The sequence below is a fragment of the Pipistrellus kuhlii genome, unplaced genomic scaffold (assembly GCF_014108245.1).
Source record: "Pipistrellus kuhlii isolate mPipKuh1 unplaced genomic scaffold, mPipKuh1.p scaffold_m20_p_23, whole genome shotgun sequence".
Taxonomy (NCBI): Eukaryota; Metazoa; Chordata; class Mammalia; order Chiroptera; family Vespertilionidae; genus Pipistrellus; species Pipistrellus kuhlii.
Genome location: NW_023425522.1, coordinates 6,351,585 through 6,492,853, shown reverse-complemented (window position 1 = coordinate 6,492,853; position 141,269 = coordinate 6,351,585). Strand labels below are relative to the sequence as shown.

The following is a 141,269-nucleotide window of genomic DNA, read 5'->3' as shown; positions in this document are numbered from 1 at the left end:
GACTGGCTGCAACCACCGTGGAGGATTAGCCATGCAAGAGCCTAGTCTATGGAGCAACACTCACTTCAGCAGGGCTCTGGTGCCCACTGAATTTGATTCTTGAGTGTGACACTGGTGAAGGTAGTTGGGTAGTGTTTCAGCATGGTCTGAAACTGTCTACCTGGTGCACTGGCTCTGGGGTCTCCCAGTATGTGCAGCCCAAGGTCAGCTACTACCTGTGTTCTATCTGACATGAGATACAAAGTGATTTCCAGATGGCTGTTACTTGTGCTGGGCTTAGAAGTGCCTAGGAGAGGCTAAATTGTGAACTAAGGCTAGCTGCTGCAAGCGCCAGGCCTAGAACCATTTAGTGAGAGCTACATGGCACACCAAGGCCAGATGCTGCTTGCTTGAGAGATTTTAGGAAAGCTGAAGCATGAGCCAAGACATGCCATTCGTACTGGAAACAGTTTACGTGGTCCTATAAGTTGAATGGGACAGGATCTCAGAGAATCACTAGATGATGGAGGTTCAGATATTGTGCCTGCCTGCAGGTGCTGTGCGGGGAGGGTTCAGAAAAGGAACAATGGCCTCTGCCAGCACTTCTGTAGGCTTATTGGCCTTCTCTGGATTTTTCCAGTTATTACATAGTGTGTGGTATGGGGTAGAAATGTTGAAGGAAATACACATAAATACTATCCTCGTTTTTTTCTTTTTGCTGTTCTAATTGGGTGTTTTCTTTATCTTTCAAATCTATTATTTGATTTTCAGCTTCACCTACTATTGATTCCCTATAATGTATTCTTCATTTCAGTTAATGTAGTCTTCATTTCTGACTGGCTTTTTTGTGTTTTCTATCTCTATATTGAATTTCTCACTAAGTTCATCTACTCTTCCCCTAAGTTACTAGTAACTGAGTATCCTTATAGCCAGTGTTTTGAACTCTTCATCTAGGAGATTGCTTGTCTCCATTTTATTTAGTCATTTTTCTGAAGTTTTGTTGAAGAAATGTTGAGTGAAAGAATTATACACTGAAGTTCATGGCATGGTTTTATCAGGATATCTGGGATTTATCGAGAGCTCAAAAGTTAGTATCCAAACTCACAAAAAGCTGATTTTTTTTAAAGCTGAATTTTAGTTTATTTGTTTCTAAAAGAAACTATTCAGGATCCGAGAAATGGACCCAGTCTTTGCCCTGGTGCAATGTCTTTTTTGGTGAATGGGATCAGCAAAATCCTTGGTAAGCACAGAACAAAAGCTGAATGTCCTTATGTGCTATTTCTCTTAGGGCCTGCTGCTCCAATGGCCTGGTGTCCAACTCTTTGAGTCTATCTTTACCTCAAGGGCCAGGATCAATCATCCAGCAGAAAATTGGGGGATTCTCACTCTCCAACTTTCTCCTTCAAGTACTGTGCAGATCACCAGTGGGCCGCTTACACTTGTTACCACAACACATCGTTCCCTAACTGTGGGTTCTTTTGTGTTGAGTTAGGCTACTTACTAATGACATATGGGGACAGTGACCTCAGTGAGGTCACTCCAAGTCACTGTGCAAAATGGGTGACTTCTGGAGAGCTGTCCTGTCACAGCTGATCTCGTCTTTCTTACATGCTGACTGACAAACATGGCATCTGCTGACCCTGTGCTTTGGGAGCCACTGTATTTTGAGGGCTTTTTGTCCACCATCTACAGTTACTATGACTAAAAATACCTTGGAGGATAAAGAATCTTCCAGGGGGCTTTGCAACCTGGACTGTATTTCTCGCATTTTGGTATCATATTTCAAGGTAATAGACTTGTTACTGTGTTAAGCTGCATATTATCCGCTTGGCCAATATTTCATGTTATCATTGATTAGAAGCCAATTTTTGTGCTGAAACTCATGATTGCATCATCTTTTCCCTGCCAATGTACCAAATAACTATGTTGCCTGGGATTTTCCTGAGAACAGGTTTTGCATTTTTTTCAGCCTCAATATACAGAACTAGCCACCTCCCCTGGGAAGATGCCAATGCTTCATTTTACTCTTGCAAATGAAGCTTCCATCCCTGTGTCTCAGCCACAGTCCTAAGTGCCACCTCCATCTCCCACCCCTGGTAGCATAATTAGTGAGCCTGCACAGAAGCCCAAGGCCGGACAACAGAGATGGATCTGTGTTGTACAGATGCTGGTGTTTTTCTAGAAAAAAGAAAAAAAAAGAATGGAATGTGCTGCTGCAGGTTCAAACTGAGCTGTGGGCATGTTACTAAGTCTTTGTAGCCACTGATTTGATGAGCTAAGTGAGCATCACTGAGAGTCATTCACATGCCAATCAGTGGGCAGTTCCCTATTTTAGGCAGGAATGTGTGAGGCCCCACCATCGGCTGCCTCCTTTATTTTAGTGAGTGTGCTTAAATAAGAAGTTACTCTAATGTTAGAGTAACTCCAAGGACTTGCTCTCACATTAAGGAAGCTCTTCCTTAATATTAATTTATGTTTTTTCTCCTACACTTTTAGTCTATTTCAGCAATGTTCAAACTTTTTCATCTCATGGCACACATAAACTACTAAAATTCTGCCCCTGAGTCCCTGGCTTATTATATTCTTTTGCATGTCTGACAAAAAAAGGGGGATATAATTTTGATTCATTCACACCAGATGGCTATTGTTGTGTAGGCTATTGTCTTTTTTTACTTGACAATTTAAGGGAAAAGAGGTCAGTGTCCCTGACTAAATCATCAGGTTTTGCTTTTTTTTTTTTCAAAATTCTTGCAGCACACCAGTTGCAAATTGCTGTTCTAATTGAACCAAGAGCAAGTGAGGGAGTGTGTGTGTGTGTGTGTGTGTGTGTGTACTTGCACACAAATAGAATATTAATGGAAGGTTATACAAGAAACTAGAAACTGATTTCTTTAGGGAAGGAAACTAATTAACTGGGATAGAAGAGTTATAATTTTTACAAAACCCTTTGTGCTATTTTAGATTGCTTCTTCAGCCATTAAATAAGAGATTATGTCTGAATGATCATGTGGTTGGAGTCTGTAATTGTCTTGAATTGAGGGTATATTTTTTACTTTCTTTCTCTAATCTCTTTACTGAATCCCACTCTGTTGGTTATTTAGGAGAGCCTCATTTTCCCAGCACTGCCTGAGAATGACATTTTCATGCTCTGAATTGTCCAGGTAAATGAATCTAACTCCTTTAAATTGTTGAAGATTGGAATCATTTATCATAGACTGTTTATAAGTTGTATTACATACTTTTCTTCTTTTTTTTTATAGCTTTGTTGTGATATGTTTCACATAACACTCACCTATTAAAAGTTTAGTAGTAGTACTTATATATTCACAGAGGTGTGTAAATATCACCACAACCTAATATTAGACATTTCAACACCCCAAAAAGAAACTCCCATTAAGCAGTCACTCCATGAATCTATTTCTGTCTCTGTGGATTTGCCTATTCTGGACATTTGACACATACAGAATTATATAATACTAGAGGTCCAGAATTTGTGCACCTAGTGGGGACCCTCAGCCTGGCCTGCAAAATCAGGCTGAAACCAGCTCTGACATCCCCCAAGGGGTCCCAGATTCTGAGAGGGTACAGGCCAAGCAGGAGGACTCCACTGGTGCACAATCAAGGTGGGGGAGGGACATCCAAAGTTGGCCAGCCAGGGAAGGGTCACGGGAGGGCTCCAGGGTGTATGTAGTCTGTCTCCCTCAGTCCAATTTGCCAGACCCCAGCAGCAAGCTAACCTACTGGTCAGAGCATCTACCCCCTGGTGGTCAGTGCATGTCATAACAATTGGTTGAGCAGGCTTAGTATATCATTGGTATATTATACTTTGATTGGTTGAATGGCTGACCAGATGACTGGACACTTAGCATATTAGGCTTTTATTATATAGGATGTGAGCTATTGTTCCTATCCTCTTAAGCAGAGTAAAGCATACGTTCCCTTTCCTTGATCTTATTACTGAGAGTATGTGCATGATGACCTCAAGAAACACTGAGGCAGGGCAGCTGCTTGCCTCTTGATTCAGTGGCCCATCAACACTTCGCCACTCAGGCCATGAGGTGGCTTTCTGAACACCTCATCTTACAACCCTTGACTCTCCTTCAACCCATCATTCCTTTCCTGGTCCTCCCACCTTGCAAAGTTGAACCATTAGTACATCATCAAGGTCAGGCCTGCAAACTCATGTCTTCTCTTGACAGAGGCTCATAAAGGAAGTCAACTCTGAATCTCTGGCATGTTTCTCTCACGCTCCTGAAATGACCAAGGAGACTGGAACCCTCTCTTCTCTCGCTGCTGCCTTGAGCATCTCAGGTGACCTGGTCAGCTAAATTGCAGCTGAGAGAGAAATCCCCCACAAGCATTTGTTGAGCTCTGTGGTCTAACCTGCATTAAAAAACCCTCTGATTCCCGTATGGTTCCTCGCCCCTTTCTCAAAATATTCTGCTGCTCTCATGTCAAGGATGTTATTGACTTTCTCTAAAATTGCATTGTAAAAATTTATTTAAAAATAACTATTTTTTCTTATTTCCCTTGAAGAGATGCATAATCAACATATTCTCAAATGCCAACCTCCAGGCAGCCCTTAAGTCAACAGGGCACATGTCTGCCAAGTCCAAGAGCATGTTCTGTGTTTGGCAGGAAGAGGACACTTGATGTCTGGACTGTCCTGGAAGTAGAGTCTCTGTATTTTCTTTACCTTTTGGTGGGAATGAGGTGAAGGGAGTGGCTGGCTGGAGGCCCTGCCTCGGGCCTGGGCCAGACCTTCCCAGGGCTGTTTGCGGTTGAGTCTGTTCCGCAGGGAGTGAGGGGTCACCGTTCTGAAGTTGTCTGGAGGAGCATGGCAGGGCCTGACTGGCGTGTCTCGTGGGGATTGAAGATTTCAGGGCTCTCCTCCCACCCTCGTGTCAGGATAAGTCCAGCAGTTTGAGGGACCTTGCTGACAGCATCTCTGACTTGTGAGACCCCAGAAAACTCAGTCTGTGTTGGGAAACCCTTTGCCGGGCCTGGCTGGGCAGGGACAGGCTGCCAGCAGAGGAGTGCCCACACAAAGCAGACCCTCAGAAAATACCAGCTGCTGTGGGACCGGGCCTGGTGCCAAGCCTGAGCAGTTGGTAGCGACTGTCTGGCATGAGATGCTGAGAAAGACACCTGGGCTCAGCCAGGTGGGAAATTCTGTAATTTAGGCTTGATCTGCCCCAGGGACAGGTGATGGAGAGAAACCCCAGATAAGCCCTGCAGAGGGAAATGAGGACAGAAGCCAAGCGTGAGGACACTGAGGTGGCCCTACGCTGCAGGTGGGCCCCAGAGATGCTGGCCTGCTCCCTGGCACTCTGCCTAGCTCAGGCCCTGAGCGGACCAGCAGGCAGGATACCCCAGGTTCAACACAGGGTGACCAGAGTTGTGGCAGCCTCACACAGCTTGATGTCCTTTTGACAGATGCAGTCCCTCCATTGGTGACCCCGCAGTGCCCTCTGGTGGTGAGTTCCAACAACTGCATATTGATTTAGGATTCCTGCTGGAGACTAACTTACAATTTAGCACATGACCTCAGCCTTGGGGCTTTGGGACTAATTTTACTTATCTACATGAACCCAATACTTCTGTAATGTGAGTATAATAATCACAAAAACTGATGTACTTTATGCCTCTGTCTGGTTTTGCCTGAGACAATTCAGTTAGCATTTAAGAACTAGCACTTAGCAAACCCTTAAAATGTTACAGGCATTGTGATTGGCCCTTTCTTTGCGTCATACTGTTCATCTCCAGAAAAGGTGCTATAATTGTTTATAGGTTACAGATGAAGAAACTCTTTTTTTTAGAATATATTTTATTAAACTTTTTACAGAGAGGAAGGGAGAGGGATAGAGAGAAACATCTATGAGAGAGAAACATTGATCAGCTGCCTCCTGCACACTCCCCACTGGGGATGTGCCTGTAACCAAGGTACATGCCCTTCACCAGAATTAAACCTGGGACCCCTGAGTCCACAGGCCGACACTCTATCCACTGAGCCAAACTGGTTAGGGCAGGAAATCTCACTCTTGTTGCAAGAATATGACATTCAGTTCTGGGTGCAACTAACAACGGTGCCCACCCACACCCCACACCCAGACAGTGGGACTGAGAGGGGAATGAAGGGGGCAGAGACATTTCTAATGTATATTTTACAAATATATATATATATGTGTATATATATATACACATATATATATATATTTAATTTTTTTATTGATTTCAGAAAGAGAAAGGGAGAGGGAGAGAGCAATACAATCATCAGTGATGAGAGAGAATAATCAATCGGTTTCCTCTGTATGCCCCCTACTGGGATCGAGCCCACATCTGGAGCACATCCCCTGATAGAGAATCAAACTGTGATCTCCTGGTTCATGGGTCGATGCTCAACCATTGAGCCACATCAAGTGGGTTACACATATATTTTAAGAATGGATACTGATGGCTTATCTCCATATTTTAAAATTTAGACTAAATTCTGGTGTCTCCCATGATGAAGGGAACCTGCCCCCAAGAGGACAACCAGGAAATGGGTCTGGGAACAGCACCTGGGCTTTTTCACCGGAGAGACAGGACTCATAGGGCATGGAGCTGTTTCATGCCGCTGAGAACCCAGGAGAGTGGGTTTATGCCGTGTGCCTCATGTGCAGCCCCAGGGTTCAGGGAGCAGAGTTCTCAAGGCAGATGTCAGGTCCAGGTCAAAGCATCTGGGGAGCCAGCCAGTGGGGGCAATTCCCCCCACCCCCATGAAAATGGTGGCCTGTGAAGGTGGGTGTCTTCAGAAGGGCTTAGACTGGAAGTCATTGGGGAGTTCATTCAGGAGAATCATTTGTGGGCAGAAAGTCTTAAAGTCTCCCCTGTCATGTGCAGTCCCCCTCCCCCCCAGGCCCTGCCCCTGCCCTGTCTCCCTCCATCCTGCCAGTGGACAGCAGTGCTGACTCCAGCCTGTAGGTGGCAGGTAGCAGCATTGCTGGGTAGGAGCCCAAGCCCACTGGTGCCCGGGTTCCCATTTTTGGCTGCACATCTTTTCACCCAAGGGGGTTTACAAACTACTAGTTCCTGGCAGGTAGGGCGGTTGGCGCAGGTGGGGCAGGTGGGGCAGAAGGGGTAGGTGGGAGAGACTGTATCACCTGAGGTTTTGATCACTGGTCTTGGGCGAGGCTGGGCCTGGGACTGTCTGAGAGCTCCTGGGGGCTCTAAGGGAGTGGTTGAACCATCCTATCGCTCCAGGGGGGCAGATTGTTTCTCTTTCTTTTCTTTCACTGCACTCTGCATGGGAGCCTGGGTCCAGGGAAGACTCCAGGAACATTCGAGATGGTTCCAGAAGCTGTGAAGAATACTAGCTCATTAAATTTGGTGTGGCCACCATTTATTAGAGAAACATGCCCTTTAAAGAAGAGAAAAAGATGCCCCCCTTTCCCAGAAATGAATTCAGTGGAGCCTCACAGAGTACTCTAATGGGACACTCTAGAAGGCAGGGCTGGGGCAGGAAACCCGGCTCCTGCAATGGCAGGGCTCTGGCCAGGTGGTGGCAGTTCTGGGATTCGGGAGTCTTTGGGGGCCTGGGTTCACCGGTGTTTGAGGGGCCTCTGAGGCAGAGTGTGCCCTGAGGGGAGCTGGCTCCTGCAGTGACAGGGCTGCCTGCCTCCCCCCACCCCCGCCCATTGGGGGCTGCCTTCGGGCTGCCCAGCCCAGAGGCAGCGTCTCACTGTCAGAAGGGCCCCTAAGGGCAGAAATAGCTTTTCCATTCCGCTTCAGAATGCCTGGCACCCATCCTTGATGCTCTGGCCAGGCTGGGGCTGGGGTGAGGCAAGTAATGCAAAATTTAAGGGGGAATCTTGGTAATTGACAATATTACTATCTCAATACAGCATTTTTTCATTCAAAATCAGTGCAGCTGACTTCACGGTGGGTGAACAAAATATCAACATTTTAACTAAGAACGGGATGGTGTTAGTGGGTTTTCCTTTTGCTTCGGCTCCGATGTGGCGCTGTCTGGACTTCTCTGCCAAGGAGCAGGTGAAAGCCAGAGGGAGAACATCCCGGGTCCACCTCCCTCCCCCTTCTCCGGAGCCTGGGGTCAGCTTGCCCCTCTCCCCCCCCCCCCCCCCCCCCCCCCCCCCCAGGGCTTCCTGCTTTAGCCTCTGGCCGAGGACTGCCGGCTGGCAGAGCAGTGGTGCCACCTAGCGGCAGACTCTGGGACGGGAAGTGGGAAAAGTGGCCCCTAACAGTTCCTGAGGGCTGGGTCGCTCAGGGCAGGAAATTCCTTTCCTTTTAGCGCTGCCAGGAGCAGGTGGGTGGCCTTGAAACCGCATCCTCACAGGGAAATAAGAGGGCGGGTGCAGACCCTCTCTGTGGCCTCTGCCCTCGCCAGAATCCTGGGGCCACGTGTCTCTCTCTCTCATCATTGATGTTCCTATCTCTCTCTCCCTCTTCTTCCTCTCTGAAATCAATAAGAATATGTTTTTGTTTTTGTTTTTTCAAGGTGAGAACCAGCCCCCTTGGCCATGGGAGACTACTTGTGGCCACACCAAATGTAATCAGTGTGTGTGTGTGTGTGTGTGTGTGTGTGTGTGTGAGTGTATAGATCACTGAGTACGTGATTACACTACACATAGGCCCCTGCTGTGGTCTGGATTCGCTGTGGAACTGAAAGCAAGTCACTTCAAAAGTAAAAACTTGTGTCCGTTTCATTCACTTTCCAACAGGGATCATCACGTGTGAAGGCGATGGCCTTCGCTGTTTCAGGGACCAGTGGCCTGGAGGTGGGTACTATACGTCGGCAGAGGGCCTGGGGTCAGGCCCCTCTCCCAGGCACGACGCCAAGGTGGGTCAGAGTCACGGCCAACTCCTCTCTGCCTCCCCAACTCTGCTCTGCTCTGGGGGCTTCTCCTGGAGTGGAATGTGAGCTATGAATGGAACATGCCTCCTGCCCTTTGTAACCCAGGGAGGGGCTCCCATCCCACACCAGCAGCCTGGGGTGCAGATGAACTGGGTCAAGTGGCCACAGTGGAAGCAAAGAAGAAAGAAATTCTGTTTTTGGCTGAGAACCATTCTCTAAAAGGCTGGCTTTTGTCCCCTAGGAATGATGCCCGCATCCTGAGTACCCGCCTGTCGTGCCTTGTTTGTTCTTCAGGTGAAAGCCAGAGGGAGAGCGTCCCTGCCTCCCTCCCCCTTCTCCAGAGCCTGGGGTCAGCTTGGCCCCAGAGGGCTTTGCTGCTTTAGCTCCTGCTTTTAGCTCCGTCCCATGGGACAGAGACCCAGGCCCCAAACAGGAGCAGCTGCTGTGATGCTAATCTCACACGGGACCCTTTTTGGAAACGTCTGTCCCTCCACCCACCCACTCCCAGCCTTGGGACTTCAAACCAGGCGTTGTCTCCCTTTTCGGGGTCTAGCTTTCTTGGGGACTCCTGCTTCCTGTTCTCAGGCATGTACTAGGCAGTCGGTAAATGATAGGTGCGCCAGTAAATGTGTAAAGAAACCAGACCTGAGGCTCCAGGCAGCAAGGCCAGTGGGGGCTTCGGTGCTGGGCACAGCAGCTGGTAGGCTCCTGCTCCACAGGGCAGAACCTTGCCCCCTTGGGCCTCCTCTGATACCTGATGCCCTCCTCAGGCTTATCAGCCCAGGGATTGCGAACAGCTGTGCCCATACCCATTGCTTCAGAAAGCCAAGAAAATCAAGTTCGTGGCTGGGATTGCTCACAGATTTGTGAAGAATGGCTTCTGGCTTATTATGGTTTTTATCGCTGACTAGAGAGGCCTGGTGCACGAATTCGTGCACGGGTGGGGTTCCTTGGCCTGGCTGGCTGATGAGGGCCATCTCGCCCAGTCCTGATAGGGGCTGATCTGGGCCCACCAGCTGGGGGGAGGGAGGAGGGACTATGGGAGGTTGGCCAGCCACGGGAGGTTGGCTGTGGGAGCACACTGACCAACAGGGGGCAGCTCCTGCGTTGAGTGCCTGCCCCCTGGTGGTGGTCAGTGCACATTATAGCAACCAGTCATTCTGCTGTTCGGTCGATTTGCATATCAGCCTTTTATTATATAGAATGTGCAGAGCAGAAAGTCAGCTTAGAAAGCATGTGTTTTACTCCAGGGCACCTGATTCCCCCCCACTTCACTTTTTCTCCTAGGAATCCAGTTCAAGCACTCATTGAGCACCTGCTGTGTACACACCACTGTGCTCATTGCTAGAGGAATTGGCTTTCTTTTGGTCTCAGGCTACAAAAGCATGTCACCCATCCCATTCCCCAGTTTCCCATGACTCTGTGATTTTCGTCATTATGATTTGCGACCTTATATTTCCTTCACTGTCCTTGAGCTTCTGTTGTATTCCTGGGTCACTGGGTCGCCCTGTGCTGGTGACAGCAGTCCATGTTCTTTACCGAAGCAGCCCCTTCTCTCAGCAAGCTTGTGTCAGGGTGCTTGACCAAGGTAGCCTGGGGCGCCTCTTACCTGCTCCCCACATCTCTGCAAGGTCCTGAGGAGGGAGAACATGGAGAAGACCCCCCAGTGCCCAGGCACCGAAGCTCCTTACTCACTGCCATGGAAGGGCTGAAACATCTTAGCTAAAAATACCCAGCGCCATCTGGGCCCCGAGGGCCTCCGGAAAGTCTCAGCATTGCCGGGGGGAGGGTAACCGGATCGCTGGCAGGGCTCCTGCAAGCAGCCGCAGGGCCCTCAGCCTTGCCATTTTTAGCGATGGGATTATTGGCCCGGTGGAAATAGACCTCCGTGTTCTGGGCGGCTTCCTCAGCCCACATTCCAAGGCCCTCGGCTCTATTAACGCTCCCAGCTGTCACAGGGACCCAGGCGTGGAGAAAGGCGGGGCTGCCCTCCCGGCTGGTGGCGGCCTGTGCCCCTCTAAGGGCATGTTCCTCTTATAGGCCTGCGGCCTTCAGTGTCCTAAGAAGGGGCCACCTGCTGCCAATTGTCAGTCAAGATCCATCTATTCCCAATAAGGAGGGAGCCTGCCCTCCTAGCTGGCCACCCGTTTATAGCTGACAGGTGGTTTTTAATCCTGCGCTTGAGCATGTATTTCTTGTGCAATTAATAAATTATTAAAATAATAAAAAGGGAAATCTACAGCTAAGAGATTTGGGACCCAGTAAGAATTCAGAAAGTCAGAGATTTCTGGATAATATAAGGATTACAGTAGAGAAAATAAAAAAATAATAATAATAAAGGGGAAACGTGAGTCCTTTTAGAAGAAGTAATTTAAAATGACCTTTTACTTGGAGATAGTCGTGTCCCACCCAAAGAAGCTAGTTGGGATAGGGGGGACCTTTTGCCCTTTGGGGCCTCTTACGCATAGGCTCGGGTGCAAAAGAACCAGCAGATGCCCCTAGCCCAGATGAGTGAAGCTCACCAGGCTCTGGTGAGTGATCAAATGGCCCTAGGGGCACTCCCAGAAGACGGGCAGGCTGAGCAAGGGGCAAGAGAAGGATTATAGTGGATTGCCTGGAGGAAGGTAACACCAACAGTCAACAGTCAAAAAAGTGCTTCCTGCTTTATCAGCCCAGTGGTAACACACCTTGCCCCTTGCTCTGCTCCTCAAAGCATTTCTCACGTGTCCCACAGCGGCTCAGAGGGCAGCACGTTGATTGTGAAGGAGTTGTGGGGTCTAGAGGGAGTCCCAGCTCTGCCACTTTGGCCTTGAGCAAGTTATACTGTGCCTTGGTTTCTTCTCAGCTGGAAAGCAGTGTGATAGACCCGTCGAGTCATCGCTGAGTTATTACACCAGTGACATGAGGCAGGACATACCAAGATCCAAGCTAAGAGTTCAGTAAATAGTGACTGAGCTCACCCTCTCCATCCCTGACAAGGCTCCCTCTGCTTCAGGTTGGCCCAGCGGGTCCTTCTTGGGAGTGAGATTTGTGCTTTCATTTTTCTCTCCACTGAGACAGGGCTGTGTTTTCTACAGTCTCGGGCCTCCTTTGCTTTATGGAGTAAATGAACACTAGCAGAGGTGGTCATAGTGCTAACTCTTAGAAAATGAATTTTTCCGTTTATATCCTTCTCAAAATCAGACTCACAGAGGTGGTCATGGATAGCTTTCAGACCCCAGCTCCTCGCCTTCAATGCTGGGCCCATGAGTTAGCATGTCAGGTCTTACCCCTCAGAGGGTTTCAGTTTGTGGCCCAGTTTTGTGTAAAATGCATCAGGGGCATCTCTTCTCAATTCTGTATGTCAGGAATTCTATAACACAAGTGCACTTCAAAGACGGCCCTCCCTCCTCCCTCCCTTCCTGACTCCTTTCTCTCTCTCTCTCTCTCTCACTTCCTTTCTTATCTGTATTTTAGTACATATTTTTTTAAAAGATAAGGACTATCTTAGAAAATATAATCACAATATCACATTACATCTAGGAAATGAATGATAATGCCATATCATCGTGACATATTCAGTCAACTTCCAAATTCCACCAAACGGGGCACAAGTGTGAGTGTGTGTGCGCACGCGTGTGCGTGCCTGCGTCCTAATAAGATCCATGCCCTACAATTGATGGATGGGTCCATTAAATCTATTTTAATCTATAATCTATAGTTCCTTCTTCTATTTCCTTTATATCTTTTCCTTGCAATTTATTTATTGAAAAAACTAGATGGTTTGTCGTTGAGTTCCCCACATCCTGGGTTTATTGGTTGTGTGTTGGATCCCTTGCATTTCCTATAAGTTGGTGATGACATTTAATTGGGTCAGACCCAAGTTAGATCAGACCCAAGTTAGATTGTGGGGCAAGAATTCTCCCCAGGCAGTGGCATGCACTCCTATCATGAGGCATAATGCCTGGTTGTCTATATTTTTGTGATACCAGTAGTCATCATTCACTTGGGATTTGTAAGTCACATAAAAATAACAATATTGCTGAAACCGGTTTGGCTCAGTGGTAGAGCAACGGTCTGCGGACTGAAAGGTCCCAGGTTCGATTCCGGTCAAGGGCATGTACATTGGTTGCAGGCACATCCCCGGTAGGGGGTGTGCAAGAGGCAGCTGGTCGATGTTTCTCTCTCATCGATGTTTCTAGCTCTCTATTCCTCTCTCCTCCTCTCTGTAAAAAAATCAATAAAATATATTTTTTAAATGACAATATTCTAGTTCTTCCATTCTTTCTTTACCAATTGGAAAGCTCTCTAAGGAGAAATCCATTTGCTTTCTCTATCCTGCCCTATCCACAGAAGGCAGCACCAGGAAGTACTGGGAGGCTCTGAGAACTCCAGCCCATGGAACAGCCTCAGGCCTGGCTCAGACTCGCTCTCACTGCAGTGATTCCCTTTCAGGGACAGTACCCCCAGGAGGACACTCAGCTTTAGTCACAGTGTTGCCCAGGAGTATTCAAAGCAAGTCAAAACAAAGTGGTCTTCAGGACAGAATTATCTGAAGTCACTGATAGGCAAGTCTGACCTCATTAGTGGCCTCTCTAGAACGACAAATCCAGCAGGTGCTGAACTCGGTGGTGGGTGCCGAGACCTCTGGGCCTTTAATTCTCCTGGAGTCAGACTGGTCCTCTCCAACCTTCTAGAATCAGATAAAGAAGGGAACTTCACAACTATTTCCGATAAGCTTAATTGTGACAATAAACAAATGATTCCAAGTTAGAAGATGCTGTTTCAAGCAACAGGTCAGCCAGAGAGTTATTCTGACTTCCTACCTTACTTTGTCTTTTAAGAAAAAGACAGGTTTACCTGGGTAAGGGCTAAGATTTCCTGTTGTGTGACTTTGAACTAGTGAGGACCCAGCCCAGGACCTAGCAGCAGGTTACTCATGTATGTTCTTCCTTTGTGCATTTCTAAGAGTTAGCACAATGCTGGTGTGAAGTCTGCCCAACAGACTTCCAGGAGGTTCCCTGATAGAATTGGGGGAGGGGAATCCCTTGCCTTATAACCCTATTCGACTTGGGTTTCCCTCATGCCATATTGAGAGATGCCTCTTGACAAACTCCTCCTCCTCTCCTGCCTCCCACTGCCAAAGCTGGGGTTACCCTAGGAGCACTCTTTCTTTTTGATCTCATCTCAGATTTAAACAAGAGCAATCTCTGCCTGTCTCCACAAACACACACCAGTTGAAAAACACACACCTGTCTCCACAAACACACACATCACGCCATCTGCTTACTGAGATTTCAACATGAAGCATTAAAATCACCAAACAATGAACCACTTCCCTGTGGTGAAGAGGAAACAATGAAAGAGCCCTGGACTGAAAACAAAGCAAAGTTTATTGCAGGTGAAAAGCAGTCACATGGAAATTAGGTAAGATGGCCAGGTACCAGGAAAATATACATTTTGCATATCTTCTGTCCTGTTTCAGAAGAGGGTCGCTCACTCTTCACTCTCATGGACCACCATCTGCAAAGACAGAAGGCAGCCTGAGCTAGGGCATGTGGCAGACACGTTGCCTCCTGCGCCCTCTGCTGGCCAGCGTTAGGCAGTTGCTTGCTTGTATATTTCAGTGGGAGGTGGGATTTCTTTTTGGATCTCAGGAGACTGCGCAATGGCACACATGGAGGAACTCACCCAGAGATGAGAAACTGGCCCTCAGAGGGAACGAGCCCCCCACACTGGACCTCCTCCATCAGGTACCTACATGGAACGTGACTGAGGACAGGGTCAGCAGAGGGCACTGAAAGGTCTCAGTGGGAACCTTTCCTTCCTTTCCAGAATGGTGTGTCTTTCAGTGTGACTCAGAACTGGGTTCTAGCGGGGCTGTTCTCAGCTATGTGACCTTGGGCAAACCCCTTTCCTTCCTGAACCCAGGGTCCACCAGCTCTAACACTGAGGGTTCTCTAGGGCCCCTTCCAGCTCAAAAATGTCTACATCACAGCAGGTTCTTCCCAGTCATCAGGGCCTGCGAGTCCCGCCCGCATCTACCGCTCTCCGTCTAGCTCCCGAGGGAGCCACCTACCCTGCCGGGGGTGAAGTCTCGGGTCTTAGCACGAAGCTTATTGACTTGAGATTCGGCAATATCGGCGCGCTCCTCAGCCTCCTCGAGCTCATGCTGAGCTTTCCGGAACTTGGTGAGATGAGCGTTGGCTTGTTCATCCTGAAACCAGAGCGCCCAGGCAGGTGAGGCCGAGTGCACCTGCCCGAGAGCTCACTGTGAGAGACAGGCAGGCGGCAGGTCTGAGCCCCGCACGCGGCTGACTTACGGCCTCCTCCGCCTGCCTCTTGTAGGTCTTGACTTTCACTTGAAGCTTGTCCACCAGATCCTGCAGTCGCAGCACATTCTTCCTGTCCTCTTCACTCTAGAAACGGGGACATGGAAATGGACAGCGGCCTGAGGTCCGGCCAGTTTCCTGGGGCTGAAGTGTGTCCTCCTGGAGTTTGAAGACAGAACCCGAGGTGTCGGTTGGGGTGTCTCGGTTTGCTTCCCACTCACCTGGTAAGTTAGCTCCTTGACCCGCCGCTCATATTTCCGCAGGCCCTTCACGGACTCGGTGTTCTTCTTCTGCTCCCCTTCCAGCTCCAGCTCCAGCTCTCGGATCTGCGGACACGGTTTGGGGCAGGGGGGGAGAGGGGTCAGTCTGGGGCTGGAACACCAATGGGAGAAGCTGGGAAGCTGTTTCCGCTGCCAGTACCCGCGTCTCCAGTTTCTGGATCTGCTTCTTCCCACCCTTCAGAGCCAGCTGCTCAGCCTCATCCAGACGGTGCTGCAGGTCCTTCACCGTCTGCTCCAGGTTCTTCTTCATCCGCTCCAGGTGGGCGCTGGTGTCCTGCTCCTTCTTCAGCTCCTCGGCCATCATGGCCGCCTGCAAAAACAATCACAGCCACTAAGATGCAGACAGGGGTCAAGTGCCGAGGAGCTGCCGAACCTGGGTGGCCAGAGAACCAGGGCCACGCTAACAGAAAGTGCCGAAGGTAAGATGATGAGCCCACCCTCCCGTAGGGAATATGAAATGGGCTACACCGGGCTCAGAAAGGAACCTCAGGGACTGGAGGGGAAATGCTTTCTTTTGTTTCTTAAACTGGCCTCCTTGGAACTTTGCCCACCCAAGGAAATCCTTTTGTTATCACCGTGATCGCCAATATTTTTTTTTCAAAGGAATCTGAAACGTAGAGAAGATTGCTTTGACACCTTGCATCACAGATATGAGGGTAGGGAGATTAAAAGAAGGCCTCTAGGGGATCAGGGTGTGTGAATCAGCAGCAGAGTAAAATACCGTATTTCCCCGAAAATAAGACCTACTCCGAAAATAAGACCTAGCGCATGGAAAGATAAGACATCCCTTGAAAATAAGACCTAACGCAACTTTGGGAGAAAAAATTAATATAAGACACTGTCTTATTTTCGGGGAAACAGGGTAGTTGCAAGGTAATGTCCTGCTCAGGCAGCAGGTGGCATTGTGGGCGCTGTGGCCTCGGTGAGAAGATATCTGAGCCCACAAAGTTTGGGTTCTGTTGAGAGCCACACCGGCTTCACGTGAGGTGAAATGTGGTGGGATATTGACAGCTAATGGTCTCACTTTTATACTTGGAATAAGTCATATGTTGAAGGAGAGAATAGCATAGTCCCCTTGGGCATAAGAGACAGAATGTAATCCTTCCCAATCTTTTTTTTCCTCTATGCTCCCATATTTCTCAAATCCACCTTTTAAATGTGCAGGAGAGGACAGCTGTGTTTGAGGGAGGTGGGCAGTGGTTTCAGAGCAGAATGTGTCCCCCCCCCCACGTGTGCCCTGGGGGAGCCCTACCTGTCTAAGGGGAACCATCTCGGGTTGGGAGAGGGCAGGGGCTTTAATGACCCGGTCAGGGCAGCCACACAGGCTCTGGGGAAAGCTCACATCCGTGATGGCCTTCTTTGCCTTCTCTTCCGCATTCCTTGCATCCCTGCTGGCATCTTCAACCTCGCTCTGGAGCTGCATGAGGTCTGTCTCCAGCTTCTTCTTGGTGTGGATGAGGCTGGTGTTCTGGGGTGAGAGGAGTGGGTTTACCCAGGCATCGGGGCTGAGTCGCCCCCTGCCTCCCCGCCTCCCCACCTCCCCACCTCCCCGCGCTCACCTGGGCATGCAGCAGCTGCACTCTCTCATTGGAGTCCAGGAGCTCTTGCTCGGCCAGCTTCCGGGCCCTCTCCGTCTGCTCCAGAGACGCCCGCAGCTCCTCCACCTCGGCCTGCAGCAGGTTGGCTCTGCGCTCCACGATCGCCAGCTGCTCCTTCAGGTCCTCCTGGCCCCGGAGAGCGTCGTCCAGGTGCAGCTGGGTGTCCTAGCCGGAGAAAGGAAAGGTCTCGTTGGAGGTCGGAGTTAGGACCCCTTTGAGTGTTTGAGGCAGCAGAGGCTTCCCGCCAGGAGCGCTCTCAGACCTTCAGCTGTCCCTGGACACCCCGGAGGTGCTTGAGGGTCTCGGCAGCCTGGCGGTTGGCGTGGCTCAGCTGGATCTCAATTTCGTTCAGGTCCCCCTCCATCTTCTTCTTGATCCTGATGGCCTCGTTCCGGCTGCGCACTTCGGCGTCCAGCGCGCTCTGCATCGTCTCCACCGTTCTCTGCGAGTTCCTCTTCAGCTGCTCAATCTCTTCGTCTTTCTCGGCGATCTTTCTGTCGATTTCCGATTTCACCTGTGTTAGTTCCAGCTGGACTCGGAGGATCTTGGCCTCTTCGTGTTCAAGGGCAGCCTTTAAAGAACAAAACACGGGAATAGTGCCGGGGACGGTGTCCTGCCTGCCACGCTGTCCTTCCTGGTGAGAAAGCTCCAATGGAATGTTCATAAGCCTAACACTGCAATTCACAATCCCTAATTTATCTCCAGTGCAGAAACAAAGTGTTTCCTTACTATTTGTTTAGGTTATATCATCAGGAAATGATAACATTAAATGATCATGTTTCTTTTTTTTAATATACTTCTATTGATTTCAGAGAGGAAGGGAGAAATAGAAACATCCATGATGATAGAGAATCATTGATTGGCTGCCTCCTGCACACCCCCTAATGGGGATCAAGCCTGCAACCTGGCATGTGCCCTTGACCTGACTCAAACCTGGGACCTTTCAGTCCACAGGGCGATGCTCTATCCATTGAGCCAAATCGGGTAGGACAATGATCATATTTCTTAGGAGTGTAAAACATTTTGTGCGTATTTTTTAAATATATTTTTATTGATTTCAGAAAGAAAGGGAAAGAAAGAGAGATAGAAACATCAATGATGAGAGAGATTAATTGATTGGCTGCCTCCTGCACACCCCCCACTGGGGATTGAGCCTGCAACCCAGGCTTGTGTCCTGACCTGGAATCCAACCCGGAACCCCTTGGTCCATGGAACAATGCTCAATCCACTGGGCAACCACATATTTTAAACTCATCGAAGATTTTGTAAAATCTCATTTTTAGACCTATTTTAAGTGTAATGATTTTTCCCAATACATTTAAGACAATTCACAGTATTATCTCATTCAACCTTGAAGTCATGCAGTTTGATAGGAAGGGTGCAGATTTCGGACTGTGGGTTCTACTGAGGCAAAAATGAAGATGGTGGGGCCAGCTAGCCTGCCAGGGGTGCCTACCATGGCCTCATGGCACCCGAGCGTCCGCCCCAGAGTCTGCTCACCTCTGCTTCCTCCAGAGCCAGCTGGATGTCTGCCTTCTCCAGCTCGATCTGCTTTCTCGATTTCTCCAGTTCATGGATGGTTTTGCCATTTTCAGCAATTTGCTCTGTGAGGTCTGCTATCTCCTCTGCAAAGAAGTGAGTTATGATGCATTTGAACACCTCTGCACGGGTTCCCGGGCAGGCAGCATCAATACATCCTTTTCACCAGTTTATTACACTTCTAAGGGCTGTTTCCTGCAGATAAGATGCTTTAGAGAGAAAGACCCCAACAGTGCCCCTCCCATGAAAACTCTTCGAGCACGCGGCCCAGAAATGGGAGCCCGCATCACCCTCTCCCGCACCCTCAGCAGCCGTGAGAGGGAGGTTTCAAGAGGTTTCAGCTGCTTACGCTCCAAGTTCTTGTTTTCTCGTTTCACAGTTTCTAGTTGATCCAAGGCTTCTTCGTAGGCGTTTTTCAGTTTGAAGAGCTCGGTGCTCAGGGTGCGGGATTCCTTCAGGGCCGCCTCCAGCTCCGCCTGGCTCTCCTGGGACTTGGTTTTCCATTCGGCCAGCACCTGCGACAGGCGAGGAGGTGGTCGCTGACTAGCTCTGCCCCCAGCTTCTAACTCCACACCACCCTAAGGGAAGGCTCAGAGCTGGGGTGTCTCTTGCCTAGCTCCTTGCTCTTCATTGGTGGACTAGCCACGCTTTTTTTTCTGTGAATTTATTCAAGATCCATAACTGATCAGTAATGACTGTCTCCAAAAAAGTAAATGGATACTCTGAGAAGGAATTAGCTGAGCCTAATTACCCTTTCCCCAACATGAAAATGGGCCTGCACTTTGAACTATTTCATTAAAACTCAACCTATCTGCCATCCCATAAGGGGGATCCCAAAAAGTTCTCCCCGTGCCCAGGTTCCATTCTGCACGTCAGCCACCCAGTGTGTGTGTGTTGGGGGGGAGGGGGTCAGACACATTTGTAGAAATGTGTTTGTCTCCACTGACAATGTCGAAAGGAACTCCAGCCCCATCCCACTCCCATTTCACTTTACACATGAGGAAGCCAGAGCTCAGTGACGTCTGGGACTGGCCCAAGCCCGCAGGGCCCTGTGCAACAGGGACAGGAGGAGACCCAGTCTCCTCCCCACAGGACCACAGGTGTTCCCTGCATCACTGCGCTCGGCAGCCCAGGATGGACCCCGCACCTTGTCAAAGTTCCTCTGCTTCTTGTCCAGAGCCGCAGCCATGGAGTTGGCTCTTTCCACGTCCACCATCAGATCCTCCACCTCCCCTTGCAGCCTCTGCTTGGTCTTCTCCAAGGAAGCGCACTTCGCGTTCACTGCCTCCACCTGCTCCTCGGAATCCTGAAGGCGCTGAGCAAGCTTTTTCCTTGGAGAATATGGAAGAGAAGCAGATGCTGTTTCAGTTTCAGGTCTCTGGGACATCACTATTCATCATGTTGGAATCACTAACCTTGAGATTCAAACATGCATTAGCTTTCCTAAGCTCAGGAGAGCCTCCTGGCTGCTAGAAATCAGGGACCCACAGCCTGCCTTGCCGCTAGCCAATCTCAAAGTGACTTGTATTAGGAAATGCGCTAAGGCGGGTCCCTCCAATGGCACAGCACTGCACGTGAAGGCGTGAAATGGGAGGACATCTAGTCACAAGGTCATTCCCTAGTAGTTCTGAAGTCAGTACCCGCTTTCATATGGTCATTGAAGGGTTCAAGTTCTTCTAAAGGTAAATAGAGTTGCATACTTGGCCTCCTCCAGCTCCTCTGTGCGCTGGATGGCGTCCGTCTCATACTTGGTCCTCCACTGGGCCACCTCACTGTTGGCCTTGGACAGCGCCCTCTGCAGCTCGGCCTTGGCCTCCTGCTCCTCCTCATACTGTTCCCGCAGCAGGTCACAGTCGTGGCGGGAGGACTGCAGGGCGTGGGCCAGGGCGTTCTTGGCCTGAAAGTCATTAAGAAAGAGAAGCGATCACGGGGGTTGATATTTTAATGCCATGTGCATGACACAATCCAAGTCTGTTCCTCCTCTCAGCACCTACGGAACAGAGTTGCCTGGTGGTTCTTGAGCATTAGCTCAGAGAAGCACTCGCTTGGATGCGTACCTTGTTCTCTTCCTCTAGCTGCCTCTTGAGCTCCTCTGTTTGCTGGGTGAAAGCTTGCTTGCTCCTAGAGAGTTGGGATACTATACTTTCCTTTTCTTCCAGTTGACGACTCAGCTCACCTGTGTCCAGAAAGAAATCCTTCATTAGTACACCCATTCATTCATTCACTTAAAAGCTCCTACTGTGTGTAAGGCACTGTGAGAAGATCTGGGGAGAGAGTAAATGATAAGGTGTGGTCCTTTCTTAGGGGTGAAGGGATGAGTCCGTGAGAAGGAAAATTAAGCCGGACCTGATAAGTATTGTTGTAAATGACTGGAAATGTGAAGTGATTTTGCCAAAATAACTCATGAGGACAAGGGTGAATTTAGGCATGACCAGGAACATGTAAATACTCCCACCAGACCTACCAGTGGCTGGTGTTTCCAGCTGTTTGTGGATTTGTCATGAAGGAAAATAGTGCTTTTCCAAGGACTTGATATCACTAACGACTTGAAGGTAGTCTCTTGGAGGAATATGCTAAGTTCGGGTTTGCATGCATAAGGAGGTAAGAGAAGAAAGGAGGGGGTGCGAGGCTTTAGGACTCTAGAACCCGAAGATTATTTTGGAATGGCAACTAAACTCCCTGTCTTCACTGTCTTGTGGCTACTGGTGAGGGATTGGCCCACCTGTGATGATAGGCCGCCACATTCCCCAGGTCACTGGTCGGCAAACCGTGGCTCTCAAGCCACATGTGGCTCTTTGGCCTCTTGAGTGTTCTAATGCCACTTCTTCAAAATAGACTCGCAAAGGCCGAAAACCAACTTCTGCGCATGGGCCACGAAGTTTCAATCGCATTGTATGTGCGCGCCCACGCATGATATTTTGTAGAAGAGCCACACTCAAGGGGCCAAAGAGCCGCATGTGCCTCACAAACCGTGGTTTGATGACCACTGCCCTAGGTAAAGCCCCAATAATGGTCCTAGTATTGCACACCCAGAACAAAGTTTCTTTACTCATTGTCTTCATCACAGACAATTGGGAAAAAATGTGCAGCAAGAAGGAGGAAGGCCATGGGGCCCTGTTTCTAGTCCGAGTTCTGCCTTCCAGCCTCTTTCAGACCGGGTTCTATTACTTCTGAAAGAGCTTCAATCGCGTGACAGTTGAATCCCTCCTCTTTCTGGCCTACTTCTCTCTCGTGTTTTGACTGAGCTCACTCAGTGTCCTCCTTCAGAATATTTTGAAGAGCTCTTTTTCTAGGTTATTCTAATAGTTTCTTTCCTGGAAGAGCGCTTTTGCAGAAATTCTCCCCAAACAAAGCCTGCCCTTTGGTTTTGCCCAGCGGCCCGGCCCCTATTAGGCCTCCCTGAGGTGTCGCCGCTCCCCGCCTCCCGTCTCACCAGCCTCTGTCTGAAGCCGAGACTTCTGTGCCGTCAGTTCACTCATGCTCCTCTGAGCCTCCTCGTTCTTGCCCCTGGCCTCACTTAGCTGATCCTCTAGAGTTCGGCATATCTTTTCCAGATTAGCCTGAAGGATTGAGAAAGAGGAGAAAAGTCAGTCAGTCTCGAGATTTGAATGACCGGAGAGATCCCTTCAATCCAGAGCATCGTGCCCAGGTACCTTGGATTTCGACACACTCTCCACGTTGCTGGCGAGGTCGTCGATCTCCAGTTTGAACTCGCTCTTCTCCTTCTCCAGCTTCTGCTTGACCCTCTGCAGGTTGTCAATCTGCTCGGCAAGCTCGGCCACGCTGTCCCCGTGCTTCTTCCTCAGGGCGGCCGCCGTGGCTTCGTGCTGCAGGGTGGCCTCCTCCAGGTCCCTGCGCAGCTTCAGGAACTCGGTCTCACGCTTCTTGTTCAGCTCGATCTGGGTGGAGGTGACGCCTCCCGCCTCCTCCAGCCGCTCGCTCAGCTCCTCCAGTTCCCGGGCGTAGTCGCTGCGCTGTTTCTCTGCCTTTGCTCGAGTGGCCCTCTCTGCCTCGATCTCTTCTTCCAGCTCCTCGATGCGAGCCTGTGAGCCAGTCAGCCCCGAGTGACTCCCTCCGCATGCCAAGAGCAGGCTAGTTTCCAACCCCACGAACAAACCAATTCTGGAACAGCTCCCAGAGAAATAGGAAGATGGCTAATTTTCTTTAATATAACCTTCTCCTGCACCAACATGGTCCTTACCCCTCAATGGATCAACCCAGGATATTGTCCCGTCAGTGAAATGTTGACTCAAATACTTCAATTATGTATTCTACCTAAGATCATATAAAGAGGTACCCACAGGCTCTGGCAGCTGAGCAGAAAGGAAATGGCTGCGGCTGGCAGGCCACGTGCTCATGGGGTGACCACGTGCTCAAAACGGCTTGTAGCACAGAGCACCCAGCGCACTGTGAGCAACCCGCCTGAACAAGGAAAATCCCAACCACCTCCTACCTGGAGCTCTTTGATTTTCTTCTGAAACTGGAGGCCCAGGGTCTGCTCATCTTCCACTTTGCTCTGCAGTTGACTGTATTCAAAATCCTTCCTGTGACGGGAAATGGAGAATGTGTGAAGACAAAATACCAGAAACCTGCAAAATTGAAATCACTCAGTAAGCTGAAAAATTAAAACCAGTGATTTGAGCATATACTTCTTGAGCCTTTCATCCAGCTGTTGCTTGTCATTCTCCAGATCTAATATGGACTCATGAGCAAGCTTCAAGTCTCCCTCCAGCTTCCTTTTGTTCCTTTCCAGGTCTACACGGAGCTTCTTTTCTTGCTCTAGGGAGCTTTCCAGCTGCAAAAGGCATCATTTCCTTATGAGAACAAATGCTTTTACGCCAGAGGGTTTTGGGGGTGGGAGGAGGGGACTCTTTCAACCTTGAAGTTCCAGGACTGCCAACTAGCAGTGTTTACTTACATCATCGACTTGCTGTTCCAGCTTGCTCTTGGTTTTACTCAAAGAATTGACTTTGTCTTCTTCAGCTTGGAGGTCATCCAGGGTCTGCTGGTGGGCTTCTTGGAGGGCCTTCTTCTCCCTGGTTAACTTTGCAATGGTTTCATCCAGCCCAGCAAGCTCCTCAGTCAGGTTTTTAACCTAAGAAGTAGCCACAAGCAACTGTAAGAAGAGATACAGTTTGGTTTGCTATGACAACACTACCCTGGAAAGACCCACAAAGAGAGTACCTTGTTTTCCGTGGCATGCTTTTCCTTTTCAACCTTGGCCAATGTCAGCTCAAGGTCATCGATGTCTTTCTTCAGTTCTGAGCATTCGTCCTCCAGTTTCCTCTTCTTGGCCGTCAGCTCAGCATTGATCTCTTCCTCATCCTCGGCTCTCTCAGTCACCTCCTTGATTTTAGCCTCCAGCTGGAATTTGGCTTTGATCAGTTGATCACACCTTTCCTCAGCATCCAACAAGTTTTCACTTTCCTTTAAAAAAAAAAAAATCACGATTTCCTTTAATGAGATAAGGCATGTGACATTTCAGTATTTTGTCATATACAAAGTTCTTTATGAAGCATCTGAACCGAAAAGCAAAACGTCCACCAAAATTCTAGTTTACTTAAATAATCGATTCTAGAAGAAAAGTGAAAACAAGAAGATTTCTTTACACATACAGCCTGAACTTGGAGCAGCAGGTCATTTTTCTCTTGTACTAGAGTCACCAGCTTTTCCTCCAGCTCCTTCCTCTTTGCCTCTGACTTGGCCAGTTCATCTTTGGTCTTCTGGAACTCTTCCTTCATGGTGGCCATCTCCTTCTCGGTCTCTGCACTCTTGAGGAGGGGCTTGATCTTGAAGAAGAGCTTCATCCAGGGCCAGTGCTTGACGTTCATGAAGGCGCGGACGTTGTACTGGATGCAGAAGATGGACTCCCTAAAAACAAAGTATCGGTTATTTCTCAGAAAGACACCCACATACACACACACATCCTCAGAAGAGCTCATGTTTGAATAGAGACCCCACTCACCTTCTCTGCACCATCTTCTGGAATTCCACGCGCATGAGAAACCCTCTGCACACAGCTTGTGTCCGAGTGATGAGTTTGGCCAGGCGGTCATCGCGCATTTCTTCCAGGGTTCCCAGCAAGCCAGCTTTGAAGAACACCTTAGGGGAGAGAAGGACACACGAGTCCATGTCTGCAGAGGTCTATAAGAGACCTAAGACCAGCAGCTGTGGAACTGAGGTTACCTTGGTGTGTCCAAATTTGTACTGGGTGTGGTCAATATCGATGGAGGCCAACAGCTTTTCACAAGCCTTCTTGCTGTCGATGAACTGTCCCTCTGGGATTGCACTGGCATTCAGCACTCGGTATCTGCCATTGGAGACACAGAAGCAATCAGAGACTATTAGCAAAACCATTAACCTTGGAGACCATCCAGTTCAGCCTCTCTTCCTGTAGCCAAGAAAGCCAAGGTCCAGAAAGAGAAGGAAAGCCGCCATAATCACATGCTGGGTCATGGCCTAGAAGCTAGGCCTCCCGATCCCCAGTCCAGGTGTTTTCTGCCACATGCACATCAGATAAGCTCCCAAGAAAACGTGGAGGAAGGAAGTGTGTACATGGAGATTTCTTTACACATACAGCCTGAACTTGGAGCAGCAGGCCACATGAGGAAGGTTATTCATTTGACAGGGAAGATTCCTAACGGTTCTGTTGAAGTGGGGTTTTTTTCCATCTCTATTTCTCTCTCTCAGATTCCAGTAATTGCACATTGTATCACGAATCGTGCAGGATCGGTATGACACACCTCTGTTTAAAATCCCCGTAGAGAATGCGGTTGGGGAACCCCTTCCGGCAGATGCGGATGCCCTCCAGCACGCCGTTACAGCGCAGCTGGTGCAGGACGAGGCTGTGCTCCATGGCCCCTGAGGAAAGAAGCAGGAGGTCAGCCCCCACAGCATTTCCAGAGACCGGCCGGCCGCCGCCCGGAGACCCGCCGCCGTCTCACCTGGGGTTTTGGTTTCGTTGGGAATTATGCAGCGCACAAAGTGAGGGTGCGTCGTTCGTAAATTGGACATCAGCTTGTTCAGGTTTTCCTGGAAGAGAAAGATTAAATTCGACAGCTTACTGTGGGCTTTCACAAACACAGAGAAATATTGTAATGGAAAGTAAGATTCATATCTTAAACTTATTATGGATTCTAAAGAAAGATGGAGCTATTTAACTCTTTCTTTTAATAGTCCTATGGCTAGAGGAGTGGGCAACACACATACACACACACACACAACCCACAACTTTACATAACAGTCTTGTTTCACAGGGATCCAGAAACTAACGAAGTAGAAAGTGCCCCCCTGAAATCAAGAGATGTACCTATGCAGCTTCCCGGGTGCATGAGGTGCTGCTCCTCCTGTGTCCTTCGGGCAATGAGAAAGTGTGTGCGGAGGACCCACTCCCAGGCCCGCCAGCCCAGATACAGAACCAAATGATCCTTAAGTTCCAGTCCTCCCTCTGTCAAACTTCCCTTAACACCATCGCACCAGCACCTGGCCAGCTGACGTTACCAGGTTAAGACCACATTGCCGTTTTTGAGTAACTGCGTTTAGCATCTCTACATTGCTCCTTTTGCAATGACTCAAACCAGCTACAAGCAAATAAACGTGTTTTTCTTACCCTGAAAAGGGCAGAGACAGTTTGGAAGGAAGAGCCCTTCTTCTTGGCAACTTTCTTCTTTCCACTGTCAACTGGAAGAAGCGATATTGGTGTGCTTGTTAGCAGGCCACCAGTGATTTGGGGGTCCTGTGGGCTGAATTGGAAGGAGGAGGCACGACTACAGGGCACTCTGGGGAGTCGGTTACCATCCGTGGTAGCAAAGGTGGCATAGAGATGTGCCAGGAGCCTGTTGGAGGACTTCTGGTACAGCCCCACGACCGTCTCATTCAGGGGGTCCTTGTTCTTCTCCAGCCAGCCCGAGACGCTGTAGTCCACAGTGCCCGCGTAGTGCACCAGCGAGAAGTGGGCCTCTGCCTTGCCTTTGACGACCTTGGGCTTCTGGAAGTTGCTGGACTTGCCCAGGTGCTGGTCGTGCAGCTTGTTCTTGAAGGAGGTGTCTGTGGCCTTGGGGAACATGCACTCCTCCTCCAGGATGGAGAAGATGCCCATGGGCTAGATTAAGGCGAAAGGCAAGTGGGTAAGCAAGAGCTGCGGTGGTGAACGGCAGAGGGTGCGAGGAGGGGCCACTGAGTGGACAGATAGTGTACCTTCTCGATGAGCTCGATGCAGGCAGCCAGGTCCATCCCGAAGTCGATGAACGTCCACTCGATGCCTTCCTTCTTGTACTCCTCCTGCTCCAGCACGAACATGTGGTGGTTGAAAAACTGTTGCAGTTTCTCATTGGTGAAGTTGATGCACAGCTGCTCCAGGCTGTTGTACTAACACCAAAATACAATGTTCATGTGAAAAGTTTGACTTCTTTCTAAGTCAAAGACCCATCCACCTCCCCCCCTCATTGCTCGGCTCCAGCCAGCTCATTTTGCTTTCAGATATGGTCACAGTCTCCCGGGCTGAGATATGGTCTCCTCTTTGGAGTCTCCTCTGCACCTCCGTCTAGCAGGTGTGTCTCCCTCTCCTGAGTTCCCAGGGTCGGGGTCTCACCTGCGCACCCTCCACAGGCAGTCTTATTTTGTAGTTACTCTTTGGTGCGCCTTCTATACTTCTCATCTTCATCTACAGACCTTAAGCTTATCTTTTATTTACCTGCATGTCTTTTATCTTGTAGACACCAAATGTACACTTTGATGAATGGCTCTATGCTAGTAGGATATCTATGTAAAATGTTGCATGATTGGCTTATTATCAAATTCTTTCTTTTCTTGGCTCTCCCTAAGTCAGCATTGCATTTGAGATATTTTTTTTTATTCATTGGACTATGCCTTTAAAATTGTACTTGACACAAATACTCCCCTCTCTTAAAGTAATACAACCCCTCTTAAAATAATGCAAACCCTCTTCACATTCTCTTCTCCTTGATTCACCCTCCGTCTAGTATGCCTACAAGATGTGATGCTACGACTTGCTGGCCACCTCAGCATCTCTCCTAAGGAATCATGAAACCCAGTTCCCTCACACAGGCCACGTAAAAGCACGAACACAAGCAGCACAAACCTCGAAGATCTCGAAGCCAGCGATGTCCAAAACCCCAATGAAATGCTGTCTTGGCAGCTTCGTGTCCAGTTGCTGGTTGATGCGAGTGACCATCCACAGGAACAACTTTTCATAAACGGACTTGGAAAGGGCATTCACCGCGTGGTGAACCTGCGGGAAGACCGACCGGTGGATGAGTCTGCCGGTTCGGCCACCGTGTACCTGCATCCCTCCCCCGCCCCGAAGTGGCCGCCTACCTGATCCACAGTTTGACCTTTGGTCACATACTCATTCCCCACTTTCACCCTGGGGAAGCACAGGGCTTTCAGGAGGTCGGATGAGTTCAGGCCCATGAGATAGGCAGTCTTGTCAGCCACTGCCAAAAGGATAAAGATGATCAAAGGGAAGCAATGAAGCTTGGCAACAAAGAAAAGACGCTTTGAGAGTCATCCAGATGCTGCAGAGGCGGCTTGGTTTGTCTTCCCTTTTAGGGTGTCTTACTTTTCCTATCTCTAAACTGCATGCATGCAGCCACTGGAAGCTAAGCCCCTCAGAGAATGTGGCAGGTGGTCTGAAAGGCAGGAGGGGTTCCAGAGAGCCCGTCACTGCTAATTGCAGCTGAAGACAGGCCATCCTAGCCATTCGGCAAACATGGGTGCTAACAGGTCTACAGGCATCTGAGCCCTGGAAAGGTTCAAACAGCCTCAGTCGAACACCCACCAACCTTGGCTTATACCAGGCATGTCAAACTCAGGGCATGCGGCCCTCCAGCCGTGAGTGTGACATGCTTGGCTTACACCCTGACTTGATGACTTTGTACCTTCGGTGCCATCGGGCTCTGCCTGCTCCTCCCGCTGCTTCTGCTTGAACTTCATGTTCCCGTAGTGCATCACAGCGCCCGTGAGCTTGTAGAGCCCGGACTTCTCCTCTGCAGTGAAGCCCAGGATGTCAATGGCACTCTGGCGTGGAGAGAACGGCATATCAGCCGGCTGACCCCAGGGGCAAGGACGAGCACCCTACACCTCTCTCTGTTCTACTTACATCCGTGGCCAGCAGCTCCTCTGCATCGTCAATGCTGGCCACCAGGATCTCGCCCTGGCTGATGAACGGGTAGTCGTAAGGGTTGGTTGTAATCAGCAGCAGCTCTGAAATGAGTAGTTAGAGGAGGTCACATAGATGCAAAAAAAAACACCCACCCAATGGGTCTGAGCTCCTGCTCTGGTTTGAAACACCTACTGCTGGGGCCCAGATTGGATTTAGAGTTGGAGATGTCATAAACAGCCTCTCGGTGCTCAGGCTATGACTTGATATAAAGTATGCAGGGAAGACAGTGCAGCTGGCCCATGCAGTGTAGAGGAAGAACCCAGGGAGAGCGCAGTATTTAAAGTTTCTTGCTCTGCATGGCGCTTAGTAAGTAGGTTCAGAACAGGTAAAGGGGACGCTGGTGGAGTCTGGGGGAGGAGGGCACAGATTGAAAAACTGTGACCTGTTCCCAGGCTTGGGACCAGAAGGCTGAGCAAACACAGCCAAAGGACATGGAAGAGAGAGTGCACAGGCTCCTAGGGTGCAAAACAGAGGGCAGGGACTCTCCGCAGGCTGAATACTCATTGATTTTGCACTGGCCTCACAGCATTTGGTGAAAGATGGGCTTCCGTGATCGAACACAAGGGGGCGCTAAATGTCAATTAAATGCTTAGCTATTTAGAAGACTTATAAACCAGCGCTGAATTCAGTAGTGGTTTCATCTCATTGCTGTCCATTGGATTAATTTTGTTTTGTTTCAAATTGGCACATCACTGTCAATATACCTACATCTCATCTCGTAAGCAAACTTTGTTGTCTGCGGAGTCCCCTATGTATAGATGCGGCTCTACCTGGACCAGGGATGTGAGAGAGAAAATGCCTGAAAGACCGCCCCACTGGGGACTTGCTCACCTATGAGCTCCGGCTTCTTGTTGGAAAGAATCTGATAGAAGATGTGGTAGCTTCTCTCAGCCTTCAGCTGGAAAGTAACTCTTGATTTCTCTAGCAGATCTGTGAACACAACACAGCACTGGTTTCCAAGCTGCCCCGCCCCCCTCCCTGACATCGATTCCGAGCACCTACTTACAAGTTTCAATATCTGCGGAGGCCAGCTTTCCCGTGGTGCCGAAATGGATGCGGATGAACTTGCCCTGCGGGGACAGGGAGCCAGCGTTTACCGTGGCTCCAGGCATCCCAGCAGACTCCTGGGCCAGCTGATAGGAGCCTTACTCCCTATGTCTGGAGACCACATGTCCTCCTCTTCCTCCCTCCTCCTCTTCCCCCTCCTCCTCTTTCCCCTTCCTCCTCTTCCCCCCTCCTCCTCTTTTCAGATGATGTGCCTTCCTCCCCATTCCTTTACTCCACGCTGCCTCCAAGCCACCTCAAGCGTGCAGCCAACAAGGGAAGAGACTGGTGTTCGTTTTTTTTCTAGATGCAATTCAAACAATATCACTTCCCTCCCTGCAGAATCCTCCAGTAGCTTCCTGTGTGAAATCCAAACTCCTCCTCACGGTCTACAGGTACCTACGTGGCAGGTCTCTCTGCCTCTCCCCTCACCTCATGGGTGTCCCCTGCTCATCTCTCTGCAGCTGCTCCCCTCCCAGCAGGCCCCCTCCTATGTCAGAGTCTTGTGTCTGTTCCTCCTCACCCTGCAGAGCTCAGGGTTCACACACACACACACACACACACACACACACACACACACATACACACCACCTGGAGGCCTCCCCTGCGACACTGTCTAAAGTAGGGGTGTCGAACTCAATCAGAGAAGGGGCCAAAATCTAAAATCCAGCCTAAATCGCGGGCCAAATGGTTTACTGAACAGTCATAAACTGTCATTGTGATGGAAATGCAGCGTAGTGCAGTGATGACAGCACGGTGCGGGCCACATTGCAAGGCCTGGCGGGACGGATTTGGCCCGCGGGCCTTGTGTTTGACACATGTGGTCTAAAGGATACCCTTAACGCTATCACAGGCCCTGCTTATTGAACTTTTTATACAAATGTGTCATTATCCCAAATCGTCTAGCTGATTTGTTTTGGTCTCTCACTGTCTCTTCCCTTCGGATGCAACCTTTATAAGGATGGGACCTTGCTTGTCCCATAAGCCACAGAGAAAACCACAGGGTGTCTGGACTCGGACTCACAAAGCGGGAGGAGTTGTCGTTCCTCACGGTCTTGGCGTTCCCGAAAGCCTCCAGCAGCGGGTTGGCACTGATGATCTGGTCTTCCAGAGTCCCCTAGCACGGGGCAAGGGAGCACGGCGGTAAGCAATGCTTCCCCGCCCCGTCGCTCCTGCCGTCTGGTCAGTGTGCCTGGCAGACAGGGCACAGCCAGTCCCTCCCTCCCCCTTGCCAATCTGAGGCCAAACCAAATCATCAGCACGTCTCCCTCAGCACACCTTTGCCATGTTGCTCTAGTTAGCTATAGGGAGGGTCTTGACTTGAGGTTCTTTTCATACTGCATCCCTTGATTCTCCAGTCAGTTGGGCTGTCTGATTCACTTCAAACCGTTGTAATATTTTTATTTAGAAAGGGAATACATGCCGCAGTTCTCTCGCTAGGGGGCTGTGATCCTGCCACCAAAGAAGGAGCTCTTTGCGATGCTCCCAGCAGACCCTTCTCAGAGCCTCACTTTCCAGAACAGTGACCGGGTCTGGCCCTGTACCATCAGCCCTGCCCAGGTCACCTGAGATACCGCTGTCCTTCAGGTTTAACTCCTGGTGCTCTCCTTTCCTGGAGAAGGGGTATTGCCTCGCTTGTCCCTCACCAGGAAGTTAAGACAAAGGGTGGCCTCCCTCATCTCCTCACCTTCATTTTGGAGTCCTTCTTTTTGGCAAGGTCGCCAGTCGCTGCAATTGTTGCAAAGTACTGGATTACCCTCTTGGTGTTCACAGTCTTCCCTGCCCCGGATTCTCCGCTGTTGGGGGAGGGAGGGAGGGATGGAGGGAGGGAGGGAGAGAGGGAGGGAGGAGGGAGGGAGGGAAGGAGGGAGGGAGAGAAGAGAGACAAGTTCTGTTAGAGTAAACAGTCTCTCCAAGATGCCACACGGGACATGGACATGCTCTGAGAGGCAGAGGCCGGGAAGCACACAGCCGAGCTGACCCAAGGAGGGTAATGCATGTTCTGAGGCCTCCCACGTATCTTCTTGCCCACCCTACGTCCACCTTTCTTTCTTTTTTTCTTTTTTTTTTTAATATATTTTATTGATTTTTTACAGAGAGGAAGAGAGAGGAATAGAGAGTTAGAGACATCAATAAGAGAGAATCATCGATCAGCCGCCTCTTGCACACCCCCTACTGGGGATGTGCCCACAACCAAGGTACATGCCCTTGACCGGAATTGAACCCTGGACCTTTCAGTCCACAGACTGACGCTCTACCACTCAGCCAAACCGGTTTCAGCCACGTCCACCTTTCACTTGGACTTTGTTTTAAGTGCTTCCCAGTGGACAGAACAGAGCAGGTGGCAGTGGCACCCCTGCCTTCTGCACCGGGGACAGCAGCCACGGCGACGACACTGCCCTGCGCCCGGACACTTACGTGATCAGGATGGACTGGTTTTCACGATCTGCCAAACACAAGAATAAAACAGAGTCAGTGGCAATCTAAAAAGAGCTCCCCCTTTACCCCGTTTCTCAAGCAGTCATAGTTCAATGCACAATTCCTCTGCCCTCCCGCGGTTAGTCCCATGTGGGAGCTGGAGAATGAGGCTCAGGAGGTTACGCCCCTGCTTAACACCACCCAATGGCTTGACACCGGGCAGTGGCTTCTGGTTGTATTAGGGTGAACCGTATGACATTGTCAATAATGTTTGGCCCGTAGAAATCTTAGTTTCATAGGGCTTAACCAGTACTTGCATTAAATGCACACTTCTCACCAGAGCGTGTAAGGGGCTAAGGGAATTGTCCTCCTGCTCTTTAAGCATCTTTACCCCCCTCTCCTTTGTGCGGAGGTCACAGGCCGAATAAGGCAGGCCCAGGAACACTGGGTGCAGGCCCAGGAGCAGGGAGTGTAGGCCCAAAGACCACGTGGTGCAGGCCCAAGACCACGTGGTACTCCTCGGGAGCCCTGTTCAGCGCCTGCTCGCCACTCCAGGCTTTCTCTCGGAAACCTACCAGTCAGCATGAACTGATAGGCGTTGTCGGAGATGGAGAAGATGTGGGGTGGGGCCTCCTGGCGCTTTTTGCCTCGGTAGCCATCCACCACCTCCGGGTTATACACCGGCAGCCACTTGTAGGGGTTGACGGTGACACAGAAGAGGCCGGAATAGGTCTGTGGGAGGGTAAAATATACATATGCATGTGCATGTATGTGCATGTAAAACCTTTGACTATTATTTTTTCCCTTTTTTTTTTTTTTTTTTTTTTTTTTTTACAATAAATTAGTAAAGGAGGAAACGTGTAATTTCTGTTTATAGGTGAGGCCCCTGAGACGCAAGGAGGGGCGTGGCTGGACCGCCCACAGCTGGTGAGTGACAGCTGAGCCCAAAGCCTGAGGTTCCTGCTCCTTGCTGGCTCCTCCTGCTCCCGCCCTCCCTCCTCGGCCCCTCTCCTTCCTGTTCCATTCATCCTCCTCTCTCCTCTTCTAGCTTCTCTCCCCCTTTCCTCTTCGTTCCATTTCCTTTTGTTCCAACAGCTTAGTCAAACACAAATCTCTCCAAACCTCATACCCGCACAGCTCCCCCTCTCCCCCCCAGCCCCGGTGCCCGCACGGACGTAGATCATCCAGGAGGTGTAGCGGTCCTTGAGGTTGTACAGCACGGCCGGCTCGTTCAGGTGCGTCAGCATGGCCATGTCCTCGATGCGGTCGAACTTGGGCGGGTTCATGGCGTACACGTCCTCCGGCTTGACCACCAGGGTCTGAAAAGGGAAGAGGCTGTGCTCACCACGGGCTCCGTGGGTGCCCACTGCAGGCCTGGCTCCTCGAAGAGGCTGCTGAGCAGTGGATTTGCCCCAGTGACAGCGAGGGAGACACGGTTTGGGGCAACTGGCGATGGTGCTGCAGCGGGAGGCCTGGTTCTGCCTGCAGGGCTTGGGCTAGCCCTCTGCCAAGGGCTGTGTTGAGGGTGGGGCCGCTGTGGGCAGTTGCAGGAACCGCTGGGGGAGCCAAGGAACTCCGGCTCAGGACCCCAGCCGGACCGCACCGCTCAGCAGTGTGGGGCTCATTCCTGTTTACACAGAACGTCGTGGGTGCTGTCCCTGAGGCGTGGATGGAGGAGGAAGACGGAAGTGGCATTGGAGCAGCAGGCTGGCACCCGAGTTACCATGCCCAGAGCTCTCTGAGGGCAGCTGTCCGGCCCCTGAGCGGGGTCTGGCCCTTCACCACCCCCTCACCCACGCTTCACCCCCACCTCTCAGGCCAGGTTAGGTGACCAGGAGGCAGGCCGTGGTTCCAGCCATGAGCTGTGTCTGTGGTTCCCGGGGAGGAGGAGGCTGGCCTGTGCCCGCAGGCGTCCTGGGCACAGAGCGGCTCCTGCCCCTGCCCTGCCCACCTCCTCTCTCTGAGACCTTTGAACATGACTGTACTCTGGTCCTCTCTGCACAAGGCAGTGGGCACCTGCCTTTTCTACAGAGCTCCCTTCCCTCCTGTGCAGCCAGCCCTCTGGGGGGAGCGGGGGGGGGGGGCGGGGGGGGGGGGCTGCTCTTAGATGGCCATCCTTCACGCTGGCCCATCTTCCCTGCCACTCTGCCAGCCCAGTCTCTGTTCCACTATCAGCAGCACAGAGCCCCGAGGGAGGGTGCCTGCAGCCCCGAGGAGCACTGTCATGCCTTCCTATGTCACTTGGTCACAGGCCCAACTTGGGTGTGGACGCCTAGGACAGCTAGATGCTAGTTCTTTCCGTTTCCTCTTTCCGATTTTATTTTTCTTGTCTTTACCTTTAACTTTCTTGGAACATTCCAGATACTTCTAGATTCTGGTCTGGAGTCCAGAAATTAGTGACGTCCAGCATTCCTTTTAAAACTCCCCCATGCCTAGGCCTGCGGGCTGCCTGCTCAGGAGGCATGGGGCAGCCGCGGTCTCACACTGAGCTGTGGTCGGCGAGGGCCCCTCCCCACTCTCCTTACTTCCTGGGTGAGACAGCTGTTGCTAGAAGAATCAGGAGCAAACCTGAGCTACCAAAGGAGAGTATTCCAAATGGGCCTGCCTGCTTTTGGACTCTCGCCCGCTCGCCCTTGGGATGCACAGAGCCAGGCCCTCTGACTCGAAGCAACATAGACACTGACAGAAGCACCCGAACACCCACTGCTCTTGTCAGCCACGTCAGGTCTCCCACCGGCACCAGCATGGGCTGTGCTTTCTCCGAGGAGGCCGGGCAGTGACTGTGAGAGGCCTGGGCACCTGGGCACCTGGGTGGGGCAGAGCCGGGCAGGGCGATGCATGGACCAGGCCTCAGGAGCAGGCTGAGAGCCAGCAGGCCATGTGGGCCTGAACGGGGCTTACCCGGTTGTCCTCGGTCTCCACCGTGACCTTCCCGTCCTGGGTGCTCTTAATTTTCCCCTTGGCATACTCTTCCTTTGAGTCCACCACAAAGCAGTAGGTTTTGGCGTCGAAGGGCTGGTTCTGGGCCTCGATCCGCTCCTTCTCCGACTTGCGGAGGAAGGGAGCGGCCATGCCGAACACTTCCATTTCCGTGTCGCTGCTCATGGCGTCAGCTGCAAGGCAAGCCCCAGTGAGCCGCCGCCCCCCAGTGGGGCCCAGGCCTGCCCCCTCTGCTCTACCCTGGCTCCGGACCAGGCAGTGCTCGGGCCCAGGAGCCCCATCCACAAGACTTAGTGCTGGGGACATCAGCGGAACACATGCAGCCCCATCTCCTCCTTCTCTGAGGCTCGGTTCGCTGAAGGACCTAGAGGTGAGCCCAGCCCGCTTGGACCTCACTTCCTTTGAAATCCAGGTGTTGCCCAGGGAAGCTTTACAACAAACCCCATAAAAAACAAAGACCAGCCAAAACCGGTTTGGCTCAGTGGATAGAGCGTCGGCCTGCGGACTGAAAGGTTCCTGGTTCGATTCCAGTCAAGGGCATGTACCTTGGTTGCGGGCACATCCCCAGTAGGGCGTGTGCAAGAGGCAGCTGATCAATGATTCTCTCTCATCGATGTTTCTAACTCTCTATCCCTCTCTCTTCCTCTCTGTAAAAAATCAATAAAATATATTTAAAAAACAAAAACAAACAAACAAACAAAAAAAGGCCATTCTTCAAAGAGATCCTGCTCAACCGCAAACAGCTAGGGAGCTTTTGAGCCATTTTGAAGGAAGGTGGCCACCTTCTCCCACCAGGAAAGCAGCGGGGCTCCCTCCAGTGGCAGAGGACAGCAGCTGCACCTGACCTCGCATCCTTCGCTAGGTCTAAGTGCTGCCTCTCTGCTCCTCCCCAGCCTCCCGGTCCCACCCTGAGCTCTCAGGGTCCCCACAGCCAGGGACGTGGCCAGAATCCTCACCTGAGAGGCACACACGGGACAATGAGGGACAACGATGCGCAGCAGCCGTGGAAACCAGACCTGTGGAGAACGCGAGAGAGAAGCTCAGGGCGCCTGGCAGCGTCCTGTCCGGCTTGGAGGGCCGGGTGCCTTCTGACACACGGAGAGCTGGGGGAGGGCCTTTGTGGGAGGTGGACAGGGACTGACAAATTAGGTAAATAGGGAGAAAGGACTAAGGACTTACCCCAGAGACAAGCTGGAGGAGCAGATGGGACAGGACCCACAAGTAAGCCATTAAGGTTGCAAAAGCCCCCAACTGCCCCCAACCTAAGGTGACCAGACATCCCGCTTTTGGCGGGACAGTCCCGATTTTTAACCATCTGTCCCGCGTCCCGCGGTGTTTTCAAAAAGTCCCGCGGGACAAATGGTTAAAAATCGGGACTGTACCGCCAAAAGCGGGACGTCCGGTCACCTTACCCCAACCTGGATGGCTCTTAGCAGCTCACTCTGGACCGCCCTTCAGTCTGCAATGCCTCGCATTAGAAGTGGACAATAAAAACAGCATCTCTGACTGAAAGCTGTGGCTCTAGGCCTGGGGCAGGGAGAAATCTCTAAGACCGGCTGGCTGACAGCCGGACAGTGTGGGTGGTCTTGGGAGGACGGGACGCATGGCAGGCACACGCCAGGTGGGGCAGGTGAGGGCACAGAAAGGCACCGCATCCTGTGTCCTCTGCACCACTCACAGAGGCAAAGGGAGTGGCCGAGGCCCATGGAGAGGCCAGGGGTCCTGCCCATGATGGGAAGAGGAGGGGAAAGAGGACCTGTCCTTCACATCTAACTATTTCTTAGCAAAGCTAGGCAAGGCCCAGCCCAGCGAGCCCAGCCATGCCGAGGCCAGAGCCATCAGGAGGGACTGTGACTTACCTTCGCCCACGAGAGCAGCTACGAGGGGCTGCTGCCGGCTGCGCTTTTATAGGCCCGGCCGGCCCCCGGGCTCATGCCTGCTCTATATTTGGAAAGAGAATGACCACACCACAGGCTGAGAAGCGGCTCCTGCCTCACGTTTTTTTGCCGCTGTCGCCAGGGGAAAGGTATATATAGAAATGAGCAGGATTATGGCCATTCTTCCCACTCCAGAAGGCTGGGAGTTTGAGATGCCTTTTGCTGAATGTGGGGTTGGCGACGTGACGGGCCAGCTGGCTGGGGAGGCCCTGCCCGACCACAGCTCAGGCAGCCAGCCCCCAGGCCTCCACATCAGGGGGAGCCTGCCCGGGGCAGAGCAGTCAGGGACCGGCCTCAGAAACCCCGTCTTACAGGACAACGGGCGAAACCGAACATGTTCACGGCCTCCTGGAGTTTTGAGTGGACTTCCGTCCCAACACAGGGTGGTGGCAGGCCTGTGTGATTGTGAAACTTATGCCGGGAACAAGGCAACAACAATAATTCCCCCCCCCCCCCCCCCACCTCCCTCCCTACTCTGCCCTCCCTTTCTCTTTCACTGCCCACCTTTTGGTCTCATCAGCAGTGTATTAATGCCGTCCTTTCTCAAGCACAGTAGGACCATTAATGCTGGACACTATCCCACCCGCTAGGATTCCCAGCAACAGCTGCGAAGGCCCTGTTGGTACTGAGATGTATGACAGATTAGGAAAGGCCAGCTGCTGGCCTGTGGGGGGCCGGGGGACAGGGGTGGCTGCAGAGACAGGGAGGGTGTGGAGTGTCTAACAAGGGCGGTTGTTTCTAAATCAGGAAAATAAAGCCTCAGGGAAGAGTAAGGGTATCGTTGAAGCTTTTGCCCATGCCTTTCTACTTTTCCTGATCACATCTTTGGGAGTGGCCAGAGGGCAAGCTATGGTTGTTACACTGCCTGCTCCCACCCATGCCAAGCCCATACAGGTATAGTGGTTACTCAAAGAGGTGTGGGTCCTCTGATGAAGGGACATTAATGCAACATCTACTGCAGTGGTCGGCAAACCACGGCTCACGAGCCACATGCACCACGTCTCCCATCGCCCGACCGACGGACAGCCCCACTTCTTCTAATGCCGCTTCTTCAAAATAGATTCGCCCAGGCCAAAAGCCGACTTTTGCCCATGGGCCACAAAGTTTCCATCGCACTGGACATGTGCGCCCGCACGTGGTATTTTATGGAAGAGTCACACTCAAGGGGCCAAAGAGAGCGTGGTTTGCCAACCACTGACCTACTATATGCTGGCCCTTATATAGAGCATTTAAAAAGATACAAAAGGAAGAAGCAGCCTTTATGCTTAATAGTTTATATTATAAAGGATGAGTCCATTGTTTTTCGGCTTTAGGCGACTAAAGTTCAGTGCAGCACACTTACCAGTATTGAGGGCCTGTTGTCGGAAGGCCAGGCAAGGCAAGGTGAGTGGCCGCCAGGGGAAGGTTGCTAACCCCCTCCCCCGGGCTGCCTCGGGGCTGCTGCCTGCGTCTTTGTGCCACTGTCTGGCCATCTCTCTGGGGGGCCTGGCAGTACAGCCGAGGGACAGATAAATGTCACCTGTGGGGCAGGTGTTCTCAAGCCCCGTGGAGCCCAGGGGCAGTGCAAAGGGCGCATCTCGGGCGGTGAGGGGCGCAGGGCAGATGGAGGTGGGGCTGTGGGGAGGGCCTTTGTGGAGGATGAAACAGGGTTGGTTTGGATTTGTCCTTCTCTGTAACCACAGGCATGCCCACTCTCAGAACGGAGGGGCCATATTTCCCATGGGACTGTGTGAGCGCCTGTGAAAGAGCAGATGCCGCTGAAACCGGTTTGGCTCAGTGGACAGAGCGTCAGTCTGAGGATGGAGGGATCCCAGGTTCGATTCTGGTCAAGGGCATGTGCATTGGTTGAGGGCACATCCTTGGTGGGGGGTGTGCAGGAGGCAACTGCTTGATGTTTCTCTCCCATTGATGTTTCTAGCTCTCTTCCCTCTACCTTCCTCTCTGTAAAAAATAAATAATTTTATTTATTTATTTATTTATTTATTTATTTTTTTATTTTTTTTTAAAGAGCAGATATCACATCCCGGGACCAGGCACAGGCTCTGAAATGCGGCCGGCCTTCCCCAGCCTCTCCAGCGACCCCTCCTTCTTCTCTCCTCAAACTTCCTGTCCAATCAGAGTGTGCAGATGGGAGGTCCCAGAGCGCACTTGCTGCCAGACCTCCTGCAGATGAGAAAGTCGGGGTAGGACGCTGCCCCAGGCCATCAAAAAGAGGGTCTGTTTCGGCCTGAAGCTCAGCTCTCCAGAAGGAATCCTGATGCAGAAATGGCCACATAGAAAACAGTTTAAATATATTTTTATTGATTTCAGAGAAGCAGGGAGAGGGAGAGAGAGAGAAACATCAGTGGACACAGAATCACTGCCTTTCTGATGGCCCTGAGCGGACTACATTGGACATTTGTTTCGTTGAGATGAGGAGAGGGAAGGGACATATATAATATTTTTTACAAAAAATTCCATCCAGAGAGGGAGGAATATTAAAGAAGAGGACCTCTTGTTGCTTCACGGGCAGGCCTCAGGGGCTCACTGGTCCTCTGCTGGTGCAGGATTCCTCCCTGGATCAGCGGGTCAGGTGACTTATGGGTATTATTAGCTGCTTTGGGGGGCCAGGTGGAGCCCTTGTTCGTTCTGCCATCCCCGGCCAGAGCTAATCCCCGCGGCCAGGCAGAGAGCTGCATTTATTTTTGGGTGAGCTGGAAAGAACACGTATTGTCTCAGGAATGCTCACTGGCTCTGGAGGCAGTAAGTGGGGGGCCGCTGCTCCCCCTCCCCAAGCCCCGCTCTTCCTCCCCAACTGTCCTCTGCACCTGCCACCCCCTGCTCCGAGGCCACTGTCTCTGGAGCATGAAGTCAGCCTTCCGGCCCAAGTGCCTTCCCGGAGTCCTCCTGGGAGGGGAACTGAGTGAACGAAGGTCCTCCGAAACGAGGACCTACTCTGAGCCAAGACCGCTGCTGATGCACAGAGCCGCAGGTGAAGTGGAAGCAGAGGCCTTACCGCCCCTTTAATTCAATTCCACAAACACCCTTTTCCCCACTTTCTATTATGAAAAAATTCAATGTACAGGCAAGTGCAAAGCACAGTAAGTGATCACCCACTCGGATGTGAACCCCTTGCTAGCTGTCTGGAAGGGGGCGAAGGGGAGTTCAGGGAGTGATGGTCAGGAACTACGAAGTGAGCCACCTGTTTGTGAAGTCAATCAGAGCAAACTTACTGAAAAGGTCCCACCTCAACCTGCAAGTGAAGGGGAGAGCGGGTGCTAAAGGGTGGCCAGTGCGGAGATAACTCCACAGTTGGGGAAACCAAGGCAAGGACTAAAGATGAGCGTGAGCAAGGCTTGAGCCACTCAGTCCGGCAAAGAGGAGGGAATCCCCTACCAGAGGTGGGCCCTGCTGCCATCCCATCCCAGGGGCAGGGGTTGGATGGCTCCTGGGTCTGTGGCTGGGAGCACCGAGCAGCAGGATGGGAGCACGAACGATTGCTTTAGCAGGCCGGGAGAAGAAGGTTATTCGGGGGGAAAGGAGGCGGTAAAGAAGCAGACCTGGCCAGAGCCTTGCCAAGGGGTTGGAGGATAGGAATGAAATGTAATGCATGAGTCTGGACAAGGCCCTAGAGAAAGCAGCAGGTAAACTAGCCCACTGGCTGCATGTGGGTGTGGAAGGTAAAGGTCAAAGGTCATCAGGAGGATGCCAAGGGGATGAAATGGAAAACAAATAGCACCCTGATCACAGAGCATCTGGAAGGAAGGTGGCCAGTGTGGGGCAAAGGGGTTGATTAAGATTTGAGCCATAGCCTGTGTATCAAGGATAACACTGAATTTTCAATAAGTTGTGGTTTTCAAATCACCTGAGGAACTGTTAAGAAAAAAACTTTGCATAACCATTTGGAAGACATGATGTCATATGAGGAAAAGACTCCACAGCCATAAATAAGATGGAAACACTGTAGCATAAACTTACCAAGACATGTGCAAAACCTGAAGTGGCTCCAGAAGACACAAAAGGGATTTTCTTTGCTAATGAAAATGTGACATTATAAAGATGCCAGTTATACCCCAATTAATATATAAATGTAACACAATCCCTATAAAAATACCAATAATTTTTAGTGCTAGATAGTTGATTCTAAACTTTATGCATGAATAATAAAGAAAGCCCTGGGGGGGGGGGGGGGAAAGTCACAGGCAAGCAGTCCACCAGATATTAAAACCTCCACTATAGCATCAATAGTGAAGAAAGTGTGCTGGTGCCTGAAGAGACAGACTGACAAAAAACAAAACAAAACACACGATCAAAGGCCCAGAAAACAGCCCAAATGCACATCAAGTTTGATTTCTGATGAAACGAGCATCTCAAGGCCCCGGAGCACAGATAGATTCTTTAATAGCGGTGGAGGGACAGTTGGATGGCCATTTGGAAGAGGATAAATTTGGATCCATAGCTCATAACAGATTAACAACAAGTATCAGATCCCAATGTGAAGAAATGCAGGAAGTACTAAAAGAAAGGTGGGGTGAATTCCTTTACAGTCTGGGAGTGGAGAAAGCCAACTGTGTCTCAAAATGCAGAGCAGTCAAATAAAAAACAGACCAAGTTAACATCATGACAATTAAAGCAAACCTAATGACAACTAAAGTTAGCAGAGTATAAATTCAGTTTACATTACAAAGGGATAATCTCCTAGTATAGAAATCTTCCAAGTTAAGAAGAAAAACATAAAACCTGAGCAAACAAAGCAGTTAGCTCACAGATAAAGACAGGTGGCATCCTATATAATAAAGAGGCAATATGCAGATTGATCATCACTCCAACACACAAGATGGCCACCCCCATGTGGACACAAGATAGCCAGCAGGGGAGGGCAGTTGAGAAGGGACCAGGCCTGCAAGGGAGGGCAGTTGGGGGCAACAAGGCTGGCAGAGGAGGGCAGTTAGGGATGACCGGATCAGCAGGGGAGGGCAGTTGGGGGCAACTGGGCCAGCTGGGGAGCAGTTAGGTGTGGTAGGGAGTGGTTAGGGTGTGATCAGGCTGGCAGGGGAGTGGTTAAAGTGTGATCAGGCTGGCAGGCAGGCAGGCGAGCAGTTGGGAGCCAGCAGTCCTGGATTGTGAATCAGACATCCCTCGAGGGGTCCCAGATTGGAGAGGGTGCAGGCTGGGCTGAGGAATACTCCCCAGTCCCATGCACAAATTTTGTGCACTGGGCCTCTAGTTTAAACATAGAAAAATGCTCACTGTTTTTAGAGAAATGCATATTAAACCACACTTGCTCACCATTTTGAATGGAAAAAAATCCAAACACTGAGTAACATGTTCTTTTGGGAGACTGTGATTAAATTCATACTCTTATACTTTTCTGATGGGTAAAAACTTGTGCAATTGCTATGGAGGAGAATTTAGAAAAACTTAACAAAATTAAATAGAGCCCTGGCTGGTTTACCTACATTGGTTGAGCAGTGTCCCATGCAACGAAAGGTCACATGCCCAGATTGGGGGCTCCATACCCAGTAGAGGGCATGACAATTAATGTTTCTCTCCCTTCCCCATTCATCTCTCTCTAAAATCAATAAAAACACATATATTTAAAAGTAAATAGCAATTTTCCTTGACCCAGCAAAACTGCTTCCAGTAATCTGCCCTTAAGATCTATGTCCCCAAGTACTAAACATTGTAAGCACCAGGTCACCATGTTTACAATAAACAGTGCAGATTGCAAGTAGCCCAAGTATGTACGGATGAGAGATTTGCTGACTGAATTATGCTATAGCCACATGATGGAATATGTGGATCTATGGTTATGCAACATTTAAAAAAAAAAAAAAGAATTAGAAAGATCTTTATGAACTGAGATGGAATTATTCCCAAGATATATTGCAAGTGAAAAAAAAAGAGGTCCAGAACAGTGTATATAGAATTCTACCTTTTGTGTGAGAAAGGAGACATAAGAATATCTATACATATTTGCTCATTTTTGCAAAAAGAAACAGAATAAATCAGGAACTCATAAGAATGGTAAAAGTGATTACAGGGGGTGAATTGAACCATGAGCTCTGCCTTCTTACATGGTCTTGACTCTGAGCCATGTAAATAACATGTATTCAAAGATAAATTTAAATTTAAGAGGGAAAAGAGCAATTCCTAAAATTGAATACAAACTGAACAAATAAACCTAAGGTACAATCACACTTTTTTTTAATAGACTAGTTCCTGTCAATTTGGAAAAGTAGTGTGCCTTCTGAGGGAGATGTATTGAAAGCATAAAAGAATGGCAAAGAAATTGGGAACGCCTCTCCAGTATGTTTATTATTAATTATAATACTGGATTATAATTTTAAATAATTTATATTTTTTGGAAAAGGCAAATAACTAAATAAACATATCCTTCTTATGAGAAACAATTATTTTCACTCTTAAAAAGAAATGACAAGAAGGTAAGAAAAATCCCTGCAAAGTTCATTTGAATTGTGCCTGTTAGTATGAATCAATCTGGGAATCTGAAAGAATAATGACTGTAGTTGAATATCAAATAGTCCATGAGGCTTATGGTGAGACAGGGTGGAATAACCTCCAGTATCATTAGTGACGTAATTCATAACTGAGTAAAAAAAGGTAAACTGAAAGGATAAAAAATGCTTGTGTGACTGCTCTTTTAAAGGTAACACACAATTTGAATAGTGTTGTATGCAAAAAGAAAAGTTACTTGGGAGATTATGGGTGATTTGAAACATTTTCTTTAACCTTACATGTAAAACTTTATATTATGCAGATGCTTGACAATTTCAAATCACTTCAATGGGTTCACGTTAACCTCTAATTCTCATGTACATTTTATTGGAATCTCTGCTCTCATGCCTAATGTATCAGCTGCATTCTTGTCATTTCTTCCAAGTTTATTCAGACAGGATTCTTATGCTTTTCAAATAAATAGCATTTCTTGTTAATTCCATTGAAGACTCCAGTGAAAAGATACCCTCTAACTCACCCAGGTAAAGACTTGCAAATGATGTTTTGCCAAAAGGCAGCCTTGATTTCAATTTCCTAAGATTTACAATCAAAAGGATGCCCCGTGGGGACACCCCGTTTTGGATTCCTATCACCATAAACACCCACAGCAGTGGAACAAGTTGAGACTTGACTAGAAATTGGGACCCAAATTCTAATCGAGGTTCAGAAGGGCACCGCCTTCACCTGTGGAATGGCCTCCTCATGTATCGAGATTTGGATGTCATCCTGGGGCCCCTCTCCCTGCTTCTAACCTCTCCATCCGAAGCCTTTTAACTTGACACTGGAATGAAGAGCAAATCAAAGTTTTCTTCAAAAGCTGCTGCTCCCTTTCTGGATCATTCCACAGGCTCTACTCGGAACAGCTGGGAATGAAGACCATTTTATCTAGAGCAGGCATGCTGCAAAGTGACCCACACAGCTGTGTGGTGGCTTAAACAGACCCTTTTAAAGTGTCTGGCGTTTTAGACACTCAGCATCTTGTGACATGAGACTAGCTTTTTATTAAGTCCTTATCTTGACAAGGTTCCTGAACCAGTCATTCCGACCTTGTAGCTGCTCAAATGAGTACCAGAGAGCAGGGGCTGCAACTAGACATGTATTTCCTCCCGGTTCTGGAGGTGAAGGCCGAGATCACGGTGTCAGCAGGGCAGGCTTCCTCCGGAGGCTGTCTATACAGGGTCTCTGGGCGCCCCGATCATCTCTGATGACACACCAGTCAGACTGGATGAGGGCCCACCCTGACAGCCTCATTTTAACTTCATCACCTTTAAAGATCCCCATCTCCAAATACGATTAGGATTTCCACGTATGGATTTTGGGAGATACAATTCAGCCATAACCATTCATGATTTTTCTTTTTCACATAGTTTGACATGCCTTTAGAGTAGTTTAACTAGGTATTAAGAAGACATAAAACCCAAAAGATAGGCCTGTTTCATGTGCACGAAAAACGTAACTGATGTGCACAGAGAATCTGTGGTCTGACTAGGCGCTATCCCTGCTGTGGTAGGATCTGAAAAACTTTCAGAGGACTTTGCCCTATGCAGCAGCTACAGATGGAAAAAGTGCAATTCAGAACAAAAGCCAGAATTCATTCCATCACTCAACAGTAATTTCCTGGCTGTACTTCACCCAAGGATATTTTTCCATTTATTTATTTATTTATTTTTTAGGGAGAGTGGAAGAGAGGGGGGAAAAAAGAAACACTGATGTGAAAACACTTGATTGGCTGCCTTCTGCACGAGCCCTGACCAGGGCCTGGGCCAGAGAGGAGCCTGCAACAAGGTATGTACCCTTGACCGAAACTGAATCCATGATCCTTGTGTCCGCAGGCCGATGCTCTATATCCACTGAACCAAACTGGCTAGAGCTGACTGTGTGTGCTTTCACTGACACATTAAGTGATGAGTCAAGTCTTCACTCAGCCCCATGCAAACCTTATTTTCTCACATTTTCTCAAGGCAGTTCCCAGACCACCAGCATTTGAAGCACTTCAGAAGTCTGTGATGATCGCAGGCTCTACATCCCACCCGACTCAGTAAATCCAGCTAGGGGTCTGGGAACCTGCACTACAGCACCACCCCTTTGTCACCTCCAGTCTGGGGGAGTCTGTCCTGAGCTGTGTGCTGCCATCTACCCTTTCACTCTTCACCCATGAGAAGGATCACGCTTGTCCAAGCTGCAAAACTGAAAATACATTTATTTCACAGAGCACTCAGTACAGGCAGAAAAGGACTATTTCCATTTGCTGTGTCATTGAAAACCCAGCACATCCTTTGACTGAAATTCACATAAAAGTTCCCCAAAGAGCCAAAACCGGTTTGGCTCAATGGATAGAGCGTTGGCTTAGGGAATGATAGGTCCCGGGTTCGATTCCAGTCAAAGGCATGTACCTTGGTTGCGGGCATATCCTCATGGGGTGTGCAAGAGGCAGCTGATTGATGACTCTCTCTCATCAATGTTTCTAACTATCTCCCTCCCTTCCTCTCTGTACAAAATCAATAAAATATATTAAAAAAAAAAAAAAAAAGGTTCCCCAAAGAAATGAATCTAATGGTTTTACCCAAAAATAGTCTCTCTTCATTAGTCAGACCAGCACCTGCTGAGAGGGAATGCAATGCAGACCTGACAGTGATATTTCTTAACAAGAACGACTCCACATAAGCTTTCAAGTGTAAAGATCAACTTCGAATGCCAGCGAGCTTAATTCATCAGCCACCAGACTCAAAAGGGAAGCTACAGCAGTGTGGGCGTTACACTTTTCCTGGGAATCCAGCCCCACAACCTGCACGGCAGAGGTCCAAGACAAAGCAGAGGCAGCAACTGAGCAGTGGGCCCGATTCCCAGGCAGAAACGCACAGACTATGTTCCTTCTGGGCTGTGTCCTTCTCCGAGGTCCGCTCCACTGGCTTCGTATTAACTTGGTCCTCCAGTCTGGCGGTGGCTATTTGGGAGACTTGGTTGTAATCTGTAAGTTCCAAGAACCTATGCTGGCTGATTCCAAGGGTAGCATGCTCTGCCCAATATACAGATGCCCTCAGAGTCTGAAGGCCACTCTGCAGGTTGCACATATATGTCAGCGGTCTCCTATGGGAGACAGAGCTCCTTCCTCTTCTGCAGAGAACAGTGCAGAGGCAGCGGCTTTGGCTAGCTCTTCCTCTTGTGCTCCCGCATGTGCGCAGCAATGGAACCCGCTATTTCTGCATTCCTCTTGTTCTGGCCATAATAATCGAGAAATTCCCCGTCTGGTCCAACCAAGTACATTATTATGGTATGGTCCACCTGCAGAGAAAGGGGCGGGGATAACAAGATTACCAGAAGAAGCTGCTTATTTTACAGGTTAGGTGCTGTGGATAACAGAACTTCACAACGATGTTTCAATAACTCGTGGCACCTATATTTATGGAACGGGCCGAAGCCTATCACAGTGACACATTATCTCAGATAGCTTGTGTTCTAGAACTCTGCACTGACCATTGCTTGAAACATCAGCTATAATTTGGATTTCCTCTGGCTCAATCCTTAGCATATCCACACAATCTCTGCGAAAAGAACCCACTTCTAAGAAACAGTGGCTCTCTAGCCTTCGTAACACAGTCAATGCTTGTGGGTGATACTCTCTTGGGAAGAGCTGACATTTATGAGTAAAATATTTCTTCGGACCCTGGACCGTATGACAAAGACAGAGCACATGGAATTAAAGGTGTTGGGGAGAAATCACGTTCTTCAGTAAGTTCTTTTTAAATATTTTTTTTATTTACTTCAGAGAAGGAGAGAGAGATAGAAACATCAATGATGAAAGGGAATCATTGATTGGCTGCTTCCAGCACATTGGACCGAGCCAGCAACCCAGGCATGTGCCCTTGACCGGAATTGAACCTGGGACCCTTCGGTCCACAGGTCGATGCTCTATCCATTGAACCAAACCAGCTAGGGCTTCTTCAGTAAGTTCTTGGGTATATGCCTTTCTTTGGGGAGAACTGGCTGGCTGTCAAATAACTCATCACAACCTGAATTCTGCTTACCATGTTTCACGAGAAGAAACCAGAAAACCAACTAACTATAAAAGTTACAGACTCTAACAGTATTTAGTCCTGATATCAGTGATTCAAATGGAAACATGACAACAGGTGTCTTTCTCCCACAGATTTTTACACTGCACCGGACAATCCTATCCGAAGCAAAGCACCAGGAAACTCCTGAGGAGCCATAACCCTACATCTCAGAGGGATCACCTAAAATCCACTATCCATTTTCTAGGCAAAGTTCTTAAAATAGTCCTAGCTCTAACTTAAGTTTAGAGTAGTCACCAGTCTTTCTGAGTTATCTGATTCCACAAAATCCCATTTTAAATGAGCAGAAGGCTGGGAATTTAGAGTCCTTGGAATTTACTGCAGGCTTGATTGCTATTTGGCAAGATTAAAAGACAGGAATGTGATCACACATACCAAACTGGAGACAGCCTTCAAATATATCCGAATATACGGTATATGTGTGAGGTAATTACTTTTTTATAAACACACATTCATAAAGACATAGCAAATGGAAAGAGCCACCTGCCCACTCAGCGACGGAAAGAATGTACAGCGCAGGCTCAAGCAGCTGTGACTTCATGTCTTGGATCTTTTACTGCAGGAGCAGGACAGGGGCTCTCTGCTTCTCCCCCCATTTGAAATATTTGTCAGAACTAGGTCTCCAGCTCATCTTCAAATCTTATCCTGAAGCTCAAACTGCCCCCCCCCCTTCTTCCTTTTCTCTATCTCTATCTCTAAACAGAATTTCAGTGCACTGAACTTACTCTGAGTATTCTTAATATAAGTTACTTCCTAATACATAATAAAAATATTCTACTATTCATGTACGTCAGACTTTTCAGTAGTCAAGTCTCAATGCACATTTGGTTAAGGGCAGAGCAAACTGCCACCTGTTTTTAGCATAGGATACTTTAAAGTTCCTAGTAGAGAAAAATAAACCAAGCCACCCTGGCCAGGGCACAAGCTCTTTCCATTGCCACCTTAACCCAGGGGATAGGTATTAGACAACAAAATAGGCTGAGAGAATAAATTATCAAATTGGTAAATGCCAGACTGAAGCTTAGAACCTAGATCTGTCCAATTTCAAAGTCCTCAATCATTTTATATCACATTGCCACTATCTCTACTTGATACACACGCACACACCTTTTAATTTTTGAAAAGGTAACCTATGTTCATAAACAAGCACAAACTTATTCAATGAAAGTCCTCCTCCTCTTCTAGACCCTCCGAGTCCTCGGTTCTCCTTAGAGGGAACCCCGCTGCCAGTTCCTGTGTTCTCCTAGAGCAGGGGTGGGGAAGGTCCAGCTCGTGGGCTGCAAAAGGCCCATGAAATCACTTGGTCTGGCCCTGCCAAGGCATTAGGGGTGAGTTCGTTAATGTCTGACCATATATAGCAGCTAATTTTTAAGTGGATAAATTTGTAAGGCCTGGGGATGATGTTATTAAATATCCACATGGCCCTTGGCAGAAAAAAGGTTTCCCCCTCCTGTCCTAGAGAAATTCTCTGCCTTTGTTAGTGTCAGTTTCTATCTTCTTATTTCTTTTACCACCTGTCACCTATTTCTCTTTACAAAGAAGTAACAATATACTGACTTTTCTTCTCATTTAGTGGTGTACTGGACATTGTTCTATCATCAGCACATACAGAGTAAGCCTTTAAAAAATGGTTGTCTGGTTTTCAGTCTTTTTAGGAGCAGTGCTGTAGGTTACAGCTACAGGATAAATTCCAAACAGAACCTCTAACCTAAAGAGTATCTGACAAACTGCCCTCTGAGGAGGGTGTTCCCGTCAGCAACGCAGGAAGTACCTCATCCCAACAGCACCTTGGCTCTTTCCCCAAATTCTACTTTGACAACGTATTTCAAACGTTTGATCTCTGCTGACCTAACTAGTGAAAATGGCACCGCAAGTCACATGTCTTTCACTGAGTGACAATGAACATGTTTTTGGTTTGAAAGTCATTTATATTCTTTGTCAAAGTAGTTTCTAATGCATACAAAATCACATGACATTACGTGCATACAGCGCAGTGCTATGCACATTTAGCTTTCAATGGATTCCTGAACGTCTGGCACACCAGTACACACACTACCATTCCGAGGGCTCCACTGGCCTCCGGAAGCCAGAGGTGTACCTTTTGCTGCTGCTGTTTGAGATTAAAACCTCATTCCATTACAACTCAACCTTTAAAATACTCCCTGTCTCTTTGCAGTTCCTAGCATTGCAACAGCAATTTCCCACACCATCTTGTGGATGAAAATCTGTGACTTCTAGGGCAGAAGCCATACTAATGATGAGCCAAGAAGCTGGCGAGTGCCTCCCCCTATTGGTTGATTTGGCAGATTTGAAACATAGAGCAATGGACTCCACATTGTTCCGATAAAAATATTAACATCCCATTCTGGATTATGCACACAGTACAAATCTCAGGCCCAAACTCGAAACCAGTTAATACAACTCTCTTTTATAGAAAGAGTACATAAGCTGGAATTTCTTGCCATGGCTTCCTCTCATTCTTCTCATGCTGCTGGTGCAACAAGGGGAAACCACAGCAGGGTTTCCTCTTTCCTTAAACTTAGGGCTTAAGGAAATATGCTAATTTGTCTTTTTTCCCCCCTCATGAATCCAAGTTTCCCTAAATCTAGGAGGCATCAGAACTGGAAAGTAAAATTACAGAAAATGAGATTAAAGCAAAGGGACCAGAAGCCTAATTTAGGCTGTAGGCTTCAGTGTGCCCCAGGTGCAAAGGTGACAGACAGAAACCGCAGGGCGGAAGACAAAGCACACAGTGAGGTGTCCCTCTGCACAGTGCTCTTGGAAATGAGCCATGGCAAGCCAGAGATCAATGACTCAGGGTCCTGGCCATCTTTCTTTCTATAAAACAGCTTTGCTACTGAAAAAGCTCTTCTGATTAATCACTTTTGTCCATCCAAATTAATACAGAAACCAGAGTATGAAAATTGAAGGAAAAAATGGAAATGATACTAAAATACAATGTCAACTTTAAAAAAAAATATATATATATTTCTTTTGATTTCAGAGAGGGAGAGATAGAAACATCAATGACAAGGGAATCATTGATTGGCTGCTTCCTGCATGTCCACAATGGGATCTAGGTCCCAAACTGGGTATGTGCCCCGAATGGGAATCAAACCCTGACTTCCTGGTTCATAAGTTAATGCTCAACCACTGAGCCACGCTGGCCGGGCAATGTTAGTTCTTAATGTGATGGGAAACTTCCCTATTTAGAAAACCGAATAGAGCAGTGTGCATGCCCCTTGTTGGTGCTTCACTGTGAAGCCACTGGTAAGAAACGGAACCCAGGAACTTGGGCGTTAGCCTGGGGCTCCTGGGCAGTGCTCATGAAAGTAGATAGCTCTTGAATGTATGAGATACAGAAAACAACTTAACAGAATTTCTGTTCATCATCAAAAAGCACGTATTAAACACCTAATGGTGCCAGTCATATAGAGATATAAAAATACACCTGCCCTAGCCAGATTGGTTCAGAGTATAGAGCTTCAGCCTGCAGACCAAAGGGTCCCAGGTTCGATTCTGGTGAAGGACACATACCTTGGTTGCAGATTCCTCCCTGGCCTAGGCCCTAGTGTCAGGGCTTGTGCAGGAGGCAACCAGTCGATGTGTTTCTCTCATATCAATATTTCTCTCTCTTCCACTGTTCCTAAAAATCCTGGGGTGAGGATAAACAACAACAAAAAGTGTCCTTGGGTAAGGATTAACAAAGAAAAAAAAGGACAAAAAAGAAAATACACCTTATAGGAAGTCTACCTATCTGTGACTATCCTATTTTCTCTTGCTTTTCAAAATTCTTATTCATTCAACCCAAAAATAGTTCCTCATGGCCAGACACTGCTTCTCAAAAGAAACATATTTCTTTGACCTCTTCACAGGGGACACAGAAACAATACGATGCTTTTAACAAGTAAAAAAACTTTGCTCCAAAATTCTGGCTTCTCTTTATTTCCAATATGGTATAAAATATTATGTTCTGTTGTTTCTAAGGCACCACTAATTTTATATTGCTCTGTAATTTTTCTAAGTTATAACTAGAAAAGAAAAACAGGCAAGTAAATTATGGGAATATATATTAAATAAGCATCCTTAAAAAATTATACTTCTACTCTACTTTCAAATATCCCTAGATCCTAAGGAATTTGCAAAAATTGCAGGTTTTCTTTCCTCTCTGATGCCAGTCATCATTTAAACCTATGTGAACACCTGAGCCCTCAGAGTTGGTCTGTGGGTAGAAACCTGTGCAAGTACTTACTATGTAGTCCTCATCTTCGTCCCTGGGGCCAGGGCTGTAATACACTCGGTAAGCTCTGGCTACTTGATCAATCTCTTCTTTTGTGCCAGTCAAGCCAACCAGTTTGGAAGAAAATTCTAAAAAAAAAAAAGAGAGAGAGAGAGAGAGAGAGAAGACAGTGAAAAATGAGAAGCGCACAAAACAGCCTATCCCTACATGGAAAAGCAGTACTAGTATAAAGCAGCCCTATTGTTACTTTCTTCCTGTGAGTCCCTAAACAATTCTTCATGTTTCAAAAGGAAAAAATATTCACATAGAGAACAAATAAAATTTCTGTTATATATCATATGTCACATTGAAATTAAACTGAAAATCAGTTATAGAAGATAGCTAGAAAATCCCAAAGTATGTGGAGATGAACACACTTCTAAATAACACGGGTCAAAGAAATTTCAAAATAGAGTAAAAAATATTTTGAAAAATGAAAATGGAAATGCAACTTACCCAAATTTGTGGGATGAAGAAAAAGCAGTGCTTAAGAGAGAAATTTATAGCACTGAATGCATACATTAGAAAAGAAGATCTAAAGTCAGTAAGTTTCCTCCTTAGGAAACTAGAAAAAGAAGAGCAAATTAAACCCAATATAAGCATAAAAGAAAAGTGAGAGCAGAAATCAGTGGAGTTGAAAAACAAGATATTAATATAGAAGATCAATGAAACTGAAAGTTGGTTCTTAATAATCTATCAGTCATATCCTTTCATGACTATCTAGTTAAAAGGGAATATATTCTACTTATTTAAGTCACATTTCTTATTTGTTTTTAAATGAGATATGCTAAAGTTCAAAGATATAGTCATGAATTAAGCACTATAGTTTTTATCTTCATATCAAACTAGAGGCCTGCTGCATGAAAATTCGTGCTCCCTAGAGGGATCAGGCTTAAGCTGGCAGTCAGACATCCCTCTGGCAGTCCAGGAGCCCCCAGGGGATTCGAAATAAGGACCTAAGCAGTCGGACTTCCTTAGTGCTGCCACAGAAGCAGGAGAGAGGCAGGAGAGGCTCCTGCCACACTGTTGCACTGGTATGCCATGAGTAGGCTTCTGGCTGATCAGTGACCTGTGGATGAGCAGTGACCACCAGGGGTTAGCTCCTGTGTTAAGCGTCTGCCCTCTGGTGGTCAGTGCATGTTATAGCAACCAGTAGTTCCTGGTGGTTCTGCTCTTAAAGTCAATTTACTTATTACCCTTTTATTATATGGGATCATATGAGATAAAATTTTGTCTCATTAGTTCACACTAGGTCAAAATATCTGTATCTCATTTCCCAGCAAATAATCTCATACTACAAATCTGCTGTTAACTTTTAGGAATTTATGTACGTAAGCTGGTTAAAGTCACTTAAAACACCTGGATTCATCATACTATTAAAGGGATAGTCCAACATTTAACCATAGTACCTTCTCCTAAAAGTTGAGAAAGCCTATTTTCATTCCTTGGACTAATTCATTTTAAACTGAAAAATTGTTCAGGTTCTGAAAAAGCAAGATGGCTTATCTTTCTTCACTGCTCTGTGAGTAAATGAAGAGAAGGTAAAAGAAGCCTGAACTAGTTGCACATCCAGATCTTTTTTAAATTGTTGAAATTTCAATAATTTTCTGGCTACTAATTTAAATATTTTGAAATCCCCCCCAAATGCAGTTACTAATGATTACTTCACCAATTACTGTCATAGATGCTGTTGAAGAATACATCACAAGGTTTTTTTTTGTGTTTTTTTTTTTTTATCGCAAGGTTTTGGCAGTCTAGTTAAGTGCAGCAACTCAGATATCTATTCATTTGGGGACATTTATAGTTTGACTACTATTCCTGCTTTTTCTTGCTTTAGAAAATATGCTATTGCCCGAGTTTCTGACAAACTTGAAAACTATGAACATTAATTCTACTTTTACACACTAAAAACTCTAAAGGAGAAAACATAAATATTGTAACCTTAGATTATGCAAAGATTTCTTACATATAAAGCTAAAAGCATTATCTATTCAAGAACAAACTTATAAGCTGGATCTCATCAAAATAAAAAATTGCTCTTCAAAAGACGTGGCTAAAATGACAAGCCATGGGAGAAAATATTTCCAAATCATACACTTGATAAAAGACTTCTATCAGGAATATAAAAAAATTAATAAATAAAAAAGCAGCCCCAAAAGATATAAAGAGACACTTTTTACTGAAAAAGACATGCAATGGCAAACAGCATGAAAAAAATGCTCAACATAGGGAAACACATTAAAACCACAATGAGTTGCATATCCATGCTCCTAGCAGCTTTATTGGTAATAGTAAAAAATTGGAAACAACTCCAGTGTCCATCAACTGAATACTATTCAGAAATAAAAATGAATGAACTATTGATACATTCTATAACATGGAAGAATCTCAAAATAATTATGCTAAAAGACGCCATTCAAAAAAAGAGTATATATTCTATAATTCTCTTTACATCAACTTCTAGAAATACCAACTAATCTACATAGACAGCAAGCAGATCAGTGATTGCCCGAAGCCAGAGGGTGGGTGAAGTGGAGGGGAAGGAGGGAGGGATTAGAGAGGGTACAAGGAAGCTGCTAAAGGTCATGGATAAGTTTATCCTTTTTGTGGTGGTGGTTTCCCAAGTACACACATATGTCAAAAGGTAACAAACTGCATACTTAAATATATACACTTTATGTCAATTATATCTCAGTAAGTCTGTTAAATAATAAAATATATAGTAAGGTCCTTCACAAAACACATTTTTAAAAATAACCTCAAAGGTTTAGAGGACATGTGCACTGGACTGTGTCATAATAAAAACAAATATAAAACTATTCACTAGTCGTTCTGTCCAGTAATTTAAATCAATTTCACCATAACTAGAATTTAAATTCCTGATTTTTAAGCACCCACCTTCTGCACACTAGTATAAGAACAAAACCTGTCTGATCAGATTTTTATTATCAACATACCTTTAAGTTGAAAAAAACTTGAATCCAGAGAAATTAAGCAACTCACCCAAGCTCCTAAGACCTAAGTATTCACCTTTAATTCTACCATAATTTAGTCTTTAAAAGTACCTAATAGGTTTTGACCAGCATGTTGAGATGTTTTGAATTGAAATCCTCCCACTAATAGTTATGTTTTTGTCATAATCAATGTTTTGAGTTTATAAAGTATGCCCTGAGTTCAAAATGTGCTTACATAAGATTTATTTTTTTAATTATTATTTTTTTAATATATTTTATTGATTTTACACAGAGAGGAATTGAGAGGGACAGAGAGTTAGAAACGTCGATGAGAGAAAAACAACATCTTACACACCCCCCACTGGGGATGTGCCCGCAATCAAGGTACATGCCCTTGACCGGAATCGAACCCGGGACCCTTCAGTCCGCGGGCCGACGCTCTATCCACTGAGCCAAACCGGTCCCGGCCATAAGATTTATTTTTAATCTCCCAATATACACACTCTCAGAACGCATGCAATGTTAATTTTACAAAGGAGAGAATGAGATACACAGGCAGAATTAGAAACAAGGCGCCCTTACTCTCAATTCAAGACTTATTAACTTTGCTGATCTACGATTAACTTTGCTGATCTACGAAGGCTGAGTTCAGTTCCCCCACCCTGACAAATAAAAGGACCCAGGAATTAAGAAGCCTGTGTCTTATTTATGTTCTAGCCACAGTCACAACTCTGAGCCTCGTCTTTGTATTTGACTATAAAATTGGGGATAACATTTGTCCTCACTATTTCACAGGCATTTTTAAGATCCAAATGAGTTGATACTACAAAAACTGTAGAGCTAAACAGATATAAGTATTATTAATGGAACACACCTTTCACATAATTTGCAATGGCTTCTTTTGTGTCCCTCTCTGGGTCAATAGTGATGAAAAGTGGAGTTAAATCTGGCAGACTTGGAATATCATCTGAAAGAAAGTTCCCGTTAGTCAGTATTCACACTGTAAGGGAAATGACAAAGAAAACCAGCAATTACAGTAGCTACAGCAAGGCTTAGGGAAACAGGCACATCTGACACTGTGTTACATGACGGGGAAGGGGATGGCATGGCTTTGAGGAAAAACAGATCGGTATCCTGTCTGTGGTGGCATCAGATAACCTACCAAATACCTGCACCAGTGTATCCTGTCTCCTAATCCAACCCAATATTGTAGGTTATTCCCCCCACCATGCCCAAAGGTAGGGCAAACTATTCATAAGAACCGAATAGCCTGGGATAATTCATTTTAAGAAGGATGTGGCCTGTCTACTTATTGGTACTAACAAATGCCCCTGACTGCACATCATAGACCATCCTCAGATTTCAGTCTAACCAACAGTATCTGCGAAAGGCAACAGTGGAGTCAATGATGGAACTCTGCTTTGTGTCCACAACGAAGGAAGGGACACAACGCAGAGTTAAGGGAGACCCAGACCACACTGACATTTTTAAAAAATCCTCACCTGAGGGTATTTCTCCACTGATTTTTAGAGAGAGTGGAAGACAAGAGGAGAGACAGAGAAACATCCATGTCAACTGGTTACCTCCCACACGTGCCTGCACCAGGACTGGAGATTGAGCCTGCAACTGAAGTACATGCCCACTAGAAATTGAACCCAGGATGCTTCAATCGGTGGGCTGACACTCTATCCATTGAGCCAAACCGGGTAGGGCCACATTGACATTTTTAAGCAAACTAATATTTAGCATAATAACCAGCTTTTTGGTGGAGAATTTATAGGTCATGGAAATCCAAGCAACAGACAAGCCTAATACTAAGATTTTATGTTCATGCAAACCAAATAATTACAAACCTCCATCTAACAGTAATAAAAGAATGTGAAAAGCATAGTAACATTAAAGACATTGAGTAAATATATATACTTTTCATAGTAAGTGATGGCTTCCTTACCTATTTCATCCACGACTTGAATCATTTTTTCCAGTTCTTCGGGACAAACATCAGGGCAATGAGTGAATCCAAAATAAATCAATACCCACTGACCCAGGTAGTCCTTATCAGTTTTGGGCTCTCCAGTATGAGTTACGAGGGAAAATGGTCCCCCAAGTAGAGGCTTTCCAATGCTTCGCTGCCGTTCCTTCTCCAGCTCTTAAAACAGAGACAAAGACACACACACACACACACACACACACACACACAAAAAAAAAAATCAATATAACCATAGGTACTCAATACCTGATATATGATCCATACTATACTAATGGATGTGTGGGGCACAATATGTAGAAGTAGTGGTGTCAGTTTTCAAGAACCTTAAAAAAACCTGTTAAGGAAAATAAGCATACAAAAACCAAAATCAAATTAAATCTAATGTGTACTAAAGACTTTAAGAAATAAAAATATTTGGTAAAAATATTTCTTCTGGAACAATTCAGTCCTGAGCCAACAGGTGTGCCATGATGCAGGTGAGAGGGGGCATAGCTATACAGAATGTCTGAGCCCAAAGGGCACGGTGGGTGGCCTGCCACTGTCAGTCTGAGCCTGAGAGTGCTGAGGGCAGCTGTATGCTGAGGGGAGGGGACAGCCGTGATGGGAGCTTACTTACTTACTGGGAATTGATCAAGTAAATACACTGAGTGACCAGATTATCATGTGTTCAGATATCATAATAATCTGGCCACTCAGTGTATATTAGAGATAAGAGAGTTACAAATGAGCAAGGAGTTAGAACAGTAAAGAAAACTAGAATGAAAACTTGCAGTACTGGAAAGAAACTGGAGGTATAATATGAACTTATGGTTTCTATATATACAGAAATATAGATTTAAATATATATAATATCTCTTACCTAGCTCTGTCTACTGAGAGGACCTGGGAGAAGACACATTGAATGAATTCAGATAACAATAATAAATGAACTCATGTCCTGACTTATAAATATCATCTTCCACAAAAAAGAAGTAGGGCTTTTAGAGAAATAGCTGATATCAGGTCCTGAAAGTCAAGTAAAAACTGAAAAACTTTCGGATTGAAGAAGACTAAAAAAACAACTAGGTCTGAGGGTGGCTCTAAACCAGACAACTTTGGCCATAAAAGGCATCGGTTGCGCCACTTTAAGGAGGTCTGAACACTGAACAGTAAAGCATATCAGTGTCCATTTCCTGATTTTGAACACTGTACGTGATTATATTGAAGAATGTCCTTATTTGTAGAAATATACAATAAGTATTTGGAGATGCTGAGGCATCATGTCAAGCAAATATTTTCAAATGATTTAGGAACACTTTTAATATTATATCATAATACATTTTCAATAAAAAATGTTACTAATTGCAGGTGAAATTCCAAACTAAAGTCAAACAAAGCTTGCATTTCCTTAAGTGTCTTTACCACCACTTCCTAGCTTTTCAGTTTTATTTCACTGTGAAACTAAAGAAACTTAACCGCCTATAAGAATATGAAAATTATACCAATAAAATATTAGGTCTAGTAATAATTAATGTCGTTTTCTAATACTTTTTAAAATTGAATTTATTTAAACAATACAACAAAATTTAATCAACAATATAGTTGCCGTTGTTTTCTACTACTTGTGCCCAACGCTCAGGAAGCATTTTAATCCCTCTGTTGTAAAATTCTTGTGATTTTGATGCAAAAAATTCGGTCAATGCATTTTTGAGGCATTCTTCATTATTAATTTTTTTTCCAAGAAGAAAGTTTTGCAAAGAACGAAACAAATGGTAATCGGAAGGGGCAATATCAGGAGAATATGCAGGTTGAGGGAGAACTTCCCATTCCAACTGGCGCAGTTTTTCAGCAGTGATTCTTGCAGTGTGCGGTCGTGCGTTATCGTGGTGAAGAATTACGCCCTTCCGATTAATCAGCGTGGGTTCTTTTTCTCTTAAAGCTTGGGCTAACCTTTCCAATTGGGCACTATACACTGCACTTGTAATGGTTTGGTTAGATGGTAAAAGTTCATAATGAAGAATTCCTTTAAAATTCCACCAAACACACAACATCACTTTTTTCGCATGCAAGTCAGGTTTTGGCATGGGCTGCGGAGCCTCATTTTTGTCCAACCATTGAGGCCGCCTTTTCAAATTAACATACAGCACCCATTGTTCATCTCTGGTAACAATTTGTTCTAAAAACTGCAAACAGTTTTGACGAGAGAGGAGCGAACTGCAAATTGTGACTCTTTGATTACGGTTGTTGTGGGTCAACTCATGAGGAACCCATTTTCCAAACTTTTGGACTTTGCCAAGTGCAAACAATTGATTGGAAATTGTTTTTTGTGAACAATTTAAAGTTGTCGCAAGCTCTTGTTGGGTAATTTGAGGATTTTGCACCAAAAGAGCTTGAAGAGCTTCTTGATCAAAATTGGACACACGGCCTCGACCACTCTTGTCATCTAACGAAAAATTTCCCTCGCGAAATTTCTCAAACCAACGCTGGCATTTTCTGGCGCTAACTGCATCTTGACCAAGAGCACTACAGATGTTTTTTGCAGCCTCACTTGCTTTTCTTCCTAATTGGAACTCGTAAAGCATGCAGTGCCGAATATGCTCTTCATCCGCCATCTTCTTAGCTCTAGTTTTGCAACAAAAACCAAACCAAACACAAACTTTTTCAAGCAAAACTTGTTAATTGCACTTCACACGTTCTGTAGATACCACGTGTTTGAAGGTTATGTCAATACAAGTCAACGCCAAGCAAGATTTTAAAGAATGTTTAAAAACGACATTAATTATTACTAGACCCGATACTACATTATACAAAAAAAAAGGTCTAAATATCTGCATGAATCTTATATTGCTCAGGTTCTGAAGCGTATGAATTCTCACTCCCAGATTTAAACATCATCATTTAAACATAATGGCATCAAAAGAGACACTAAAAAAATCAAAAGATTCAAGTGATATTGTCAAGATTTGCTGAAAACTTCTAAAGCAAACCTTAAAAAGTCCTAGAATACTCACTAAAGTATAAACCTCTTGTAAACAATTTCTAAACACTTCAAGTGTCTGTCCCAAGGGGTTTCTAGCTTTCTTTCTCTCTGTCTTCCATGATCAGTCTCTGGCCTTTCTCAGTCTGCTGACATCCAGTGGTGTATATAGTGAGCCTTCCTTTGGCCCTCAGAGCACCCTGGACTTCCTTCCCTCTGGCCTGACAGAACCTCAGCTAGTAAAATCTTTACTTCTGTGTGTTTCCCCATCACAGCATCTCAAAGGCTGGAATGCATCTTGGTTATCTTTGTAGCCTCTGGACTTCAAACTACCCACATTCAAATCTGCCCAAAGGGAAGTCATTTCATATTGTTGGACAGTGCTATGCTATCCCAGAACAGAGGTGCTGGTCCATAGGCAGAAAAGATGTTATTCGGAGCTGACCAAATTATATCTACTCACTCTCAGTCTTCTCCTTCTTGAAGTACTTCATTCCGGCCAATAAAGCTCCTCCAATAGCAAACGTGACTGCTAAGGACTTCCAGGAAACAGGCTACTGGGGCAGAGATGTCAAAACCAAAACCACTAGTAAGAGGCAGACATTTAACCATACTAAGCAAACGACAGTAGTTTTAAACATAAAAACAGAGGCCTTGATCCTGTTCAATGTGCAGAACGTCTCATGTTATTTGGGATGAGGAAATCCTGAACGTTTCTGGGGATGCAGTTGTATCTGGGCTCCTAAACACAACCACAAAGGCAGTTTCCAAGGTCAAATCCCCTAAGTCCATTTCTTTTCATTTGAGAAAGAAAAGAAAAAAAGACTAGCAGCGTGCCTCTGGTCCCAACTGCTGCCTTGAAAACCAGTTAAACTTGTGCTGGTGTTGTGAATATAAATAAACCAAATACAATTTGGGAGGCTAAGCTGGCTTCCAAAATAACAGAGGCAAAGTAGAAGAGGCTGCGGGGGAATTCCTGCAAACCACATTTTTATTTCCTTGTTCTCTTCAAGTCCCAAGTGGGTGGACTGCGCAGGCCCAACTCAGTAACATCTTCCCCCCACCCCCCCAGCTCCGAAAACCACTTCCCTCACCTACCACCTGGAGGTGCTGGCTTTTAAGTTCTTTTTGGGTCAGAAGAACCTAAAAGAACTTCCCTCTCAAAAAAAAAGGGGGGGGGCATACCCAGGAGGCAACAACGATCCATATTTTGCTCAATTCCTACATACACACCGAACCTCCGAAGGGTCGAAATTCTAAAAATGCTCGGACTCCTCCACCATGCTAAGTTTCAGGCTGAGAACGCTAAAGGAAACCTAACAATTTGATCCAGAGAAGCCGGCTGAGCCGCAGACGATCTCAGGCCCGGCCGAGTGGTTTCCGAGGTTCTGACCGGGTGGGAGGGTTGTCCGACGGCCGCGACGAGGGAAGGGGGTGCTGGGCACTCACCCCGGGCTTCGAGGGGCGCGAGGGGTGTCGGGGGCCCTTGGGCTCGGGCCCCGGCGCCCCGGGCGGCGGCGGCATGGCGGAGCTGAAGCGCCGGCACGCCGGGCAGCCGCGGGGGAGCCCCCGGGCCCGCCATCCCTCCTCCGGCCGCGCGCACAGCTGCCTCAGGAAGACGCTCAGGGCCCCGCGGGCCGGGCCCCACACCCCGAAACCCCGCGGCGAGAGGAGGCGAAGAGGACCGCCCGAAGGCAGCATGATCCGGCCCGCTCCCTGCAATAACGCCGCCATTGAGCTGCGGAGGTCACGCCTCCTTCGGCCCGCCCCCTCGACTTCCGGTTCCGTCCTTGACTTCCTCCGGAAGTCGGAGGGCTGCTCTTCCCGCCCGGCTTCGCTCGTTGGTGACGCGGTGGAATTAGTCCGGCCGCTCTTCGCTCGGAGCTGCTCGCGGTAGGTGGCTCCTCGTGGTCGGAGGCGGGTCGCCCCGGGCCGGGCGGCGGGACGCTCCGGAGGAGGGGCAGCCTGGGGGTCCTGGCTTCGCGGCGGGGCCTGGGCCCGGCGGCCCGAGCGCTGCGGGTCCTCGCTCCCCGGGCAGCCCCCGGCCTCGGGGAAAGGAAAACGTGGTCCGCAGACCCGCGAGCCCCCGCAGCCCTCACCCCACCTTGCCGCCGGCCTCCTGCCTGGAATGGGGACCGCCAGTTGGCTGTTGACCTCCTTGCGCCTCCAAGCCGACCTATTGGCTTGAAGTGATTATTGCTAATAGTAAGGTGACCAGACGTCCCGCTTTTGGCGGGACAGTCCCGATTCCTAATAATTTGCCCCGCGTCCCGCGGCGTTTCAAAAAAGTCCCGATTTTTTAAAAGATTAAAATCGGGACTTTTTTGAGGCGCCGCAGGGCAAATGGTTAAAAATCGGGTCTGTCCGGTCTCCTTATAATAGGGATGATTTCAGTGGTCGGAGTAGCAGGGGCGAGCCCAGTAGGACGGTGATGCCCAGGCTCCAATGTAGCCGGAGGGCAAATAACGGCACCGGGCGCAGCAGATGCACCGCGTCCTTTCCCACCCCTGAACTTTCTCCCCGGCCCCAGGTCCTTAAAAAAGCTCTGGTCCACTCCCCTGCCCCCTTCGCGGTTTAAGGTTTGGGTGAGTTTTCCCGCCTGGGACGGCCTTTGGGGCGGAGGGGCCGCAGCCCTATCTAGAGTCATTCCTTCTGAAAGTTGAAGTCTGCATTCCTTTTTTTCTGCCTTTGCTTCAGTGTCTGTGATCATAACCCCTCCCCTCCCGACTTCCCTGGAGGGATTTGCAAACTACAGAAAAAAGGGAGATGTCGCCTTCTAGTTTTCTTCCTTCATTTCAGATCCCACTCCTGCTCAGTGGCTTCCACGGAGCAGAAGCAGCTTGGCCCGGCGAGGGTGGTACCGAGCCAAGTGCCCTCCTCTGGGTTGGAGTCTAGCATCACCCATGTTTTTTTTTTACCGTATTTTTTCGGACCATAAGACGCACTTTTTCCCCCCCAGAATTGGGGGGGGGGGGGAAGTCCCCGCGTCTTATGGTCCAAATATAGCCTACACATATACTTTAAAAAAAAAGTTTTTTTACTTGCCCGGCTCTGTGTGGTCTCTGTGTGCTTGCCCGGCTCTAAAATGGTTCTAAGTGCTGCTGTTTACTTTACAGGGTTGATTACATGTGTTTATGACTGTGATGTTGGGTTTTAATGCACATAAAATATTTTAGGACACTATTTGTTTCAGAATCTTTTTTTCTTCATTTCCCTTCTCTAAAAACTGGTGCGTCTTATGGTCCGGAGCGTCCTATGGTCCGAAAAATACGGGTAATTCCGAAGTTGAACTGGAATTTTCTTGAATTTCTGCTCAAAGTAAATGTTTGCTCAGCACTTCAAATCCAGTTTTCTGCCTTGGTGTTGCCTGTGGGAAGGAGTATTTTTTACCCTCACGTCTGTGTGTTTGTATGTCCAAGGAGAAATTTTCCCTCAGATTGACAAAAAAGCCAAAAAGCCAAAAGCACTTTTGCTTATGCAGGCAATGAGCATATAAAATTATTGTTCGTCCTTTTCAATTGTAGATTAATTGATCACACACACATCCTGTACATTAAGATTGAATTCGGTGGTGGTTCTTGCTGGTCAATTAAATTTTGTTTATCAGAGTGATTCTTTTCATAGCTTGTTTATCAGAGCATTTTTATACAAACTTTTCATTTTAAATTTATGATTTTAAGTAAATAGTAGTTTCTAAAACAGTTCTTGACTCAAAGGAGGTACTGTATAGCTATCCTTTGGATGAATTGCTTAGTGACACCTCTGAGCCTGATTTTCATGGACCTATGCAACGTTAGTGTTAAAAGATACCTAAAATATTATCTAATGTAAGCTTATCACTTACTATCAAACCACCAAGATCCCCACATGAAGTTTTCTTTAAAAAATTTCTTTTCCATTTAAATACTTTTCTTGAAAGAGAGAATACAAAGGATCATCTGACAATGCTGATTACATTTTGTCCTGGCTTGAGACTTTTGACTAGGGCCGCCAGGCCTTACTTTCCGGAAACCTTCCCAGCACTGTAACTTTATCCTTCATTTCAGACATCTACCCCATGTGTCAAGCCACAGAAATTTCTGCCTCAATTTTGCCATTACTGCAATAGTTAGCACAGTTCCATTTCCAGGCCGCCCTCCCCCTTGACTTCCTCATTCCACTGCCGCCTCGCCCGTGGACTGTGCAATAAAAGCTTTGCTCACCCACTTGAGTAACACTCTTCTGGCTCAGGCTCTCAGCATCTCTCTATTGGAGCAGTTCCTCTTAACGAAGACTCTCACTAATTTCGGAATTTATCACCCCTCCCGTTTCTTGATCTTTGACAGTAGTGTAAAGGAAATATTCTTTTCAATGTCGGGCTGTCTTTCTCCACAAGATGGTTAAAGAGCGGAAACCGGTGTGGCTCAATGGATAGAGCATCGGACTGCGGACTGAAAGGTCCCGGGTTCCATTCTGGTCAAGGGCATGTACCTTGGTTGCGGGCACATCCCCAGTAGGGGGTGTACAAGAGGCAGCTGATCGATGATTCTCTCTCATCGATGTTTCTAACTCTCTGTCCCTCTCCCTTCCTCTCTGTAAAAAATAAATAAAATAAATATTTTAAATATATATATATTAAAAAAAAAAAAAAGATGGTTAAAGAACTTCAGCCTTCTGCCAGTCCTGATTATTACAGAGGTTTTTTTTAGTATCCTCTCGGAGCAAGTTTTCAGCAATTAAGCATCAATAGGTATTTCTTCTTTTCTTAAAAATCATTGACGTCTGCTGTGATTTTCACAAAATGCTGGCTGCTTATCCTGCCCCAGGACTTATCGAGAAAAACTTGCAAAGTTTTCTATATTATTTTCTTCTATAAAAAGTTTCAGGTATTTGAGGTTGACCAGGCAGACATCCTTTCAGATATGTAATTAAAAAATATTAACATTTAGTGCTTTATGATTTACAAAGTAAATTGCTGTGTATTAATAAACTCAGATGAATATCACATCAACTGATGAGGGTTATTTTGCTGGGAAGTTTTTTTCCTTAATGTTCCAGTGAGGAGCCTGTGGGAGGCAGCTAACCAGTGCTTCTCTCTCATCCTATCTAATAAAGAAGGAATATGCTAATTGACCATCACTATGTCATAAAGATGGCTGCACCCACAGCTGAGGCCAAGTTCCCATAGGAGCCTTAATGAGCAATCAGCAGGGACCTGAGGCTACACCCTCCCCTGCCCCCATGGGGCTTGGCAGGGGACCTCAGGCTGCACCCCCCACCCCGGCATCAGGCTGGGGGACTTAAGGCCACAGCCACTTTCCTGGCACCAAGCAAGGGGACCTGAGGCTCTGTCTCCTGCCCGGCAGGGCTTGACAAGGGTGGGACTGGCTGAGTCTGGATCTAGCCCAACGGGGAGGGCCAGCCAGGTCTGGGTCTCACTCGATTTTGAGGTGCATGTATGAGAACAGGGACTTGGCTCTGGGTCCTGGGGTGAGCCTCAGACTCTGACAGGAGGAAGGTTTTCATATACGTTTTACTAATTTTCTTCCATCTCACACTCTATTATAAAGGGCAAATAGCAATATTAAATTATTTCCTCTGATTAATCCCCCTTCTCCTTTTAAAAAAATTATATTTTATTGATTTTTTTACAAAGCGGAAGGGAAAGGGATAGAGAGTTAGAAACATCGATGAGAGAGAAACATCGATCAGCTGCCTCCTGCACACCCCCCACTGAGGATGTGTCTGCAACCAGGGTACATGCCCTTGACCGGAATCGAACCTGGCACCCTTCAGTTCACAGGCCAACTCTCTATCCACTGAGCCAAATGGGTTTCAGCATTAATCCCCTTTTACTGTGCACGAATTTCATGCACCAGGTCACTAGTCATTAATGTTTCTGTCTCTTCCTCTCCTCTCTTTTCTTAAATCAATAAAGAACATGTACAAAACAACATAGAAAACAGCATTTGGTGCAGGCAAAACTTGCAGAACAAAAACTTGTTATTTACCTTTCTTTTCAAAAACCAAATTATTTCCTTAGTTATTCTAATTCTTTCAGACTTTATTTATTTAAATATATTTTTACTGATTTTTTACAGAGAGGAAGAGGGATAGAGAGCCAGAAACTTAAGCCCTTGAAATGCTTCAGTTTTTTTATCTGTAAAATAGAGAATAATTTGTTTTCTTTAGAAGGGTATTAATTTCCAAGAGTATTATTCTATTAAGGAATAAGCATTAATTCTAGACAAGTCAAATTCAAGTCTGTAATAATCTGTAATTTTTACAAAATATACACTAATTTTAAACAGGCACCCTCTTCCACGAAACCAATAATTCTATAAAAATTTCAGGATTTTTTTTTTTTTTTTGAAAGTCATACATTGTACTTTGTACATTAAATCTCTGCTGTGGGTTATTTTGTGTCTGTCTGGCTCCGTCTGTGTCTCTCTCTTCCCCTTCTACCTCCCTCCCTCCCACTTTCTCTAGAAGTTAATGAAAAAATATCCCAGGGTGATGATTAAAAATAATAATAATAAAAATAAATAAAATCAATAAATATATCCTCAGGTGAGGATAAAAAATAACAAGGTTATGGATAGGATACATGCAATTTTATTACATAAAGAAATTATTTTTAAAAAGACAGAAACTTAAATTCCCATACTGTGATCTCTTAAGGGAAAGATAAGAGGCAAGAGGAAAGGACACAAACACATTCAAGGAAGGACAATTGGGATCGCAGGTGAGTAAGGCAGGGGAAAAAAGAAACGGTCTCTCTTGATTAGTTCCACGTCTTTTAGATTATGACTCAGGGAGCTTAGAAAGAGCAGAGAACAAAACTCAAAGATGCCTCCAGGGGCAAGATTTAAAATTAGTAAGATTAGTTAATTAATTCCAGGACTTTTTCAAATATCCCCCTGTACCATCAAACACAAAACATGTGCAAGTAGAGGATAATTGTAGAAGCTAGCAATGGTACATGAGGTTTATTCTCTCTGTTTTTAAATGTCTACAATACTAAGTTTTAAATATCATTCAAAAGTTTAGATAAAATAAAGTCTGGCCAAAACTGGTTTGGCTCAGTGGATAGAGCGTCGGCCTGCGGACTGAAAGGTCCCAGGTTCGATTCCGGTCAAGGGCATGTACCTTGGTTGCAAGCAAATCCCCGGTGGAGGTGTGCAGGAGGCGGCTGGTTGATGTTTCTCCCTTATCAATGTTTAGACCGGGCACCTTCTCTATACCAAGCTACCTAGTAAATTAGTTATTAAGTTTAAAATCCATTTTACCATTTAGAAGAGTAAGATGTTTATAACTGAGTTATCTTTTATACTTTATATAGAAATCTGTTCAGAAGTTATGGATGATAAGCCCAGTCCTGGAGCCGTGAGTGAGAGTTCAGAACATCTCTTCTCCTTTGGAGTTATAGCAGATATTCAGTATGCTAACTTAGAAGATGGCTATAATTACCAAGGAACCAGAAGAAGATACTACCGACACAGCCTTCTTCACTTGCAGGGTGCTATTGAACACTGGAATAAAGAAAGCAGTCCGCCCTGTTGTGTACTTCAGCTTGGAGATATCATTGATGGCTACAATGCGCAGTATAAAGCATCAGAAAAGTCACTAGAACTTGTCATGAAGGTGTTTGAAAGGCTTAAAGTCCCAGTTCACCACACATGGGGAAATCATGAATTCTATAACTTCAGCAGAGACTACTTAACAAACTCTAAACTGAACACAAAGTTTCTAGAAGACCAGATTGAACACCATCCTGAAACTGTGCCTACGGGGAGTTTTTACGCTTACCATTTTGTTCCATTCCCTAAATTCCGGTTCATTTTACTCGATTCTTATGACATGAGTGTCTTGGGCGTGGACCAGACCTCTCCAAAATACCAGCTGTGTTTGAAGATGCTGAAGGAGCACAATCCAAATTTGGAATTGAATAGTCCTCAAGGTGAATTATTCCTTTGAGCTGAGAGTCTAATACATTGTCTTTAAATTCTTCAGCTACCTTTTATTCAGCAGGAAGATGGATGATTAAGGTAAAAGTATATTGTCACTTGTTCAGGGTCAGGATTTCTCACAAGCCTCGTGGCACATGGATTGGTTGCTGTGTTGGTTGAAAATTTATTTAAATATTTGAATGATTGTTCTGGGCTGAGCACTCTTTCTAGAATTAGCTATTTAGGACTGTAAGCAGTATTGACAATATTACTTCTTTAATGGGTAGAGTGGAAGGAACAAGAAAGGTAGGACAAATAATAAATGAAATAGTAACAAGATTATTTCCACAATGATATATGTATGCTACCAGGAAAATAAAGTATGGCTGAGAGGAAGACTGTTTTAGTTAGATGGTCAGAGGTAGCATTTCCAAGGAGAAAAACATTTAAGCTGAAATTTAAATAATGACAGGAGGGAATCAACCTTGGAAAGAGTATTTGTGACAGAGGGATAAACAAATGCAGAGGCACTAAGCATAGTTAAGATTGGCATTCCTGAATGCAGGAAAGGGCCAGTGTGCAGGATGATTTTGGATGGTTAAGAGTCTAATTTCTTTTTTTTTCTTTTATTTATTGATTGATTGATTTTCTACAGAGAGGAAGAGAGAGGGATAGAGAGTTAGAAACATCGATGAGAAAGATTCATCTATTAGCTGCCTTCTGCACACCTCCTACTGGGGATGTGCCTGCAACCAAGGTACATGCCCTTGACCGGAATCGAACCCTCGACCTTTCAGTCCGCAGGCCAACACTCTATCCACTGAGCCAAACCAATTTCGGCTAATTTATTTTCAATAGAACAGGAAGCTAGTGAAATAATCAGAAGAGTGTCAAGAATAGGAGCAAGATACTGGTCCAGTGTGATTTATTTGTATATTCTAAATTCTTGTGGTTTCCTGTTTTTAAGTTGATTGGTGCCAAATGTTCCTAAAGAGAAGTATAAGTTACCCACATTAGCTAAGTTAAAATGCCCTAATGATGAGAAAATTGTATTTGGTGGATCTAACTTACAGAATTTATCTTAGGACTTTCCGAGCCTCAGTTTGTCCAGTTTAATGGAGGATTCAGCCAAGAGCAACTGAATTGGTTGAATGCAGTCCTTACATTCTCTGATACAAACCAAGAAAAGGTGGTGATCGTGAGTAAGTATTTAAATGATTTGTGTATCCTTCCATTTTAGAGAATGGGAAGCTAGATTTTAAAGCATACTAATAACATTTATGTTGTGGTAATCCTCTTTCAGTAAAATGAATGCTTAGTTTAAATTGAAAGACAATCTATATATATGAGATTAACATTTAAGGTGGAGTCCGGGAAGAATCGAATTATAAAGTAACAAAAACATCTTGCCAAATACTAGGACCTTTTAGGTTTCATAGTAGCATTTCTCCAAATGGGATCAATTTACATAGTAATATTTAAATGAAAAATTCAGTCTAGGTCCCCTACCACACCTCAGCCCCTGCTGTCTGGGTGAAAGCAAAGCCGATGTAACAGGGACAGGTGTTAGAACAACTGGCAGTGAGCTGTTATGTGATTGTTGTTTTCATTTAGAGTCGTTTTTGACAGACATGCTGTCATCAGAGACTTAGGAATCTGGAGGTGCTTACAGTACATGCATTGTGGCTGTATAAACAAAGAATTGACTTGGGGATTTGCATTGTGGCTGGTATACTTGGTTTGGGGGCTGAGATTAGATCTCTTGTTTTAGGGATCAAATTGATGTGGCATAATGGATAAGAACATGGACTAAGGGTCACAAGGACAGAATACCATTCTGACTTTTAAATTTATCTGTGAGCTTTCATTAAGCATCTGCCAAACCTACAAACTTCGTTTTCTCAATATTGTATTGAATCAAATAAAATTGTAAATATGAAAATCCTTTGAAAATTATAGGCTGCTCAAGTTATTGATGATATAAAATTAGGTTTCTATCAATATAGTTTTCACTTATTATCTTTCGTTGGTGTAGCAAAAACATGTAGATGGAGTTAACGGTGTTTCTTCTACCATTAAATATTCAAGGCTTGGGAAATGTAAGGGACCCTCAGGGGTTATTGGTATGATGTGACACTATTTTGGCTTTACAATGAGTGGTCCAAAAACAGACTTCCTGACTTGTCTCTTCTTCACTATTAAGTTGTGCTTTTGACCTTAGAGAATGGGGGGCGGGGGGATGCTTTTTTCTGCCAAGGGCCATTTGGATATTTATAACATCATTCTCGGGCCATACAAAATCATCAGCTTAAAAATTAGCCTGCTATATTTAGTCAATCATTAAATTAACTCACCCCTAATGCCTTGGCAGGGCCAGACCAAGTGATTTCGTGGGCCAGACTTTCCCCACTTCTGCTTTAGAGAATATTGGTGCTAAAAGGGACCTAGAGAACGTATAGTCAGACCTTTTAATTTTAAAGATAAAGTAATGAACCAAAAAAGATTAAACAACATAGCTAAAATCCCACAACTCCTGACAATTGAGGCTAGAGAGTCCATGTTTTGTATCCCAGCCCCTTTCCCAAACTATCCTGTCTTCTCATTGTATTTATGTCAGTGTACTTACCTACATTATCAGTCTCTAAAATCTCTCCTGTTTTCTTGTAAGCCTAGAAACTAGATGAACAAACCTTTAACTCAGATGAACAAATCTTTAGCACTAAAGTTTAAAATGACTATCAGAATTTTTCTTTTTCTTTTTTTCACTTCCCTTTTGGCTACTCACATGTCATTTTGCCTAATTCTAGAGTTTTGGCCATGAAGTTGGAAGACAGAATTACTATTAGCTGAAATATGGAACACTGCAGCAGGAGGGGGCTTGAGGGGAGAGCTCAGGAGTTGAAGGTTGAAAATATTAACTTTCAGGTGCCTGTTACACGTGAGCAGAGATGTTGAGTATAATGAATCTGAAATTCAGAATAGAGGTTTGAACTCGATGTAGAAATGTGGAAGTTGAAAGAATAGCAGATGATATTTAAAACTATGGACATTGCTAAGAGATCACCAAGTCTTTAGGTGGAGACAGAAGTAAAGCCCACAACCAAGCATTCAGGCACTCCTTATAAGATACTGCGGGGGGGGGGGAGCGCGAGGAACCGGCAAGGGAGAGTGAGAATCAATAGCCTTGAGGTTGGAGGGAAACTGGGTGGATCGGTACTGTCCTGGGGGCCAAGTGTTTCCAGAAAAAGGGAGCAATTAATTGTGTCCAGTGCTACAGCAATTCGATAGGTGCGTCCAGTGTGGCATCTAGACCTGGAAAGTCACATGGTCTCTTTGGATCCTTAGCCCTTGCTACGTTTTAAAGGGCTGAGTGTATGTGTGCAGACAGGTGTGCAATATTAGCCCCCCTTTTTTATACAAAACTAGTCAATATTAAGCAGACTAAAAATATTCAGAATAAAAATAAACAGTAGCAGAGAGCATTAGTGGGAAGAAGCAAAGACCAATGAGCTATTTATTGTGTCTCTCCTTCAGAGTGAAATGTGGCCTGATGGAGGATGTGGCCTCATTTATGTCTTGGCATCTTTCCACTTATCTCCTGAGGGACCTAGTATGAATATTCCCCACTGTTGTTCAGTTTTCTCATCTGTAAAATGGCTGTGGCTACCTTGTTCTCTTGGAGGTGTTTAAAGGGGCATAAATCAGTTCCTTATAAAACACAGAGTGTTTAGAAAAATGGCGTATTATTCACTGGCCCATCTCTAAGCTACCTTTTATCTAAGGGTACCTCTGTGTGTGTGTAACATGTCTATACTTTCGGGAGTCAGAGAGGCTGGACTCTAGCACAGCACTGGCCTAATTCTGCTGCCTTTGTAGACTGCTCTGTACGGGATGCCTCAGTCTCCCTTGACATGTGTACATCCTGGGACTTGCAGGGCTTCTGTCTCTTCTGTGGCCGCTGCCCTTGTATGTAAATGATCTCACCCTCCTTTATGCTCTGGACACCTGGCTATAGATTACCTCACTGGTCGGCAAACTGCAGCTCTCGAGCCACATGTGGCTTTTTGGCCCCTTGAGTTTTTAGCAAAGGCCAGCTTAGGAGTATCCTAATTAAGTTAATAATAATGTACTTACCTATATAGTTTAAGTTTTAAAAATTTGGCTCTCAGAAGAAATGTCAATCCTTGTACTATTGATATTTGGCTCTGTTGACTAATGAGTTTGCAGACCACTGGATTACCTCATTCTTCATGTATGTGAATTTTCACTGGTCTCAGCCCATAATGAAGGAGCAATGCACATTGTTTTCCTGAGTACTCACTTTTAGCTGTTTTGGTGAAAGTGGTATATCCTAATTGGCTCACAACTCTTCTCTTTAACTGACAGGTCATCTTCCCATTTACCCAGAGGCCTCCGACTCCGTGTGCCTGGCCTGGAACTACAGAGACGCCCTCGCAGTCATTTGGTCGCATGAGTGTGTGGTGTGTTTCTTCGCCGGCCACACTCACGATGGCGGCTACTCTGAGGATCCTTTTGGTGTGCACCACATCAATGTGGAAGGGGTCATTGAAACAGCTCCGGACAGCCAGGCTTTTGGCACAATCTATGTCTATCCCGACAAGATGATGATGAAAGGGAGAGGCCGAGTTACAGACAGAATTATGAATTACAGGAAGGAAAAACCTTTTCCATTTTAGTCTGACTTATTTTATCCGTATAGAAAGAGGAGCTTTAGCTTTGTGTTTGTGCTCTGCTACCCCGCCCCACACTCCTCAGTCTCGTTGTTTAGTATTCTGTTAGTGTAACAATGTATTTATGGCTTCAGTGTGTTTTGCTCAAAGGACATTATGAAGTCATTTTGGAATGTATATCCAGTGCTAAAAATTGGAAAGAAAAGGAATGAAGGTGCCATGAATGAACAAGGGAGGAGATCGGGCAGGGTGGGGGTGGGGTATAGTCCTCAAAACAGACTTTATTTTAGCCTTACCTGAGACTTAAAATTTTTTACAAGGAGAATATGCTTATTGATTAGCTATGTAACTAAAATTCATAGTAAAAAAGCAGCTCAGGTAAAGCTTTTCCTTTTAACCATCCTATGCAAAAGAGCTTTGGACATTTTTTTTGCTCAGAATATCCATCATATTCTATTTTTATAAGCTTGTGTTCCTATTTTGTAGACCAAAACTATCATGTTACTCCATGGGTGAATGGAGGGTGCTCCCATTCACATGAGTGATGCGTGCCTCTCGTGTGAAGCTCTCAGGAGGGCCTTCAGAGAAGTATGTGGCCAGTGCAGCTGTGTGCCTGTTCCTGGGGTCTGTGTCTAGAGCTGTGTGAGGATAGATAGCAGCTAAATGAATTCACTCTTGACTCCCTTCGTAGATAAATGGGACGTGTCCAACTCAGTTGTCATACATGCTGAGGCTTTTTTGCAGAAACAACTAGATGGCAAATGGGGACTGTTTGGAATGTAGAGAAGGTTTGATTCAGGGCTTAAAAACAGGGATCAGCCAGTGCTGATCCATATGGCTGTGCCTGCCCAGTACCTTCCCTAGGCAGTACAGGTGCATTTGTTTTCTATGGCTATAGTGACAAATTATCACAAACGTGGTGGTTTAAGTAACATACTTGTTCTCTTACAGTTCTGGAGTCAAAAGTCAGAAATTATTTTCACTGGGCTGAGATCAAGCCGTTGTTAGGGCTGCATTTTGCTATGTAAGGTAACAGTCCGAGGTCCTGGAGATCAGGGCCTGGATATCTTTGAGGGCCGTTATCCAGCCTGCCTCCGAGGTGACTGGTGTACTCCCTGTATTAACTAACTGTATAATGGTGAGGAAACAGGCCCCTCCATACCACCATGTGAAGAAAGGACTGGGGGAATGTGGAGCAGGAAATATGTTTGGTTGAAGGGATTAGGGATGGCTTAAAGAAGAAAGAAGAAAGGCTTAAATGGGTGTGGTAGTGCATTTCAAGTAAACAGAATAGCATAAGCAGAGGCACTGAAGGATATACTGAGCTTAGGAGATGCAAAGTAATGATATAACGATTCACCAGAAGGTGCTGAGGTTGGGCAGGTGGTAAAGCAGGAAAAGGTTAGGCTATGGCTTTGTGCAGAAGAGCCTTGAGTGACCAGCCCAGAGTTCAAACTTGTCACCCAGTGTGAGAGCCCTCAGTTCCTGAGCTGGGCCATATATGATTAGATTGGTGTTTCAGTCCAGGCAGTAGATGATGAGAGGCTGGTGTACAAAAGTGACAACGGGAAGAAAGAAAATTGGGGGTGAAAAGACATGTTTTGATAATAGAAATATTAAACTTACTAGTAATACTTCAATTGAAAATAGAGCTTAAAACTAATTTCAGTAATCTCTTTTCTAAAGGCAGTACTCTACCAAAAGTTAGTTCCTTTTATATACATACGGAGATGTAAAGGGAACTATAAATTCACAGTGTGATGTGGGAGATGCAGATACGATGAATGTGTATCTTGGACATTTGTTTTTTTCAAATTGGAACATTATTGTCTTTTAAGCCCAGAATCAAGCATGACTTGGAGGCTGGGTGGGTCCTATAGAGAATTTGCAAGTAAGTCCATTTCCTCATGTATGATCTTAATAATTATACTAAAAAGACTTATAAAAGCCATAATTGTTAATGCAGGCTAAATGTACATTGGAATACTGAAATCCTTAAAGTAAATTTCACTTTAATGTCAACTAGATTTTTCCTCCCTTTTACATCATCTAAATCTTGATCAAGAATTTCTGACTATCCAGAGGCCATTGTGTAAAATAAAACATATGTATACCTCCTTTAACAAACATTTATAGAATACTTAAATTGTATGGAAGCCTCTAAAAATAGAGACAAACTACCAGGCTCATTTTCACTCTGCTGAGTTATGATTGGTGCTAATACTTTTTGAGTGAAATATTTCCGGAGACTCATGAAATCATGTCTTGAGTAGCCCATGTGAAAAAGTTGCCATCTAAAACAGCATTGACAGCAGAAATGTAATGTGAGCCTCTTAAGTATTTTAGCAGTCACATTTAACACAGTAAATAGAAACAGATAAAATGAACTTCCATTATGTTTTATTTACCCCAAAATATCTAAATATTTCAACATGTAATTAATATAAAAATTTTACATTTGTTATACTTTGTCTTTAAAATCTAGTGTATATTTTATACTTCAACCCATCCATTTGGACACTAATTTCATTGGAAATACTTTATCTAAATTTAGATATAAAATTTGTAGTAGGTTCACATAATTATTCCAAGCATGCTTAAAACAAGTGTTTTAAACATTGTAAGTTTCTAATAGCTGAATCGATATGTTCTTAAATTAAAATGAAAAAGAAAACTTCTTCCATCTAAACACATTTCAAGTGCTCAGTGCCCCACATGGCTGGTGGCTACTGTCTTGGAGAGGACAGCTCTAACATGGTCTCACCCCAGGGTTACTTTTAAAAAATATATATTTTATTGATTTTTTATTGATTTTTTTTTTTTACAGAGAGGAAGGGAGAGAGATAGAGAGTTGGAAACATCGATGAGAGAGAAACATCGATGAGAGAGAAACATCGATCGGCTGCCTCCTGCACACCTCATTCTGGGGATGTGCCTGCAATCAAGGTATATCCCCTTGACCGTAATTGAACCTGGGACTTTTCAGTCCGCAGGCTGACACTCTATCCAGTGAGGGCCCAGGGTTACTTTTGAAAATCATTTTTATAATAGATTATAAAATAGACTTCAGTCTTATTTTTCATTTATAATGTAATTAATATTCTCTTTTTGATTCCAAATTCCTTTATCTAATTTTCCTTTCCAAGACATGCTTGCTTATTTGATTCATCTGGGGTCCTCATTTAACTCATGGCGCTGTACAGTTAAATGTATTGAGATTAGGTCAGGGAGACAGTCCCCTCTTGAACCTCTGTTTCTGTCATATTGGTTAAGCCCTGCTTCCCTGTATTTTAATCATGTGTAGTAGCCCTTTGCAAGCACTTTATATTTTCAGAGTGCTCTCATAATATCTAGTTTGATCCTTCCAACTTCCTAAGTAGATCTCGTTTTAATCCTGGGTTATAGATAAAGAAATAACCACCAGAGTTTTTTTTTTTAATATTTTCCAAGTCACATAGGTAGTGGGGAAGCTGAGTTAGAATTCATATTTCTTAACTTTTCCCAACTGCCTTTTGTACTACACTATGACAATAGGATGTCCGACCCCGACTCTTACTAGTCCCATCCAACCCTGTGTTTTAATGTAGTCAGCCTTACATTTCTGGGATTAAAAAAAAAAAAATTCATGTTTATAAAAATGGAATATTCTCATTTTAAGAACAGGATTCTTCATTTCATTAACACATCTTGCAGTGAGTTGTCCAGAGGGATTGCATCTCCTTGGTAATACTTATGTAGAGCCATGCAATAAATGGTAAAACAGCAGTTATACTGGCAATAACCACCCGAATTCTTCCACCAATTGGATTCCTATAAAGACACAAAAATTATCATAAATGAAAATCCAGTAAAAATTATAGGTTACCTTGAAAACAAGTATAAAGATAGAATTTGGTAAAATACATCATTACTTTTTTGTATGATCCTTTCTAAAAAACACTGAGCTATAACATTGATCTTATAAATGTATATATTTTTAATGCAAATCCTGGTTGTTTACATGTGTTGCAAAAAGCTGTTCCCACTACATGATGTCTTAGGTGATTATTTGAGGAGCTGAAGTGGTTGACTAATTAAACAATGTTAAAATTTATTTTTTCATAATGATTTTTGTGTCCTGTTTAAGAAAACTTCCCAGAGGTCTGGAAAATATTTAGTTATCTTTTCTAAGTTTTGCTGTTTTGCTTTCACATTAAATCTATAATCCACCTGGAACTGATTTTTATAAAAGTTGTAAGGTAAGGGTTGTTTCACTTCTTTCCTTTATGCTATTCAATTGCTCCAGCATTGTTCATTGAAGACTGCCTTTCTTTGCTACCTGCAGGGCCATTGTGTCATAAGTCAAGAGGCTACGTGTGGATGGATCTTTCTAGATTCTATTTTGTTTCATTAATTTGTCCTTTTGCTAGTAATAGATTTTAGCCTATACTGCCACTGGATAATTACTTAGGTCTTCATTATTTCAATACATAGGTCTTATTTAATTTCTCTTATAATATTTTATAGTTTTGTGTAGAAATATTTTGCATCTCTGCTAGATTTAGTCCTCGGGATATTAATTTTATTATGTTATTATGAATGCTAACTTTGTGTTATTATTTTGTTACTTGCTGATAAAAGTACTGTTGACCTAGTATCCAGCAATCATGTTATAGTCACTTACACAAATAACTTTTTAGATTCTTTTTGATTTTTTTATGTATGCAATCATGTCACCGTAAATAATAAACATTTATTTTTTCCTTCTCAGTCTTTGAGCCTTCTTCTTCTTGCCTTATACTGGTTAGGACAGAGCTAGAACAACGTTGAGTAGAAGTGTCAGTAGTGACTAACCTCACCTCATCCCTGATCGCAGAGGGAAAGTTTCACCTGCTCACTATTACCTACCATGCTTTGGCATAGATACCCTTTCTCATGTTATCTTCCCTTGTATGCCTATTTCCCGAGAGCTCTTACTATGAATGGATGTTGAATTTTATCAAATGCTCTTTTTGTATAGATTGAGAAGATTGTTTTCTTTTATTCTGTTAATGTAGAAAGCATTGTAGTTCTTTAAATATTAAAACCAAGAGGAGGTAAGATGGCGGAAGAATAGATGGGCGGATTCTGAGCCCTCTCCCGAAGCAGAAAGAGAGAGCAACTGAGGGTCTTGTGCTGTGAGTGTTTATTGGCAAGCTGGGAGATAGTGAACACCAGAAGAAACTGCTGGGGGGCTGCTGACAGAGGTGCCCCTCACAGGGAAGCACCTACGAGGGCTGTGTCCCTGCCCGGAGCTACCTACCGGCTTGGACGGGGAAACCTCGCCATCTTGAGAGGAAGATAGGATCATGTCAGAGTCCTGAATATCCACAGCCGCAGCGACCACCAAGCATCTGTGACCCCCAGAACGCGGATCCCAGGCGGCGCGAACACCTGCCCTCACAGGATTGCCCCACTGCTCAGCGAAAAGGTCAGATTTCGTGGGGAGAGGGTGGAGAGCGCTCGCGGCGAAAACAAAAAGCCTGCGCGCACAGAGCGTGCTCGCGGAAGCTGGAGGACAAGGGCGGTGATTACAAGTAGAAGCCCCCGCTGTTGGGCTGTTGTCACCCTTGAAAGAGGACAGGGCTCCTAACGGGGGAGATATCTAAAGAGCAACACATTTGGATCCGGCTTAAAGGGATATTGGAGAGTTGCGGGAGATTCCAGTTGCTCGGACCTGCCCCCTCCCCCACTCCGTAGTTCCAGCTTCATTACTGCAAATTTTAATTAAATTTTTTTAATTTTATTATTTTTTTAATTTTTAAATTTTTGTTTTTTATTTTTGTTTTCATTATTTGCAACGTTTACTCAAGAAACTATTTTTTTTTCTTTTTCCTCACTTGATTTTATCTTGATAATTATTACATTGTATATGTAATCATTATTACTACTAATTTACCTTTTTCATCTTATTTTCTTTTGTTTATTTTTACTATTTTTATTTCATTTGATTATATATATATATATATATATATATATATATATATATTTTTTTTTTTTTTTTTAAATTTCAGGATTACTGTTCTACAGTCTTTATCTATCCTTCTTTCTCCAACGCTTTATTCTATCTCAACCCTACCTTTATGCCTTCACCCTCTTTCCAATCTTTTCCTTTGATACCCTGTTTATCTTAACCCTTTCCTGCTCTAGATTTCCCCCATTCCTTCTGTCTACCCCCTCCTAAAATTTCACCCTACTTGTATATATCTAATTTCCAACTACCTGCTCCAAACCCATTCACACCTCCCTCGCAGTTGTCCTAAAAACAAAACAAAACAAAAAAAACAAAATAGTCTTTCTCTCTAACTCTTTGAAGTTGTATGTTGAATGTTAACTTTACTGAAGTTGTATGCTTTTCTTTTATAAGATTGATTTGCCTATGCTTTTTGTTTGATTGTATGTTTTGTTAGCTGGGTTCTAGTCACCCTTATTGGTGGTTATTAATATCGCAAACACATTTCTATTCAGTGCCTTGTGTGTTGTACCTGGTTGTGTTGTATTTTGTGCCGTTAAATCAAAGAAGGAGAGAGAGAACTACACAACCAGACATCCTAGATCATGGGGAGACCAAAAAACAGCCTGCATATGAAAGAAAAGCAGGCTTCACCAGAAAAGGAAGTAAACGATAGAGAGGCAAGCAACCTACCAGAGCAAGAATTCAGAGTAACGATCTTAAGATGGCTAAAAAGAATGGAAGACAAATTTGACAATATGAGTAAGACCCAAGAGGAAATGAAAAAAACCCAAGAGGAAATGAAGATGACTCAAGATGAAATGAGAAATGACATCACTACTATGAAGAACTCAATAGAAAGCATCAAGAGCAGACTAGAAGAAGCAGAGGATCGCATCAGTGAGCTAGAAGACAAGATGGAAAAAAATACCCAATTAGAGCAGCTTCTAGAAAAAAAAATTAAAAAGCAGGAGGAGAGCCTATGGGAGCTTTGGGACAATGCAAAACAAAACAATATTCGAATAATAGGGGTTCCGGAAGGAAAGAAAACCGAGATAGATATGGAAAACGTATTTCAAGAAATAATGACAGAAAATTTTCCTGAGATAGAGAAGAAAAAACCCACACAAATCCAAGATGCTCGCAGAGTCCCAAGCAAAATGGATCCCAGAAGACCGATGCCAAGACATATTATAATTAAATTGGCAAACACCAATGACAAAGTTAGAATCTTAAAAGCAGCCAGAGAGAGACAGAAAGTTACATATAAAGGAACCCCCATCAGACTAACAACTGATTTCTCAACAGAAACTTAAAAGGCCAGAAGGGAATGGGATGAAATATACAAAGTCATGCAAAGAAAGGGTCTGAATCCAAGAATACTGTACCAAGCAAGACTATCAATCAAAATTGAAGGGGAAATCAGGAGCTTCACAGACAAAGACTAAAGGAATTTATCTCCACCAAACCAGCAATGCAAGAAATGCTAAAGGGTCTACTGTAAAAATAAAGAGGAAGCGAAGAAGGAACACAGGGGTATAGAATAAAAATAGCATCAAATGAGTACCTATCATTAATAACATTAAATGTAAATGGTTTAAATGCTCCAATCAAAAGACATAGGGTAACAGATTGGATAAGAAAACAAGACCCATACATCTGTTGTCTAGAAGAAACCCACCTCAGAAAAAGAGATGCACACAAACTGAGGGTGAAGGGATGGAAAAAGTTTTTCCAGGAAAATGGAAATGAAAAGAAAGCTGGGGTAGCAATACTTTTATATCTGACAAATTAGATCTCAGAGTGAAGGACATAACAAGAGACAATGAAGGCCACTTCATAATACTAAAGGGAGCAATCAAACAAGAAGAAATAACCCTGGTAAATATATTGTATATGCACCCAATACGGGAGCATAAAAAAACTTCTGGAGGACATTAAGGGAGAGATTAACAGCAATACAATCATAGTAGGAGACTTTAATACCCCACTGTCACCCTTCGACAAATCATCTAAACAAAAAATCAGCAAAGAAATATCAATCCTAAATGACTCACTAGACCAGATGGAATTAATTGACATCTTCAGAACATTCCACCCCAAAGCCACAGAATATACATTCTTCTCAAATGCACATGGGACATTCTCAAAGATAGACCACATTTTGGGACATAGGCAAAGTCTCTTCAAATTCAAGAAGATAGAAATCATATCAAGCATCTTCTCAGACCATAATGGCGTAAAACTGGAAATTAACTATAATAAAAATAATCCAAAGAAATCAAACACATGGAGACTAAACAGTATGCTATTAAACAAGGACTGGGTTACCAGAGAAATCAAGGAAGAAATTAAAAACATCCTGGAAACAAATGATAATGAAAACATAACAATCCAAAATCTATGGGACACAGCAAAAGCAGTTTTGAGAGGGAAGTTCATATCCTTACAAGCCTATTGCAAAAAACTAGAAAAAAGTATAATAAATGATCTAACTCTACAACTCAGAGTTAGAAAAAGAGCAACAAGAACAGCCCAGGGTAAGTAGAAGGAAGGAAATAACAAAAATCAGAGCACAGATAAACGACATAGAGACCAAAGAAACAATACATAAGATCAACAAAACCAAGAGCTGGTTCTTTGAAAGGATAAACAAGATAGATGGACCTCTAGCCAGACCAAGAAACAAAGAGAGAGGACCCAAATAAACAAAATCAGAAATGAAAGAGGTGAAATAACAACAGACCCCCACCGAAATACAACGGATTGTTACAAAATACTATGAACAACTCCAACAAACTGAACAACCTGGAGGAAATGGACATATTCCTAGAAAAATATAATCTTCCAAAACTCAATCAGGAAGAATCTAAAAATCTCAATAAACCAGTGACTTGGGAAGAAATTGAAACAGTCATCAAAAAGCTTCCAGCAAACAAAAGCCCAGGGCCAAATGGCTTCACAGGGGAGTTTTACCAAACATTCAAGGAAGAACTAAAAACTATCCTCCTCAGACTATTCCAAAAAATCCAAGAGGAAGGAACACTTCCAAATTCCTTCTATGAAGCCAACATCACCCTAATACCAAAACCAGATAAAGACAACTCAATGAAAGAGAATTACAGGCCAATATCCCTCATGAACATCGATGCCAAAATCCTCAACAAAATTCTAGCAAATCGACTCCAGAAGAACATCACAAAGATCATACACCATGACCAAGTAGGATTTATTCCAGGAATGGAAGGATGGTACAATATCCGCAAATCAATAAACTTGATACATCACATAAACAAATTGAAAGATAAAAATCATATAGTCATATCAATTGATGCAGAAAAAGCATTCAATAAAATCCAACACCCTTTTCTGATAAAAACTCTTAACAAGGTGGGAGTACAAGGATCATACCTCAACATAATAAAAGCTATATATGATAAACCCACAGCCAACATTATACTCAATGGGCAAAAACTAAAACCATTCCCTCTAAGAATAGGAACAAGACAGGGATGCCCACTCTCGCCACTCCTATTTGACATAGTACTGGAAGTACTAGCCATTGCAATTAGACAAGAGGAGGAAATAAAAGGCATCCAAATTGGAAAAGAAGAAGTAAAGTTATCCTTATTTGCAGATGACATGATATTATACATAAAAAACCCAAAAGACTCCATTAAAAAACTAATTGACTTAATAAATAATTTGGCAATGTAGCAGGATACAAAATTAATGCCAAGAAATCCATGGCTTTTCTATACACCAACTGAGAAACTGCAGAAACAGAGACTAAAAAAGCAATTCCATTTACCATCGCACCAAAAAAATTAAGATACCTAGGAATAAATTTAACTAAGGAAGTAAAGGACTTATATGCGGAAAACTACACGACACTGAAAAAAGAGATAGAGGAAGATGGAAGGAGATGGAAGAACATACCATGTTCATGGATTGGTAGGATCAACATCATCAAAATGTCCATACTTCCTAAAGCAATCTATAGGTTCGATGAACTCCCCAGTAAAATACCAACGACATATTTCACTGACCTAGAAAGAACTCTCCAAAAGTTCATTTGGAACAATAAAAGACCCCGAATAGCCACAGCAATCCTGAGAATGAAGAGTAAAGTAGGAGGGATCTCAATACCAGACTTCAAACTATATTACAAAGCCACTGTTCTCAAAACAGCCTGGTACTGGCACAAGAACAGACATATAGATCAATGGAATCGAATCGAGAACCCAGATATCAACCCAAATCACTATTCTCAATTAATATTTGACAAAGGAGGCACGAATATACAATGGAGTCAAGGAAGTTTCTTCAATAAATGGTGTTGGGAAAATTGGACAGACACATGCAAAAGAATGAAACTAGATCACCAACTTACACCATTCACAAAAATAAACTCAAAATGGATACAGGACTTAAACATCAGACGGGAAACCATAAAAATACTAGAAGCATCCACAGGCAGCAAAATCTCAGACGTATGCCAAAAGAACTTCTTTGCTGATACTACCCCTAGTGCAATGGAAGCTAAAGAGAAAATAAACAAATGGGACTACATCAAAATAAAAAGCTTTTTTACAGCAAAAGAAACCATCAACAAAACAACAAGAAAGCCCACAGTGTGAGAGAACATAGATAAAGGTTTAATCTCCAACATCTACAAACAGCTTATACAACTAAATAAAAGGAAGATAAATAATCCAATTAAAAAATGGGCAATGGACCTAAATAGAACATTTTCAAAAGACAGAAGGAAGGCCAAAAGGCACATGAAAACATGCTCAAAGTCACTAATTGTCCGAGAGATGCAAATCAAAACAACAATGCGGTACTATCTCACACCTGTCAGAATGGCCAACATCAACAAATCAACAAACGACAAGTGTTGGCGAGGTTGCGGAGAAAAAGGAACCCTCATGCACTGCTGGTGGGAATGCAGACTGGTGCAACCACTGTGGAGAATAGTGTGGAGTTTCCTCAAAAAACTGAAAATGGAACTCCCATTTGATCCAGTCATCCCACTTCTAGGAATATATCCCAAGAAACTAGAAACACCAATCAGAAAGGATATATGCACCCCTATGTTCATAGCAGCACAATCTACAATAGCCAGAATTTGGAAACAGCCTAAGTGTCCGTCAGCAGATGATTGGATCCAAAAACCATGGTACATCTACACAATGGAATACTATGCTGCCATAAAAAAGAAGGAATTCTCATCATTTGCAGCAACCTGGATGGAATTGGAGAACATCATGCTGAGTGAAATAAGCCAATCAATGAAAGAGAAACACCACATGACCTCACTCATTTGTGGATAATAAAGAGCATTATAAACTGATGAACCAAAAGATAGATATAGAGACAGTATATCAACAAGTAGACTGTCAAATTACATCGGGGAGGGGAGGAAGATCTGGGGGAGATAATAGATCAACCGAAGGACTTTTATACATGCATATAAGTACAACCAATGGACACAAAACTCTGGGGAGGGAGAGGATGTGTGGGAGGGAGGGAGGGGGGCAAAAAAAAAAATCAATAAAATATATTAAAAAAATAAATTAAAAAAAAATATTAAAACCATCTGTTTTCCTTGAATAAACACAGCTTGGTGGTTGGGTTATATATTGCAGGATTTAATTTGCTAATGTTTTGTTTAACATTTTTCCATCTGTGGTCATAAGTGAGATTGCCATATAACTTCCTTTTGCTTTGTTTTTTTTGTTTTGTATTATCAATTTTAATATCAAGAATATTCTACCCTAATAAAATGAATTGGAAAGTGTTTCTTCTTTTACTGTTCTTTGTTGAAGTTTGACATTATTTCTTCCTTAAATGTTGGATAGAATTTGCCATTTAGTCTAGTTTTCTTTTAGGAAAAATTATAATTATGAACTCAATTTATTTAATATTATGGGACTGTTTTGAGTACTTCTTGTGTCACTTTTGATAACCTGTATTTTTTAACGAATTTGTCCATTTTTGCCTACATTTTCAAAATTATCGACAAAAAATTTGTTCATACTACCCACTTATGAGTTTTGCAATATATATTAGAATTTAGTAATGTTCTGTTTTTCATCCCTGCTATTGGTTATTTGTGCCTGTTTTTCTTTGCTCTCTTATTATTTTGCCAGGGCTTACCAATTTTATAAGTCATTTCAGAGAATGAATATTTGACCTCTTTTATGTTGCATTTCACTGGTTTCTGTTTTTATGCTTATTTTTTTCTTGTTTCTTTAGGTTTAATTTGATGCTCTTTTTATAACTTCTTGACTTGGGGAATTCCTAAGTTTTTGGAAGCTTAGCTCGTTGGCTTTGTTCCCTTTCTTTTTTGTTTTTTAAATATATGTGTTTAGGCTATACTTTTCTAAGCATGATTTTTAGCTTCATTCCACAAATTTTATTTTTTTTATTATTTTTTAAAAAATATTTTTATTGATTTCTTACAGAGAGGAAGGGAGAGAGATAGAGAGCTAGAAACGTCGAGAGAGAAACATCGGCCAGCTGCCTCTTGCACACCCCCCACCGGGGATGTGCCCACAACCAATGTACATGCCCCTGACCGGAATCGAACCTGGGACCTTTCAGTCCGCAGACCGACACTCTATCCACTGAGCCAAACCGGTTTCGGCTGCATTCCACAAATTTTAATATATGTTACTCCATTATGTTCAAAGTATCTACGAAAGTCCATGTAATTTCTCTTACCCAAATATTATTTGGTAGTGTATTTCCTAATTTCCAAGTATATGATAATTGTCTAATTATTTTTGTTAATGATTTCTAGCTTAATTTCTCTTATATTTTTTGGGTCTTTCGTGGCTCAACATCTAATCTTTTTGTAAATATTAAATGTGTATTTGAGAAGAATGTGAATTCTGCCATTCTTGATGCTAGTATTCTGTGTACATCCATTAGGTGAAGTTTCTTTTATTTTTTGTTTAATCAAATTATTTTAATTAACAGTAAGCAGTAAAAGTGCAATTACATGAAAAGCCTCATATTTTACATGTTTAAATTGTTCAGTGTCTTTATTTGTAAGGTGTTGAAGGTGGGACCCACTCGTGAATCTTCTTTCTAGTGGTGGAATAAGGTACATACTGCTCTGAAGTGCCACTCAGGTTGAATTTATGGTTTGTCCAAATGAATTTACGAGCAGTCGGTGGTTTTGTTGTTGGAGGATCATCAGTCATACAATGAAGCCAATGGTGCCACTCCGGGGGCACCATGCTTCCATCCACATCCCAGAATGTATCTTTGCCATTCATTTCAGTAGTGTATTATATATAACCCATCGGTGACCGCCAAAAACCTGCTTGTTGTCTTCATAGTATTTGTTTCCATATTTGTCTTCCCCCACCAACGTACCAACCCTCACATCATTTGTCCTGAAGAGCATTCGCAGCCAGCCTCGGAGGCCGTTGTGGCCGCTGACCTGCTGCAGTCCTCGCCTGAAGACCTGCAGCAACTCCATCTTGCCCCGCAGGTGGGGCCTTCCTAGGTGAAGTTTCTTATTGTGTAGCTCAAATTGTCTGTATCCTTATCGAGTTTTGTTTTATTTTCTTGACCTATTAGTTAGTGCCTGAAAGTCTCCCAAGATGATTGTCAATTTTTCAATGTTTCTATTTTGCCAATTTTTGTTTTATCTATTTTGAGGCTATATTATTAGTTTTATATAATACAAATTTAGAATTCTTACCCATCTGATATAATGGTTTATTATACTCCCTGATTTAATGAATTTTTAGTCATTAAAAAAATGTCTTTCTTTGGCATCTTAAATCCAAATAATATGTGGTGTTGAGATTACCGGATAGCCAAAAGGGATAATGTTGACTCAATTTTTTATACAATCACACTAGGATAAATTCTAAATAACAGGGAGTCCCAAAAGCATGTACACACACCTTTAACAGCTGATAGCTCAATTGATGTTTCTTTTCAGCCAGAGTAAGCTTTGAACAAAGGAAATTCATCCTTAAAAGCTACAGAAAGTTTGAAAATCCAGTTGAAGTACAGACACTGCTTTTTATAATTACTCAAACACCTCATGTCCCCCAAAAAAGATGTGTACACACTTAACAGCTGATAACTCACTTAATTTTCACTCCTTTTTAGGTTTAACTAATTTGAAATACTGGGTGAAACCAGACTAAACTTTGAACAAAGTTTATCCACTAGATTTTTTTATTGTAATACATAAGAATAAAGTTTATGGTACAAAACTGGCAACAGTTGAATTGAGGGCACACAAATACATAGCAAAATGATTCTTGATGAAGCTATTCCTTTGCTTCGCATTATCAGCAATGCCTGGACCAGAATGGTCATCAGTTTGAAAACAGGCATTGACCAAAAACAATTATTCATTTCTATAGAATTTTAAATTTAGAAAATGAACTGTATATTAATAAACTGACTTTATAATCATTCAAAGTGTGTATACACTTTGGGATACCTTGTAGATCAAAGATTTAAATGTAAAAATGAAACTATACATGTATTAGAAGAAAACTTGCTATACTTCAGAAAAAAGAGATTTCTTATGACTCCAAATCCAAAAGCAATAAGGGAAACCATTGCTATATTTGGTTACACTTAAAGCATTTTCATGGCAAAGTAAAAGGAGGATAAGAGACTGCGAAAAAAAAATTTCTAACATATCACAAAGTGTTGATAGCCATTGTATATAAAGAACTTCTAAAAACAGAATAATAACCTTAGAAACAGATTAAACCTGTATTTCTCAGAGATGAGCCAATATTTTATATGAAAAATGCAAATGGATTTTAAGCATATGCAAATATGCTCACCTTTGCTCATAATACAAATTACAACTACCCATTTCTCTCTCTAACCTGTTTGGTTCAGTGGATAGAGCGTTGGCCTGTGGATGAAGGGTCCTAGTTTCTATTCTGGTCAAGGGCACATGCCTGGGTGCTGGGTTCAATCCCCAGTAGGGGGTGTGCAGGAGGCAGGCAATCAATAATGATTCTCTATCATCGATATTTCTCTCCCTCTCTGAAATCAATAAAAACATATTTAAAAATTAAATCTACCTATTTCTCAATTATGATTAATAAAAATTCAAAATTTTGACAATATACTCTTAGAATTATATTTAACAGCAAAAGATTGCATACTCTGGACCTATCAGCAGATGATGAAAATTTGTATATACTACTGAGTGGTTTTTTGCATTTAGTGATGGAAAAATCAGAGAGGACATTGTATATTCTCTAAGATAAGCAGCAATACAAATAAGTGCATATATTTTCTCTACTAAGAAACAATGAAAGGATAAGCCATAAAATTGAAAAAATGTTCTACATGTAGATAAGAAGGTATAGGGTTGGGGGACTAAAAAGCTAGATTTCTTTGAATATACTTTGTTTTGTAAATTTGCCTTTAGGGTTCTTTGAATAGACTTTATATTATGAAACAAAATATATTATTAATAAAGTTTTTCCTAGAAATGAAAGAAACATTAACTGTATTCCCTTGTTAGGGTTAGTACATAGAGTAACTATCTCAAGCAATTTGAATATACATCCCTTAGAGAGCTGTTTCAAAACAAAACAAAAATACTTCAAAGAAATATTTAGTAATCATATTGTTATTCTGAGGTGGTGTTTGTATTGTGGGATAAGTCAAATGAGTTATGTTGATATTGGGATGAGATTTTTTTTTTTTTTTTACAACAGTCTATATGGTCTCCATTTTCAGCCCTCAGGGGTCAAGGTTCTCTCTTGCCATTGATTATTCAGGAAGTTTTTTCTGTATTTTAGTTAAGATGAGATTTTTTTGACATGATTAAAAGGAATTGTAAGATTGCTGATAAGGTTAAATGAAAATTTGTGGTTTTAAATTTGGACTGCTGGGATTAGTAGGAACACATAAGATGTTTTTAAGTATATATGTAAAACTAGAGGCCCAGTGCATGAAATTCGAGCAGGGGCGTGTCTCTCTGCCCCACTTGCACCCTCCTGCAATCCAGGACCCCTTGGGTAGGGTCCCTAGGCCTGGCCAGAGATCAGGGCCTATTGGGGCTTTCCTCCCCCCAGCTGCCAGCACTGGACCTGCCTTGCAGCTGAACTTGCCCCTGCCACTGCCACTGCTTGCCATCTGTGCAGCTCTGTACCTCCTACCCCAGCCATCAGTCTCCTCCCTCTGCAGGTGACAGGTGTGGGGTGGTGTGGGGTGCAATTGCTTGGCTGGCCTGTATCTCCCTCTGTGGGGCAATTGTTGGCCAACCCTGCACACCCGCCACAGCATCGCTGGCCGGTGACCTGGGCTTCCCGCTGGGGACACCAGGCCAGATGGCCTAGGCCTTCCTCTGCAGGGTGAATGATTGCAGGGCCCCCAGATTACAGTGCAGAGGAAGTCCCCACCCACCTGCCACAGTGTCACCAGCCAGGTAGCCTGGGCCTCCCTCTTTGGGGCAATTGGTAGCAGAGTCCCCTATTGATTGCCCTGCAGAGGGTTGCCCGGGCCTCATTCTGTGGGGCAATGGTGGGGCCCCCCTGACCAATTGCACTGCACGTGCCTTGGCTGGCCTGGCACCAGTGCATGGCATAGTACGGTTGCCTGGACGGTCGTTCTGCTGTTTGGTCGTTTGGTTGATTTACATATTATGCTTTTATTATTATAGATTATCTTTTTATTATATAATATATATACATTACACATACATGAGAATTCCTTGGCTCTGTGCACTAAAAAAAAAATAATCAACTGATCCAGTAGCAACAAGCACTGCTTATGCCTGGATTGTGACCTCTAAATACCATTACCTACTGAAAATAACCAGGGCTTTCTTGGGAAAATAGTTGATACCAGGTCTGGGGCTTAAGATGTACAACATTATCTTGGAACATTTTGTCATACCAAAAAGCAATCAAAGATTACTATGATTATGTCAAAAAGAACTCAAGTTCCAAACCTGAATAAGTGCCACTGGTTAAAGATAAACAGCTAAAGAATCAATAAAGATAACTTCCATGGCATAGAAAAACAAACTATGGTGAAACCCATGGCTTTAAAGAATCAAAAACAACAGAACATAAACAAAACGCAATGATCACTCTTGGAAGATGCCCAGGCATGAGACTCATTATTTTGATAACTGGTAAATTAAGAACTCCCTTTTTCCCTTTTCCTCTAACGATCTACATCTCAAAGACTTGGTAAGTGGAAGTTTCTCTTTATAGAAGTTTTCCAACTAATAATCAAGGAATGGTATAATTAGAATAGCATCATTTTGCAACTTGAATTAATGGGCTTAGGCAGTAATCATAAAGACTATTAATGCAAAGAAACAGCTAGGCATTATGTATATTATGATGGAAGTACATAATACCAGCCATGAAGTAGTTTTGCTTAGAAGTAGCAGTAATAATACCAGAATATGGCCAGGCCTCTAGATCTAATCACGAATTTATTGGGAATATAGAACACAGATGAATAGGCATTTACAGCACAGTTGGGAAACTATAAACATTGAATGGAAAACTCAGTTTTGAAGAATTTTTTATTTTTTGTGTGTGATGATGGTAGAGTGGTTATTTTTTAAGTGCTTTTAAGGATACTGAAATATTTACAGATAAAACAATATGTCTCGGATTTATTTCAAAATAAGTGTGGAGAGGACAGTGATATAGATGAAACAAGACTCGGCATATATTGAAAATTGTTTAAGGTAGGTGATAGGTACATCTAATTCACTATGTTTATTAGTCTCTCTGCTTTTATATATGTTTGGATATTTAAAAAAATGTTTAGAGAAATCAAGATGGTGGCATAAGGTATGCACCTGTACATACTGCCTCTCACAACCACACCAAAACTACAACTAAAAGACAAAACGATTATCACCCAGAACACGGGAAAGCTGGCTGAGTAGAAGTTCTACAACTAGAAGGAAAGAAAAAAGTGCATTGAAACCAGCTAGGACATGCAGAGACACGGAAAAGCGGAGTTATGGAAGCATGAGAATCAGGCTGGAGATGCAAGCTCCCTACTGCTCTGAACTCCAGTTTCAGGCGAGACTGGGAACCCAAACTCCTACAGGGAGAAGCTGGACTGTCTGGCATTAGGTTGGAAAGAGAGGGTGGCTTTCTTGCAGAGCTGCTCACAGGAATCATTGTTTACTGTATTGGGTATGGGATGTAGAGACGCAGATGGGGCTGACTGGCAGTCATGGCTGTTTGCCATGCCCTAGTGATTCCCTGAGACCCTGCCCAGTTTACAAACACACTGGAGCTGTGTGCAGTGGCTTTTGCATATGAATGGCCTGCCCTTTTGCAGCTTAGCCTAACAAATTGCAGCTGGGTCAAACAGCTCCAAAACTTCCAAACCCCAAACAAAGGAGAAATCTGCAGATCTCCCTGTAGGTCCTGCTGGGTGGCCTCAGGCAGAAGCTGAGTTGCCCCTCCTGGGATCTCCAGGAGCCAGTGTACCTAGTGATCAGTGTGAGACGACACCAGATTTCAGCTCTTCACATCCATAAGTGACACACTCAGGCAGACTCAGTGAGCATTAAAGCAAGTCCTGTCCCATAAGGGTTTCTCCAGCTCAGCAGTTCTACCATTATAGACACAGCTAATCCTCACAACCAATTGGCCTGGAGGTCAGTGCCTCCCAGGGTATCAATAGCAATCAAAGCTTAACTACAACCAGACTGTGCACCTATCTCACAAAGGGGTTCACCAAGAGTGTCCACCACAGGTGACTGGGGAGGCTAAGCCACTGGGCCCTATAGGTCACCTCCCACACAAAGCCACTCCATTAACACAGGGAAGCAGCCAAAATGCAGAAACAAACATGTCACGAATGAAAGAAATGGAGGAAAGCAAACTACTGGATATAAAGTTCAAAACCATAGTTATAAGGTTATTCAAGAATCTTCTAGAAACCTCTGAGGAACTTAGTGAGACCTTCAAGGATCTTAATGAGAATGCCAAAAAAAAAAAAAAAAAGTAAATAAAAAAATAATAAAAAAATGGAAAAGAACTGGTCAGAAATTAAGCATACACTGTCTGAAATAAAGAATAATATATAGAAATTCAGCAGTAGACTAGAGGACCCTAAGAATCAAACGAAAGATTTGAAATATCAGGAAGCAGAAAACACCCAACCAGAAAGACAAAAAGAAAAAAATATGAAGATAGTTTAAGGAGCCTCTGGGACAACTTCTGGCGTACCAACATTTGAATTATGAGGGTGCCAGAAGAAGAGAGAGGAAAATATTGAAAACCTATTAGAAGAAATAATGATAGTATCATTGAAAGAAATAGATTTACAAGTCCAGGAAGCATAGAGAAACCCAAACAAGAGGAATCCAAAGAGGACCACACCAAGACACATAATTAAAATGCCAAGGGCAAAAGACAAAGAATCTTGAAAGCAGCAAGAGAAAAACAGTTAGTTACCTACAAGGGAGTACCCATACGACTGTCAGCTGATTTCTCAACAGAAACTTTGCAGGCCAGAAGGGAGTGGCAAGAAATATTCAAAGTGATGAATAGCACGAACCTACAACCAAGATTACCCAGCAAAGCTACCATTTAGAACTGAAGGTCAGATAAAGAGCTTCACAGATAAGAAAAAGCTAAAGAAGTTCACCACCAAACCAGGATTATATAAAATGCTGAAGGGTATTCCTTAAGAAGAGGAAGAAGAAGAAAAAATTAAAGATAAAAATTATGAACAACAAAGTGACAACAAATACATAGCTATCAACAATTGAATCTAAAAATCAAGTGAATAAAAAATCTGATGAACAGAATAAACTGGTGAATATAATAGAATCAGGGGAATAGAATTGGAGTGGACTGACAATTCTCTGGCGGAAGGAGATGTGAGGGGTGAGACCAGACAAAAATCTTATACCTATCGATAAGGACAGTGGTGGGGGTTAAAAGGATGGAGTGGCGGGGGATTGGGTAAATGAGAGCTATGAGGGGGAAAAAATAGGAACATCTGTAACCTGAACAATAAAGATTTATTTAAAAATAATGTTTAATCACCAACAGTCCTTTTTCTGTAATTCTGCCCTTAAAGTCTACTTTTCAAAATTGATGTACTAACTTTCATTAGATTGGTATTTAGATCATGCATTTTTTTCCATCTTTTGACTTTCAGTCTTTCTGTATCTATATATTTAAGAGGTGAATTTTATAAGCAGTGTTTAGTGGATTTTTTAATCTTTTTATCCACGTTGAAAATCTTGAACTCTGAATTGGAATATTTAGAACATTTACATTTAATGTGATTTCTTATATACTTATGTTTCTCTAAACATCTGCTTCCTATTTTCCCCATCTGTTCTATCTTTTCCCCTTCTCTTTTTCTGCCTTTTATAATCATTCTTTTATGGTTACCCTAAGGATTACCACATAAATTCTTGATTTATCAAAGTCTAATATAAATTGGTATTACTTCCTAGATAATTTAAGGATTCTAGAATACTGTACCTTCATTTACCCCCTTCTAACATATACTATGCTTGTCATGCATTTTTATTCTTTAGATGTGTAAGCCCACAAAATATCATTACTGTTTTATAAAGTTAATATTCATTTATATGTACTCACACATTTTAAAAATTTGCTCTTCATTCTTTCCTAAATCTCCAAGCTTCCTTCTGAGATCATTTTTCCTTCTTTCTGAAGAACACCCTTTATGTTAGCAACTCCATATGATTACACTGGGCCATGTAGGGAACTGGTATTCATGATTAATGATCATGAAACTTTGAATCAACTATTAGCTTTCCTTAGGGGAGGAGATTTTTATTTCAAAAGATTACTGTTTTTATTTGTGTTTCAATATTCTCACTAACCTACTTGAACTGATCAACCTTGAACACATCTGATTTGAAAACTTACTTTGATGAATTGTGGCATAGACTCATCCATGCTATGATAAGCACCAGGCCAAACAGCTCCCTATAAAAGAGCATACATTTCATCTTTGTGACATGGCTGCAAGTGAGATGCATATCACCCCATTATCTTCATGACACGTAATTTCTGGTTGTTGAATGGCTTCCCACAAGATATTGTATATAGCATCTATATAATATTTTTCAAGTCTGGTATGATTTAAAAATTACTTTTTCTTTGTTTAAATTCCTATGTAAAAATAAATTCCATTTTATAAAGCAGATATGAACTCCATGGCTGTACCCCAACTTAGAAGTGAACAATAAACAAAACCAATAAAACAGAACCACAGCTAAATCACTTCATGTCACTGGGTGGAATACTACAACCAAGAAAATTTCAACTTGATCAGGTATTCTTTTTAGATAACCTCAGAGTGCGTGGTGTTAGGTAGAGCACAAATGGTTTGAGCCCATGTTGCAGAGATCAGGCCATATCTTTGTGAAGATAAATGATTTGTAGTGAGCCAGACTAATGCTAGAAATATGTGTTAAAAGCACTTCCCCCCCCCCCCCAGAGAGGAGAAAATAATTGTATTTGGCCATAGTACCACTGGAAACCCCACTTTGAGTTCACCCACCAAGTTGGTGGAGGTGATTCAACTCATTTGGTTTAAATTCCCACTGAATGACTCAACCTGATCCAGTTTTCCAAGGACTAGGATTTATAACATAGCAGTACCTCACCAGTGATACTAAAAGCTCTCTAAAATCTTCGTATTGCAGATGTTAACAGTGGGATAAAAAGTAAAGGAATCTGGCTGTTTGGCCAGGAGGGAGGCAGCAAAGGGAGAGTTGATAAGAATGAATGTCCATGGCAAAGGGAGATGCCATGAGATACACCAGGGCCAAGCTGAACCAGGTTGACCTCTCAGGTGGCTGATCACACTTATAGGTAAGAGTCTGGCTTCACCCAGAACTGAGTCAGTGCTGATGGAGTTTTCACCTGATTAGACTGGACTATTATCTTTGCTCATTGTAAGGGGCCAAGGTCCGCTGCTCATTGTGGGGCCCAAGACTGAAGTCAGTGTAATGTAATATGCAATGCTGCCTGGGAAGTGATCATGGCGTGGGCTAGATGGTGCTGGGTTTGAGTACATTGTTTCTTCAGTTTCCTCAACTTGTAATGGAGATTACACCTTCCCTGCTTTTCATAGTGTAGTTTGAGATAGGCACAGATAAGGAGTTAAGAAGGATCAGGTTTTCTCCTTCCCACTTCTCCCAGAGAGCAAAGGCCAGTGCTCACCTGCCTTCTTCCTCGTGGAAGACGAACCACTGTGAATGAAGCATGAGGTAGTGTGCCAAGCTGGCAGCCCACACCAAACAAAAGAACGCGAGGACTGCTGCGACACTCTTCCAAATGAGGTTATCTGAAAACCAATCACGGAATCACATTCCAGAGAAAACCAGTCTGTGTGTGCTTTGCTGTGGTCTGCTTTCAGACAAAGCACTCAGGATAGGCTGGGTTTGGTTTGGTTTTGAGGGACATCATGGAAGTTAAAGCCGTAATTATAAACTTAGGTGGACATTTACTATTTTTGCTGTCCAGCATTCCTTTTTCTGTGATGACTACCCTTCTTTTCCTTGAAAATCCACCCTAGCCGCATGGACCTAAGCTAGGTCAGTCAATATGTTTCACTCAAGCTCAGAATAAACAGATGACAAATCAGGGCCAACAACTCAGTTCTTGAGACTTCTGTGACAACATCAGGGAAGTTGGTTCTCTCATATGTGGGACTTAGTGTAGTGAAGAGGTAGACTTGGCCCTGCCGGCTACTACGTGGGGCCTAAGACTGAAGTCAGTGCAATCGATGGAACTGAGAGTAGAGCAGTTAAAATTTTAAGCCCAGTGCCCAAAGCTAGCACCCTTTGCCTTGACAGTAAAGTATCTCAGTACATCTACTTTGCTGCTTGGAGCCCATTCGAGTTTAGCTTTTTTCCTTGCTTGCAATGACTGGAGCCCTAACACACTTTAAAGATACAGACAGAGCTCTACGGGCTTATACAAGGAGCCCATGCACCTGCAGACGGGAGTTTTCCCCACCCAGGTGAGACTCAGTTTTTATTCTGAGGCCCTGTGAACTCCCCAGTCCTACGAGTAGAAGCTGTCTTAAAGAACGTAAAGAATAACTTGCAGGGTAATATTCCCCAATAATAAGAAAATGATAGTCACTAATGTATTTTTTCCTAAGGCACTGCTTTATAGTATACAATTGTCCAGCTTAAGGTTTGTTGAGAGTTTTTCGGGCCATACAAGGCAAGCAGCTACGTTTTGCCCACAATTGAGGAAGTGCTCTATGGGCAATACAAACCAGCTACTTTGAGTGAATCATTTACGTGTACACCCATCTGGGATAGATATATATGTATGGAGTCCACGAAGCAGGTTACAAAATCAATATATGGTAAACCTCTGTTTTTCATTGTTTCATTCACAAGCATTTTTTTAAGAATCTCCATTCAGACTCTAAGGTTCATACCTGTGACAAGAGGGTCAAGTCCAACAAGAAAGGTCAGCACTGTAGGAATCACATATATAACCTGTTAGCAGAGAGAGAGAAGAAGTCACGTGGGTTAGGTATTGAAGTCAAGAAAGGCATCAGGGGCCATCACAGTCCATGATTTACTGTAGGTTTCATTGGTAACCTGTTTTTATGGCACGCACCATGTCAGGTTGTCATGTTATCACTGACCCCCTAATCTCTCCCAAGCAACATCCATGCCCAAATGGCCCTTCCCCACTTGCATTAAAGAAAATGCTCTTTGACAAGTAAGACAGGAGGGGCCACCATCAGCTAGGTGGCCCTGCTGGGTCTGGCACCAATGGACCATCCAGCCCAAGATTCCATCTCTGCAAGTGAGACCACAGAAAGTTCCCTCACAGTCAATCAGATGTGCCCAGTAAGGCCAGGCTCATCTCAGAAACTGTTGGTTTGGAGTTTGGAAGCCTGGCCCTGAAGGGGCCCTATTTTCAAGCCTCATTCATAGCAAGCAGACCTGCTATTGCATGTGTGCTGCGGGAAAAGGGCAAGTAAGGAGATGGTGGGTTTATAAGAAACGTGGTCTTGCTGAAACCAGTTTGGCTCAGTGGATAGAGCATCGGCCTATAGACTGAGAGGTCCCAGGTTTGATTTCGGTCAAGGGCATGTACCTTGGTTGCAGGCACATCCCTAGGAGGGGGTGTGCAAGAGGCAGCTGATCGATGATTTTCTCTCATTGATGTTTCTAACTCTCTATCCCTCTCTCTTCCTCTCTGTAAAAAATCAATAAAATATATTAAAAAAGAAAAAAAGAAAGAAAAAGAAACGTGGTCTTTCCCAGGACAAGTAAGGAGATGGTGGGTGTATAAAAACATGTTTCCCCAAAAAGTAGTTGCGTCACTGCATTAATTGTGATCCTTACAACAGAACGTTTAGTTTATTTAGAAGTTGTCAGAGCTGAATGTTTTAAGTGATTTGCTGACACTAAAAACATGTCTGTCTTTATATATATATATATATATATATATATATATATATATATATATACACACACTTTATTGATTTTTTTTAGAGAGGAAGAGAGAGGGATAGAGAGTTAGAAACATCCTACTGGGGATGTGCCCACAACAAAGGTACATGCCCTTCACCAGAATCGAACCTAGGATCTTTCAGTCTGCAGGCCAACGCTCTGAGCCAGACTGGTTTTGGCAAAACATGTCTGTCTCGAACTCTCTTGAGAGAGAGTGTCTAGATGATACCGATTCTGTTAGTCTTTCCTACTCCCTCCCTAATGATTCCTGGTGTCTTAGCCAATGTGGGCAGGTCCTCTCTCACAGGTGGGAAGTCATGCTACTGAGGGCTAGCCCAGTGCTTCATTCTTTAATGTGCATGTAAATTACCTCAGAATCTTATTAAAATGTAGGTCTGATTCTAAGTTCTGGGGTAGGGCCTGAGATTATGCTTCTCTAATTAGTAGCTCCCGGGGAAGGTGTTGCTGCTGTTCCAGAGACCACACTAAGAGCAGTGAGGGGGTGGTTTTCCCACTCTGAAAAACTACATGGCTTAGCCACCGCAAGGGAGAGAAACTGAACACACACAGGCCGTGCAGTATTTCACTGTGCTTTCTGTAAGAAATGTCTGGCAGAGATTTTTAACATGCGCACTCAAATATGTCATGTTTTTGTGACTAACAGAGTAAAGTAAGATCTCATTTCAGTACATTATAAACATTTGAACAAAGTCATCCTTAAAATTAAGTAATGGTTTCCCATGGCCATTGTGCCATGTTAATCCTTATTTAAGTTATTTTCTCTCTCTTGAATGAGATAATTTTTGGAGGGCAGAGAGGCTAAAAATAATTTTCAGTAACAAACAAAAACACAGTATAAATAATAGCTCAGTAGAACCCATTTTAATAGTCTTTTTTCTGTTGGTGGATTTTTTTTTTAACTAAGGCATCATACTATTCACTCACAATATTTAGTTTAATTCGGCCCTTGTCACTCCTCATACTGCCTCCCTCGTCCCCTTGCCACTGTAAGAATGGGAAAGCCCGCTTGTTCTCCCAGCCCCTTTTGTCAGCAAGGGGCTGTCGTCATATTCCAGCACTGAAATGTAAAGTCTGGGAGCAAAGCTGATGCTTAAAGTACTTACATGCATGGATGCTGATCAACATGCATGGATGCTGATGAATCAGAATGGATCCCAGCCCATAAGTCATATTTGTGTGTACAGCCTAAATAGCCTGCCTGAGGGCTCCTAGGGAAAGATTTCTTCCCGGATAAAAGGGCAGAAAGCACAGGACAAACACTCTTTTGCTCCTGCCTTGTTTCTTCCTACATGGGATGCTCTTGTCTGGAGATGAGATGTTGGGGGTCACAGCAGCCACTCTGTAAACATGAGAGGATATAGCACACATTGAGGAGCAGACAAGAGACAAAAAACCCAGGCCCTTGATGATGCTGTTGACCATGGAGTAGCTGCCTCTGCACTTCTTTTAAGTGAGAAATTCTGTATTTTTATAGCTGATGCTAGTCAGGAATTCTATTATTTTCACTGCATGTATCTTGATACAAGTACGCTTCATGGGTAATATGAAGTAGGGAACATGGAAATGAGGAAGGTGCAGTACAAGGCCCGGGGTCCAGGAGCATAGTATTCATCTGTGCATACATTTATTCTTTCATTTATTCAAGAGTCAATAAGAGAAGGACTGCTCTGAGAAGGTAGGCTGCCTGAGGACATCAAGAAGAAGGCACCGGCCCCTGTCCTCCTGGGTGTTGGTATGTAGAGAGTCAACTCCAATGCAAAGAAAAATGCATAGTGCTACAATAAAGGCGCAAAGAAGGAGGGCTGGAACCTACAGGAAAGGAAGAGAATTTTTTTTTGGATAAGATAGCATATACGTTAAACTTTGAAGCTTGTGAGTAGACATGCAGGAATTTTAGGCGCAAGGTACAGTAACTATTATAACTGGTCTGGGCTTCCAAGACCAAGCTGAAAGGTGGGTTGAGGCCAAATTGTGATGGGCCTTGAATGCCAAGTTGGAGTTTCAACTTCGACATCTTGAGAAATGACAAAAGTTTTCTAAGTAGGAAGCAAAACCCAGTAGAAGAGATTCGAGGCAGCTAGAAGAATTAGGAAGTTATTACGAGGGTCCGTGTTTGGAGGTAATGGAGACTAAACTGGGAATGAGGGAGGACGTCTGTGGCGACATGGTGCTTATTATTCATATTATGGCATCTAAGCATGAAGTGAGTTAAGATGTACAGATTCTGTACAGATAAGCAATTAGACTTATACTGGATTTTCTGTTGTTGCTGGATTACTTTGTTTTACTTGGGTTTTTTTGAGGGGATGTCAAATACAGTAGTAAGACCAGAGAAATGTTTGAGATGACAAGTTTTGAGCAAGGATGACTCAGAGAATGATTCTGCTGATAACAGAAATTGTTGAGTCATAAAGAGGAGTGGGCTTCAGTGGAAAGATGCTGGGTAGGTCCTCTATTTGAGGACCCAGTGTGACATACAGGTGAGTATATCTAACAGAAAGCCTTTCACCGTTTGCTGCATATTTGAGACTTGTCTGCAGAGAAATAATATTTGGAACTCAGGCTGCAGGCTAGAATGCTGAAGAAGAGGAAATTCAATTGATGCAGGGACATGTGAATCTGGACAATATGAGAATATAGTTCTGAACTAAAAAACTGACTTAGAACTTTACATTATAATTCCAAATGCTTTTCACTTGTTGCTAATCCGTACATGGTTGACATTATTCCAAAGCCTAAAATCATCTCATCAGTGATATTGCAGAGTCTTATATATCTGTATTGAAAGAAACTGGGCACAATCTAGATATTTAGAAAGTGTGTGGAATAATTCACCCTTCCTAACCCTCCCCTCCTTCCCCCCCAAGAAAAAATGGTTCAGAGCAGTGGTTCTCAATCTTCCTAATGCCGTGACCCCTGTGAAATACAGTTCCTCATGTGGTGGTGACCCCCAACCATAAAAAGATTTTCGTTGCTACTTCATAACTGTAATTTTGCTACTGTTATGAATTGTAATGTAAATATCTGATATGGAGGATGTCTTAGTGACCCACGGGTTGAGAACCACTGGTTTAGATTGGTTCAATGTATACTGTAGGTGTGTGGGCTTTAGTTATTTCCTATAAATATAACTCACTAAACTAGCACAAACCTTAAGCCTGCCTTTTCTGTTAGATGTCTGTTGGAATCTCTGGGTAGAACTCACATAGAATGGTTCAGTTGACCTTGAGAGTTCTCCTCTGTGTCAAAAGTGTCCTCAGTTGGACCATTTTATTTGAAGGAGATACTGCTGGAAGACCCCTGGGTCTCTGAGAAATTCTGAGTTCACACACACTTGGACCAATTTCCACCTAATATTTTAAGGGAAAGAGCTTACAAAGGATTTGATTTCTACATATGTTGAAATCAAACATATGTTGATTTGCAACAGGGAGGGGGTGGTAGCAAATAGGTAATATTGTGTGTTTGCTGCAATCCACAGCTCTTCCCGACGGGGGAACAGCAGTTCAGACTCACCACCCAGAGTTCTGCGTCTGGATCATTCACCTGGAATTCAAAACATCAGACTCACTGTCAGGTTCCAAGCTCAGGTCTGCTCTTTGATTAGTCTGTCATTTGTTACCTGGCAAACGCTGCAACAGGCACCCATTGAGCACTCATTTATATATTCTGGTTTGAATTTCTGGTTTAAACAGAAGGAAGACCCAGCTTGGTATATCACAATGGGGGAAGGGCCTTCGGGCTGAGCACAGCGCAGCGGGTGATCTGGGCTGAACACAGCGGTGATCTGCACATCCATTCACGCTTTGAACCACACAGAAGAGCCACCTAGGAGTATTGTTCCAGGCCGGCCCTCCCGCCTCAAGGAACCAGGAGAACTATGAGGAGGGCCTCAAGGAACCAGGAGAACTATGAGGAGGGGCCTGAAGGCCTCATCGTGTTCTAAAGGGCTTTGTTTCCAGGTCCTGAATTCGGTTCAGTCTCATCCAGGGGTCTGATATTAAGAAAAGCGCCGGGCTGCTTCTGCTAAGAAGTAACACCAGCATTTAAACAAGAGACGGGTGGGCTGCGGTCGTAGGAACAAACATACCCCGTAGGTAGGGGAGGCCTAAGCCTTAGGGGGCTACGGAAACATAACACCCAATTCCCGTTGTTCTACACTGCAGGCCGGCCCGGCCAGGCGCCTGGAGCCCGGCGCCCTCTCCCACCGCCCTCCGCCCTCCGCCCTTCGCCCGCCTCCGAGGCCGGGGGGGCTGACCTGTACCAAGGCCGCCAGCGCGAAGAAGGCGGCCATCAGCATATTGCAGGCCCTCCACAGGGCGAGCACCCACCGGCCTTCGAGCGCCATGGCTGAGCTGGAGCGATCAGGGGGTCCAGAGTGATGGGCGGGGCCGGCGCGATGGGCGGGGCGGAGCCATGGGCGGGGCTGCGGGTGCTGGGGGCGGGGCCGCGGGTGCGATGGGCGGAGTCTCGGGTGCCATGGGCGGGGACATCAGAGACATGCCCTGCCTGGCCAGGTCCAGGGACCAGCAGGTGCAGCAGGTCGGTGCGTAGCCCATCCTCCTGACCTGGTCTGGGAAGGTATGTGATTCAAATTGCTCAGATTCAGCCCTAGAACCTGCATGAGACTGAGGGTTGTCAGATAAAATGCAGCATGCGTACTTTCATTTGAATTCCAGATTAGCTAGGGATAATTTTTTGTAGCATAAATGTGTCCCACATCATTGCTGAGTCTGGTAGTTGAACTAGCTGGACTATTCAAGAGAAGCTTGCTTTTTGGTAAGCGTGGTGAGCTGGTAGAATGCCAGAACTCATGGACCTGAAGCAGAACTCAGAGATAGAGGGGGCTGATGACATCATTTGAGGCCCTGGATCCAGCCCACCTGAAGCTGGGAACTGCCTCTCCACCTTTCAGTTTTGTGAGCCAACAAAGTCTCTTCTTTATATGTAAGCCTGTGCGAGCTGGGGTTTTGTCACTCGTGACACACAGTGTTTTAAAACGCCGCGGGACGCGGGACAAATTGTTAGGAATCGGGACTGTCCCGCCAAAAGCGGGATGATCTGGTCACCTTATCATGTATAATCATGATGCAGCCGTTAAGCCAATGCTTGAGATCCCATTCCCCCAACCCCACCCCTGCTGGAGGCGTGTCCAGATTTTGCGAAGACAGGGAAGAGAAGTCTTTGAAACATAATGATTAAGTTTAAATGAATCCAGTATCCCAGGGAGCGCTGCGTGAGGAGACACTGCATTATGCACGTTCACCGCAGGGGTACGGTGCTCCAGAGATGACAGGGTGGGTGTGGGCGCAGGAGGTGTGGCCCAGGCTCCCAGCAGAGAGGGGAGCCCTGAACCTGGCTCCCCAGGCCGCCTGTGAGTGGAGAAGGAAGAGAGTGGGAAGGGGCGGGGAAGGTGTTTGGTTTCAGCCGGAGGGCGGTAAAGAGACTGGGCTCTCTGCCCCGTTTTGGGACCTCTCAGCGATTTTTTAGAGACGGGGGAGGGGGTGGGTGTCACACCCGTGTCCTTGACCTTTGGAGCCCGATTAGTTGAAGCCGAATTTGGAGGTAGGAGAAGTTGCGTGACTTTGTTTTCTCTCTCATCCTGACGCTGTGACCAGGCTGCTAGGATGGTCCTTGTCCAGGAGATGGCAGGCTCCTGCTGCCTGAGCGGCTCTGGGTGGAGGGGGAGGGAACGGTGGCCGCCTTGGCTCCTTCCAGGAGGTTGTGATGTCGGATCTCTGGGTGGGGACGCGGTGGCTGCCAGCCCAAGGTGAAGCGGTGCAAACAGAACTTGGTACCAGGAGACATTTGGGTGAAGCGGGGAGTCCCAGGGAAAGGGCTGAGCTTTGTTGCGGTCCTGGCAGAGCTTCAAACCGGCGCCCAAAATCACAGAAAGCCAGACTGGAGCAATCACATCTAAGGAGGGAGCATTCCAAGAGGAAACAACAGTGGCAACGGAGTGTTTACAGCGGCCCGCGCTGCCCTTTCATCTGGCCTCTGAAAGTCGCACCACGCCTGCGTTTCCAAATCCAACTCACACTCTGGCTCCTGTCCCGCAAGAACTGCCTCACCCACTCCAGTCTCCCCTCCCCTCTGTGCATGTGCATGGCGCCATCCATCACACACTCAGTTACTCCTGGATCAGCTGCTAGGGCTGCCCTAGCAAATTAGCACAAACCTGGAGACTTAAAAAAATAGAAATTCATTCCCTCACAGCTCTGGAGACCTGGAGTCCAAGTCCAAGGTCTTCTCAGGGATGCACTCGTGCCGCAGGCTCTGGGGAGAGCCCTTTCTTGCCTCTTGCGGCTTTTGGTGGCTCTTTGTGGCCACACCACTCCGGTCTGGCTGGCCCTACACGTGGCCTTCTCTGGGTCTGTGTCTTGTCCCCTCCGTCTCTGACAAGGAGCCTCGTGGTTGGCTTTCGGGGCCACCCGGAGGAGCCAGGATGATCTCAGCTAGAAGAGAACCTCAACTTAATTCTATCTGCAAACACCCTCTTTCTTAGTGGGGTCAGGTTCACAGCTTTAGAGATTAGGATCTGAGATGTCTTTTCAGGGGTCACCATTCAACTCGACATTCTGGGAGGAAACCCCGAGTTGTCCTTCTGCCTCCTCCAGTCTCATATTGAAACCTTGACTCCCAAAGTGACTGTCTCAGGGGGGACGGGGGAGAGGGGATAATTAAAGTTAAATGAGGTCATCGCTTCTCGGCCTTTTGGCTAAGATCAAGTGTAGTATCTGTTCTTATCAGTTTAAAGTTAAATGAGGTCATGGGGAGGGGCCCTAATGTGATAGGACTGCTGTTTTTCTAACAAGTGGAAGGGACGCCAGCTACCTCTCTCCATGCACAGGGGGAACATGTGAGGACACGACAAAGGAAGTTGCCAGGGAGGGAGCTCTCAGCAGAAACCATTGTTTTGGACTTTCCGTCTCCAGAACTTTGAGAAAATCCAGTTTTGCTGTGTCAGCCTCTCAACCGGTGGCATTTGGTTATGGCAGCTCCAACAAACAAATGCACGTTTGGAGCTTCTTTCCAGCCCAGCCTCCACACGGCAGTGGTGAGACGCAAACCTCTGCTTAAAGCAGCTCTCCCTTCCCTTCTTCAGATCAATCCCGGCACTGCCCTGAGCACCAGGGATGTAAACAGTGAACTAGCCGAAACCGGTTTGGCTCAGTGGTAGAGCATCAGTCTTCGGACTGAAAGGTCCCAGGTTCGATTCCGGTCAGGGGCATGTACATTGGTTGCGGGCACATCCCCGGTAGGGGGTGTGCAAGAGGCAGCTGGTCGGTGTTTCTCTCTCATCGACATTTCTAGCTCTCTATCTCTCTCCCTTCCTCTCTGTAAAAAATCAATAAAATAAAAAGTGTAAACAGTGAACAAAACACCCCCCCCCCCCCAACACACACACACACACACACACACACACACACGCCCGTCTCCTGTGAAGCTTAGGGTCCAGCCTGGCCTAGCTGCCTGGGGCTCTGAGGTTAAAGGCCTACATTTTGAACAAGGTCTGCACAGCCCAGCAGGGTCAGCCTCTACTTAGTCCCTGGGCCACTTTCCTTCTCCCCCATTTCAATGCGCAATGCCTGCTCCCTTCAGTTTCACAGCCTCCCAGTTCTCCCAGTGCAGCCTCCTCCCTGCTGCTCCTTCTGCCTGACGGTTCCCCTTTGCCTTCTTACTAGCTCATCTTTCCATGCTCAGCCTCCTCAAACAACCCTGTATGTGCTCTCAGCACCTGCCTGCCACACCTCCCTTGCAGCACTGATAACAATGGCAATTAAATCATTAGTTGTGCAGCCAAAACAGGTTTGGCTCAGTGAATAGAGCATTGGCCTGCAGGCTCAAGGGTCCCAGGTTCGATTCCGGTCAAGGGCATGTACCTTGGTTGTGGGCACATCCCCAGTAGGAGATGTGCAAGAGGCAGCTGATCGATGTGTTTTTCTCATCGATGTTTCTCTCTCTCCCTCTCTCCTTCCTCTCTGTAAAAATCAATAAGATATATTTTTAAAAAATCATTAGTTGTGCAATTAGTTGTTTGGGTCCTTGTAGCCCACCAGCCTGAAAGCCCCCGAGGTCTCTGCCTGTTTGTTTCCTGTTTTCTCAGCGCTTAGGGAACATGGCAAGTGCTTGTTAGGGATTGTTTCATGAATGAGCAAAGGCATGAACAAACAACTCTAATCCTCATAAGCAGTTTCTACCCTTTAGATATTTATATTTCCAGGGTTCAGGTGTGGAAAGCAAGGCACCGTGTGGCTAGGTCACCAGAGGTCACCCATTTAGTCACAGTTGGGACTGAAATTGAAGTCCTGAGTTTTCTGATTTCAAAGGCGAGGCTCCTAACCGCCATGGCTCAGATCCAGTGCATGTGAGATATGAGAATTCTTATCAGAAAGGCAGAAGAGAATGACTACAAATTAATTAAAGAGTAACTTTCTTTGCAAAACTAATGATTGCAGTCAACAGGAGAATGGATAAATAATCAGTGATATCGGCAATAACAAAAGCAGCCGAAACTGGTGGATAAAGCATCGGTCTGCAGACTAAAAGGTCCCAGGTTCAATTCAGGTCAAGGGCATGTACATTGGTTGCGGGCACATCCCCGTAGGGGGTATGCAGAAGACAGCTGATCGATGTCTCTCTCATCGATGTTTCTAACTCTCTGTCCCTCTCCCTTCCTCTCTGTAAAATATCAATAAAATATATTTTAAATAATAATAATAATAATAATAATAAAAGCATAATATGCTAATTAGACCGGATAATCTTCTGGAAGAAGCCGTGGCTGTGAGGGCCAAGCCCTTTGCACGAATTTCGTGCATCAGGCCTCTAGTATTCTTATAAAGGAACAGGACTAGCAAAAAGGGGAAATGAGCTGCCAAGAACATGTTATTGCATTGATATATTGCAAAAACATTATGCTGAACCCAAGAAGCCAGACTCAGAAGTGCACATGCTGGGCATCTGAGTTATGAGAAACTCTAGAACAGGCAGGAGCACCTCTGGTGAAGAGCACACATCAGCAATGGCTCTGGGGTCGGGGTGGGACTGACTGGGAAGGGGCACAAGGTGATTTCTGGGGCGATGACCATGTTCTTTTCTGTCCGAGGTTTCGGTTACCCAGGTGTGTTTGTATTCGTCTGAACTCAGCATATGTATGCATGAGATTTGTTAATGTCTCTGTTTGCACACTTTATCTCAAGAAAGAAACTCTTAAGCAAATATTGAACTCCAGTTAATGATAAACACACCAAAGTGCTGGAGGTGGCGTGTGCTAGCATCTGCATCTTACTGCAAATTGCTCTCAAAATAAGAGGGATTGCTGAGGGACAGAGGGATGAATCGATGGTAGGCATGTGATGGAGCAAGTGGAACAGAATATTAAATGCGGATTCAAGGTGATGGTGTACAGGTTTTTGCTGCGTAAGACTCAACTTCGCTCGGCTTGAACTTTTCATAAGAAGATGTTGGAAAAATATGCCCTAACCAGTTTGGCTCAGTGGATAGAGCATCGGCCTGCGGACTGAAAGGTCCCGGGTTCGATTCTGGTCAAGGGCATGTTCCTTGGTTGTGGGCACATCCCCAGTAGGGAGTGTGCAGGAGGCAGCTGATGGATGTTTCGCTCTCATCGATGTTTCTAACTCTCTATCCCTCTCCCTTCCTCTCTGTAAAAAATCAATAAAATATATATTTTTTAAAAAAAGATGTTGGAAAAATAAAGTAGTATAAGCTGAAAATGTATTTTAAAATAGCTAATGTGTACTATAATCAATAAAGCAATCTAAAGATGAAGGAATAAAAAGATCATTTGTTGTTTTGCATGGGTTTCCAGGGGGTGATAGGCAAGGAGGATGAGGCATAGGGGCTGGGAGAGGTGGGACCAGGGGGGACTCCCTCTTGGCAGGCCCTGCAAGAAGAGGCAGCTGGCGTGGCTCTCTTCAGACTAGAAGAGGTTCCAGGATTGGGGACCAAGCAGTAGGCAGCAGCCACCTCCGCCCCTAGGCATGGAGGGTGGCAGGGTTAGCCCTCGGAACTTGCTCACCCCTGGTCTAGTGAGAAACAATGACATTTTTCTTTAGAGCTAGCAGAGAGAAAGCCTCAAAAGTTTTAGGAGACAATGAAAATGAAATGCCAGGCTTATGTTTGAATTTGATCAAGCTACTTTCTGGGTCTGCATGCTGACCACTCCCACGTGGCAGGAAATTCAAGGCTGCCTTCCCTCCAGGGGCCACTGAGTGTGGGCCTGTGTGGCCCAGGCATGAGGACTGGGGGAGGAATGGCTGCACACATCTGCGTTCCAATCCTGTCGCACCATTCACTGGTCACATGGCCTGGGGCACATCTTGGTCGAATAGACCTCCTTTGTAATCTCCTTGTCATCTCCAAGGTGGGTCTTCAGCTTCCCTGTGTATTGACCAGTGGCTCCTTCCATGGCCGATCAGGTCTTCTTAAAATACTCGCTCCCTCAACCATAGGACCCCAGTCCCTCACAGCTCACTCCAGCCACCCAGGCCACTCTTTCCTAGCCTCCTTTGCTGCTGCTCTGCTTCCCAGTCACATGACGAACTGCCCCAGGGCTCAGTCTTCAGCCCTCTCTGCTCTCCTTACACCCAATCCCAGGGGGGGATTTCATTGTAAGCCCCACTAAGCGAAAATTCAAATAGCGCCACCAATTCTCCCAGTTGCTCCAGCCAAAATCCTTGGAATCATCCTTGACTTATCTTTCACTTCCCACTTCACTCAGCAACAACCCTGTTGCTCTCACATTAATAGATCCACAATGGGACCACTCCTGCCCACCCTTATGGTTAGCACTAATGTCTCTCATGTGGACTATTGCATTTGTAGCCTAACTGGTATCTTCCACTCTTGTCCTCCCAAACTCTGTGTATCCCCACAGTAGCTGGGAATGTTAAAAAAAAAAAAAAAAAATCAAGACTCTCCAAATCTCAGAACTCTCCAATGATAGCAGAGTCAAGTCCCATGTCTGTATCCTTCCCTCAAAGGCCCATGACCTCTCTGATCTCATGTCCCACCTCTCTTCCCTGTGCTCATTCCACACCATCCTTACTGACTTGCCAGCTGCTTCCAACCTCCTTAGTGTGCTCTCACCTCTCCCGAGATAGCTCCTCTGACCACTGGTTCTCTTGTAGGTCACTTGGTCTCACTTCCTGTAGGTTTCCCTCAAACTGCTCCTTATCCTAACACTGTACGGCTCTCAGCACCTGCCCTTGTTCACGTCCTATCCCTCCACCCTGCTTTATGCATCTTCTATGCCAGTGGTTCTCAACCTTTCTAATGTTGAGACCCTTTAATACAGCTCCTCATGTTGTGGTGATCCCCAACCATAATATTATTTTTGGTGCTACTTCATAACTGTAATTTTGCTACTGTTAATGAATTGTAATGTAAATATCTGTGTTTTCCGATGGTCTTAGGCTCTACAGCAGCGGTTCTCAACCTGTGGGTCTCTACCCACAGGTTGAGAACTGTTAGCAGGGTCGCTTAAGACCATCAGAAAGCACAGATATTTACATTACGATTCATAACATCCAAGTGCTTCTCATTGCTTGATTTGGGGTATTTATTTGCTCATTTTAAAATTACGTCTCTTCCTACTTGAAGGAGAGCCTCATGAGAACATAGACTTTGTGTATTTCACTCACCACTGTGTCCCCAACACCAGACACAGAGCCTGGCACACAGGGCTGCCATGAAGGATGTGGAGGCTGGATGAACACGTGAAGAGACATCTAGCTCAGGGCTGGCCTGGCAGATGCACCCAGTGTGATGTTCGTTACCATCATGCTGGGCCTTTGTGGGGAAGAGGACAGAAGTGATGGAGAGGGAGGGAGGATCCAATTCTGGGCCCAAAGTTGGGGCCTGAGTGGGAAAAACCTCCATCCGTTGGGCAGTTTCATCATGGCGCTAAGTAGGAAGTTGCTTTCCTGATCAGGAAGCTACAATGTGTCACATGATCCCGAAATTACTGCTCCCACTTCCTGGTAAATCCCTCCGCCCTCCTCCCTAAATCCCTCCCCCACTTGGCTATCTGGTTTCTGCGTGGGGAGCGCTTCTTTGGAATAACCCGAATGTGAAATGGACCAATAATTGAGCCCAGAGCACGGAACACGGAGCACGGAGGAGCATGGAGCACAGAGCACGGACAGGAAGGGCTATTACCAACATTTCAGAAGAGCCAGTTAAAAGGCGGTTATCAGGAGTCCCTGCTCTGAAATCAGTTCAGCTTTGATCTTGGCCCTTCTTATCTCTGTGATCCAGCCTGCAGGGAGTTAGCCTTTGATCTCTATGGGGAGACCTGCTTTGTGATTCTTGTAAAAATTGCATTCCATTCTAAGAGTTTTTAAAATACTGCAGCCTATTCATTTCTGATAAAAGAAGCAGATTCATTTATCAGAAAAGACATTTTGTTGTTGTTGTTAATCCTCACTCAAGGATATTGATTGTTAGAGAGAGTGGAAGTCAGGGAGGTATGGGAAGAAGAAGGTGGGGACGGGAAGGGGAGGGGAGGGAGAGAAGACATCCTTGTGAAAGACTCACACCCATTGGTTGCCTCCCTCAGCAGGAGGCCTGACCAGGATCCCTGCCAACCAGGTACATGCCTGCTCTAACCATTTAGCACACTGGCCGGGGCCTGAAAAGAAATTTTAAGTTCTATAACCATACAACAAATATTGAATCCTACATGGTTGATAATGTAGTAACTGTTTGATAAAGTCCAAATGCCAAGATGAATAGGGAAAAAGATTGAGAAACACTCACAGGTGCATAGGAGGGAAGTGGGGAGGGGAGGGAGGGAGGGAAGGAGAGAAGTAACAGTTTGCTCTTGGGGAAGAGCAATCCCTAGGGGCCAAGCTGATGGCCGGGGGCATCACTGCTGCTTCCCACCTGCTTGCTGAGCTGGGAGCTCGGGGCAGAGCAAAAGACGCCTTCCTTCTATTTCCCTTCCGTTGGCTTCCAGGTTGTCTGAGCAAAAGATAATTTGCCAGACGAATCTGGGCAGCAGCCTGGCCCACTCCCAAGCAGTATCCTGGCATGGGCACAGACAGTTTGGTCCCCCTGTGAGTTGCTGGTGGTTACCCTGAAATTTGAGGTGGTGTGACTTGTCCGATCTCAGAGTGAGTTGGAGGCAGGGTCCCTCAGAAGCCTCCAGTCCGGAAGCTCAGCTGCTCTAGCCTCCCACCCTCACCCAGAGCAAACACTGGAGACTATCACACCTCACTCTCTATGGGGAAGTGGGGGTGGTGATTCTCCAGGGATTGCATCCTAGGGGCCAGGGAGGGGACGCAAAAGGGATTAAGTGGCTTAGGTGGCTCGGACTCTGGCGCTCCGCGCCCCCCCCCCCCCCCCATCTTCAATCAGAGCAGGTCCACTCAGCTTTGCTTTCCACCATGTAGTATTTTGCTAGGTTATTTGCCGCCCAAAGAAAACCTACTGACACAACATCTCACCGGTTAACATTTATGGAGCAAGGGCCACACACCAGTTTCCCCTGGTGGAGCTGGGCGTTGCCCTCCCGAAGCTAAAACTCAGCGTCACGGGCAGACGAGTGGGTCAACAATGCCAATAAAGTAAGGTTATCCTACCGTTAAACATAGGGTGTTGTATAAAAATACAAAAAAATATGTATTTTTATTGGTTTCAGAGAGGAAGGGAGAGAAGAGAAAGATGGAAACATCAATGATGAGAGAGAATCATTGATCGGCAGCCTCCTGCACACCCTACACTGGGGATGATCTGAGCCCCAACCCAGGACCCAACCTGAAATCGAACCATGACCTCCTGGCTCATAGGTTGATGCTCAACCACTGAGCCATGCGGGCCGGGCTTGACCCCCCTTTAAAAGATGGTATTTGCAGTCTTTGTGTATGCCTCCGCACAGAGGAAAGTGTGTTAGGGACGATCTCTGGGTGCCATGGCAATGCAGTCTGTTTCCTTCCCATTTTGCTTTATTTTTGCAATGAACCTTCATTATTCTAATAACCAAGAGGGGAAATGTTATTAAAATCTGAATGATAAACTTAAGAGCTGGGAGAGGTACCGGAAGCTGTTAGGAGCAGTCAGCAGGGACCTGCCTGGGGCTGCTGCTAATTGTACCGGGAGCGTTAGGGAGGCTCAGTGCCTGCTCTGCTGTGCTCAGAGACTTCCCACCTCTGCCTGGCAGGCCCACCCTTTGCAAAGCTTGGGAGTGTGAGCTGCTCAGAGGAGCCCCCCCCCCCCTCCAGACTGGTGGGCACAGGTCCCCTGGTGGTCACAAAGAGCGTTTCCCCAGCTCATTCTTCCACCTTGCCCTTGGAGAGCTGGTTACTGGCAAAGCAAGGCCCTTTCCTCGCAGGCTCCAGGAGCTGAGCATTAAGGAAACCTTGCAAATGCAGTAATTGCTCAGAATGAGCATTAATGTCCTATTAAAAAGAGGCATCTGCTGTGGCTGTAACCTCTAATTCAGCAGAGTTTCCTGAGAACCATGCTAATGTGATCTGAGCTCATTTCCTCCTTGCTGCCTGGGGCCCAGACCAGAGCTATCCTGGCTCCTGCCCTCCAGTCCCTGCAGAGGCACAAGAATCCAGCCCTCCCTTTTCTGACAGGCGGCCGGCAGGCGTTCATCCATCAGCATGCTGCTGTCCACGTCCACTCTTGTGCTTGACATTGAACGGGGTCCCGAGAGGCAGGCTTGGGGGAGGAGATGGGCACTTACTCTGTCATGTTAAGTGCCTTTGAGGCATGTGGCATTTGTCTAAAAAGCCAGGACAGCCCTGGCCCATTTGGCTCAGTGGATAGAGCGCTGGCCTGCAGACTGGAGGGCTCCAGGTTCAAGTCCAGTCAAGGGCATGCACCTCGGTTGCAGGCTTAATCCTGGGGCTCAGGGAGAAGGCAACCAATCCATGTGTCTCTCTCATCTTGATGTGTCTTCCACTCTCTAAAGATCAATGGAAAAATATCCTCGGTTGAGGAATTTAGAAAATAGATAAAAAGCTAGGACAGTTGTGCTAAGAAAGGACAGGGTTGAAGGGGAGTACCCTGCCTGTTGTCCTCATTCATTTCTTCACTCTGGTGTTGGGGGTACACTGTGGATGAGACGGCGCTGGCCGGCTGTCATGGAGCTTAGATAAACCAGAGATTCTGACATTGAATAAGCAACCTCACATGATTTATCTAACCACCACGGTAACACCTGGGATGATGAGAGAATAAGAGGGGAGTGGTGGGATCTGACCCAGCGTGAGGCCCAGAAAACTTCCCAGGAAGGGATGGGCCAGGACCAACAGGTACGGAGGAGGGAGAGGCTGGCAGCGGAGGCAGAGGCAGTCAGTGCTGACTAAGCAACGCAGGAGGCTGGACGCAGAGATGGCAGGTGGTGCCCAGGAGGCGTACTGTCCCCTTTCCTGCACAGTGTGGTGGATGGGATCGGGAGCGGGGTTTGAGTCCCACTCTGCCTCCCCGAGCTTTGTGTCCCCAGAGGGTTACTCACATGCTGTGCGAAACCCAATGTGAGCACCTGAGCCTCAGCTCTCAGCAGAAAACCCTGAGATGGTTCAGGTCCTTTCCAGGGCGGAAACCCTGTGATCGTGTGAAGCCCAGGCCTGGGCCTCTGGGGTGTGGCAGGGCCACCACCATGGGGCCCCCGTGGTGGGCAGAGGTGGGAGGGTGGGAATGACGCCAGACCAAGGCAGCCACAGGGCCGAGGGCGTAAAGGGTGAGCCACGTGTGTTCCTTCGGGCCCTGCACTTCCCTGGGGGGGGGGGGGGTGCGGGGGGAGGGGCGCGGCGGCTGCACCTCACCTCCAATCGGGGAGGCTGCTGTGAGTCCTGGAAGGACTGAGAGTGACTAGGGTCCTGGTGGTTTGTGTTCCATCTGTCCCCATGCTGCTGGTGTTCACGAGGAACTGGAGGGATCTCTGGCCTGAGAGAGAGCTCCTTTGCCTCAGGGGTTGCCATAGGGTTTGTGCTTCACATGTCCGGGCTTCTTGGAGAGGATGCTAGGTTGTGTCTGATATGGGGACTCCAGGGACCAGTGGTGGGGAGGCGAGGGCGTTTCCCAGTGGTGATGGGTTCCCTTTAAGAGGCACTGCTTTGGAGCAGGTGTCGCAGCGGGCCCTGCTGGCCTGTGGGCTGGGCAGTTCTCTGTGTGGGGCTGTGTGTGTGTGCTGGGGTGCGGAACAGGGGGTCCTGTGCATTGTAGGACCCCCTGTGCTTCCAGCCATTGTGACAACCGGGGCCTCCAGATACCCAGCTGCCCCTGGGGGAGCGCTCACCTGGTTGAGAATCGAGCTCTAAAGCACTGTCCTGGGGGTGCGGGTGGGACATGACTCTGTGGGGAGCTGGCAGGTCCACTGCCCCTCCTTTTGAGCCCACCCCCTGTTTTTGTCAATAAAGGCGGACTGGCCCTGGCTGGGAGTTCGTTTGGCTGGAGCGTCATCCCGATGTTGTTGTTTTACTGATTTCAGAGAAGAAGGGAGAGAGAGATTGAAGTATCATTGACCGGCTGCCTTCTGCACGCCCCCTACTGGGGATCAAGCCCAACAGCCCAGGCATGTGCCCTTGACTGGAATGGAGCCCAGGATCTTCAGTCCACAGGACCTTCTATCCACTGAGTCAAACCAGCCAGGACGCCAAGGATGAGATTCTGATCACTGATCAGGGCACGTGCAGCAATCAACCAATGAATGCATCAATAAGTCGAACAATAAATCTCTCTCTCTCTCTCTCTCTTCCCCTCCCCCCTTCCTCTTTCTCGAAAATCAATAAAAAATTTAAATAGCTGAAACCGGTTTGGCTTAGTTGATAGAGGGTTGGCCTTCGGACTGAAAGGTCCCAGGTTTGATTCTGGTCAAGGGCATGTACCTTGGTTGTGGGCACATCCCCAGTAGGGGGTGTGCAAGAGGCAGCTGATCAATGTTTCTCTCCCCCTGATGTTTCTCTCTATCCCTCTCCCTCTCTGTAAAAAAAAAAAAAAAAAAAAAAATCAATAAAATATGTTTTAAAAAAATTAAATAAAGGCGAACTAGCACACAGCTCTGCCCATTCACGGATGTGTTGGATGTGCTGCTCTCTTGCAATGATGGCAGAGTCGTTTGCAAAACCTAAGATATTTACAATAGGTGCTATCTATCAGGAAGCATTTGCCCAAGGGGTCTGGTGGGTTGTGCTGAGGGGGAAGGGCCAGGCCCATACTGGCCCAAACCAGCCAACGTTAAAGAGAAAGTGGGAGCGCGGGGGTCTTCTGGCAAAGGCTGTCCTTGACGGGGTCCTCAGGCTGCAGCTGGACGGAGGCTCCTAATGCTCTGAGCTCACCGGGTTTCCTCCATGCTCCGGCACAGGCTGCCGGCCAGGCGGGGATTTTCCACATGCCCTGCTGTGCCCGCCTGGCTCAGGACCAAGCCATGCTCACCTCGCACTGACCAGACCTGGCCCCTGCTTATCTGCTGGGTAAACAAGGCTTTGCACGCAGCCCTGGGGGAAGAGCCCAGCCGGCAGGTGCTGGGGGGCAGGCCATAGGATGCCGGGTGTACACAGCGTCTGGGTCTGCTCCTCTGGGGGCATGAGGCTGCTGGGGCCGCCTGGGAGGAGGGAGGACCGGTCATCCGGTCACTCACTCTCTCACTAGAGGTCTCTGCAGTGCCCCCCGAGGGCAGGCACTGCCTGAGGGGCACAGTGGAGGCACCATCCTCGCCCTCTAACTCTCCCAGGTCTGGGGATAGAGCCCTGGAGGGAAGGGTTATTGGAGAAGCACAGGGGAGATGGGAGCACAAAGCAGGCCCCACAGCTGGTGCTGGGGCAGGGAGGGGTCTGAGGAAAGAAAGACACTCCTGCCTACCTAGAGCCAAGCCTCGCCTGTGTTCCCTACCGCCAACTGGCCAGCAATCCGTTCCTATGTGCTTGGCTATGAATCAATTCAGATCTGTGCCGATCCCTGCCCTCTGCCACCAGGGGGCCCCGGCCTTCTCCGTTTCTCCTGCTCAAACCTCTGGGTGCAGGCCGCCTGCAGCCACCGACAGGCCAGCAGGGTGCAGCTTCCCTGACTCACTCGTGCAGGGCCCGCCACCTCGCCTTTCTCCAGGTCCCTTTGGGTGCCAATCAAGGCCATGGTGATGCTTCCTCACCTGTGAAGGGTGGTGTGGGTGGCGCTGACTGGGACTGTTCTGGCCGACTGTCTGCGTCTGGCCGACTTCAGGACTACGCAGCCTCATCCCCGCCTTCTTCCCCCCTGGTCCAGCACCGTGCTCACCTTGATGGACAGACAGGGCCTGCGGAGCTGGTGGTGGCCATTCTGTTCTCAGAGTCTGTCTGGCACTGGTTACTGCTGGGAAGCTGAGCCTCGTCACTCCTTGCAGAAGTGGGGGGCCCCAGCAGCATGGGTGCTGTCTCTCAGGCAGGACTCTTTGGTGATAAGCAACGGAAAATGGCTTTGGCTCATTCAGCCAAAAGGACACCTAGAGGCAGGGCGAAGGGGAGCACGCAGATTTGGTGGGAAACGGGAGGACCGGTTCTCTGAAAGGCTGGTGACCGGAAGAAGCAGGGACAGGGAAGAGTGGATGTGGACCAGAGGTGACAGTGTGGCAGAATGAGCTGGGGAACCCAGCCCCGGCAATGGGAGCCATGTGACTGGCTCTTGGGCACGACTTTGGCTTGGCCTCCATTTCCTGGAACCTGCTCCCCAGTGTTTGTGACCACCCGGCACTCCTTCAATGTCTTCTAAGTTAATGCCTTTGCTCCTTAAGTCAGCCAGAAATGACATCTCTCGCCACTTGCATGTACAAACCCTCACAGACACCCAGGACCTTGCAAATAGTAAATGTTTGCTGTTGCAATGGATCAGTCCCTCCGAGGTTCAAAGCGGCCATTCCAGCTTTCACCTTCACCTCTTTCAAACCCACCCTTGGTCCTCACTCAGAGCACCCTGCAGCCAACCCTTGACTTTGGCCATCTTTCCAGCCAACAAGGCAGAGATATGGCTTGTGTTTCTTCCTCATGGAGACAAAGTTACTGTGGGCCCATCTCAGTGACGGCTGTGGTTAAGGGTGTGACAAGCAGGCAGGCTGGTGGGGGTGGAGGGAGAACGGGGATAATGGATTCTGGCTTTCCGTAGTCTCAGCAAAGCAGCAGAGTTTCCTGGCACTGGCTCACTAATGAAGTGTATCTGATTGTTCTCTGAGGGCAGGGATTCTTGGGGGGAAAACACATTTACTCCTCGTTGATGATCATCTCCCCACTTCTGAAGATCCCAAGCCAACCCTCTGAGATCAGTGACTTAGACTTAGGGGTTCATCAGGAAGAGAAAGCCAATGGGCGGTGAAGCCCAGAAGGCACCCCTTGCTGCCAGTGGTAATGATGGGGGTGGTGAAATGAGAAGATGGGAATTAAGTAACCTCACCTGCAGGGTCTGGCCGCAGCTGGGAGGCGCCCTCCATGGAGCAATGGAGTATTGCTTGTTAAAGTGACTATTTTGCTATGTGGGCACTGGTGAGATAAGCCAGTTAGGAGAGCTGATGAAGCACCAGGACTGACAACAGCCAGGGACAGGACCCCACCACCTGTAGGCCCGAGGGACAAGGAGATGGAGCTGACCCTGGAGACTTGGGAGGATGATCGTCGGAGGGCTGCTGACAGAGGCTGTGGCCTTCAGCAGAGGAACACAGCATGGCCACAGGCAGCGGGGGTGGGATATAAACACCCTGACCTCTTTGCCAGTCCTCTGGTCTCCCATCAGCTCTTCTCATTGACTGAACCCAGTTAGAAGCTAGAGGGCAAGGGAGGATCCATGTGGCCCATGAAGTCCACCTCCTGGAGGACGGGGAAGAGGGGCAGAAAAGGTGGGCAGCGAGGGGAGACCCAGCACTGTGGCCTGTGCAGCACTTCCCACAGGCTGCATGAGCACCTACATGATAGAGCAACTCATGTGCATATACGTAACTCATGGAATTCTCAGAGGACGCTTACGTACTGTCATCACACTATTTCACCGATAAGGAGGGTGAGGTTAAAGGGTTTGTCCAAGTCAGTGTGAGAGTAGCTCCTTCCCAGGCAATCTGAATTCAGACACTGTTCTTAACCATTATGTTGAGCACTACAGTGAGGTAGCCACTGGCTACACATGCCTATTAAAATAAAAATGAGCAGAAATTAATTATCTACTGAGTCCCAAGAGCCATATTTCAAATGCTCACTTCCTACAAGTGGCTAGCAGCTACTGGCTACCATTTTGGATGGCACAGTTGTAAAACATGCCTATCCTTCCAGAGAGTTTTACCAGTAGTTTGGCATGAGACGTGGACCCTTGCACCTGAACCCTCTCAACCTCTAATCCCTTAAAACACATGGACTCGCGCTCCCATTCGAAGCTGTGGTGCTCCTGGGGTGGTCAGGACAGGGGTCAGGCCAATGTTGTGATTCTGGGGACATTTTGTTGCCTTTTTTTAATTTTACTTATTTTTTATTTTAAAAAAATATCATTGATTTTTTACAGAGAGGGAGGGAGAGGGATAGAGAGCTAGAAACATGGATGAGAGAGAAACATTGACCAACTGCCTCCTGCACACCCCCTAGCGGGGATGTGCCCGCAACCAATGTACATGCGCTTGACCGAAATCAAACCTGGGACTTTCAGTCCACAGACAGACATTCTATCCACTGAGCCAAACCGGTTTCAGCTTCTTTATATTTTTTAATGTATTTTATTGTTTGTTTGTTTTTACAGAGAGGAAGAGAGAGGGATAGAGAGCTAGAAACATCGATGAGAGAGAAACATTGACCAGCTGCCTCCTGCACAACCCTTACTGGGAAGTGCCTTCAACCAAGGTACATGCTCTTGACCAGAATGGAACCTGGGACCCTTCAGTCCTCAGGCAGATGCTCTATCCACTGAGCCAAACCAGCCAGGGCTGGTTGCCTTCTTGATGGCTGTCAGATTGTGGTCTCCAGTGCAGCTCAGAGAGATAAACCTGAGGTGGTTTTATATATGCCATACCCTTTTCACGTTCTCAATTTCCTTTACTGTCCTGCCTACCTTTACTTTATTGTCCCATCTCCTATTTCAATACCAAGGGCATCCCATAATAAGCAGCAGCACGAACACGGAAAGAGACAGGAGGAACGGATGGCATCCATCCCCACCCGGGGTGCTTGTCCTTGGGGCTCATGAGATGCCGCCATCCTGTGATATACAGCGTCTTTCCACCAGCTTCCACGAGACACTCCTCAGCTGGATTTAACAACTCCCCCAACCCTGACACCGATACATTACCTCCTAAATGCCCAGCGTCTGTAGACGAGACGAACGCTGAAGATGATATAAATCCCACCTATCAAGCAGGCTAAAGGTGAAACCTAGCTCTGTCTAGACAGAATGTTCTAAAAAGGAAAAGGAGTCATTATCAGATGACCTTTCCTACACACGAGGAGATGCAGAGTCTTAGAAATCTACAAACCACTTTCCGAGAGGAAGAAAACAGTTGCAACTCTAAACCACTTGTAATCCTATCTCCCAGCAAACAGGCGTGCTGACATGTATGTGTACGTTCCCTCATGCGCAGTCATTATACACGGACATGCAGATGGTGACATTGTGTCTGATCTTTGCTCAATGCATCCATGAACATTTATTGTACCTCATTAAACAATAACAATAACTAGCTGTCATTGTTGCTTATTTTTTAAAATATATTTTTATTGATTTTTTTTTTTTTTTTTTTTTTTTTTTTTACAGAGGATAAGTGAGAGGGATAAAGAGTTAGAAATATCAATGAGAGAGAAACATTGATCAGCTGCCTCCTGCATATCTCCTACTAGGGATGTGTCCGCTACCAAGGTGCATGCCCTTGACCGGAATTGAACCTGGGACCCTTGAGTCCGCAGGCCGATGCTCTATCCACTGAGCCAAACCGGTTAGGGCCGTTGTTGCTTATTACATCCGGAGCTCTGTGCACTTCACGTGTTTTGTCTCATTCTCACAACCTTAACGGTAGGATGGGAACCATTGTTACTCTTACTTTATAGATGAGGAAACCGAGGCATAGAGGAAGCAAGCACCTTGCCTAAGGTCATACAGCTAGTTTAATGGCAGAACGAGGACTATAATGAATCTGTCTGACCCCTAACCCTATGTCCTCTCTGCTAGAACACTATTTACCACAATGTTTAACTGTTTCAGCTCTGGAATGCTTCTAAGGGGGTTTTCCCACAAGCCTAAAAATGTAAGACATAGAGGTGAAGCTGGACTGGTTGCACTGGGGGTGGCACTCCCCAGTCTCACCCGCTCTTGTTCCCTGGCCCTCTTTCTGTCCTGAGGTTCCCCGCACCCCCACAGGCCACCACTGAAGCGGCTCAGGAAGCCTGGGGCTCGGGAAAGGCCTGTCTGGAAAAGGCTGCCTACACTGGCACAGGACTTGCCCTGTAGCTACAGCATCATGAATGCAACCGACTGCCACCTGCTGTGATGGATTTTGCACACATTCAGGATTCCCCCCCCCCCCTGGATAAACGTTTAGAAGTTTTAACACCAGACTCTGTTTTGGAAAGATGGTAGCACAGAGATTGCCACCGCAGACCCGGGTTCACACATTCTGTCCACACTGGATAGGAACAGTGTTTAAAATGGACTTTGCCATGGTTTTAATTTACTTTTTCCAGTTACTAAAAAACAGACATTTTGAAGTTTATTGAGTACTTGCCTTTCTTCATTTGTGAACATCAGACCCTTGGTTAAACGTTGAAGTTCCTACTCTTTGTTTTTTTGTTTTTTCTTACCAGGACAGTGCTCTTTGATGATGTGTCCATAAAATTTACTTATACTGTAGGTCCATTAATCTTCATGTGGGACATGGCTTGTAGACTGTCATTTGTTCCTATGTTATATGTGATGTAGAATATGTCACTTGAATTTTATTTTTTATTTATGATGCTTCTGATCTACAGTCTTAGTTTTTAGACCATAGAGGGGTCAGGTAAACATTTTCCTATATTTTTTACTTATTTTTAAAAATCTCTTTAATCCTCTTAATGGATTCAGTCCTCTAATCCACCTGGAATTTAATTTGGTATGCTGTGTAAGGAAGTGAAGAGCTTCCTTATACAACTGACTTCCTTTATTTTATTTTATTTTTTTCCTCCATTTTTTTTATTAAGGTATTATATGTGTAAATATCTTATATTGCCCCCCCCCCCCCACACACACCACTCCCATACATGCCCTCACTCCCCAGTATTTTATTTTTTTGTCTGATTGTAATGGCGAGAACTTTCAGAATGGTTTTAAAGTTTAGCCCAGTGATTCTCAGCCCTGGGCGATTTGCCCCACCAGGAACATCTGGCTGTGTGTGGAGATGCTTCCGGCTGTCACAACTTGTGGTAAGGAAGGAGGTGTGTGTGCTACTGGCAACTAGTAGTGAGAGACCAGAGATGCTGCTGTTCCTTCTATAGTATAGGACATTTCCCCACAACAAACCATTTCCTGGCCCCAATGTCAACAGTGCTGAGGTGAGAAACAGTGGCATTAGCAAGTCCCCTTTGTATCTTGACCTTTCCCGTTGCAAACTATTTTGTGAAAAGTTTGCCTGATGTCTCTGGGCCGATCCCTCCAGAAGGACTCTGCAAATGCATCGCTCCCACAGGCAGGCTGACAGGAGAGAACAGATGCCAGGTCAACATCGCATGGAGAAGAAGGAAGGAAAGCAATGCAGACGATAGGCAACACATGCACAGCGTGGAGTGTTGCCTTTCCCATCTGAGGCATCTGTGCTGCTTTGACAAGGCTCCCTTCCTATCGGTTCTCTCCTGGAACTTAAAGAGCATCAAGAGTCTGTCTGGAGGGGCCCAGACACACGACGTTGCCACCACCGCTCAGACTGTCCCTCCAACGCGAGACCCCACGCTGACAGTCAGCCCCGCGGGAGGCCGGAGCCCCAGGGACATGGACCTTTTGCAGGGACATGGACACGAGTCATGAAGACTTGGGTTCAGATTCCAGCCCAGCCCTATCTGAGGCCCTTTCCTCCTCGAGTCTCTGAGCCTGTTTCCACATAACACAGCCTCAGCTTGGGGTCATGAAGTGTGTGCAAACACCTAACTCAGTACCTGGAGCATAGTAGGTGCTTATCACACAGCCCCAGGGAGTCCCAGGCACATGTGGCTAATGCTGCAGGCATCTCCTGCTTGGGTCCGAGACCGCCCCGGGAGCCCAGAGCCCAGAGAGGGGACCAGCCACAGGGCCCGGCCAGAGCTTTATGCCAGTTCTCTAAGCCAATGGGGTATATAACTGTATCTTTGTCTTTTTATACAATAGATGAGGAGGCTGAGGGACAGAGAGGTTAATGCCCTACCCAAGGCTGCTCAGCTAGTGCACGGCAGGCTGGGTTTTCGAACCCTGCACTTGCCCACCAGTCCTGCTGCCCCCCACCCCCTATGCCTCAGCCACCCAGCAGCTCAGTGGAAGGGCCCCAATCTGGCCACACCCACCTCCAAGTTGGTTTTTTTTCTTCTTTTTTTTCCTGTAACTTCTCTCAGCCAGGGCACCGAGCACCCACACGTTTAGCCTAAGCCTCTTGGGCAGCACTGCGTGCTGGTTGAGAAGGGGTAGCCTTTCACCTGCAGCTTCTGCTCGAAGCAGCTGCCACCCCTTGGCAGGAAGAACCCTCTGCTCTGCTCCAGTCCGTCCCCAGAGGCCCTGACACTTTCCAGCATCCCAGCTCTGTCCCCAGGGAGCCTGATGGCAGCCCTCCCTGATCTGGGAAAATGTACTTAACCTCCCAGGCCTCAGCTGGCGTCTGGGAGGAGATTTAATTACATGGTAATGAGCCCTGGTCCTGCAGAGCCTGCAGGCCTTCTAATCACCAGCCGGAAAGCACAGCCATCTAAGAAAGGCAGGCCACCCAGCCAGGCCCCAGCCATCTGATCCTGCCCGACTCCCGCTCCGGCTCAGCTGCAGGCTGCGGGGGAGGGTGGTCTCTGGGAGGGGGAGATGCTGTGTCTGGGTGAGCTGTGCTTTGGCCGTGTCCAGGTGTGGCCTGGCAATGGCACTGGTGGGCAGGAGCTCTCGTGCCTGGACCTGAGAGGGCGAGCGAGGTGCTGCATCCAGGTGGTCCCAGCCTCCCTCCCAGGGGGAGTCCCACAGCCAGCACTGCTCTCAGAGCAGCCTGGGCTCGGCCACATGGGGCTGGCACTGTGCATGGTGAGCATGTCACTGATCCTCACAGCAGCTCAGGGCCTTCCACATTTTACAGCCAGGGGGACTGAGGCTCAGGGAGCCAGGGCGCTTTCCCAAGGGGGCAGGCAGCCAGATGGGATCTGACCCACTTTGGGGCTAGGTTCAGAGGGATCAGGGCGCAGCTGTATGTTCCTGTGAGTGTCCATCCTTTCCTGTACGGTGTGCGGGCTGACGCTAGGGACTGACACCCTCCTCTGCAGAGGACGGAGGTGCCACGAACACCCACGGTTGTTCTCCTGGGGCTCCAGCCTCCCGCAGGGCTGACTGTCAGCGTGGGGCCGGCGTTGGAGGGACAGTCTGAGCGGTGGTGGCCACGTCGTGTGTCTGGGCCCCTCCAGACAGAAATCACCCCGTCTTATCCTGTGGAGCAGATTGTATTTTCTGAGAATGGCCACAGCCATCTTCAGCTCCACAGATGCTTCTAGAACCTTGCCACTCTCCCGGAAGGAGGAGGGGGCTACTCTTCCTCCTGTCGACATGGTCTCAATGGCTAGACTGTGGGGAGAGAGAGGTGATGTGGCTCCCAACACCGGTCCCAGGAGGCAGCACGGCTGCTACCCGGCTATCATCCGGATGCTTGGCTCGGAGCACAGCTGCCATGCTGGGAGGAAGCCCAGGCCACGGGCAGAGGCCACGTGGACGTGTCCTGGTGGCCAGCTCAGGCCTCAGACAGCACACAGGGGTCAGGATTCCAGCCTCTGCTCCGGTTTGCTCAGCTGATGCAGATCAGAGTGGAGCAGAGCAAAGCAAAAAGAAGTGTCTGCTGAGTCCCGACCAATTTGCAGGTCCCCGAGCAAAATCAATGACGCTGTGCTTTTAAGCCAGTGAGTTTCGGAGTTGTCTGTCATGCAGCCATGGCCACGGGGACATCCTGACCCCCTGCTTCTGGGACAGCCCATCATGGCCACACACAGGGCTGCCCATGAGGATGGGCAGGCTGTGGCCGGCATGGGCCTGGGGGCCTTTTCTGTACGTGGTCTTTCCAGGGGGTACTTTTCCTTCTCCCCACTGAAAGATGAAACAGAGAGGGCCGAAGACCGGGATGCCAGGACACAGGCTTTATTGAGGAGAAGAGTACCAGCTGCCTTCCGGAGAAAGAGAGCCAGGGCCGTTCATGCACCTTTTAAAGGGAGGAAAAAGAGGAGATGGGGCTTAGGGCACTCAGCACACGCTGATTGGTGGTTTCATGTAAAGCACATGATTCGGGACCAAGGGACTTAGGAATCGGGGGCTTAGGGTATTTGGCAGGTACTGTGCTTAGGAATGTCTGGCTGCAGGTGGAGTTTACGTCCGTCTATCAGTTGGAGGAAGGGAGGATCTATCACTCACAAAGGCCCTCTAGGGGCTAGCTGCTCCCTGCTCCCAGATCTCAAATTCCTGGAACAGTTTTCTTCATATGGAATAAGACCTCCGCCTTTAAATATCTGCTCATCCACTCTAATTCCCTTGCCTGGTTCCACATGGAATTAATCTCGTTTCTTCCTGGTGTCTGGATGGTGGAGGATGTCCCCAAAGGCCTGCCTTCTGCTTGTCTGGCCAAACCTTCCGGTTCTTCTCCCCCTTCTCTCAGAAGGAAAGGCTCTTAGATTCTTTGCCACCTGGCTGCCTCCCCGCTTCACTCCATCTCTGGCAACGCCAGCCAGCCTCCAACCTGGGCCTCTCTCCCTCTCAGGGTCTGCCCGCATCTTAAGGGCAGGATGCTGTGTTTTCCCAGTCTGCCTCAAAGTCACTTCCTCAGGGCTCAGTCACTGGCTGCAGCCCGTGGTGGGGACTCCTTGCTGCCCAGGACAGAGGTTCATCCACCGGGCTAGGGGGCCAGGCCTAAACTGGCCTAAAAGGCCCAACTGCAACTGTCAGTGTCACAACTCAGCAATACTCTAGTTCTAGAATGTTCTCATTACCACTGGACCGCTTTCCATCTCTATGGATTTGCTATTCTGAATATTTCATAAATAAAATATGAAAAACACACATGGTGTTAAAACAAGCCAGAGGAAAATCATTTGGGCAAAAAAAATTAAAAAGGATCCCAAGTCAAATTTGTAGAAAACATTCCTTTATTAACTTTTGGTCAAGAATATGTTTGTATATTTTCAGAAAACAACTTTGAGACCATGTGGATTCTGGCAACAGAGAGGAATTGACAGGACTACTCCAACCATGAAGACAGAAGAGAAGCAGTCCAGAAATGGAAGACACTGATGACGCCTTGCCATACTAGCAGACAGCAGCTGGGTGTCGCTGAAGGATGCTTAGGACCAAACCAGAGAGGGTTGGACCTGCATTATCACCATTTGTCCACCATCCAGAACTGAAATATCATTGCTGACATGTACACATAAGGAACTATTTGACATTGAAATTGGGTCTCAAAAGAACTGTTGGCCCAGAAAGAAACTCACTATAGATTGATTCATATGCCTTTCAGCATAACGATTATTGTTTGTCTCATTTTTTATTCTTGTAAGTATATTTCCAGTATGACATGATTTCACTCATCTAGGGAAAATGGTGAACAACATAGACTGATAAACAAGAACAGACCCAGAGATAAGGAGCCATGGGTCAGACTGTTGGACCTCAAAGGGAGGGTGGGGATAAAAGAGAGAGATCAACCAAAGGACTTATGTGCATACATATGAGTCTAACCAGTGGTCAAGGACAATAGGTGGGTGGGGGCATGAGTGGGAAGGGGTGGGGGATTGGAATGGGGGGTTGAGGACAAATATGTGCTCTCTTAATCAATAGAGAAATTTTAAAAAATCCATTTGTGTGTGTGTGTGTGTGTGTGTGTGTGTGTCTGGCTTCTTTCACTTAGCATGTGTGTTTTGAGAGATTCTTCATTTTGGAGCATCTGTTGCCACCCCTGGTCTAGTCAGACTGGTGGGTCCTGGCCAGTGGTTGGTCCTACCTGGCTGCCTCCTACCAGGTAACTTCAGAACTGTTTGGGTCTGGATATTGGGGTTGGGCCCCAAATCCATCCTTCCATTCTGGATGAGAAAGACAGATGGAGAGCAATTTTTCTGATCTCGGCTTCTCTCTTGGTTCTGAGAAGGTGCCAGTGGGTGCTCAGATTGGGGCTTAGGTGAGGCTCTGGTAAGAGGCTGGTGTAGGGTAAAACCCTCCCTGGCCTCCTCACTGAGCCTCTCAGGCGAGGCGAGAGCCAATCTTTGGGACCCCAGCTGGGTCGAAGAAGCCCCCTTAGTCCTGGTACTTTCTGGAATCTCTGCCTTCCACTGCCAGCAGGACTGGCCCCGAAGAAGAAAGGCCAGTGCCCATGGGACACGCCCAGCGCTGGGTGCAGCCAGAGGTCTCCTGGGCAGTGACAGGCATTGCCATGAGACGGCCAAGCTTGCTCAGACATGCAGGCAGCTGGTGGGCCAAAAGCAGCAAGGGGATGGGGAGGCCGTGGAGCGGAGACCAAGCACCACAACGGGATTTAATGGCCTCTCCCTTTGTTTGCCTCCAGAGAGACCTCTTTCTACGTTTCTTCTTCTCTTGTTTTGTTTTTTTCCCCTCTCTGTTTCACCCCCCCCCCCCCCGCCCTCCTCCCCTTCTCTGCAGGTATCACATCTCACTCAGAGAAAAGGCCGGAGCCTTCTCAAGGCTGACAAGTCCCTCATGGTCTGCTGCCTCTTCCCTCCAACTCATCTCTTGCTGTCTCTTAAACTACCCATAACCACCCAGTTCGGGAACTCTGCATCTGCTGCTCTAGTCCTCTCCCCTCCCGGATAGCTGCACACTGCCCTCTCACTGCCTTCACGCCTCTGCTCAGCAGTCGCCTTCTCTCTCATTCTACCTTAAGCTCCAGTTCTGCATCCTGGCCTTCCCTCACCTTGTTTTCTCAGAGCATTAACTGCTAGCTAATGAGTATGTGTATTATTTTTTATCTTCTTTTCAGTCTGCCCACCCGACTTGTCTGAAACGACCATGAGGGCAGGGATTCTGTCTTTTTGCCCTATGTCTAGAGCTCGTCACATAGTGGTGCTGGATAAGTGTTTGCAAACACTTATCCAGCACCGCTATGAGTGAACGAGTGAATGAATGTTCTGCACTCATGCCCAGGGATCTAGAGCGTTGATGAGACTGCTGTCTCCTGGCCTGGGTGTGGAGGTGAGACTAGGCTTGAATATACAGCTGCCCCTGCCAGCCCCAGCACCAGTGGCTTCTATGTGGGGTTGGCCGTAGCCGCTCCTGAGTGGCTGGCAGGTCTGAGGGGCTGGGGCAGGTGTATGAGTGTAGACTTGACTTTAACCCAGTCTTCACCAAGTACAGCAAACATCGCGTGACTCAACCAGATGCAACTGGAAGTTCAGGAAATGCAGTCACCCGTTTTCCATGTGGCCAGTTCTGGGGCCACCGCCTCCTGGCAGCATCAACTGCTTGACCTGAGACTTTGCTGGATGCTTCCTCCTCTGAGAGGGAGGCAGGGGATGGGCTGGGGTTTGGGGGTTTGGGGTTTGATCGATAAACAGCCTCTGATAGACATGAAGAGGTCTTGAAACCCCGGAGGGGACTTCAGGACCCCGGGACCCCCTTTAATGTTAGTAACTCCCTTTATTATTTAGAAAAGAGAGCCAGTCCTAACCTGCTAACCATGTGTACCTAGGTATTGTGAAGTGGTCAGATATGTGTGTGTGCCTGTGTGTTTGTGCATCACTGTGTATTTGTATGTAAATATGTCTGGGTGTGTCTCTGCATGTGTTTGTATATATGCATGTCTGGATGTATCTCTGTATGTATTTTTATGTAAGCATGTCTCTGTGTCTATGCATGTGTTTGTACTAGTATGTAAGCATGTGTGTGTGCTGTATATAAGCACGTCTCTGTGTCTATGCATGTGCTTGTATGTAAGCATGCTTGGTGTGTCTCTGCATGTGCTTGCATGTAAGCATGTGTGTGTCTCTGCATGTGTTTGTATAAAAGTGTGTCTAGATGTGTCTGTGTCTCTCTGTGTTTTTACATAACCATGTATGTGCATCTCTGTGTGTTTGTATATAAGCATGTCTCTGTGTCTCTGTGTATTTGTATGTAAGCATATCTTTGTGTGTCTGAGTCTGTGAGTGGTCTGCGTGTGCCTGTGTAATCAAGGAGATGGCATCAAAAGGACAGTTCTGGATTCTCTGGCATTCAAGCCAGTGTCTGGTGTGGGTGGTATTTTAGTGGCAATACGGCTCTCTGAGACTCAAGCTTAATTACTTTATCCCCTTCTGTTTTATTTCTCTAAATAGCGGTTTCAGCCCTGTCTGCACATTAGCTTCCTCTGGAGAGCTTTATAAAATGCCGCTGCCCGGGGAGTACCCGCTGGTTAAAGCAGAGTCTCTGGACGTGGGACCTGGCCACTGGTCGAAGCCTGCAGGCGACTCAGCTGCAGCCAGGCCTGTGCTCCACCTTACCCCCCTGTAGGTGTGCACGGGAGGGGGCAGTGGGGACCGGAGGAAACTGCACTGAACTTGGGGCCGGTGTTTAGCCATTTTTGACCTTGAGCAAGTTACTTTGTCTTTCTGCTCCTCGGTTTTCTTTCTTGGTAAGATAAGGATAAGTATACCTTTCTGCCTGCCTCTTATCTCTGGTTTGAGGTCTTTTATGTGAAAGGGCTTTTTAAATTTTGAAAGGCCGCATGAATTATTAGCACGATGAGCATTACTTGTGTTAGCCCGTTGTAGAGACCCAAAACCGCCAGGGGTGGGTGCATAATTATAGCAAGGTCTCAGTGAGAGAAAAGCTGCAAGGCATGTTCTGTTGTTGTGTGCCTGCGACTCTGTGAATGAGTGATGCCGCAGTTACTTAATGATTAGCCTTGCAAAAGTAGCCAAATGCAGTAATGCCTGTGCCTGTAGTTCCAGTATAAGACACTAGGTGGCGTCTAATCCACGACATGGCCAGGTAAGGCAGCGATTTTCAACCAGGTGACACAAGAATTTTTAAAACCTGCAATGCCTGGCTATTTAGGCTAGAACACTGGCCTCTTTTCCCTTAGATTGCTGAACTTTGAAAAACTGACAACAGCCAACACAACAATAACCATCTGATATGAATAATTCAAAATTATGCCTATTTTTTGGGGTCAGATTGACAAAACATGTATTTCTTGGCATGCCGCAGATGAGAAGGGTAGGAAATCGCTGGGCTAAGGTGTCATTTGGGGACCATGTTTTGCCCCCTCGATTGAAATATTATTTACTGATTTAGCCATTTGTATAACAAGATAAGCTTTAAATGCCCTCTCATGCTGCACCATCGGTGGTGTTTTCCATTCTTATTTTCCTTCTCTCCTGCCACTTCTGGCTGCTGTAACATCATCCTCCTTCTGAGGCCTGGAGAGGGCTCTGCGCTGGGACTTCAGAGCAGCATCGAATGCTCTGGGCAGTGGGCAGGGAACCAGGGAGAGGCCTGCTCAGCTCCTGGGCGGCGTAATGAGCTTGGAGCTGCTCCTCTGTGAGCCTGGCCTCAAAGGAGAGAATCTCGTTTCTTGCTCCCATGCTTCGCAGGTCCCTTCAGCCTTCTTCCCTTTCCGTGACGGAGAGAGTGAGAAGGAGATGGCACGGCGGTCCCCGGGAAAGACGACTGACACGTTTGCAATGAAGGAAGGGCGACTTCCGCAATGAAGCGAAGTGATCCGTTCCTGCTGTCTTTTAGACGCGCCCTGTTGGCATGAAATAAGTCGGTGCTTTCACAGAACCAACCCAGCAATTGCTACCAGGTTTTCCTCCAAGAACTCAGGGTGCTTGGGTTTCCCCCTCTTCCTCTGTTTGGAAACACATCCGAAATACACACCATTGTGGATGCTATGGCTCACTGTGTGTCGGCACACACACAATTTTTACAGCAACACACAAGAACCGACAGAGATTGCCGTGGGGAGGGGGGTTAGGAGTCTGAGCTGGCCCGTGTTCTCAGCCAGGCTCTTCAACACAGGGCCGCTTGGGGTCTGCCCGCTGATTGCACTGCAGGGTCCTTCCACGCCACCAGGCCCTAAAGAGCAGGTGCAGAGGGAAGGGGTCGCTGCTCCCCTCACTGTCCACGAACAGCCCAGGCCCCTGTGGATTTTTTCTTAGCTTTGGGGGAGCAGGGGGGATGAAATATGTGTTTTCCAGATGAGGCACTTAGATAGGGACCAAGGAAAGAGGTCACTGGGAACTGTGGGACGCTGACCTAGTGTGTCCTCACTGGCCCCAGGGGGAGGTCCATCTTGAGTGGGGACTGGGTGGAGCTGGAGGCAGGAGAGCTGCTTGGTTTGAGTGGAGGCAGGGGCTCCGTGGTGTCTCTGCTGTGGACCTCTCTGAGGCTTCTGAACTCTAGAACAAAGGTCTTCACTGCTGTCTTTTATCAGGTTCCCCACCCCGGCTCTTCCCACTGCATGTCCTTCCCCGCCCTGGGCATGGCTCTGGGATTATCACCCCACTCCCTGCCAACCCCCTTCTATAAACCCATCCTCTCTCTCCTCCCCAGGGCCTCCCTTACATCTTGCAGAAACCCTTCCTTTTCCGAGTCCTTTCTGCTCTCTCCTCCTGTCCTTGCCCATAGACCAGTGGTTGGCAAACTGCAGCTTGCTCTTTGGCCCCTTGAGTTTTTAGCAAAATCCAGCTTAGGAGCACCCTAATTAAGTTAATAACAATGTACCTACTTATATAGTTTAAGTAAAAAAAAAATGGCTCTCAAAATAAATTTCAATCATTGTACTGTTGATATTTGACTCTGTTGACTAATGAGTTTGCCGACCACTGCCCCATGATGGCCCATTAGACCTGATCCTTAGTCAACCACAGGCCAGGTCTCCCTCCTCCCAGGGCAGGCAGGTCCCGACCTCCCAACCTTTGCAGTGGGCAAAGACAAAAGGCCGAAGCAAAAACAGTTCAAGTTTCCTTTTACAATGGTCTGGCCATTGGCAGCCCGCCTCCTCGTATTTAAATAAAAGCACACCTGAATAAAACAGAAGCTTCAATCAAGGCATGTTGGCTTTGCCTTTGGTTCCAGCCACTGTGGGCAGCTTTCTGGAGCAAGATTTCCTGCCTCATTTGACTACGCACAAGCTGTTCCCTCCGCCTGGATCACGGTTCCTTACTCTGTCCCTTCACTTCTATGACCCCTATCTTTTTACAGGGTTCCCCTTGGGCATCTCTTCATCCTGTAATAGCACAATCCTCAGACACAGTTATTTGTTCGCACATGCCAAACTTTTATTCAACTCATGAATGAGGTGTGGTAAGTTATTGCAGCAATGGTCCTCCATTTACCCCCACCTCGCTGTATCTGCTACGCTGAGCCACCAGGCTTGGCCATGGCATGCTTTGGTCCATCGGATGATAACAAATGAGATATATGCAGAGGTTCTAAACGTATTTGCATATTGGTGTTTGCTGCCCTAGGAGTCCAGCATCTATTGCAAGCATGTCAAACTCAAAGGCTAACATGGGCCAAATAAATGAGGCACTCGGCCCTTGGACGAGTTTGACATACTTGATCTACTGTATAAGAAGCCCGGGCTAGCCTGTTGGATGACAAGACACAAACGATCGCCGAAACTGGTTTGGTTCAGTGGATAGAGCATCAGCCTGTGGACTGAAAGGTCCCAGGTTCAATTCCGGTCAAGGGTATTTATCTTGGTTGCGGGCACATCCCCAATAGGGGGTGTGCAAGAGGCAGCTGATGGATGATTCTCTCTCATTGATGTTTCTAACCATCTCTCTCTTTTCCTCTCTGTGAAAAACCAATAAAATATATATTAAAAAAAAAAAAGACACAAACGGTCTATTGTTGGATGACAAGACACAAATGGTACCTGTTGCTCTGCTGGTCAGCTGGCCAAGCACTGGGCATGCAAATGAGGCCACTGTAGATTATTCAGGTGCCAAGTGCTCTGCCACTAACTACTGATGTGCAAGCAAACCTGGGCACTTATTCCTGCCATCCCAGACACCAGCACGTCGCAGCCAAAAGAGAACCAGGAGCTAAACAAATGGTTCTTGTTTGAAGCCACTGCGTTTGGAGTTTTGTTACACAGCTGAAGTGAACTGATACATAAGGGGTTCAGCAGAAAGAAAAATAGCTGGTTCACTGAAGACACGAGAAAGTGGGGTTCATGCAGTAAATGGGAAATGAATGCTGAGATAAAACTGCCAATTCAGAGTGAAACTGGTTAATATCCAACAGGGCAATAAAAAGTGACCTGAGCCACCTCTGTCAAAGGCTCAGAGATGGTCGTGTTCAGGAAATGAGAGTGCAAGTTTACCTTCAATGAACATCATGGAGTAGGTTTCTGAATGTCTGTCCTGCACCCTCTCCAACCTGGGACCCCTCAAGGGATGTTCGTCTGATGGTTTAGGGCCTAAACCAGCAGTCAGACATCCCCCTAATAATCCAGGACCGCTGGCTCCTAATTGCTCACCTGCCTGCCTTCCTGGTTGCACCTAACTGTCCCTCCCTACCCCCCCGCCAGCCTAATCACCTCTAACCACATCTGCCTGCTGGTCTAATTGCCCCTAACTGCGCCGAGGGTCCTCTCCCCACTCCCTTCCCCGCCACCCTCCCCCCCGCCCCCGCCCCAGCCTGGTTGCCACCAACTGCCTCCCCTGCTGGCCTGGTTGCCCCACACAGCCTGCTGTTTGGTTGTTACTATGAGGGTGTCCTGACCACTATGCATATTACCCTTTTATTAGTATAGATGAACGCCTAAAGAAAAAGACTATAAAATCACCAGTGTTGTCAAGTTTAGCCTTTTCCTGGTGAAAAACATCTATTTTTTTTCAGACTATAGTCACACCCCAAAGATAACAGCCTACCCTCAGGCATCAGCACAGCAGAAGTCAACGGTAAATGGACTGTGTTAGGAGTCCAGTCCAGAGTGCAGCAAAGGGTCAGGGCTGCGATGTGGGACCAGGCCTGGCAAGGCACACCTGTCGTTCCTGCCGTGGTACATAAAGAACTCCATTGTGCTGGGATCAGAAAGCGACTGTCAGCTTTTGTTTTGTCTTGTTTTTCATATATTTTTATTGACTACGGAGCGGAAAGGAGAGGGAGAGAAATAGAAACATCAATGCTGAGAGAGATGTCAGTCTGTGGAGTTCCTCCTCCAGGGGCTTTGGGTGAACATGTGTTGAATGAATGGACAGTTTCCTCATAGAAACAAGGGCAGGGCTCCCCATACGTGGCAGAATCAGACCCGCCAGGCACTGGTGAGCAGCTTCCCAGGTGATTTCCCCAGAGTGATGCGTTCGAGCTGCCTGGACTGCTGCTCTGGGGCAGACTTGGGTGAAGCATAGCTCACATCATCGGTGACATAAGATCTGACTCCCCTCCCAGATCTGGCTCAATTACAAAATGTTTTTATTGACTTTAGAGAGCAAGAAAGAGGGAAAGATAGAAACATCAATGATGAGAATCATTGATTGGCTGATTCTCTCACACCCCCTACTGGGGGTTGAGACTGCAACCCAGGTATGTGCCCTGACTGGGAATCAAACTGTGACCTCCTGGTTCATAGAATGATGCTCAACCACTGAGCCACACTGCTTGGGCCCAATATAATATTTGAAGTGAGTTTTTTGTACATAACATATAATTGGATATTTAAAAAAAAATCTATTGGCACAATCTCTCTTAAATTTGTGTATTAGATTCAAGTTTATCATTGCATTGTAGTCTCTAATTTTCTCTGACGATTCCTCTTACACGCTCCCCCCCCCCCCACCTTGGGGTTGTTTTTTCACGCACACCCAGGCCAATCGGTGCTCTGCTGGCCTGTCTTCTTCTCTCTGAGACTTTGTTCTTTGAACTCCAGCTATTCTATTCTGCTTGGATTCTTACCATCACATTCTCAGCTCTGGGGGTCTGACAGCCCTCCCCGAATTCCTCCTCCCTGCACCCTCGCCGAGACATTGTGTGGTACTGCCTTCCATCGCCAGATGCCCACTGTCTTATACGCTGTCGCTTCCTATGCTTTGTTTGTTTGGGGTTGTTTCAGACGGGAGGATAAATGCAGTCTCTGCCACGCCATCTTGGCCAGAGTGGAACTTTATGGTTTCCTCTTACTAAGGAGAGTCTGGAACACTGGGCTATGAGAGACTCCCGCGGCAGAGCTAATATTGAAGTGCAGATGCTCCTGAGGGGGTTTGTCTCTGGGATGTGAGGAGGGAGCGAAGATCTGTGTTAATGCAGCACACTGACCACCCTTCCAGAAGCACCTGCTTTAAACTTCCTTCCACCCACGGACTGTAACTGCAGGGTGCTCCACGGGTCTCCCAGTTCAGGTGCTCTGGACCCGGGCTGCTTCATTCCAGTCTGACATCCACGTGTCGCTAACTGTAACCTTGAACTAGTGCCACAACCTCTGTGGGTCACGTGCATGACAGCCTCGCGGGGTTATAGGAAGTTCTGAAGAAGTCACACCATGGCACGTGCTGGCATCTAGCGAACACCCAATCCACGCTAGGCATCACTGCACGCATGCTCTCACTGGATGGTCTCCAAAGGCGGGTAAGTGACCAGGCCAGCTAGCCAGCCGCTGCAAAGTCAAAACAGGAGCCCATGTCTGGCTTCTACCTGTTTCCCCGAAAATAAGACACTGTCTTCTATTAATTTTTGCTCCCAAAGATGCGCTAGGTCTTATTTTCAGGGGATGTCTTATTTTTCCATGAAGAAGAATACGGCACACATTTATTGTTAAATGAAAATAAAGGAAATTTATTATCTGTATATGGTACGGTAGTACGAAGTTGTCAACACAAACCAGACAAACTGTGAATCCTACAGTATCAAGAATTTACTCATTTATTCCATGACAATCATGTCATCATCTTCTGGATCATCATCATAACAATCCAATTCCTGAATTTCTTGGTGAATTTTTTGTGACTCCATTTCTTTCAGAATGAGTGGACCAAATCTCTCATGTTTAGCCTGGAGGGGGCCTTATTTTCGGGGGGATGCCTTATATTTCACTCAGAAGGAAACCTGTAAGTAGGTCTTATTTTCGGAGGATGTCTTATTTTCGGGGAAACACGGTATGCAATGCCCTCTCTCCCTTACTGCGTCTGAAATACACGAGAAGAGAGGGACCACCCGAGAGTATGAGTATGTGCAGTGTGTGCGTGTGTTTGGGGGAATGTGTGAATGTGTGAGTGTGTATGCATGCGTGTGCTTGTGATAATGAGGGAGAACTTTGCATTCCATTTGGTATGAGGGCCAAGTCATCCTTGGTGGGGGTTACCATCAAACTGTGGTGGTTCATGTTACGCTACGTCCTAGACTACACTCCGAATTATCATAGAACCCCGTTGCCGGAATGCGGTCCGCGGTGTCTGCTCTACACCTCCCATTCCGCTGCCAGCGTCCAGGGGCCCAGATGTGAGCTGCGAGGGACAGGCAGGACTCTGGGTCTGTGCGCTGGCTCCTTGCGACCTCTCTCCCTCCGTCCCACCCTCCCATCTCCTCGGGTACAGCACATCCAGAAACTCTTCAAGGGCGAAGCTATTTATAATCGTGTCGGACCTATTTATGGAGAAGGCGGGGAATGAGACACAACCTCAGGCCACTCAGCCGGCCTGTGGGGGTCAGGTGAGAAGTGCTGAACTGCTCACCTTAGGTCACCCGCCCCTTTCACGACCCTTTCCTGCTTTTATGCTTTCATTCCACCTCCAGACCTCACCTGAGTTCCCTTTGGAAGCGTCCTTGCTTTATGGGAAGCAGAGTATTTTTTTTCTGTTTCTTTCCCCGGCTTTTCTGTTTGATTCCATGTCTACCAAATCTATTTCAAAAGTTATACATAGCCCTAACTGGTTTGGCTCAGTGGAAAGAACATTGGCCTGAGGACTCAAGGGTCCCAGGTTTGATTCCGGTCAAGGACATGTATCTTGGTTGCAGGCACATCCCCAGTAGGGAGTGTGCAGGAGGCAGCTGATTGATGTTTCTCTTTCATTGATGTTTTTAACTCTATTCTCCCGTTCTCTCTGTAAAAAATTAATAAAAAATATATATTTCTTTAAAAAAAAGTTATATATAGAAAGCATGAATCTTTTCACCATGTTGAGTAGGGCTTTGGCATAAAGGACAGAGGCAGTACAAGTGTTAACGGATTGAATGTAGAATGACATGGATGATGTAATTCATCAGGTTTCTTGCAAGCTTGAGTCACTTGATGCACAGAGCATGAGGCCGTGAGTTTAGGTGGAGGCAAGTGATGGGAGTAATAGGTGGGTTTCACCTCAGGAGCCACTTCCCTGGGCCCGCGGTGGCTCTGGCAGAGCCTGGTGGAGGCCAGGCCATGCCCAGCAGCTGGGTGACGTGAGCCTTGATGTCTGATATCCCTCGGCTCCGGAGGGATGTGCAAGGGCAAGGGATACCCATCTGCCCCACCCCTGTGTGCTGGGAAGCTGCAAACGGGGTGAGAGAGGGAGCCCGGGACAAACTAAGCTTCACCCAAGTCTGCCCCAGAGCCACCCCCACATGGCTGCCCCTTTACGTGTGAGGCCCAGCATGCCCCTTAGACAACGCTCAGGAGCATGCAGTGCTGGCACTCATCTTCCCACGTGACAGAAGAGGCACAGAATGGTGTCTGGACTCAATCCACCCACCTGGATTCCTGGCTGGGCGCTTCGGCTCCACCGAAGCAGGTGCCTGGGCACAGCCAGCCCTTTGCCTTCTCCCCGAGCGGAGGAGTGAGGTGGCAGGCGGCAGCAGGCTGGGAGTTAGGAAAGGTGGGCTCCAGCCCAGGCCTCGCCAGTGACAGATGGTGAGGCCTCAGTTGAGATGTTGAACATCATGCGCCTCCCGGCTTCTCCTGTGGGAGCAGAGCCTGGACAGGCTGTGCCCTCTGACCCCGAGTGGGGATGTTTAGCCGGGGCTGCGCTTGCCAGGCTAGGGCGGGGTTGGGCCTGGCTGGTAGGCTGAGCAGCCCCGGGCGAGAGTCATCACAGCCTGAGAACTCCTGCTCCGCTGTGCCCCGTGGCCCGCGTGGAGCTTGTGCCAGCCATCCTGCAGGCAGGAAGCAAACCCATAGGAATGACGCCAGTTTTACCTGGAGATTTGGAGACATTTTAACAGTAGCAAACAAACATACGGAGCAAAAGGCGACATTCATACACATTTTAAAAATAAAGGGGAAACTAAGGGGCATGTGCCAGCCATACTTTGAACGATAAAGATACATTTAAAAAAATAAGTAAAAATAAAGAGGTCTTCAGGTAATTCCTTGTTTGTGGCAGGTCTCTCCCAGCTCCACCCCCTTCCCCACCTTCACGCCCCCCACCCTCTGCCAAGTCCTGCTCCTTCCCTCCTCGGCCTTGCAGACTTGCAGCCTTGCGATGCCTTGGTTGATACGTATCCTAAGCAACCGAGGCCCATCAGCCTAAAGCAGTGGCAAAGCCTCAGGTGCTGGAGGGGCAGAGGGACCCATCGCCCAATCTACCTCAGCCCCACTCTCCCCAAGCTGTGTGACAGCTCTGCAGGCTGCCCTGGGAGAAGTCCTTTCTCAGCCCTGCACCCCGCTGTGGCCGAGCCGTGCCTTCCAGGATGCTGTGGGGGAATCGGGGCTCACTGCCCACCCGGCCACAGATCCCCATTCGCCAGGCCTCTCAGGGGCTCTGGCGCATTCAGGGGCGAGGACTGAAGACACACTCTAGTGTTTGCGAGCAGAGGAGGGGGGTCTGCAGGAACAGACATGCCGGGGGAGCAGCAGCTGGAGGAGCGGCAGCAGTCGCCTGCTCTAGTCCTGGCCTAGGGATTGCCTCTGGGGACCCCAGGAACGGAGGGTGGGAGAGAGGGAGGAGGGGGACTGTGGAAGGGGCGGAGTCCTGAGTGGGCTGAGGTGGGGGAGCGTGGCAAGAGCCTGCGAGCATGTTGGCCATTGTTTGACCACGTCCCTCCCCTCTGTTCCCACGGGGCTGAGAGCTCCACCGGCTCCTTCCACTTGGTCCTCCCAGGTCCCTGGGGCCGTGGCCGTAGTAATGGATTGTTCTAAAAGTTTCGAAACTCTAATGGAAGTCATGCTCCATCCGTTTCTGCTTGTTGCCTGCCCAGTTATGGATGTGTTTGATGAATAAATGATGGGGAAATGAATTAGTTATTCCTTAATGATTAGTCTCTTTGGCAGGAACATATTCCAGGATAAGGGATGTTCGATAGAAAAATAATAGAGGAGCATCTCCATGTGGAATCAGTTGGGGAGGAACACGGGTCAGAGGCTCCTTACGTTTCTTTCCAGCCTCACAGTCCTCCCAGCAGAAGGTGCCCATGGCCCAGAGTTGCCAGCAGCTGCAGTGCCCATGGCCCAGGTGGGTGACAGAGGAGAGAACAGAGGTGACAGTCATTTCCTCCTGACTCAGGTCAAGAGCAAGCGGCAGTCTGTGTGAGAGTCACACTAGAGATCCCAGCTGCTCTCTTCTGGATCCCTATGCCCAAGGCAGAATTCCAAACACATTGAGGGCAGCGTGCCTGCTTAAAACAACAGCTTTTCAGCCCAGTGGGTCTCCAATGACCCGCACCCCAGAATCCCCGGGGGAGCTTGTAAGCACACCAATGGGCTCAGCTTTCCGAGGCTCTGGTTCTGAAGGTTAGGGCTGAGACCATGGATGTTCACGTCTAACACGGCCCCACGTGGTTCTGCCCCTGCCGCTGGTCCAGGGGCCACACATGTCCCTCATTCTCCCACCTCAGGTTCTCACTTCAGTGCTGTTCCTGTCACCATCACCACATCCCCCACCATCTCACCCCTCAATGCCCCCGCCCCGGGCTCCCCTGGCTCCTTCCCCCTTTTCCTATACCAGCTCTGACAGCCTCCTGACTGCCTCCCTAAACAATGGCAACCTTGGTTTTCTTGATGAGGAAGTGCGGGTGAGATAGGAGGGAAGGCAATGTGCTTCCCTCCCAAACTCCACCCCCCATGCTGGCAGGGTCACTGCCTGAGGTGATGGGACAGTGTGGGCTAGCAGCACGCAGGGTTCCTCACAGCTGACAGAGCCGCCTGGGGCTGCGCAGCCAGACTCCCTGCCCCTGGGAGATGGTAAGAGAGGGTCACCCAGAGGGCAGCGTCCAAGCACAGGTTCAGCTGAAAGGTCCTTCTGGTAGTTTCAGATCGCGGACCGGTGCCTCTGAGTCCCTTGAGCACCACTAAATTCCTCCCCTCCCCCCCCCATCTCCCCACTGGAACCTCTCATCCACCGGGTAGGTCTAGGGTAGAACCCCAGACTTGCCTGAAAGTTACCAGCTGCAAACACTCAGGACCCGCAACAGGGGCAGTGTCTGGGATTGGGGAGTCTGAGGCCGTAGACGAGTGTTTGTTGAAGAAAGCAATGGAGGGAGGAAGGAGACCATGAGACTGCTGAGAAGGTCTTGGCCAGGGACAACACTCTCACCCAGTGAGCCTGGCCTTCCCAGGCTGGGACAGGAAACAGCGTTCCTGTAGAACCTCTCTTCAACTAGACGTCGTTACGTGAAGATGCGATTACCATGAACTTACAGAAAAAAATGTTTCAGTGGCCCACACCCAAAATGCAATGCATGCACAATGGAAGCACCTAATTCCGTTCCGTTTTATGCTGAGCATCACTCTCCTATGCGCCCGCTCAGCTTCTCCAATACCTTAGGGCCGTGATGGGCAAACTGCAGCTCGCGAGCCACAAGCTGCTCTTTGGCCCCTTGAGTGTGGCTCTTCCACAAAATGCCACGGCTTGGGTGAGTCTATTTTGAAGAGGTGGCATTAGAAGAAGTTTTAAGTTGAAAAAATTTGGCTCTCCAAAGAAATTTCAATCGTTGTGCTGTTGATATTTGGCTCTGTTGACTAATGAGTTTGCCGACCCCTGCCTGAGGGCGCATCTTGCTAAGCAGGCACCGGTATTTGCCATGATGCTCAGAGGCTCGCAGACTCATGTCAAAGCCACGCGGCTTGATGCTGAGATGCCAGGGGTGTTCCCAGGGCTGGCCTCTCCCGCCGCTGTTCAGGGTGACTGCCAGCTCCCTGCACACCAGACACTGAGCGATATTTTTGCCTTTCCCCTCCGCCCTCCTCCCCACCCCCCCATATAACACAGGGTATAACTGTATTTAGTCTCTAACAGTCTGAACCTGTTATCCCAATATCCCTGACAAGGAGTGATTTACTATTTTATTCTCTCTCCTGCCAATATCATTCTGTCTACCAGGATCTAATACAACCCAACTTGACTCGGGATGCTTCCAAGTGTTGAAATGAGGACCCCCCAGTACCACATACAGATTTTTTCCAAAAAGCCGCCTAATCCTTCCTATAGCCCTTCTTCCCTGAGAGCAGATGGGGTTGTTATAAGATGGAAGAAGCTGAACATATGGTGTTGTCTCGGTTACCAGGCCAAACCTGTCTGTCTGATTCCCAGTTCCCTTCGTGTTGGTTTTTACCCAGAAGGCTCTTGGGTCCCGCATGCAAATGTGTTTCTGGGCCGACCTCAGCAGTGATGGACTCAGCCAGGATGGGCCCCTTCTTCCCCACCCACTCAAATTTCACCGAGAAATGAATTCTAAAGGCTCTAAGGCTCTACTGATTGGGAGTGGGCCGCAGGGCCTGGCTGGACTCCTCCTCCTCCCGAATGCCCACCTTCCCTTGGGTTTGTGGGTGCCTCTTGGTCACCTCTGTGGTAAACCGTGGGAATGACTTTCAATAGCCGTAGAGGACAAAGGTCTACGGTCCTGGGTCATTAGGAGTCTGAAGGGAGGACCTAAGTGTTCAGCTCTGTGTTTTGATCTCTGCAAAGGAGAACCAGCCGCTGTGAGGGATGTGCCCATGTAGGAGGCCGGGGGGTCTGAGACTGCCGTGCCGAATCCACTGGCCCTTGCGATGGGGAGGACTGTGCTGCGACCCTCTAATGCAGTGTTTCCCAAACTTCTCATGATGAGAATCACCTGGTGGAGTTGTTAAAATACAGATTCCTGAATCCCAACTAAGAAGTGCTAAACTAGAATTTTTGGGAACATATAGGTAAAATGGTTAAATTTTACCTTTAAGTGCACTAGTTAAGTATACAATTTTACCTCTAAGAGCACTAGTTAAGTATACAATTTTACCTATATGTTCCCAAAAATTCTAGTTTAGCACTTCTTAGTTGGGATTCAGGAATCTGTATTTTAACAACTCCACCAGGTGATTCTCATCATGAGAGAAGTTTGAGAAACACTGCTCTAATGCAAGGCCCACCTAGAAGGTCGCTTTGCCTGGAAGTGGCAGAGTTGACAGAGGTTGGGCACTAAAAAACCCCAGTGCCTTCCAAGGACCAGGTAGGATGGGGGTCCCAGAGGTGGCCCTGGAGAGGCATCGGAGGCTCCCGGGGCTAAGCCCCCGGGACAACTGTCTGGGAGGACAAGTCCAGATCTGCTCTGGCTCAGCTGCTTATAGCCTGCCCAGGGGAGATGTGTCCTCCTCCCTCTGCACCTGCCTTGCCTGTGTGACGGGCATTCATGCCCTCACGGCTCTGGCATCCAACGTGACACAGAGGAGCGTGTAGGTTGGTCAGGAGCGCATTCCCAGGCACACGGCACAGCCAGGCTGAGGCCTGAGGCATGATGGTTCATGACTCATCTGCCGCATGAGCGTGCATCACCTCCCTCTGCTCGAGGCTCAGCAGGGCTCCAGGGAGGCCAATCAGCAGCTTATGGATGGGAAAGAGGACTTGCCTGGCAGCGTGGAGACCTGGGCCCCAGCCCTGGACCTGCTGCTTTTCAGCTGCTGGAACGTGGAAAGGTCACTTCATCACTGGCTTCGGTTTCCCCATCTCTGAAAGACAGGTTGCTTACTATCCTCGGTCTTCTAAATGTCCTGGACTAGGAGCAGTGGTGCCATCTAGCAGCTTATCAGAAATGCAGAGTCTCAGGCCCTCCCCAGACTTACTGAGTCAGAAGCAGCATTCAGCAGGACACCCAGGTGGTCTGCACACAGTGTGAGTAGCGCCGCTCTCACGGTCTCTAAGAGTGAGTGAGTCCAGTACTCGTGGCCTCAGTCTGTGCCATCGGGGTCCCTGGGCATCGCTCTGGCAGCCAGTCAGTTGCAGACCAAGGCAGGTCCCAGAGGGAATGCCTCCGGTTCCCAACACATAGCCTAAGTGTGTCTTCTCAGTGCTAGCCCTTAATCAGGGTGCCCAGAAGGTTGAAGATAAATTGCAGGGAGCCCTC

General features: G+C 46.5%; 5 protein-coding genes, 1 long non-coding RNA gene and 1 pseudogene across 12 annotated transcripts; 3 read left to right on the top strand and 4 right to left on the bottom strand.

Moving 5' to 3' along the window:
* Positions 1-14,189: 14,189 nt before the first annotated feature.
* Positions 14,190-36,149, bottom strand: LOC118726890 (myosin-3). Its single transcript, XM_036452187.2, has 40 exons — positions 36,104-36,149; positions 35,109-35,320; positions 33,383-33,526; positions 32,783-32,939; positions 32,208-32,235; positions 31,477-31,585; positions 30,814-30,906; positions 29,752-29,815; positions 29,577-29,675; positions 28,683-28,786; positions 28,462-28,600; positions 27,899-28,017; positions 27,663-27,812; positions 26,759-26,929; positions 26,357-26,663; positions 26,172-26,242; positions 25,507-25,594; positions 25,306-25,423; positions 24,749-24,872; positions 24,528-24,664; positions 24,178-24,433; positions 23,747-23,989; positions 23,481-23,657; positions 23,212-23,357; positions 23,016-23,106; positions 22,216-22,605; positions 21,996-22,122; positions 20,620-20,738; positions 20,263-20,459; positions 19,710-19,893; positions 18,912-19,077; positions 18,524-18,648; positions 17,286-17,594; positions 16,985-17,188; positions 16,768-16,893; positions 15,565-15,735; positions 15,366-15,470; positions 15,136-15,231; positions 14,892-15,029; positions 14,190-14,335 (listed from the first exon to the last, which is right to left on the bottom strand). The coding sequence occupies exons 2-40, from the start codon at positions 35,310-35,312 to the stop codon at positions 14,309-14,311; spliced, it is 5,823 nt and encodes a 1,940-aa protein (XP_036308080.1). The 5' UTR covers positions 35,313-35,320; positions 36,104-36,149; the 3' UTR covers positions 14,190-14,308.
* A 9,987-nt stretch (positions 36,150-46,136) lies between these two features.
* Positions 46,137-61,568, bottom strand: LOC118726907 (protein SCO1 homolog, mitochondrial). Its single transcript, XM_036452223.2, has 6 exons — positions 61,284-61,568; positions 60,298-60,388; positions 56,840-57,037; positions 55,763-55,855; positions 51,908-52,023; positions 46,137-46,864 (listed from the first exon to the last, which is right to left on the bottom strand). The coding sequence occupies exons 1-6, from the start codon at positions 61,566-61,568 to the stop codon at positions 46,730-46,732; spliced, it is 918 nt and encodes a 305-aa protein (XP_036308116.1). The 3' UTR covers positions 46,137-46,729.
* Positions 61,562-74,790, top strand: ADPRM (ADP-ribose/CDP-alcohol diphosphatase, manganese dependent). 4 transcript variants are annotated; one of them, XM_045586527.1, is made up of 5 exons: positions 61,643-61,727; positions 66,495-66,558; positions 67,156-67,773; positions 68,848-68,964; positions 72,149-74,790. In XM_045586527.1, exons 3-5 carry the CDS (start codon positions 67,173-67,175, stop codon positions 72,457-72,459), a joined length of 1,029 nt encoding a protein of 342 aa, XP_045442483.1. In that variant the 5' UTR covers positions 61,643-61,727; positions 66,495-66,558; positions 67,156-67,172; the 3' UTR covers positions 72,460-74,790. The 4 variants fall into 4 exon arrangements, with proteins under 4 accessions (XP_036308111.1, XP_036308110.1, XP_045442483.1 ...); XM_036452218.2 differs by lacking the exon at positions 66,495-66,558 and having other exon boundaries at positions 61,562-61,686; XM_036452217.2 differs by lacking the exon at positions 66,495-66,558 and having other exon boundaries at positions 61,640-61,727.
* A 1,101-nt stretch (positions 74,791-75,891) lies between these two features.
* On the bottom strand, positions 75,892-101,372 carry TMEM220 (transmembrane protein 220). 4 transcript variants are annotated; one of them, XM_036452231.2, is made up of 7 exons: positions 101,319-101,372; positions 101,179-101,270; positions 100,437-100,466; positions 95,870-95,930; positions 94,636-94,759; positions 93,334-93,393; positions 75,892-76,263 (listed from the first exon to the last, which is right to left on the bottom strand). In XM_036452231.2, the coding sequence occupies exons 2-7, from the start codon at positions 101,266-101,268 to the stop codon at positions 76,131-76,133; spliced, it is 498 nt and encodes a 165-aa protein (XP_036308124.1). In that variant the 5' UTR covers positions 101,269-101,270; positions 101,319-101,372; the 3' UTR covers positions 75,892-76,130. The 4 variants fall into 4 exon arrangements, with proteins under 4 accessions (XP_036308124.1, XP_036308123.1, XP_036308125.1 ...); XM_036452230.2 differs by lacking the exon at positions 101,319-101,372 and having other exon boundaries at positions 101,179-101,312; XM_036452232.2 differs by lacking the exons at positions 100,437-100,466; positions 101,319-101,372 and having other exon boundaries at positions 101,179-101,312.
* On the top strand, positions 85,077-86,220 carry LOC123652940. The gene is made up of 2 exons (XR_006742526.1): positions 85,077-85,363; positions 85,947-86,220. It is a non-coding gene; the product is annotated as an uncharacterized LOC123652940 (long non-coding RNA).
* On the bottom strand, positions 85,379-85,946 carry LOC118726913 (NADH dehydrogenase [ubiquinone] 1 alpha subcomplex subunit 12-like). The gene is given in 2 exon segments (XM_036452235.1): positions 85,379-85,728; positions 85,731-85,946. Coding segments are annotated over 2 exon segments (441 nt in total). The 5' UTR covers positions 85,920-85,946; the 3' UTR covers positions 85,379-85,476.
* Positions 101,373-103,618: 2,246 nt separating the features above from the next.
* On the top strand, positions 103,619-103,759 carry LOC118727074 (annotated as a pseudogene).
* The last annotated feature ends 37,510 nt before the right edge of the window (positions 103,760-141,269 follow it).

What these genes read in the sequence shown, in the direction of transcription:
- LOC118726890 (XM_036452187.2), bottom strand. Translation starts at nt 35,312, where the DNA reads ATGAGCAGCGACACGGAAATGGAAGTGTTCGGCATGGCCGCTCCCTTC. An exon ending in AGAAGGACTCCAAAATGAAG is followed by an intron (nt 30,907 to 31,476) that starts GTGAGGAGATGA and finishes GCCCCGTGCTAG; the next exon opens with GGGACTCTGGAAGACCAGAT. An exon ending in TGGCTCTGGAGGAAGCAGAG is followed by an intron (nt 17,595 to 18,523) that starts GTGAGCAGACTC and finishes TGTTCTTTAAAG; the next exon opens with GCTGCCCTTGAACACGAAGA.
- LOC118726907 (XM_036452223.2), bottom strand. Translation starts at nt 61,568, where the DNA reads ATGGCGGCGTTATTGCAGGGAGCGGGCCGGATCATGCTGCCTTCGGGC. An exon ending in CGCGCCCCTCGAAGCCCGGG is followed by an intron (nt 60,389 to 61,283) that starts GTGAGTGCCCAG and finishes CTGCCCCAGTAG; the next exon opens with CCTGTTTCCTGGAAGTCCTT. An exon ending in TCAAGTCGTGGATGAAATAG is followed by an intron (nt 55,856 to 56,839) that starts GTAAGGAAGCCA and finishes ACTTTCTTTCAG; the next exon opens with ATGATATTCCAAGTCTGCCA.
- ADPRM (XM_036452218.2), top strand. Translation starts at nt 67,173, where the DNA reads ATGGATGATAAGCCCAGTCCTGGAGCCGTGAGTGAGAGTTCAGAACAT. An exon ending in GGAATTGAATAGTCCTCAAG is followed by an intron (nt 67,774 to 68,847) that starts GTGAATTATTCC and finishes AATTTATCTTAG; the next exon opens with GACTTTCCGAGCCTCAGTTT. An exon ending in AGAAAAGGTGGTGATCGTGA is followed by an intron (nt 68,965 to 72,148) that starts GTAAGTATTTAA and finishes TTTAACTGACAG; the next exon opens with GTCATCTTCCCATTTACCCA.
- TMEM220 (XM_036452231.2), bottom strand. Translation starts at nt 101,268, where the DNA reads ATGGCGCTCGAAGGCCGGTGGGTGCTCGCCCTGTGGAGGGCCTGCAAT. An exon ending in ACTTGACCCTCTTGTCACAG is followed by an intron (nt 94,760 to 95,869) that starts GTATGAACCTTA and finishes ATTGGTTTTCAG; the next exon opens with ATAACCTCATTTGGAAGAGT. An exon ending in TTCCACGAGGAAGAAGGCAG is followed by an intron (nt 93,394 to 94,635) that starts GTGAGCACTGGC and finishes GCTCTTTTATAG; the next exon opens with GGAGCTGTTTGGCCTGGTGC.